Source organism: Strix aluco, chromosome Z, assembly GCF_031877795.1.
Source record: "Strix aluco isolate bStrAlu1 chromosome Z, bStrAlu1.hap1, whole genome shotgun sequence".
Taxonomy (NCBI): Eukaryota; Metazoa; Chordata; class Aves; order Strigiformes; family Strigidae; genus Strix; species Strix aluco.
Genome location: NC_133971.1, coordinates 64,557,950 through 64,702,128, shown reverse-complemented (window position 1 = coordinate 64,702,128; position 144,179 = coordinate 64,557,950). Strand labels below are relative to the sequence as shown.

At 41.9% G+C, this 144,179-nt stretch overlaps 2 protein-coding genes across 3 annotated transcripts in view; both read right to left on the bottom strand.

The window, feature by feature from the left end:
- ISOC1 (isochorismatase domain containing 1) overlaps positions 1-7,024 on the bottom strand; it is a 15,687-nt gene extending 8,663 nt beyond the window's left edge. The window contains exon 1 of the mRNA XM_074813236.1: positions 6,577-7,024. Coding sequence (XP_074669337.1) covers positions 6,577-6,882 — 306 coding nt within the window. The 5' untranslated portion in view covers positions 6,883-7,024. The remainder of the gene's footprint in view (positions 1-6,576) is intronic.
- Positions 7,025-28,664: 21,640 nt separating this feature from the next.
- Positions 28,665-72,299, bottom strand: SLC27A6 (solute carrier family 27 member 6). Of its 2 annotated transcripts, XM_074812234.1 has the most exons (10): positions 71,510-72,299; positions 62,611-62,817; positions 60,252-60,410; positions 59,141-59,265; positions 44,535-44,729; positions 36,219-36,309; positions 34,407-34,605; positions 33,725-33,822; positions 31,644-31,774; positions 28,665-29,563 (listed from the first exon to the last, which is right to left on the bottom strand). In XM_074812234.1, the coding sequence occupies exons 1-10, from the start codon at positions 72,021-72,023 to the stop codon at positions 29,387-29,389; spliced, it is 1,896 nt and encodes a 631-aa protein (XP_074668335.1). In that variant the 5' UTR covers positions 72,024-72,299; the 3' UTR covers positions 28,665-29,386. The 2 variants fall into 2 exon arrangements, with proteins under 2 accessions (XP_074668335.1, XP_074668336.1); XM_074812235.1 differs by lacking the exon at positions 44,535-44,729.
- Positions 72,300-144,179: the final 71,880 nt, after the last annotated feature.

The following is a 144,179-nucleotide window of genomic DNA, read 5'->3' as shown; positions in this document are numbered from 1 at the left end:
AGCCATTCTAACTCTCGCACTTACTACCATCAGAGCAGTCAATCATGACATTTAACTTTCCCACTGCTCAGCAGCAAAAATAGAGTAATTGGAATAGGCAATATTTATAAGTGTGCTTCCCACTCAGAAAACATGTCATTTTGTCTTGGCATTTATATGACAATCAAAGACCATTATTTTCTTCTATAAATCATTCCACCACTTTAATTTCTTTAAGATCATTTTGAACTACTGCAAATCATCATGGATTGCAGAATGATTTACGTGGAGTTAGTCTACTGCCTTAGTATACACATTCCTATGGCAAGGCAGTGGATGGCACTAGCATCCTTAGCAGAGGAACAACTATGAATAGACTAGCAAGGCCTTCAAGCAGCTTCCTAGTCTGCCTCTACAAAAGGATCAATCAAATGCAAATATTCTCCAGAGATACCTACCTGGTCTGACCCCACAGCAATACACAATTTACAGAGCTCCTATACAATCCATCCCACAGCTCTGTCATCTTTATCTTGCTGTGTCTTCTCAACCACAGCTCCTTTGTTTCCATTTAAGAGCTTATTTCCAGTTCTGTCCATGGTGGATTCGAAACACAAGAGCATTACTATGCCCCTTCTTGTGCATAACCATGCACTAACAGCTATTACCATGCCTCAAGACTCAGATCCAGTCTCCCTTTAGTGTTTCCCCTCCCCTCCCTTATTCTAAAGCATACCTAATACTTTCAATAAATAATTTTCATTGCCCTCCTTGGGATGCTTTTCACATTGCAGTGCACAGTGAGGCACCCAGTACTACTATAACAGTAGTATTTCTCTGCCCGTAATACTTCTCAGCACTCAGCACCTCAGAGGAGATCAGTCAATTCACAGCCCTTGCAGGCCCTGTTCAATTTGTACTTTTCAGTAGACTAAATTGCTCTCTTCATAACTAATAATACTTAGACTCCTGAGGTGCATTTTAACCTTAAAATCATCCCTTGAACTCTCCCTCATCTTTTATTTGCTTAGTTGATTACTTCTGTGTTAGCATAGGAATTATTTCTATCTTTGTTGTTTCCATTTTAAACTACATCTTATTTCACCTTGTTTCTCCATCCTGTCATGAAAAGCCTGGATTCTGCTCTCTCAGATGTTTACAGCTCCTCCCAGCTTGGCACCTTTTGCAAAAAGAGTATTTGCCCTAAGTTTCGGCAATGACAGGGATGATGGAATATTTACAAACAGTGGATACAGAACAGATCTTATAGAGCCCAATTCCGTATTATTGATTTGACAGCTAAGCACCGAAGAAACTGACTGCCTTTCCAGCAAGGGAGCATCCTCATTAGATACTTTCACTGAATCCATAATCCCATGTGTTTATGACAAACATCACAGGGAGCTGCTTTCCTCTATTACCAAGTTAGTTTAATATGATTTAATTTATGCCTTCAGTTTAACACCAGTGGCACTCAAAAATAAACTTGGGTCAACTATATATTTGCTAAATAAAAGTTTTTACAAAATCTAACACAAATAGTTCCTCTATTGATTTTCATATTTATTTCTGATTAACTTCCAGTCTGAATTGAACCATGCAACATGTGGCAGAACAAGAAGAAACCTGAAGAAATAGATGGTGAGATGAAAAAAATTAACACCTGCTGGTGTTACATGGAGTAGCAGATGTGGGAAGGACAGAGCACTGCAGAATTTGAAACTAAGTTTCATGAACAGTAGCTAATGCAGTCCATAAATAAATTCACAGAAGTATCTACTAAGTATAAAGGAAAAGTATAAAGGAAAGTTTCCATTTACTGGTTCTTCAATGTGCCACGTAAACCCTACCACTCACTTGCTCTCAAGGCCATTCTCCCCTTCCACAGCCACTCTGCATCTGGTACATGGGACACCTCCACCTCACACATCCTGACAGTGAAAACCATGACCATCCACATCCTACCAGTGAGCTGGTGTGGGGGCAAACCTACACCCAAACATCCATCAAACCCTGGGCCAGCATGCCAGCACCTGTTTGCTTTCATTCTGAGGAGAGGCAGGCTGGGCATGGATGGTGAGCCACTGCAGCCACATGGTACCTGTCCGAAACCACCACAAAGATACATCTACTCAGCCAGTATGTTTTTAAACAACCTAAATTTAAAAGCAAAAAACAAAACCCCAAAATCCCAAATCAAGCCCAACTAAAGTTCACACACACAGTATATAAACTTTTCCATTTGTTTTGCTTCACCCCTCTGAGTTAGTCACCAGGACTTTCTTCCCTCCAGCTGGAAGTTATCCACAGCACAACCAGAATAGGTACATCAGATGGACACGTAACCTGATGCAAATCTTTTACCCAGCTAGAGAAGTCATCTCTAGGACCTTGTCCAGACCAGGATTTAAAGGTATGCTGTCACGACTTACATACAGCTTTAAATCCTACTCTAGAAAAGGCCTAGGTGGGAAAGGACAGATGTTTTTTCACATCTATTTCACCTCCGCTGATTGTTATTAATCATACAAAATGTGACTGATGAACTACTGTAATTACAGAATCAGCTCCACAAAAATACTCAAGCATACTGGCTCTTTATCTGTACTTTCCCTGGTCAAACTCCAGAAAACCATTACACATACAAAATGCAATTTTCCCCCAGTATTTGTAATGAACAAGAAAATGGAAGAAGAGAAATAATCCCATGTGACATCATTCATAAATCTCTTGCCAAGGTTACCCACTAAAAGGGCAGAGTGGAGGACCTTGCAGCATTTGTATTTCAAGGATGTCATAAAAAGACAACAAAGAAAAGAAGCTATCACATTTTCTTCTCTTTTATTTCTAAAAGGAAATCTGTAGGATTCGGTTTCACTTTGCTGCTTAACTTTCAAAGAAAAAAAAAAATGAAGAAATTCAGTTTCATGTTTTTCAAGGGAAAAACAGGTTACAAGTGTTTCAACTTAGCAGTATAAATATTTATTTTATGCTAAGCCAAAGTGCAGTCTTTCATGTACAATTCACCATTTAAAAAGGACAGATTTAGTTAGATAAACACATGATGTTCATATAATTAAGACAGTACAAAATACTTTAATCAAAATCCAAAATTAGCAAAATGTTTGCTGCAGAGTAAAGATGCACAAACAAGGAGTCCGGATATGAAGAAACCTCTTCCAATATTTTCAGTCCTTTTTTTCCCTTCTTTAAGGTTCCAAATGCTGCTTTTAAAACAAATGTATTTATTTAGAAACATTATATTTAATTGTAGCACTAATGTATCAGAATTTCTAACTGCACCTTTAAAAAAAAAAAAAAAAAGGCAAACAAATCCCCTTACCGACTGCAATTTATGCTTTGACTTTTTCTGGTCTTCAGAAAATGGACTTAGGCTCCATAGAGTTAATCTTAACTTGTGCTTCCAAAGCCTCTGAATGTAGCAATTAGATACGTGCAAAAAGAGTGAAAATCTGTGTATAAATAGTTCTATTTTATTTACCTTATATTTCAGCAACAATTAAGTATCATTCTGCAAGCAGCTTTCTGCAAGCAGAATACATCTGAGATGTCAAAGTGTCTTTTAAAAAAACACCCTGAAGTAGAGGTGCTTTATGCAATGATTTCAATAATAATTTTACCCTTTTACCTCTAGCATCATAAGGTTACAAGTTTGTAAACACAGAGCACAAGTACTGCTGAAGAGAAGTCACCCTGAAGTTATAACAGTGACTGTGAAATAGCTGCTCTCAGGCATATATTCGAATGCTGCCCAAACTCCTCTATTGCAAGGCTGTAATGAGTATAGCTGTCTTGTCTTCCAATACCTCCCAAGTGCTTACTGCTTCTCTCCCCCAAAGACAGCTACAGCAGTTAGAGCAAAACACAGTAGCTCTAATAGCCCTATTTAACTGCATTTAGAGCTAAAAGAGGTTAAAGTGGCCCTGCATTCCCCTGCCCCAACTAGAAATATTTAAAACACTTAAAACCCATGAAAAGCAGATGGCTCCATTCTGCTAACAGTCAGTCCCTCAAGATGTAAGCAAATGCCCTGCTCATCTGTTGGGAGAGGCCAAAGGAAAAATCTCTCCTCACCGCAAGTCTGTGGTTGAGGTGTTCCAAGAGTGGCAGCCAGGCTGAACATCAGGGTTTACTGCATCCACCAGCCTGCCTAACACTGGGTGGCCATTACAAGTTAAAGTGGCTGTTTTGCTCCAGGTCAGCTAAACCAATCAAATGTACATATATGAGCACATTACAAAGGCACAACTATGACTGGAGAGCAAATGTCCCTGTACAGATCAAGCCCTGAACTGGGCCTTGTGGAGTGGCTTTCTAAGGGCAACATACAGTGATTCCTCCATGAGAGTACTGTCCCTCCAAGTGCAGGGACAGGAAATTGAAACAGCCCAGTCAAACACCATTTGGTGCTGACATTTCTTGAGCCACTGCAACAAAAGGCATCCTTCCATGACAGGTCTGCACAGGAATCAAGATGGGAGGATATGGTTCCAGAGCTAATGGGCGCTACCATCCTAGGGGTTAAAATGCCATCCATAACTAAGTGCATACATATATTTTATAAAGCACACACATAAAAATAGTGAACTTATTGTCTAGGGATGTGGATGCTAGTATCTGTGAATCTTAATTTTAAACCAAATATGTTTCCAAATATGCAAGTCTAATCACCTCAGTGAGCAAAGGTTGTCCCTCTTGAAAGACACGTTCAGAATGGTATTTCAACCAACTATGCTGCATGCAGAGTTGACAAACCTATGTCAGGTGTAACTGCAGATAAAACATCAGCAGTGGGGGGGTGTGGGAGGGTGGGGAAAGGCACACAACAGTGGTAGTGCATAAATCAACATATAGAAAGAAAGTATAATCTTCCCATCAGTAAATCCTAAAGGTCTTAAAAAGTGCAGCTGTGACTGTATCAGACCAAACATTCCCCAAACGAATGATCTCAGAGCACCTGCCGGTGGCTTAAGGCAAGCTGACTGACATTATTGTGATGTCTCCAGCACATTCTCAGCTGCTGAAGTACATCAAGGAGGCAACTAAAATAATAAACAAGTACCATCCTTTTCATATCAACAGTTGCTATTGTCACAGAATTGCAACAGTATAGGTGAAAGCAGCTAATCAATTAGGCAATTAATGCATTAAATATTGGTTCATTCCGAATCCCTGCAAAGCTGCGTAGTGCATCTGCACCCCGAGAATGACGTATCCTTCCATGTCTCAACACTGACCTTTCACACCGAGATGTACATACATCCTGCTACCAACGCTTGGGCTGCATTTATAGTTTCAGTGCAGAAGTCATCTGCAAGAGAGTCTTTGCAGAGCAGTGATCTGCACGCACAGATAAGAAGCAAAATTCTGACCTGCACCACTGTTACACACCCAGATTACACAAATTCTGTTTTTAAAATCCTTGCTTGAATTATTTGCAAGTTGGAGGGGCTGCCCTTTCCAGTTTCTCTGGACGGGCCCCCACCCATTCTGTTTCCAACGCACAAAGGAGAAAGGTTGCAAACTGAATACAATGATGACAAATGACGAAGTTAATAATAAATGACACAATAAGTTATTAAACTAGTTTGGTCGTCTTAACCACTCTTTCCATACATAGGGTTATGGAAGGGACAAAAGACTCCAAAGGCATCCTTGACGTACAGTCTAAAGGAACAGGCCACCTTGAGAGTTTATGGGTTCAAGAGACTACAATTAAGCAGGGTTCCAGCAGAAGACAAGCAATATTTCATTTTTTATGACATGACTTTTTCAACTTGTTAGTAATGTTGGCTCTACAAACTAAAATTTCTTAGTTATAAATTAAGAAGTATGTTCTGAATTAAAGCAATAAATGTGTTTTGTTTTGTCGGGGTATTTTTTAAGTTAATTTCTTTGATGCTGGAGAACGAAAAAAGCAATTTTGGTTCAAGTGGAACTATTACAGTACGACTAGCACAAACCTCCAGTGTGCACAAAGATATCTTAGTATGAAACACACGTACTGTACTTGTCTGGCAGTCTGGTTTCCTGGTTTACAGCCACAAAACTAGTGAGTTAGGAATCTGTAAATCAGAAAGCTTTTTGGGGCAAGAAGGGATACAGAAATCGCAGGGACCTACAAGCCATGAGACCTAGCTCTGGCAGAGCCCTCTTTACCGGCACCCTCTGAGTTCCCACTTAGCGGCATCACCTCCGGGTAAGGCCGGCTAGCACCAGCCGCCTGTTTTAAAGGAGAAGTTATTATGTCAGCCACCAGGCGATTTTCCCATTCACGGGCCAAGTGAAGGCAAAGCCCGGTTACCAAACGCACGTGGCGCGGAGCGCGGCTGCCTCCCCGCCTCAGTGAAACAAGTTTCCACGGAGAAATCAGTCAGCGTGGGCTTGCGGGGCGCTGTCCACAGCGCCAGCCCGCTCCGGACCACCCGGCCGCCGCCGAGAACCCAGCTCGCTGCCGCTTCTCCCCGGCACGGTCCGGGGGAGGCCGGGCAGCCGCTGCCGGCAGCGGGACGGGGCTGCCTGCCCGCCCACCCCCACCCCTGTGGCGGCCAGCGCTGCCCCGCCGTCGGGTCTCACCTGTATCTGCAGCGGCACCAGGCGCACCTTGCAGCGCTCGCTGACCAGGAAGCCCTTGGGCAGGTCTATGTACTGGCTCCACTCCTCGGCGAAGAGCTGCACCACGAACTTGCGGTGCATGTCTATCTGGTCCCCGTAGAGGCTGAGGAACTTCTGGATCAGCAGCTCGTAGCCGGCGCCGTGGGGCACGCTGGAGGGCCGCGCGAAGACAGAGAAGCAGAAGAGGACGGGCACCGAGCCGCCGCCCGCTGGCGAGCAGCCCCCGCCGCCCGGAGCAGCGGCGCCCGCCGCCTCCGCCGCCGCCATCTTCAGGGGCAGCCGCGCCGAGCCGATCCCAGCCCTGCCAGCTCTCTGCGGCCCGCGCCGCCACTCCTCCTCCTGCCGCCTCCTCCCCCAAGCCGGGCGGGCGGCGCCGGCGGCCCCCAATCCCCGATACGTCTGCTCCTGCTCCTCCTCCTCCTCCTCCTCGCCATGGGGCCCGGCCCTGCCCCGCGAGCCCTCGGGGGCGCGTGCGCTGCCGGGGCGATTCCGTCGGGCAGGCTCTCCCGCCGCCGCTCCTCCTCGGAGGGCGGGTGCCTCCCCTCTAGCGGGCGGCCGGAGGAGCAGCCCTCACCCAAACGCCTGCCCTCGTCTGGGCCGACGGGGAGAGCCCGGGTCCCCCGGGGAGGGGCAGGCGGCGGGAGGCTAAGGGCACCTCCCGCTGCGGCGGCCCCGTCGTGGCCTCGGCACGGCGGGCAGGCAGCTCGTCCCTCGCCGGCGCGCACCCCGCTGCGGTGAAGCGGTGGGGGCGCAGGGGACCGGGAGCGCGGCGCGCCGTCGGGCGGTGGCGGCGGCGGGGAGCGGCGCGCCGAGCGGTGCGGCTGGCGAGGGAGGGAGGGCTGCCGGGCTCCGTGGCGGGGACGGGCGCGGCCGCGACCCGCGGAACTGAGGAGGGACCTGTTGATAGAGGCTGGAAAATGCCCGCTTTCTTTCAGGCATGATCCAGCCTGATCCTAGATCTGGATGGGGATCGGTTGTTCGCTCTCCCGGTACGGAAACCGGTTGTTGAGTGTAACACGAGGCTTTCTTCAGAAATCTTAGTTTCTGAACAGCGGGAGGTACACGGGCTGCTGCACGGTGAGGCTCTGAACCTTCTATTGCATCCACAGATGAGACGCGAGCAGGATGCAATGCATCCCCGCATTTTATCCTTTCCAGCTTGGCATTCTTCACAAAATTTCCTGATTCATTAACTTTTTTTTTTTTTTTTCCAGAAGTGACTGGCAGCTGGAAGTGGTGCCCATGTTTTTGCCGTAATTACCAGATATTTCTGTTGCACTTCAGTGTGCTTGGGGGAGAGGGGTACGAGTAGTGTGTTACACACGTAGAAAGAAAATACTCTCCGTTAAAACCAAGTGGATGTTTTCATGCGCTATCCAATGCAGTGGCACCACCAGCAAGGGTAATGGATGTCTGCTAAATACCAACAAGCTGAAGCTCAAAGTTGTTCTCGTGCTTTACTGATGTCGGAAATCTTGTCCTGTCATGTCAAATGACAATATTATATTTTCACTATTTTTTTTTTTCAGAAAATACATTGCTGATATTAACTGATTTAAAAATTGCAAGCGTAAGGAGTCTTTCGCAATTACATATTTACATGCTCATATACTCACTAGGCACTGAAGCAGCCTGAGTGATCGAGCATTTGATATGCTACCCAAGAAGCAAAGGTGCAATGGCTTCTGCACGTTACTGGGAGGACGTGCAGATTTTACTGTGTCTAGGAAGACTACAAAAATTAAGGTTTTAAAAGGATTCAATTGCAAGTCTAAAATATACATTGATTCAGCCTTCTTTTACTGACAGTGAATTCAGTAGATTCATGCAGAGTTTGCACCTTCTTTCCAAAGGAAAGTCAGTGTCAGTATGATTGTATTCAGTCTAACTGAACACATCTCTGTAATTAAAAAATAATTGTAATGAGTGAAAATGCAAGAGATCCTGTCCATCTGGGTTCTGTTTAAACAATTGATCCTGGCCCTTGTATGACAATATTTAGCTGAGGAAAAAAGCAATTTTCACCTCTAGAAATACATATATAAGAATGTTCAGTGAAGAATATACAACTCTATACCATCTGCCAGCTACAAATATATGCAGCAGCCAGGGTTCAGGGGTTATTTTAGTTATTTGTCCATGTTTACTGTTCTGCTGATTTAATTTATGAATACAGCCAGTCATTAATGCTGTTACGGTAGAGGCATACAGGTGAACAATATTATGGCCCAGTTGTTAGCTGACTTGAATCAGGCCAGTTTTCCAAAAGAAAGGATGACAAACTGAATACTCAGTGAATTCCATTTATTTTCTGTGACTTAAATTGGTTTCCAGTTTTTAATTTGTAGTTTATTTTAATTGAGTGCAGTTCTAAAATTCAATAGATTTTTAAAACATAGCATGGGTAGTGGTTTTGTTGATGAATGGTGTCTTAAATGGGCTTCCTTTTTCCATTATATCAAGACAGAGCTATCTGTATTAGCAAAATACACTGTAGCAAGTTCTTACCTTTCTACAATTGCTGTCTACAATGAATACATTTGAATACAAATTACTCAGTTATTATGCAGAATACATAACTCATATTTTGGTAAGTTAGCCAGATTCAAGCTTATTTAAATAACAGGAAAAGTTTTTGCTAACAGGGTTAGATTTATGCAATGGCAAGGAAGTACTCAGATTCATCCAAAATCTGGATGAGGGAGGGACACCTGTACCACAGCTGGCCATTACCCCCTCTATCTCAGGTCAGGGAACAAGCAGGCACATGGACCCAGACATACAGAGCGGGGACTGCTCCTCCCTCTCTCCCTCTCTCCACTCTCTTCCCTCCCTCCCTCCCTGTGCAAGGTCTCACAGGCAGAGGAGCACAACCGCCAGATCCCTGCACACATGTGAAGGTAAAGGCGGCTGATAGCTGCTTTCTTTATCATGCAGCCCATCTGTCCTTACCAAGTTACACCTAACCTTGACCTTTATCTGTGTCTTAACTCCTATCATACTATGCTGGCATGGATCTTTTTTCATTCTGAATACTCTCTTTCCCCAGCAACTCCACAGTCAGTCTTTTCACATGTAGTTTAATTTTATTTCTGAAAGCACCTAAGTCTTTTTGAGTAGCTGCCTGTGCTTGGATGGTACTGTCCCATAGAGGAAGGCACTTGTCATGGTTTGAGCCCAGAGGACAACTGAGCACCACGCAGCTGTTCACCCACCCCTTACCCCCCCAGTGCTGGGAGGGAGAAAATGAATCAAAAGGCTCAGGAATCCAGATGAGGACAGGGATGGGTGGCTCACCTATTATGGTCACAGGCAAAAGACAAGACTCATTAGAGGAAGAAAAAAGAACTTTGCTTTAGGTCAAAACACTAACAGCAACAACACTTAACAGACAGAACGAGACAATGAGAAGTGTTACTACATTTTAAAAACACCTTCCCCCACCCCTCCCTTCTTTCCAGGCTGAATTTTGTTCTCTGCATCTCTACCTCCTCCCCTCAACAGCGCAGAGGCAGGGAATGGGGGTGATGCCTGCTAGCTGATGCCTATGAAGAGTTGGTGCTAATTGCTGTAAGGCTCACCCAAGGACATAATTGCTGTAAGGGACCTCAGATAAGAATACACCTGAGGACATAATTTTTGCAGCTGTGATGGGTACATCCTGGGGAGGGCAGAGAAACCAACAGACACCTGTGGCAGTCAAAGATAACAAAGCTGAGAAATTTTACAGACAGAGCAATGAGCCAAGACGGGGCCTTATATGAAAAAAACCTCAGAGTTCATGGAAAGGACACTAAGACACCTCTTCAACAACCACTAGGGACCACCACAGACCACTGAAAACCCCCATGGAAACCCCTCAGAGACCCTTCCCCAAATTTTAGTACCCTTGCGCAATGTATTAACATATGCATTAGATCCTCTGGAAATAGGTGTGTACTTCTCGGAAATTACATGAATATTCATTTCTTTTATTGTATATAACAAGTGTGCTTTTGTCTTTCAGCATGCACGTTAGGTGGAATGATCCCCCATGCTTCCAATGCTGCAATAAAGAATGCCTGCCTTCTAAAACTTCAAACTAAGTCTTAGGGGGTTCTTTTGAGACCAAATTTATGGTAACAGGGGAGTTTCGGTCAGTCCACCACATCCTCCAAGGGAGGGGGAAGCACTCCCTTACTCCATGTGGTTCCCCTCTCACAGGAGACAGTCCTCCACAAACTTTCTCCATCATGAGTCCTCCTCACAGGATGCATTCTTCTCAAGATGCTCTGGTGTGGGTCATCCCTTCGTGCTGCAGTCCTCCCAGCACTGCACTACCACAGTGGGGGCTTCTTTGGGTGCAGCCGCCTACTCCAGCGTGTGGAGTCCTCCACAGGCCGCATGCAGATCTCTGCTCCACTGGCGACCTCCATGATAGCAGGATGGGTGGCCCTGCTGTCTCACCCTGGGATACAGGGGGGCTCTCTGCTCCGATGCACCTCCCCCCCTTCACCTTCCTTCCTCCCACTGATGTCAATGTTTACATAGGTGTCTTTCTGGTAACTCTTGGTCACAAGTCCCAACTCCCTCCTAAGTTCTCCTTCTTAAATATGTTATTGCAGAGGCGCAGCCACCATCACTAGTTGGCTCAGCCTTGGCCAGAGATGGGTCCAACTTGGAGCTGGCATGAGCTTACAAGAAGCTTCTCACAGGGGGCCACCACTATAGCCCACTCCCCTGCTACCAAAAATCCCACCACACAAACCCAGCACAACACTTCTGATGGAAGAAGATCTCAGACTATGAATTTTTCCTTCCCTACCTCTGGCCATCTTGAGTTTTCAAAGTATCACTGTGACAGTCTGATGAAACCATAGTTAATGTCTCAACCATCTGGTAAACAACTTTGGCAAAGGAAATGGTTTCTATGGGAATGCTGGGGCTGTGCAGGTAATGGCAGGGAGGCGCAGCAAGAGGAGGGTGTCCTGCGGAGGTGGGACCACACTTTTCTGAGACTGAACTCCCCTATCTTGAGTGACTCTATGAAGAGCCAATAGAAAGACCGTTTTCATGATGCATGTGCCAAAAGGAAAGCTCAAACAATGGACATACCTGCAGGGAGGGGGGAGAAACTCTCCAACAACCCCCAAGCCCACCGATTCATTTCCAGAAGAATCTGAAAGCATAAACTGCGCATGATGCCTAATTAGCCTAATGAACCTGGAGGAGGGGCAAAGGATTATAAAAGGACACAAGTGAAAGCCCCAGGTGGCTGCATCCCACCAGAACTGGACCCCTAGGCTGGCTGGACCACCGATGGAACAGGACTGGTGAACTTTTCCTTTTTGTCTTTCGCTCTCTCTCTTCTCCTCTTTCCCTTTTTCTCTCTCATTCTTATTCTGCATGTCCGCATATAAGACAAGGCTTGTTTGGGCATATTTAAGGCTTAGATCTTATAAGATCTGCCACTAGTCAGTGTAAGTTTAATGCTTGTTGCAGAGGGTGCAAAGATTACTGACAAAATTTCATGCCAATTATCTGTGGTGAGTGCATAAAAATTGAGTTGTGTGAATTGAAGAATCCTTGGTGTCATTCCACCTTAATCCTGACCTGGGAATCAGCAAATTGGAGTCATTGTCCTGAGAAATTGGGATGTGACAATCACTCTGAGACACAAACTCAGGAATGGACACTTTCAAGCCATCACCAACTGGTTGTAAGTTAGATTCACTGACCTCTTATATGTCTTTTAATCATACAGCTCCTGTGTCAGTGGTAGATCAGGCTGCTTTTAATTAAGTTGCAGAGGTATGGCACCATCAGAAATAGGAGTCTCTAGCCCACCTAGAAAATCCAGCATAGGATTTTTTGCCTCACAGAAAGAAAAAACGGTATGATGTGCTCCACAGGGAAAATGTCCAATGATCCACATTACATTTGTAGACTGAGCAAAACCATACGTTTGAGTTAATGCTTGAGCTATAGTACACTTTAATTTAGCATCACATGTACTGCACTGATCTTCTAAGGAGGACCACTAAACATTGGCTCTATTGTGTAAACCTGATATTTTGTATAAATGATGCAGGCCTTGCTAACGACTATACCCTTGAAGAGGAACTAAAAGACTGGTAAGAGGGGAACATCCTGCCCCAGAAGGTGCCAAATACTGGATGATTGTCCAAGAATCATGAAGTCAAAAAAAATTGGTGGTAACTGGGGGGGCAGGTAAAGGCAGCAGGGGGGAGATCAAGACCACCGACTCAAATCAAAACCAAAAAGACTTACCGCCCATGCCTGTAAGGAGCATGCATGCTAATTTATATAGCAAGTGAGGCTAATTAAAATATAACCAATAGCAGATGGAATGGTAATTACAGACCAATGAGTGTAAATTTAGATAGGTTTTTACCAATCATGTAACAAGATAAATAGGCTGTAGTTCCTTTGTGTGGTGTGCTAGCTTTGTGGAATTACCACCTAGCACCCATCTCTGCGCAGACGTGAAATAAAAAGAATACCTTGACCCTGTGTGTTTTGGCTTGCATACTGGGTGAAAGAGCCCTTCTTTTGGGGTAACACATTGGCCTAAAAAAAAGGTATGCTTTTTACCCAGTTTGAGTAAGAGATGTGTGTAAGAGTGTTTGTAACACATCCCTTTGTCACTTCACATTGCAAGTTATGGATGATACTGAAACAAAGAGCTTCACTCAACAGTCAGAATTGAGTATAACTGTTGAGCAGGTATTCTTTTTCACAGCGCTGGGCAGCACTGGGGATCACCCCACCACAAGTGCTGCACTTAATAACAAAACTCTCTGACTAATATCCACAAAAAGCATACATATGCATTAGATTTCTTAGAAAAGGCAGTCTTATGCTAATGGGGTTCTTAGAACTCATTTACATATTCTGAGCATGTGTAGTAAAAATAGAGTGAGGGTCTTCCCTCCTTAGGGGTCCACACAGCCTTCCTCACACTATCCGTTAGTGAACTTTAGGTCTCTAGCGTCATATATGGTCATAGAGTTACCTCATCTGTCCTTCAGCTCCTGTTTCTTCCAGCATTCAGCACTTATCTTGACACTGGCACCTTCTTAGACACTTGTTTTTTAGGTTCCTGCTATCAGAGATGTACTCAGGGAGTTTTTTCAGACTGTCCAAGGTCTGTCCTATCTTTACTAGGCAAGGAGTTAAAGGTTTTAAAATATCTTATAAGTGGGTAACTGGGTAACGACTACAGAGGGTAGTTAGGAAAAAGTAGAAATGAAATTATATACGTTACAGTAAAACACAGGAAAAATAAAAGCTAGTAAAACACAAGAGATGTCTAATGTTAAAACTAAATGTCCTACTTTACAGATCGTTGTACATTAGCAATTTCAAATATACTTGTAGCAGCTTCCCTTCAATTGGTCCTCGTACACAGCAAAGAAAAATATAACTTCTACTAGAAAGTCAGTGCTACTGATCTCCAACCATGGTTTTTAAGATGCTGCCAATCTCACACTTACAAGCTCAGCATATGCCGAAGTCATAAAAAAGGGGATTATAATCACAGCGAATACACCTCTTGGGTGGTACATACAACAACACACTATAAAGAAATTTAATGAAAACTACTGAAGTATCAAAGATTTTAAGTGAAGGTCAAATTTCCTTAGCCCAATTTCTGTCTGTATCAAGCTTTCCTACTAACAAGTCCATTGGCATTCTGCTCAGACACAAGGCTCTGCCTGACACATGGGACCTTCCTTTCCTGTAACAGAACTGAACAAGGTCATCTGATCTGGAAAGCATTGTTTTCAGCAGTTAAGGAGCACTTCCGTCAAGAGCTAGAATGGATAAGGCGAGAGAGATGGAAGCTCATGCTACATCCACTTTAAAAATAGAGGCATGCATTAGGTTTCAGATTGAAGGTCAGAATTCAGGGCGTTAAAATGTAAACTTCTTAGTATGTATAGAGAAAAGAATTTACATTTTTGTAGGAGAAAACCAGTTCAGTATTCTAGCTTTTGGATAAGGGTTTGTCATTTCCTCAATTCAAAGTTTCAGAAGTATATTTTCTGCCCGATTCATTTTTATTTCAGTTTACCTGAAAGCCTATTCTATGGTAATCTTCTGTAGAACAAAACACAATGTTGAACTGAATCTACTAAAATTATGCACTCCCCAAAGTGCTCCGTTGAAAATTACAGTAAAATCATGTATAGAGTAAGCCCTAGAGGAAAATATTTACTACTCTGGTGATGCCCCCTCTATCAGTGAGAAAAATCTGAATGGTGAGGCAGTTAACAGTTTTGTGCTTTGAAAGTCCAAAGTGAACAGGTAGCTTTAAAATCTGAGAGAGGTTGACAGATTTCTTGTAGTTCAAAATCCAATTTGGCATAGTAACTGCCCGAAATTTACACACCTGCGATAAGAAGGAAGTCAAGGAAAACGGAACAGCCATACTATTATACTTCATAAGCTGGCATGCATAAATAGATTGCCTTTCTGTGCAGTTTCATTGATTTTCTGTTTCAGTGTTACTCAGTTCCCCTGTGATATTTCAGAATTATTTTCATTTCACACCCAAATTACTGCTTTTATTCCCTGTAAGGGCATGTCACATATTGCATTGTTAAAGCAGTAGCATTGTCACAGAAACCTTTGTTAGATCTTGCATCTTGTCCTGCAAACCTGCATTAAGCTACCTTGTTGTAGCAATGAAAGCATATGATCATGCAGTTCAGCACAGATAGCTTAGTTTTGCAGTCCTGGTTTTGCAGTGCCAGCTGAACTCTCTGTTGACTTTAATATATCTGACTAGGTCTGCATTGTATTTTAAAACTACCCTTGACATTGAGCTTACAGCCAGATTGACTTGCTGTCTATGCTGTGTACCTGAGATAGTGTTCCCTGCACTGGCTCTGTAGTAATTTTGCTGATACTGCCTGGGGGAAGACTTTGCAGGTGTGGACTTTGCACTTGAGTTGTGCCAACTGCAGGGTGGACTTGCCTCAGCACCCCATACTTTATCGCAGCCATTTCCATTTATCTCATCTGCAGGAACATTGTATTAACATCACATAAAATCCTTTCTAAGAGATGCCTGTATTTTTGCTGCAGTTACCTATAATGGTAATCTGTGCATGGAGCAGTGGAGTCTTTGAGCATTCTGGATATCAAACTGACCCTGAGATCAGACAACCCAAGCATTGCCAATATGTAGCTAATTATGTGACATCTGTGTTGATGCTGTACGTTCGAATGACAGACAGGTTTTTGCAGCAGTATGAATGGAAATAGGTGTGACTGGCACAAAGCTCCTGGAATTTCCTGGAAGAATAAAGCACTCTTAACCTGGTCAGGTTTGCTTCCTTGCAAGGTTTATCAGTTAATACTGATAATGTTTTTAGCTTTACTTCTATCGTCATCTGCCCATTTTACCCTTTTTATCTAGAATTAGCAGACTGTTTTATTTCTTTATTTTTAAGATTGCCCACTACATAATGATGCCTCAAAGTAAAAAGTGTATTATTGGAACAAATTTCTGTCCACCAACTGATTTTGCAGCTTGATAGGTGTTTTAAAGCTCTGCTGTTAATAGTCACTTCCAAATCATATCCTAAATTCCTTTCATGTATAACAGCAGTTGTAAAAGGATAGTAAAATATTATGATAGTAATCATATTGATAAAATATATAAATAAAAAAGATAAAATATAAAAAAATAAAGAGCTTACTGAATGAATATGATTGTTTTCACTGCGATATGTGAAAATAAAATGTCTTAGATCTTTTTTTGGATGTGGTAGCCCTCACCTTTCTACCAATATGAATAATTACATTCTTTTTCATTACTGACATTAAATGTGGTATGGTAATTCTGTTAAAGCACATTCTTAATGATGTGACTATCTTTTACCTTTGTCTGAATCACAAAGTACAACAGACAAAGTTGTCAGCATTTAGCAATTATTTCTTCAAGATCAAGTGTTGCCACCACATCTTTTCAGGGCACAGAATTACTTGGAATTACACCAGCTGTTGGTCCAAAACTTCTATTGTTTCGTTTTGAGACAGATTTATTATAAAAATTTGTTTTAAATGTAATGTAAATGTACAAACATATGCTTTGACATTCAGACAGAGGACTTTTTTCATCCCCTGGCTTCAAGCTGGCTAATGACAATGGTAGAGATGTTAGGTCATACCTGGTAGAATCCATTTTGTTCACTGAAGGTTGATGAACTTGAAAACTTATAGCAATTGCTTTATGATATAATTGATCTGCATCTGTTGAAGTCACTCTTCCGTCACCTTTATATGCATTAGGTTTTGTGGGTTATTTAAAGTTTCTACTTAATTTTTCCTTTGAATTGATAATGTTTATTCACATGGGACACCAGTTGCCATAGAGAAGATAGTTTTGAGTGTTGTCTGTACTGTGCCTTTTGGTGAACCCACAGTTTATTTTTACATCTTTGGTGACTTGCACATTTTGGATCAAACAAGCATTAGTCACAAGCTATGTTTGAAAGAATTCTCTATGCTAGTCCTTCTTTGGACTGTGCAGTTTCTCTGCAGTTTGGCAGAACTCTTCCAGTTCCTGTAATCCTGTCATATATTCAGAAGTCACTTCATTTGTTTTTTAATTTGTTTATAAGGCAGAAATTTTTTATAAACAGTTTTGTTTGGGGGTTCCGTAGAGTTTCCACAATCTCAACAAACCTTTTATGCTCATACTTGGAAGAGTTTATACACTACCCAGCAGGCAATATCTTCTCATGTAGTCACATGTCTAAAGTGGCACCTTTTTCTCTTCATTCATGCTGTTAGCAGTTATGGACCTTTCCAGTTTGTCTAAGTGATTGGAGTAGGGAGCTTTCCAAAGTTTGAACATTTTTTCTCCTGCAAATGAGTTGTTTATTCATGAATGAGTGACTGCCAGTTGACTCAGCTTGCCATCTCTGCTGTTACACTCTGATTCTTTGACTTCATGCTTTGCCATCCAGTCTCTGTCCCCAGCTATCATGGCTTTTGTTTTTTTGCACAATAACTGTAATAAATGTATACATATGTTTTCATATTACTAATATCTTATGTATAATAATCTTATGTAATATTACTTGATGTAATGTATATATATAGCTGCTGATTGTAGCTATGGTAGGATGGGCAAGATTTTCTGCGCAGTCGTTTGTGTGGAGCGTGCGAGCCATGAGCATGTGGAAGTTCACCTGTGACTCTCAGGGGTGCCAAAGCATCACCCTGGAGGAAGGGCTTCCCCTGTCAAGAGGAAGGATTGCAGAGAGAGCAGGTCACATTTAGGGGTGGAAGAGTTATGGTGAGATGCCTGGTTCCCTGCCCAAGGACTGGCCTCTCCCCATCAGTACACTGTGACAGCCTTTTCCATACTGGAAGATGTACATTGGTGCTCAAGGACTTTTGGTAGGATGTGACACTTCCGCAAATGGAGTAGTTCAATTTTTGAACTGTACTGGTTTGTTCTTTGTAACTAATGTGCATGGAATCACAAATGCTATTCATTTTCTCAGACTATCACTATTTTATTATGTCAAGACCTACTTTGCTTCTAATTGTAAACTATGTGACCTTTTTGTAATAACTAAAGCAGTAGTTTGCATTTACAGAAAAAAAAGGAAAGCATTTGATTCATTTCAACAGGACAATGAAACACTTCTTCAGCTATCGAAGATGAGTTGAAATCATCCCTGTTGTCTCATTCTGAGAATGGAACTGAGCTTGCAATAACTGCCGTTTTTCTCACAAGTTTTACATAGTTCTACTTAGTTGTCTGCTTGAAAACATTAAATTCAGCCAATGGCAATATTCAAATTAAAAGAAGCCTCAAGGAATAGTAGCTAACATTATTTTTCATAATGCATCTGTCTATGGGCTGCAAAACCCTCTGAGCTGTCTGTTTCAGGATCCTAGAAATAACTGAACGTGTCTGAAGGGTTTGCTCTGTACAAGTGGGCTATTCCACCATGAAAATATTGCCTGGGACCTGGGAGTGGTGACAAGCCAGTCAGAGGCAATGCTCTCACCATCAAAGACACAGTCCTGCAGCAGTCAGACCAGAAAAGCAGAGCACTTCAGGAACAGCCAAGTCTCTAGCAATGAGGCAGACCCAAGGCTGAGCCAGGAAGTTTGGGAGAGCAGGTCAGGGTTAGGATTAGCAAGTTATCTTTCTGGGCTCAGTGACACCCATAACATAGCTGAAAGGCCTGCAGTTAGAAGCAGCTCACTGGCAAAGGTGGGAAGGGCCCTGGTGAAGCACCTTACAGCTCTTCCCCTGCAGCCTAGTGCAAGCCCTGGCAGCACAGACAGCTTGTGGACCCCTGACAGGGCAGCTTGCAGAGCCTGTTGGTGCATGCAGGGTTTTGACATGAGATCTGTAATGCTGTAGCATGAAGTATGAAGCCTAGCTTTGGCAGGTATATCATCAGCTGAACAAGTTGGTGTTTAACCTTTAAAAATATGAATAGATTATTTAGAGCTAAACTCTGTAGTGTTAATTTAGATATGACCAAATTCTTGCCCTCTCTGCTCCTTCTCCATGTGAATAGCTGCCCGAATCAATAAGGTGCTTCTATCACATTTTGCCTTTGCATTTTCTTTTGACACACTTTCCTCTTAGGCATGCTTTCTGACCTACATTGGAAAGTATAGTTCCACTCTTACGAGGTGTATCAGCAAACTGTAACACAGGAGCCTATTAAAGGTTTTTAAGGAGAAAAGAAGTATCTTCTGCTGCTCTTTCACTGTCAGCATTCATCTCCATTGTATCTATTTTTAAACCAATCACCCCAGTCCTTAGTTTCCCAGTTCTAAATTTTTTATTTTGAGGATGTAATTTACTAACTCAAGAGCTCTTTCAAAAGCTTTCTAACTTGATTACTGTCATTTGAAACATCTGCCCGACAAACTTCTGCATTAGCAGCTACTGAATGAAATGTGGTTTTTGTTCTTCAGGAGATTCATAGGTTTAATTCAAGGAATCCTTAATCCATGAGTGATTTTGCACTAAAGAATTTTCTCTTGCCTCCTGTTTCCTTAAATTAACTTTTTTTTTTTTTTAAAGGGAGTAACAGAACAGAGGAGAAAGAAGAGGTCCAGAGCACAGATATTTTTAGCTAGAATCTATTGTCAGTATCTTTGAGAGACCAAAATGAATAGCCTCATTGTCACTCCAGGTTTGACGACACCTGCACAATTAATAGATTATATTCATAACAGCAAGGCTGAGTGGCATTTGACTCATTTTGCAAATAAATACATAAATGTGTCTGAGACATTAAGCAGTTACAAAAATGTTTCTTGAGTCAGGCTTTAGTGCTGTAGCATCCAAAGAAAAGAGAAAGATGAAAAAAAGCTGAAGCAAGTAAAAAAGGTGCTTTTTCTTTTCCTTAAAGCTCTTTGTTTTTTCAGGTATTTCTACTACTAGGAGTAGGGTTTGTGGGACTGTTTATTCAATGATGGGCTGTGAAATGAGTAGTTGTTGAAAGCTAGGGCTAAAAGATCAGTAATTTGAACAGCGTTTTATTAATAAAGAATGATGCAATGGAACATGCAGGGCCAAAATTATTCCCTGTGTGTTTTCAGTGGGTTCAGCTGAATGCCATTGGCAGTGTTACTAAGAGTTTCAGTAGCTGAAATCCTTTCCCTTTTTTGTAATAATCCTTGAGGGTTACTTCAAAGTGAACGACCATATGCATTATTTGGGGTTTAGAAAAGGAAGGGGAAAGCAGAACTCCAGTGGCAACTGCAGGATTATGGCTTAGAGCTGTCTGTGTTGCTAGGCACAATCTTCTGTAAGAATGTACAGTGAGAGAAGCTCCGTGATGACCAGCAGCTGCCAGGTGTGTGAATTAGCAGTTGTAATAGAAATTCTAATTGTTCAGAAAAACTTGTAGTAAGGTTAAAAAACACTGCAGTTTTGGAAACCGGACATAATTTTTTTGAGTAACTGCTTCTGGGTGACTCCAGTCTTAACGTCACAGCAAATATATAATTCTCTTTCAGTTCTAGAAACATCTATGTAGAACTATTTTTTCAACTGAATGACATCCAAATGAGTCATACATTTGTGTTTTAATATTTTATTAAATGCAGCAGGACCCATGCTATCTAGTCTATTGCTTTTGTTGTTTTCACTGTACAGATTCAAGGTCTTGCTGGCTCCTGTACTGAGAATATGTAACAGTTTTATTTATTAAACAGACAGGATGGCGGTGACACAAAGCAAGATACTGTGATTTATGGGATGCAGAAAGAATGATTGCCATTTATATTCTGCAGATCCCTGAATATACAGGTTCTGAATGTAGTAGTGGGAATTGCCAACAGAACAAGTACAGTGCAGCTAACATGAGGGTATTTGTCATCCACTACCTGCTGTGTAAATAAAGATTCATCTGAAAAAGCTGCTGGTAATGTACTGATGGTCCTCATTCAGTCCTGGAAACTGTTTTTCTCTAGAAACAGTTTTCAGAAGCTGGTCTTTGTCTACCAAAGCAAGGCAGAGATTATCTTAACCAGATCACATGTTGTCTAAGAACAATACTTGTACCGTGTATCGTACAGAGGACTTCAAGAAAAAAGACAGGCTATAGAATGAACATTTTAGTTAGGGAAGGCTTCTTTTTGTTTAATGTTATGACCTAGCTGAACAAAGAGAGTGATGTCAAAAATACTTGACAATGTTTTTCTTTCTTGTAAGCCACATTTCTTTAAAGAAATTTAGTTTTGATATAGCACAAGAGGAAGCCAAGAGGTTTTTTAAAATAGCCTTTACATCTGGAGAAAACTTACTACCTAAAGCTAGTTCAGAATATACCTAACAAATGGCGTAAGGACTCCTCACTGTAGTAGACATATGTCTGTATGAAAACAGACTAAGACAATGGTAAATCATACTTACTGTTGTTTTGAACTATGAATTTCCCAACAAAACCAGTTTGTTAATAGCAGATTACAGGTATTTGGGTAGATGTAAGCTTCTCTTCACAAAAAATGGATTTTTGTGGCCAGCAAAATGGAAATGCAGTCATGTTGCTTATACTCCAAGAGAGGTTTTCCTCATCTTATGACAGAATATGGCTTTGTTACTGCAGCAATGTATGACTGATTACAGTGCTTTCACATGCTATCAATACATAATTTCATTTCCTACCATTAATTTATAATTCTAATTAAATGCTTGGATAGAAACTGAGCTGAATGCATATGGTTGTCTTTTTGCTGACAATCTGTAGAATTACAAGCATTTGCAAAAAAAATTGTTTTTGCGTAATTCCAGGAGAGAGCTCAAATATTTCTGTGCTCCCAGCAAATGAGAATTAGATTCCTCTGTGCTGGCAGGAGATGGATTTAAGACATAATCCTCCTCTCACTGTTCCCTACTAGTTGATTTAGGCAAGTCTTGTTCTTTGAGCTGACTTTTGTGGATCCTATTCTCAGGCATATAACTCTCCCCTTACATGTTTTAAGGTGCTGTCATCCAACATGATGTCTGTGAATTTCACTAAGCATCTGAGCTCTTGAGTTAGGGCACTGAAAACAATGCCTCTAACAACTCCATTTCCTTCAGCTATTCACCTTCAAAAATTAGCAACATTTGCTCTAAAGCATGATGACTTCAAATAAAGCAGGAACTTAGATCTATCTTGCTTTATATATAAATATATAAATAAATATATATATGTAAAGATATATATATGTGTAAAGATATAGATATGCTTAAAACAATAAAAAAGGTGGTAAGTGTAGAAAGTTATAAATGGAAGGGCTCTAAGTAGTAGGACTTCAAGATGTGCCATACCCTTGGAATTTAATCCAGATTTTCCCCAAATTATAACCTCAGTCTCTTTGTATCCAAGATTTTGATTTGGATTATTACAGAATAAGGATCCACTTACAAATTTGGAGCACAGTCCACATTTTCATAGCTGATGTTCTGATTCTTGGGGTTTTTTAAATAATTTTCACAGGCTAAGGACTTTTGTATGAAAATTTACATAGCCAGTAACAAGTGCTAGTCTCTACCAGAAAATGTAAGGGGTTTGAAACCTTCTCTTTCCTCCATGTACCTCACTTTATCTGATTGGCTTAATCACATCCAGTTCCCTAAATTGTAGTGGCTAATTTGGGAAATACCATGTTCATAGCCAATTTGCAGTTTCTTTAACAAATTTATTTTACAAAATGCAGGAAAGCTACCAAAAGTTTTCACCATGAAATGCAGTTAATGGAGATATTTAAGAGGTGTCTTTTTCAGGTACACATATGGTGTTTATTTAAATAGAACCACAATAGAGTTATACTCTAGAAGTATTGAATTTAATTGTAATGTTAGGGAAGTGGAAAGCAATCTACAGTTCCTACATGCTGTTTTTTAGAAGCTGACAGACATAAATACCTTTTAATTTTAAAGCTCTGACATTTGAGTGAATGACATCATTCGCTTTTTATGCATCCACCAATGACAGTAGCTGGTAGTTTTCTGTGGTAAAAAAAGTTAAATGTCAGAAGACAATTTTGATGTTCGTGTCAGTTTTGCTGTCTATGAATATTCTTAACTTACTGAGAAGCCTTATCATTGAAATGTAACTGAGATATAGATCTGAGAGGGCTCTTATTTACTAACACAAATGTGTATGAGTAACATCCTGTCCCTACATCCTTTAGGACAAGAAGCTGGTAGAATGAGCTACAGCTCAGGCATTCCTCTCTGAAGATGTATGTTCGAATTCGTGCTTTTACAATACCAGTAAAAATGAATCCTTTCACACATGGAGAGGACAGTTTGACACAAATGAATTGCTCTTCATAATCTGCTCATGAGCTAGGACTGGTATAGCACAGGTGTTTCTGCCTGAGCTGGAAAAGCTGTGTAGAAAAGCATGTCCAGTGGGGGGGGGGGGGGGGGGGGGGAAGGCAATAGTGTAGAACAAGTCTTTATTATTAAAGTGCAGGCCACTCGGAGAAAACTATTAGCATATAATAGAAGACAGGTGTGTTAGAAAAGTACTGCAAGGTGCCTAATAGCAATGACTTTGGAAAAAAACCCATTTTGGAAATACTGAGTAGCTAGGCAAGTGTTTAATGATCTCATATCTACCTATATTTTATTTAATTATGTTGGCATTCAACAGAATTTTTTAAATTAATGTGATTATGTTCTGCATTTGGATAAAAATTTAAGTCATCCACCAGATTTTCAAAGGCAGCTACCTGGTAAAGTCTCCATGTTTAATTTCTGTGCTTTCAGTGAGGCCATGTACTAAAATAATCCAACTTTTTTTAAAAAACCCGTGAGTACATTTTCACATATCTAGTACAAAAATGTGTCCAGATTACTAAAGTCAGTACTCGTTATTGGGTCCAACAGAATTCCCATGTAACATGGCCGGTTTCAGTATTAGTATGTTCTGTTCCCAACTTACAATTACCAATTTTTAAAAAACTTAAGAATGCAATTATATTTTTTTGTTAGCAAGGAAAAAAGAATGAATGAGAAAGGAAGAATCGAAAGAAAATTGAATGGAAATTGTGCTAATCACTGCAACATATTTTTCTTGGATCACGAGTAACACTCTAGTTGTCATTACTCACAGAGTCATCAGTTAGCTTCTCTGCCATCCATCACTCTGTACAGGCACATTTTGCTTTTTACATTTCTATTTGTTTAGGTTGAGTAACTTTAATCAGAAAATATTATCTTAATGCCCAGGAACACTTTCATTTTTAAACCTGTATATAACCATCTGATTAATTTATTTTTAACATAATAGTTAAAAATAGTGTCAATGTCAGAGTTTTCCAATTACAAATATCTTTCATGTAAACTAGATTAAATGAGCTTGTCTGATTTGGAAACTGGCAAGTATATTTTGGCCACATATAGTTAAAAAAGATGCACAAATACCTAGCAAAAACAGATGAGTAATGAATTTTACCAGACAAGTAACTGTATACCAAAACAAGTTGTCTGGTTTTGGATAAAATCTGCTTTTTTAGACACTATTTTAGAACCAAAGATATGTTGTTCCATACAGTATGCACCGTAAAAGACTGACAACTCTGTTTACCTGTACTCAGCATGTTGCAGTTAATTAGCAGGACTCTTTTCATATTAGAATTCCCATCAAGGTATTCACTCCTTTATTGCAAAATATGCTTCAAATAATAACATTATAACATTTATTTGGTTTTTTTTTTAGTGAGCTGAGCCATTTAGTTGAGTTCTAAACCCAGAACCACCACGAAGAGCAATTTACCAGACTTGGCCAGTCCTATACTGCTCCATACACACTTGCAAGAACTATTAGTTTTGTCAGAATAGTAGTATCAGTTATTTGAAGAAAAGAAGACAACAACAACAACAACAACAACAAGTGGTTTTTTGCCAGTCTAGGTGCTCTTTTTATAAGAAGCATTCCTGTATATGGTACAACTCACATAATGCCAAACCCTCATCTTCTAATGCAGGACTGTAATAATGGGAACTATGCAAACCCCACAGCGCCAGGAACAGCTCCAGATGGAAACAGGTCAGTGTATCTCCTGCTGCAAGGCAGCAATGAAGACTGCTTTGTTATATTGCAAAAGCAATTCCTGAGTGTTTGATTTGAACTGTGTCTGATGCAGTCTTTGGAGAAACTGAATGAAGACTATTTTGGTAAAAGATTCTGAGACTGTGAAGAACTTGTAGATTTGTTAATGATAGAGGAATTTAATTTCTGTTAATGACTTAGTTTATTTAAAACTAGTATTGCCATCTACATCATATAATCTATTTGTCTAATTAATGGTATAATGTGTAAGGTATTATGTCTTGAATACCAGGGCACAATCTGATGATCTTCTGATGTACCCTTATGGCAAAATTGTCAGACAATGCTGTCAGTTATTGACAGTACTTCTAATAATATACATCACACTAAATTTATTCCTGAAGTTACTACTATTTGCATGCAACTTTCTTTGGATGTTTGCTGATTTTACTCTGATTTTACCGTAAAGAGCATTTTCCAAGATAGCAAATTTTAAACAGAAGGACATTATTTGCTTGAAATTAGTTTTGACTTAATGAATAAGTTTCATAAATACTGGTATGTGCCTTATAATTTCTGCTGTATGTGAGAATGCACATTGGATTACTAGCTGAATTGTTACCTGGAGACATGCTACTGAAAATGAATCATTGCTTTTTTTGTTTTTTTAAGTAGAGAGTCTTTTTTGTCTTTCCTCCCATAGCCATCCAGTATTTTTTCAATTTAAAAATGCAAACAAGACTGCTCCTGCCTTTACCTCTTTTTTCCTCCACAAAAAATATGCAAAACCAACAGTAGAAGATGTTTTCTGAATGTTATCTGCAGAGAATTTGTAGGTCAATTGAAGTACATTCTTTATGGTGGCTGTTACAGGTATGGGAATGCTGGTGAGGGTGTGAGAGACAGTTTAGATGCTTCACCTCTTGAAAAGCTGCATCTACCTGACTTGAGTGAGGAGGATAAAATTCAGGCCATAATCTGCCTAGGAACTTTGTGGGTTTTTTACCATTTCCTGGGGATCCTGAGAAAGCTTTATGAAAATTAATCCAGACTATAACTGTATTAACTGTACCAGATTCACTAGGACAAGAGAGTGGATATGTTTACCCTCACAGAATTTTACCTTCCCTAAATGATAATTCCAATCTCATTTTTTAAAAATAAACATTTCTCTCATCATTGACCATCCCCAGTCGCAGAGGAAAACCTCAAGATATATATGCTAAATCTCAAAAATAATTACCTTTATTTATTTTAATCTCTCCCTCTTCTTTAATATGTGAGGTTAGTGGTACAGCTTTCTATCCACAGCCCAGCCACACTCAACTGCTTCTTCACCCCCACTATATATGAAATGAAACTTCCCAGGCAAATACTGGGGCATAATTTTGCAGTGACACTCAAGCCATTCCACATATTGATCTGGGTATAAGCATGGGAAGCGAACAGGTTGGTCCAAATATTTTCTCAATCTGAAAGGAAGGCCCTTCCTGGTGTTTGACATGGACATCATTATCATTTAGCCTAATTTCAGTGCCAGTTCAACAGTTTACAATTCCATGGGAAATGTGACATTTTGCTGCAACATGCTTCAGTGTATCTGCTGGCACCTAACCTACTGGCTAAAAGAAAGAAAACTACTGGATTGAAAATAAAATACTGTCTTCCCCTTAAGAAATACAGAGCCTATGGTTCTGTAGATTTTCCTGTTATTATTTTCTTGATGTCATAAGCATCCTGTCTCTTGAGATGGTGCACGGGACAGGACTCTTTTACAAGTATTTGAAAACAGGCAGATTGCCGAGGCTGTCTTGGTTACACTAGGGAATACAGGGGGAGTAGCTGGAATTCAGTATTTCTCCAGTGGTCACACCTGGGAAACAGACACCTATAGGCTGCTCAAGCCAGATAAGTTAGAAGAGTCCTGCTGCTGCTGAAATATACCACAGAGCTCAGGAAAACCAATTGGCTGCCCTAGTAGTGGACAGAGCATGAAAGTTAGCACACATGCATTTTTCTTCCTCTAATGCTCTCTCTGCCCTATCCACTTCACTCAGAAACAATCTTCATCTTTGATACTTTACAAAATAAGCCACCAAATGGTGACACAGTTTTTTGTTTCCTTTTTTTTTTTTTTTTTAACAGAAAGGTATTTACTTGTTTCCTTATCTCTTTTTTTTTTCTGTCCCATTTCTGTTGCATCTAAGTGGTAGAACCTTTCCACTGGTCATAATCTTTACAGTCAATTATTTACAAATATTGTAAAGCAAAATAAATCAAAGAAGTGGTAAATCTGATACCAAAGCTAAGAATTTTATTTTGTTATATTAATTTATATTGTCTTATAAGATTAAACATGCTACTATGGATCTCAGTGTACAATTTTTTTGGAAAATTATTTAAAATTGTATTATTTGCCATAGAAACTGCATAATTTTTACTGTTGTAATGGAAGAAAAAGGATCCTGAAGCATATTCAGCACATACTTATGGTAAGATGGCTGTAAGAGATAAAATAATTTTGATTTCAAAAACCAATCCTTTGCTCAAAATTATAACCTTACTTGCAAACTTGCATTTAACTTTATGGTAAATACTTGATTCTTAAATTTGCAGTTTTGGACTAGGGAAACGCAACTAGCTGCAGAACTGAGTAATGGTACTTCCATTCATCTGAATAAGTGGCAAACCCCCACCCACCTCAGCATTCTGTCATAGACAGCCATTTTGGGAACTACATGAAGAAAGAGACAAAAAGTGGGACTGCTCAGGAAGTTGCTAGACCATAGTGTCCCCTTCCATCCTTACCCAGCAGTTCTTTCCTTTCCCCATTATGTATTTAACAATTACATTAACAATCTACCATAAAGCATAATGTTGGTGTAAGTACTGTTTGGTCTTGCTGCTTTGTAAATTGCAGAATTGTAAACTTGCTTATTTATACTGGCAGCCTGATAAAGAGTATGGTATTCAGAAATATAAGCAAGCTATGAATCTTCATATATTTTTACTGCATCCTTGGTTTTGGTTTTTAAGAAAAACCAATGGAAGTGATAATCAGTGAATCAAAAGTTGACACAAGTTCTAACATCATGTTAGATGAACAAAGTAGGAAGAAAGAAAAAATATACATTTTAAGTATGTTACGTCCTACTCTTTTATAGCAGCCTGGTTTCACACGACAGTTATGACAGAAAGAGAGACTTATGATGCCCAGCATTGAAGACAGTCATCCTTTCAGTATTCTATGATATTGCTTCCTGTTGATCAAAGCTGGCATCACAATCCATTAGAGGAGGTCACTGTGCAACTAGTGTATCAAAACAGGCTACAAAACAAACTCTACACAATCAGACTTAAATAAAACAGAGCTAGTACAGAACTTGGTTTAAATAATCTTACACTTTATTTTAAAACTTTCAAAAAGCAATGCATTAGAACATATGGTTTAGAATTTTAAAAATTCTACTATATTTTATACAATAATCTCTGGCAGTCATTTTCCCCATTAAGTGTGAACATTTTCTCTGGCTATTCTTCATCTGTTCCTAATGCTCAGTATTCAGAATTTGACTCTCCAAACAGACACTTTAACAAATGAAAGAGCATGGATTATAACAAAAAATCTCAGCAGTGATGTTAGTATAAACCTTAGTTTTGAGTTTGATTGGAGGGCTGCTTCTTCACTCCCTTTCATCTAATGTTCCATCAGAAAAGTCCTCTGCAGAAGAGCTATTCTATCTTCCAAACACTGTCAAGTCTTTATTTCTTAAAATATATATTCAGAAGTATATAAGAAATGTAAACTACATTAAAAAAAGTGTTACTGGCATATTTTCTCTCTCTAGGAACAACAACATCTGTCACAATATCTTTATATGTTGAATCTTTTTTTACTGTGTTTCATACCACATATCATTCATGTTCATTTAGTACTAAGAAAAACTATCCGAGTCAGCATTTATACTTCAAAATTAAGATAAAATAGATTTCAGTCATGTTTTACTGGTCATTTACTTAGAAATTGGTCTCAAGAGGTAAAAAAATTATTAGTGAACAATAATGATGAAGTGAGGAAAGATACAAGACATATCTGAATGTAAATATCAAGTATATAAAATATTATTTTGCATAACTACATATAAATACTGGTAATTAATGTTACTGTTTTCTCATAGAGTAACTCATATAGACTGCCCCTTAATAGCCTATTATTAGGTTAATTAAAGTTTCATTTTCCCAGATAAGATCATCTCATGTACTTCTTTGGTTAACAAGACATATGCTTTCTTAGAACTGTCTAAAAAATAAAGAGGATCAGTAACTGTAGATGGATTAAAACCTTCATCCACCAGTCGAAATTTCTGTTGTTTGAATGTTCCAGTCATTTCCATTTTTTCCTATAGAAGAGAGAAAGGTTAATTATTCAATAGAAGAGCTTATTTTCTTTTGCTAACATTCATGTTTGTTTTTGAAAATCTCACCTGATATAAAGTTAATACTGTTTATTCTCATTACTCTGGAAAACTAGAACTTTTGTGCTTCTGTGGACCAACACCCAGAGACATGGTGGGGAAAAGTTACAGCCCATTGCTTTCTGTATCGCTGTGCAGTGTCTCATCACAGTGTCTCATTTGGTGTAGCCCCAGCCTTGCCCAAGACAATCTATAGCATCTTCATTTGCGCACATTTTAAAACTACACATCATAAAGAGAGTAAAAACTTCATTATCAACAACTTCTTACTGATAAAACTCAGGACTGTCACGTTAAATAAAAGGTTGAAAGAATCACATACTATATCAGCCACACTCATATTCAGCCAGGTCCAAATGATGGCGGATCTTTACCGTACATTTTATAACATTTTCAAGCTTCTTTTCAGTGTTGCTGTGTTCCTTAGAAGAAGCAGTGGGAGGCATCTCTAGTGAGAGTCTTTTCTCTATCTTCCCTACCTCTTCTCAGCCCCACTTTATGACCTCTCTCCATTATCTTCTCTTCTGACTTTACATTTTTATATATATGCAAACAGTCTCTGAAAACAAAAAATTGTATTATCTCCAACTCGGAGAGCTACTGTATCTACTACAGATTTGCCTCTAGATTGTATCTACCTGCTTTTGTTGGTCTCAGGAACATTCTGATATGTTCTAAGGTATGACTGCATGTCAGATCAAGCTCAATAGATTGATGTGACATGTAATCATACCTTAGATCCGTCAAAGTGCCACCCACTACCTTCTTTCTTGGTTAATGATAGCAGTACCAACAGCAATTCACATGTAATGTCGGCATTTAAATTTTAATCAAAGTTCCAGATGCTTGATATCCAGGCTACATCCAAGGTCCAGATTTCTTCTGCCCAGCATAAAGGCTTTTTTGTATCTCTGTATAGCGATAAATCTAGACTAGGTTCTCATCGTTTCATAAACTGACTACTGCAACATTCTCAAGTGTAATCTTGTTTGTACCAGAATGCTGCTGCAAAAGGTATCTTCTTGGACTTATGAGATAGATATATCTATACATATATTTCAATTTCAAGATCCTTCACAGCCTTTCCTTTTCCCCCCTTTATTCTGAATTAGTATTCAGTATCTGATCGGCCCAGGGAACCAACTGCCGTAACTTCTCTTTTAAAACAATTATTATTTTTTTCATCTTTTCCTTAGACTTAGGAGACTTCCTTCACAAGCATCTTCAAAACCATTTTTCTGTTTGCCTTTGTCATGATGTTTTCAAAATACTTTCAAAATGTCTTCAAAATGAAGATGCTCGTCAGGCTTCACTTATTGTAATGATCAGTATTGTATGTTTTCTATACTCCCCCATTTTTTTCTAGTCATATGTAATCCGTTGTATTACATTCACATTTTTAACTCTTTAGGGGAGGGACTATTTTTTTTCCCAAATGGGACAGTTACTACAGCAAAGTACTAGTACACAAATACAGATTTCTTTCATGATTATTGTGGTAACAATAATAATGTACATTTCTAATTCACTTTTTCAATTTACCTAGTACTTTTTCAAATGCTTTAACTTTTATCGTTGTATTATACAACAAATAACATTTCATTAATTGTGTACAATCAGTCTCCTGCTTTAGCTCTACATCTCTTTTCTCATTTCCGCTGAATAAAATGGATTTTAGATTATTTTCTCCAGATGCAATTGTTCACATTTTACTAATATGAAACTTTGTTTTCCCATGTTCATGCTTCTAATCTCCCTAAATCCTTTTCTATGATCTCTATCCTTACTCATTTGTACAGTTCCTCCTGTTTTAACATAATCTGCAAATTTTATTGACTTTTTGTGAAATTTGTTTCCCAGGACTCCATTAATGAAGACAGCAAATAGGACCAATTCTAAAACTAATCAAGTGATATATGAGCAAGCACTTTCTGTTATTCATTTAGCCATCTCTGTGTTCAAATGACGTAGATGTTTGTATGCACTGTGCAATAATGCAGCTTACCTGGACTCTTAAAAAAAGAGGACAAGCATAACTTGGTAGATAGGTCACTACTTGCTTATACATTTGCTCCAAGTCTAATGATGTACTCTGCTTTAAAATAAGAGAGGCCATTCCTGCTTTTCCTTCATGATCTGGGAGAAAGGAAGTGAGATAAGAATTTTGAAACAGAATAAAGTTGACATTTTAGTGATGAGCCTTACAAAAAAGAACTGTAGTGCATTAATAAACTGATAGTCATATATCGTTTTCTGAGTTTCAGTAAAATTGGAAGATTACATTCATATTTTATACGAAATTACATATATTTGGAGATGACTCAAGAGATCAGTTAAGCAATAATGCTGTAAATGAGTTTGGCAGGTAAGAGTAAATGGAGATCCATGCTCAATATTAATCAATAAATGTGGATAAACATCAACACCATTTGTCTCTCAAAACCAGAAGTGGTGAGCCTCTTCCCTGGATTAGCCAATTATGTCTTCTCTTCAGTTTTAGCCTTTCTCTCTTGCCAGTATCTTGTCTCAAAACTGTGGATCTGAACGTTGTTAATAGAGAGAGAGAGGTTAAAAGTTCTTACTGGTTTGTCTGCAGAGTACTGTGGGCCTGTGGGAAAGACCAAAATGGGTGAAATATAAAAGCAATGAACTTCAGCAATCAAAAACAATTGCACACTTTAACCATCAGTTAGTAATAACAGCAGAGACATTCTGCCAACCTTAACGTCTGTCTCCTTTATATTTTTTTTGCTAATGCTACAAAATCTCTAAGGAACTTGACTTGTTTATGTTTAACTGCAAATATCAAGACAGACGCAAAAACTGGGTAGGAATCTGCAGGTAAATGTTGGATAGGAAATGCGAAACTCATATTTTTTAGTCAGTCTTCTTTATTATTATCTTTTTTGTTGTGTGGCTTTAAACTAGAGGTAAGTTACACCTTTTTCGCATTTTAAACTCTTATTATTTTGTGTATCACCCTGGCCAACAACCAAACATCCAGTTCCTTCTCCCATGGGATAGGAAGGGAATAGAAGCAAAGCAAGAAGACTCATGTATCAAGAAAATGGCAGTTTAACACGGAAAGCAAAAGCTGCATGCACAAGCAAAACAAAACCAGGACTTCATTTACTCTTTCCCATCTTCAGACATATGTCCAGCTGCTTTCTGCAGGGCAGGGCCTCACTCAGCACATGTGGTAGTTGCTTGGGAAGACAAATGCCATAACCACAAATGTCTCACCATCTTCCTTTCCTCAAGATTTATTAGTGAGCATGGCATCATATGATATGGAATATTCCTTTGGTCAGTTTGGGCCCACTGTCCTGTCTACAACTGCTCCCAAGCTCTTGCCCAACCCCAGCAAAACCGCTGCAGGGAGAAAGCCTTGATACTGCGCAAGCTTTGTTTAGCGATAGCCAAGCATTGGTTAAGTTATCAACGCTATTTTAGCTGCCAATGCAAAGCATAGCACCATACGGACTCCTATAAAGAAACTTCTCTCTATCCCAGCCAGACTTAACACATATTTTAGAAAAAGATTTAGCATGAATGAGAATCAAGCCCAGATGATCTCATGAAAATTAAGAAAAAAAAAATTATTAAGAAGAAATGAAAATATTTTCTTAATAATTTATTTTTCTCTTAGTTTTCTTTTTCACCGTACAAATGGTTTATGAGGCTAAATGAAAAGTGGAATAAACCAGAAAAATGTCTTTATACGCTTTCCTTTAGTTACTTTAATTCTCACTTTGTTGACATTTCATTTTGACACATGGATGTGTGGATTTTCCATGGATGCAAATTTAATAAATCTTTAAACTTTATTAGATTACATAGCTGTCACAAATTCATGAAAATAACTTTTCAAAAATACACATCACTGCATACACATAAAAATGCATGATACACCAGCTCATTCAGAATCTGGTGGTATTTTCATGATCTACATCTACATTTTAGCTAGGTATTAAACAGATGAGTCAATCAGAAGTGCTTCGTAAGTTTGTAACATGAAATAAAAGAGTTATGAGGTTTAACAACTAACCTAGGGGAAGAAAAACATACACCTAAAGCTTTTTTTACCTGGCACAGATACACCATACACATTTGCTTCTTGTATGAAGTCCAACATTACAATGACATCGGAAACTTCTGTAGTTGCAACATTCTCCCCTTTCCATCTAAAATGTGTGAAAAAATCATTTTATCCCATGAACACATACAGACATCTCCTCTTTAAAAAATACTAACTTTAGTAGGAACTCCATTCATTTCAGATTAATACCACCTCAAATTTCTTCCCACTTGTCATGCTGGTATATTGATCTGATCACCAGAAGACAACGCTTGCAATTCAAATGGTACTGGATATTAACTATCACTATAAAGCACAACGAAAGCTCATCATAATCTGATATAACGGTTTTCAAAATTTTGACATGTATCTAAACATATCAAATGTGACCAGTCTTTACTATTTGAAACATTTTTCTCACTTCAGTATCCAACTTCCTTGCTCACAGCAAAACCATCACTAGTTACTATGCTTATTGGAAGGACTGTTCAAAGAGCAGTAATTCCTACATTCTGGAAATGAGCTATCCAGCTCCATGGGAACACTTTTTACAAAATTAAGCCCCTATCATCCATTTTAAGATCATTATAAACTGCATCACAATAGCAATAAACTGAACACTTCTGGCTGAAAACTAATAGAACAGTATTGTTTTTAATGAAGAAATGTGACAAGAAACAATGATTATACCTGAAGGTGTCTCCAATCCTGTCCCAAAAATAAAGAAAATTCTCATGGTCTTGAACCATTAGATCTCCAGTATTAAAATACAGATCTCCCTTCTTAAATACCTCACAGAGTAATTTATTTTCTGTGTGTCTCTTATTGCCAGCATAACCAAAGAAGGGGTTCTTCGCATTGACTTTGGAAATGAGAAGACCAGCCTCACCTATACAGAGAAATTGAAAGAATGTAAACCTAGGGTATCATTGCACATTTCTTATCCTTTAAATTAATATTAATTTGGTACATATTATTTTACAAGACTAGGAACCAAGTTTGTCAGGGTTCAGTACCGAAGACCCAACAACAACAACTTACTGTTTCTACCGCTTTACAATTCCTGTGGTCACCTCTATATGCAAAGTGACTACAGAGACACAGTACAATAATGTCCACTCAAATTCTCAGTCTTTTGTATTTTTTCCTGATGACTCATCAAATAGTTTTCTCCCAGACCTTGCACCTATCAGTTGTGAGATCACTACTAAATTTACTATCCCATCAGAGTGCACACTTCAAGTGAATATTATGTCCCAGCCCCCACACCTTAGTGAATTTCCAGTAACAAAAGTCTCAACTTCATCAGCTTCCTACCGAAAAACTAGTGTTAATAAAAATCAGGTGTTCAATCCAGGCATTAAATCCCTATTTAGTCTCCTTTCAGAAGTTCTGAGAACACTTCTTAAAGATTTTTATTAATGTGATATAGCCTCACTGCTTTCTTTTTGGAGTAAAATATAAAAGTTGTAATACTTTTTTTTTCCCTCAAAAACCAGGGAGAAGTGAGGATAGGATTATCCTGTTACACATGTAGAGAGGATCAGGGTGTTAGTTTGCTAAAAGTGGAAGTACATTCTGAACAATAAAGCTTAAGAGTTACATTACTTTGTACCAGAAACAAGAATTATAAATATGAAAATACATAAAAATAAAAATGGGTCCAAAGGTAAGCACAATTTTTAATTTAAGGATGCCTCCTCATAAGCGAGCTGAGCCTTTTTTCCATAAATTGGTAGTGTTTAAGGTGAAAGCATTTAGTTCACTGGTAGCATCACTGCAGGCATTATGCTCTGAAGACGTAGGGCATGGGTAAGACAAAGTCTATAGACAAAGATAATATATTTTTTAGACCGACTGGTATAACTGGAAAAAAAAATAGACCACGTGTCTAATTACAGAATGTGTTCCCTTCACAGGTCAGTCTGACATCCCTACAGATAACTTCCTATAAAACTCTGTATTTTGGGGCCATATTTTCCTGAAAGTGCCCATCTTTGACTAAGACCTGTTAAAGACTCTCATAACTCCTTTGAAAAATCTGCTTCAGCTCCCTGTTAAAGCTGTCCTCCTGATTTTCAATGTGAGTTTTTCTTGCTTCAGCTTCCAGGCATTAATTACAGGTGTTACCTTCCTACAGTACAACACAGGTGCTTCAGTATCTGATAAACACTTTTAAAATAGGTATAATCAAGAGATACCAGATATTTGATAAGTATACTGAAGGCAGCTATAACCAAGCAAACTTTTTTTTTAAATAAAAAAATTTATAAACTTAATCAATTCACTTAGACACACTTAATCTTTCACCAAAAAACATTTGCTCTAATCCACCAGTCTAATTTGTAGATCTCTTAGGCAATCATCTATGTTAACCTTCTTTCAAAAACACAGATGTTGTCATAGTACAGTAACACAACAGCAAGGCTCCTTTAAAAAATTCTCTGGAGGATTTGTTTTACAATCAAAAGGCCATGATATCGTATTAAAATACATACTTACCTTTCTTAACTTTTTCACACCAACCATGCTTATTTCTAATTGGTTCATCTTTTTGGAAATCATACTTGATTAAATCAAATGGGAAAAAAAGCTAAAGAATGGAAAAAGGGTCATCAGTTATTCATCTACACAGTGACATCTGGTGGCAGCAAATATAAGCAAGGAAACCTTTACGCCAATCTTGTTTATCTAAAAGCAGAACATAGTTTCATTTAAAACTGAAAATACTCTGCATGTAAACTTACACTATTTCCTGGAGGTAAGAAACATCAAAATATTTTTATAACCTTCTAACTTTCTGAAATATTTGGTGAAGACATAGAACCATAATTTTGTTCATTTTCTTACAAATAAGTTATGGGATCCACCTGTCAGTTGAAGAGCCTACGCAAGTCAGGATAATAGAAGCATAATTGGAATTTAACTGACATTTAATGGTGGTGGCTGATATGAAAAGTGTTCTTGGGGTCTTCTGGCACCTAAAACAACTGGCAAAGCAAAGGCCTAAATCTCCTTACAAAGGGAAACCTGCTTCCTGTTGAGTTTTACTCTTGCTTAACTAGCGTCAGTTCTTCCCTCAGGCTTTCTCAGGCTGGTATATGGTGGAAAGTCTTACCACAAGCACCAGCAGAAGGATACAGTTGTTTGATACAGTGCATGTTCCACAGTTATGCATTTTTTGGAAACACTGTGAACCCTTGAGTCCCGACACTGCTGACCTAACTGAGTTCCTAGTTAAGTTTTACAGCTGACCTTCCTCTTGTGTAAGGATCACAGAGAATGTGTCTCTGAGTAAGCCGAAGGAGAAGGCAAGATACTCATATCAACACTAGAAATTGCAATTCTTTTTTTCTCCAATGTACAGGGTCTGACTCCTATTTCGCTTCATTTTTCTACTGTGATATAAATCAAAATTAGACCTTTGAGAGACACTGACAGATATCATATGCCTGGTACTATATGGACCACTGTCTTTGCAGTTGTTATCCTAAGGCTTCAGTTTGCCCAGCCTGGGATTCTGATTTCCCTGTTCATAAAGGAATATATCAGCAATCTATTTAACAATTAGTTGAACCAATGATATCAGTTATCTTCTCCTGGAGAAATCCTGGCAAGCAGAGAAAACAATTTTAAAAACGTACGTAACTTCAGTCTTCACAATAAAGAAATGCAAGATAATTTAAGGATGGAGTTATGAAAGTGACTGAAGTAAAGGGTAGCATGCTAAAATATGAACCCCTTTGCTTTTCTGCAACTAGTTTTGATGAAGAGTTGCATAATTATTTTAACCTAATTTGAAATGTTGCTGTAGCTATATCACATAATTTTGTTTTCAAGGAAGTCTGAATAAATAGCAAATTGAATCAAACATCAAGCATGCAATTTCAGCCTCATATAGACAAACTTGTTTCACTGAGTCTTTTCAATATTCACCACTGTGTTTTCCTTCTACCCTAAGTCTGAAACAAAAAGATATTTTTAACAGTTAATCAAAGATATAAGGTAATATTGTGCAAAATCAAGTCATGATCCAAGAACTGGACTCTTTTTGAATAAAGTGAAGGGTATTTTTTTAATAACTACAGACTATAGCATTTACCAAAGTCAAGAATTTCAAGTCAAAAAGTTCACCTTAAGTAGAAAATAACTGTATTATTTTTGATGAACAAAATGGGAGGTATTAATAATAAACACAAGTAATTTTTTCTTAGAGTCTTTTCTTTTGGCTGTCTACATTTAATTGCTGTTCTTTTATTACACTGATATTTACTACTTTAATAGGTTTCATATGACAGACCAAATGCAATGAATAATATAAATAATAAGAACGAAATGGTATAAAATGAAATGTTATTCTGATATTTTTGTGTTTGATTAGAACACCAGTGTGTCCTGTTCAGTTCCGTTTTCATCTGTTCATTCCTTCAGAGCTCAAGAAATGCATCTTGTCAACGTATTAGTCTGTATGATGCATTAAGTTGCTATAAACACTCAGAAACTAATTTAGTACCCGAGACCATCTAAAAACTGTTGAGACTTGAGACTTTTACTATTTATGTCGTGGCATACATCTTTTAGTGCCTGCAACTTTAGAGTATAGTGCCTATGCCAGTTAGCTTTTTGAAATAATAATCATGCAAATACATAAAAGGAGAAAACAGACATGCATAATGAAACTATGTCAATATACATTCCCTGCAAACAGCTGCCTCTGCGCAAACAGCCTTCTTTTCATCTTAAATACTAGAAAACGAAAGCCCCAGAGCAATGCATTTAGTCTGGGTACAGGCCTAGATTTGTTTTATCTCATTATTTAAAATTTATTTAAAAAGAGGGCCTGAGCTGTTGCAGCATTACCGTATTATTTTCACAGAGTACTGCATGCAGCATTCATCATTTTAATCTACATTTTACTCCCTAAAGCACCACAGAAATGTACCAAATAAAAAGCACCATTTATCTATCTGAACCTTAAAATAAGTTAAATTGCAACATTATTGTTGGTTACTATGCTGCCTGGATGTTATCTAATAACAGCACCACCACCCCCTTTATTTTTTAATTAACTAGAAATATGTGAGTTTAAATACTGTTTTAAAAATAGTTTTGAAATTCCTAAAGTTTCCACTTAAAGTGAATGCTCACAGAACATTCACCAGAGTACAAGGATCACAAGGTATTGCTTTTTAGTTAAGTTACTTGTTTTAGAGATGAGATACTGTTGAATTCTCTAGGAGAATATATATTTATAAACTAAAGCATTACATTTACTATATTTAGTTCCAAACAGCTTAAAAAAGTGAAATGTAAGAAAAAAAGAATAAATTCTGGACCATAGTGTCATCATATCTTCTAAATGTTTTAAAAATATACCTGTGTTGCCTTATTTATTCTATAAAGAGTATGAATATAGGTTGTTTGCATAGTTTTATTAGCTAAAGTAAACAAAACCAAGAAAAAAAAAAACTTGTAAAGCCATGCTTGATATTAACTGAATTGCCACATAGTGTAATAAAATACATTTGAATATAATTGAAGTACCTTAGATTATTTTAGCTTGAAACTAGTCAAAAGAGCAGTAACAACCTGATTTTCATTGGCCAATGAATTTAGGAGCTTCCACTGCTTGGATTGACACATACCAATGTTTTTGCTGAGAATCCAGTTTTTCCAGGGTCTTAAGACTTGCTTAAACCTAACTTTATTTACTTTTAAACTAAAAAGTATCTCTTCTGCCACTTAAGTTCTATGACTGTATGAAATGTGTGCATAATACTAATTCTGCATTGCTGTGTAAAAGACAAAGTATTTTATATGTTGAGGTGATTTATGATTTGTTATAAGATTTAAATGTTTCTAAGCGCAAAGCTGATTTTGATCCATACAGTTTTAAGTAAGAAAGATTTAGATTCCTGTAATAGTTGGAATACTTATGCTTAAAATAATGAAGAAATAAATTTATAAATAAAGTTTTGAATATTTTTTTTTACATGCTGTTTTTTCAGGTGTACTTGCCACGGGTTATTTTTAGCCCTTCTTAGAAGCTTCCTTGGATCTCATTAGCGCCACTCTCTCATTGATGTTCTCTGTCATCACTCAGAATTTATTTCAGTGTAAGAAGGACATTTATATATATATATTTGATGGACATGACTGAGAATCTTACAAATTTTTCCCGTATCACATTTATATAAATACACATATAATTTATATCATATATAATCATTAACTACATACATAAGTATGTCGGATGTAAATATTAAACAGTAATTTATTAGTATATTAATCCATACACTATCTTCTTTGTAAAACATTTTAAGTTTTACCAGCTAAAAAGTTATTCAGAGGCTTCTACTGTTCTGTTTACTGATTCTATATGAACATCCTTATTGAAGAATTTATTCATATACCACAGTGATGCTTTCAAGCACATGAACCAACCTCTCGAGTAAAGTGTGAAAATAAGCAAGTGCAAACAAAAGCACTGCTTTAACATCTCACACACAGTGGTTTCTTGGATGTCTGGCAACTACTGTAACATTAACTGTTTCTTCCTATTAACTTGCATCTTCAAAATTATATATGAAAATAAATGTATTATGTAAAACCTTGTACTTATCACAAGTATTTGCCCCCAATCCTTGGCAGTTACTGACAGAAAAGTTACTTTGCTCATTCAGAGAGCTCAAGTTGTCTTTTAAAGCTGTAACTTTTGTCTGCATTTCACCTTTAGAAACTGTGCCACTGCCATTACCTACAACAGAAATGTCGTCCTATTTATTTTCTGTATTGCCTGCTAAAAATCTTATACTTTGAACCTACCTGCTAATATTCCCACTATACGCTCAAATAACACAGAATCACAGAATCATCTAGGTTGGAAAGGACCTTGAAGATCACCTAGTCCAACCTAGTTAACCTATCACTGACAGTTCCCAACTACACCATATCCCATAACTATCTGTATGTATGGGTTTTTATAGTGCCTTTACTTCATTCCAACTGCGCAATTATGCCAGTAGAAAGAGAGTAAGTTTCTTCTTTCTCCTTTACTGTATGACAATATATTAAACACACAAGCCTCTCTTCCCCTTCCTCAGTTCTCTTTCTTTCTATTCCCAGTTTAAGAAATAGGTGTTTAGGAAATCCCTAGAAACTATGTCTAAGGGTATTTCTTAATACTGTCCACTGTGTCAAGAAAATAATGTTTCAAAAGTTGTTGTAGTATTTCTTTGAAGAAACAAAAGAGAATAGGAATTGGATGGCTGAGCCTTGTCTGTGCCATTCTCTGCTTTCCAGCAGGAGACAGGCTCCCTTTCCAACTTCAGATCATTCATGGGTCAGCAAATCAGAAATAAAGCTGCTCTCTTTTACATATTGCTAGATGTCCAGTGGATGTCATTCAGACTGAAGTAGAACAAGCACAACAGCTACACTTCAGAATTCATTGTTTAATAATCTGTGTAAAATGTATTTTAAAAAATCCACAACAAACACCTAAAATAAGTCAAAATGAACTTATTTATGGCATTAAATTACATAGTTTGTGTCACAATACTCACAGATTGTGGAATAATCAAAAACACATATAAAAGGTCCCCAAACTTAAGTATTGGTTTAAATATGTACTTTTTTTTTAAAAAAAAAAAGAAAACCACTAAAACGTACATCTCATGGTACTTTCAACATTCCTTCTCTCTCCCAATCTCTTCCAGGCTTTTCTGAAACTGCACTATACCTAAACCCATGTTCATGTCAACACTACTCTGCTTCAGCATATGAGGGAGCTAGCTGCTCCTGCAAACAACTGTCATGAAACAGACTGAAGAAACTGCCATCCAGAGGAACTGCACTAGTGACAGAAGCAGAGCCCCAGTAGTTAACAGACTGCCGAACTGTTAATTTGAGACATGTAACTATTGTAATATTATTGATATGGCCTGTTGTTCTACTGACACAAATTCTTTCAGAGAGAGAGACCGTCTATGTCACACAACCATAAATGCACTGGATCAAAACATATTACTTACTAAAAAGCTCCTGATGGAGTTCTGAAACTTCCTTGCTTTTGAAGAAATCTGGGTCAGTCCTGTTTCCACATAAAATTGGTCATATAATCCACCCACTGACCAGGCTAGATATACCATGCCCATGCAACAAAGGCAAGGTAGTTCATCTTTGCACTCGATCTGGTTTTCAGTGACAACCTTCATTCTTCCCTCAAACTTTACAGCCATAGAATGCCGAACGTATATACAGTGGGGGAAGGGTTGTGAGCCAATACACCTCAGGCCCCTTGAAGAATGGTAGTTGCTAAATATTGAAGCTGCTCACAAATAATGTGCTTTAGCTACTTTCTTTATGACAGAAACTATAAAAATAACTGAAGACTTATTTCTAGGGAAATAAGAGTGCTGAAAAAGACAGAATAAAATTGATTTCAAGCCAAGCCAAATGGAATGAATGGCTTTTTCTCGTTCATAAAATATCTTATGGCCTTTCCATATTCATACTGAGTAAGCAAGGGGACAATCCATAATTATCTTAGCAGACTATACTGATATTTCCATAGTCTATAACAGTTCCAACTTGGAATAGTACACAAATTAGAGAAAAGATGTTTAGTGATGTGAAGTATTCAGTTACAAGTGCATTTATTTTTTAATTGCAGTTTGCATGAGCTATTTTTTCTCCTAATCTGCCGTGACTAACTCAAATCCTAAATCCAATCATTAAAAAGGAAAAAGTAGCATGTTCCATGTGCAAAAAACCCCAAAATACTAATCTTCCTTCTGGAAACACAAACAGCATATGTTATTGACATATGAAGTGCCACTACTAAGACATGCAAAACTCCCACACCACTTGATTAAAAATACAGATAATGAAATCAATGAATATGTAATTTCAAGTCTAATCCTTTATATGCTGTATCCTTTACATGGTATTTCCAAAAGGTTAATGACTTATGACAAAACTCTGTCAAAAGTTCTGAAATATTGAAAACAAGTTTACTCAGGTTTGGAACAAATTTAAAATTTCATAAGATTTAAAAAAAAAAAAAAGGTTTAAAATAATTAAAGCATGCAGCTTAAGAAAGTCTGAAACAAAAATTAACATCAGCTCTAAGGTTCCTAGTTCACCTACCTAGAACTCACTATATTCCAGATTCCTGATTACCTGTAGTGGATTTGTATCCTTCTAGAGACATCCGTCAGAACCAGATGTCCACCATGCATATTACAGAGCATCAGTCATGTAGAACAGAGAATCAGCAGAGTTGGTCTGCTTAAATTCGTGAGCACTCAATAGTTTCTGAAGAACACACTAGCTCTTGTGGCATTTTTCTGAGTGTTTCCAGGTTCCTCCCTACTGTCTGGGTTCCTATCCCAGGAGTGAAGAATTCCTCTGCGGTGATTGTAACGTGGTGATGTTGTATTGAAGCTGTGGACCCTGGAACATATGCTGCCTAGAAACCCATTTGCACGTCATCAGAAGATACCTCTGATATATTTCCAAAACAAAATTTTTACATCATTCTCTGAAAAAAAGTTTTGTCAGGACATTTTACTATCAGTTCTCCTCAGGAGCACAAACACCACCTAAGTCAGCAGGATTTAAATATAGATTTAAATCTAGATAGGCATCTCAGTATAGATAGGTATCTCAGTTAATTTGCAAATTCTAGGCAATGCATGTAGTCCTATTTATTTCATGAGTAAAAACTAGTGTAAATAACAACATAATGTTAAATATCTAGTCTCCTTGCTAGAAAGCCTTGCTAAATAATCTTTCATATTATTAGCTAAAGCTTGGGACACATGTTACTTACTGACTTCTCAGACCATTTAAGAGATGGTATTAACAGGACCCAGAGGGAAAAATCTATCTGTGAATTTCAAGCTGAAATAAATTATTCTTCAGTTACTCAGAAGCATGAAGGAAAATCCACTCTGTGTGATGTAAATAATATGTACTCCTTTTCCCTAAGACATAAAACTTTCACTGTCAAAGCTTATGAAATACAAAACTGAATAAGCAGTGAGAAAAAGTATGTTTTTTCTGGGTTTAGGATCTAGAACAAACCAAATAAATATAGCTGACTTGGTAGATAAAGGGGCATAGAATTTTTAAATTAATACCCTTGGCAACTACTGTCTGTCACAATTACTCAGCAGTCATTATGTTTGCACTGTATAACCTTTGAAATTTCTGAATAATGACACAGACTAGATGTAGTTTAATTGAATTACTTATGCTAATTGCACCTAGGTGTAAAATAGATCTTAAAGTTCTATCTGCCTGTATATTACTTTATTTTAATTACTACTAATTCCCATTTACGCCAAATATTTACATAGCAACATGCAATATAAAAATACTCATTGAAAACAGCTCTAAATATAATCTGTAGAACACTAAGAACAGGACAACTGTATGTTTATTTCACAGATGATGAGTACTTAGGTATTAAAACAAATCCAACTTCCTCTTTTGACCTTTAATATAATAGAGATTTGAAATGATACTCAGAATTTACTCAAAACTGTCAGAAGAGAGGCAACGCCTTTTTGACTCTTGTGAACTTTAAGAAAAACCTGAGTGTTCCTGCTGATAGTATAACTGGGTTCGGTACTACACACTATCCGCTATACTTTGGCAGACAAGATTTTATAGAGCGTCAATTAAACTTGCAATAACTAAGTTAGAAAATTTACCTTGCGCTTATGACTGCAGCCCCATGTTCTGTTGTCAAACAGAAACATTTACCTTCAGCACTCCCTTTTACAAAGTACAATGTAAATAAATAGTCACCTTATAAAAGAAATTGGTGCGTCCAACAGAACCAATTTTTCCTGTGTGGTTCATGAAACAAATGTTTCCTTCAGTAGCACCATAAAACTCACAGATCTTAACAGCACCAAATCTGTCTAAAAATTCTCTCCATACATCATTTCTTACTCCATTTCCAACTGCTAGTCGGACTTTGTGATTTTTTTCTCCTTCCTTCTGTTAAAAAAGAAAAAAAACAATTTAAAATATAATGTACTGATAACTGCATTAGATTGTTGCATATATTGTGGGGAAAATGTACCTTCTTTAAATACATCAAGTATAAATTACAGCAAAAAAAAGAAAAACAACAATTAAGAAGTTAAAGAAAGCTGGCATAGCTTGCCTACAGTTACAATGTAGCAAACTGCAATCAAAAACTATTACCTTGTTGAACAAGCAAATTATTCCCTGAATAATGGCTACATGAATTTGTATAACTGCTTCCCTATTTTAAAAGTTGCATCATCTCAGTCTGTTTCCCCTCAGAGGAATTAGAAAACTAGGAAGAACAGAGAAAGGCGGGAATTATTTCTGTCAAGGGATTAAAGTCAGGAGAGATCAATAGTTACTTTTCTGTGTCTTCAGACTGATTATAAGAAACAAACAGATTTCACACATTTGTAGTATCTGTTCCTCCCCACACATTGCATGAGTCATCTTCTGCATTTCTTTCAATATTAAGACCTGCAAAGTTTTGTTGAATGTTACTTGAACACATTATTTTTTGGTCATCTTGAGTCTTTGCCATTGTCAACTCCCATGTTTTACTACAAGAAACACAATAGTATGTGTTCATCCAGTTCAGTGAGACTAATTTTACGAATACATTCCCAAATCTTGCGATTGCTTGAGGCATCTTTAAAATACAATCAGATTTAAGTTAAAGTATCAGAAGGCAAAGATCTAAAATGTTGGGTAGGTTTTTTTTTTAATTTCCCCTATTTAAAAATAAGACTCCCTTTTTAATCATTGCAAGTGGCAATACAGAATGCCCTAGAAGTGAGACAGCACAAAATATAGGTACAGTTTGTAACCACATACCTTTAGAACTGCATATCACTCTAGTACTGCAACACTGTCTGTATATACCTCTATAGAAGTACACTTCTACAAATGTATACAAACACCTCTCTATATACATATGCACGTATATGCACTTATTCACACTGTTTATATATGTATGTGCGTATATATGTACATATACACATCCACATGCATACACTATAGAAAGCAGACAGTCCCTATTTTCTGTTCTTCTATTCTAGTTTCTTTTCCCCTCCCATCTCTAATCCAGCATGAATTAGGTATGTCTTTATAGTGAAAATCCATTTTAACACCTTTAATCTGTTGTAAAAGTACAGCAAATTATTTCTGTGAAGAGATCTGGTTAGCTGACTGAAACAGGAATCTTAATTTTGGATGTTAAAAACTGTGAAGCTTCTACTGAGTACATAGACAGGAGTGTGCCTCAGAGGCTTATGTCTTGGCCAAATTCAATTTTTCATGAGGATCATGAATTCTCACTTCTGTAACAAAAACTGCAAGCACGGTGAAATTTTAAGTTTCTCCTTTAAATCACAAAGACCAACCAAGTTTTTTCTTCCCTCTTCCAAAGCAGTAACTCATAGAAAGATAAAAAATCCCTTTACTGAGCTTCATAGTCTTTCTTCTGGAAATTTAAGTCCTCTTGCTGGAATGACTCAGCAAGGAACTCACCTATTTCACTAGCTGCAGATAGCTCTTGGCAGATTACAGTCTGAGGCATTATCCTGCTATTTTACCTCAAAATTACATCACTCACCAGCATCCCTCAGTCCCTAATTATTCTGTTTTTACAACAACCCGGTTCTTCCCTATTCCTTTCTCCTTTCCATTACTTTACATGCAAAAGTAATTTCTAAACACACAAGCACACACTTCACTGACTTCATGCTAAATCATTATTAACAAGTGCTGCAGTACATAGTACAGTGAAACTGATCATGGACATAGCCTAGAACAAAGTGTCTAAAGATTGCCCATAGATGTAATTTTTGGAGTGGTTTGTTTTTTCCAACTTCAGATGCAATATCACAATGAGTGTAGACTTTCATATACCTGAAATAATAAGATCTGTTATATTACAAATTCAAAATCATTATACTGTGAATGAACAACAAAAGTATTAATTTTTTAAAGAGAAAGTGTTTCAGGGGAACTTTGTCAGGAAACCTTTTAACTCTTCTTTTTGCCCCAGAAAATTGTCTTTAGAATATCCCACTCAGCTCAACTTAAAACTTTTCAAAGTGGGTTACTTTCCTTCCAGTTTCTTGCTAAACTGAAATTAACATGTCAGTAACTGAACTGCAGTTACCCCTTGCTGACATCACCAGATTATTCAAATGTACTGCCTCTGCTAAAATATGAAAAATAGCACATAAGATTCTTTCACAGAAATCCTTTGGGCCACAATCAACAGAAGACACAAATATGTGCATATACATACACACACTAATTAAGTGGGTCATTCATCAGGATAGGAACATTCAAAATCTCTAGAGACCAAGTTAATAAGCAGGTGAGTTTGCTTCTACTATTTATACTTTAAGAAAAATAAAAGCATTGATGGCTGTTTGCTGAAAAGACACAAACTAGGATGAACCAGAAAACAATGGCCTACATGGATTATGTTTTTTTTCCAAAAGGACAAATACAGCATCATTTATAAGTGCAGTTACTTCAATATGTTAAACTCCTCATGTTATTTTGGCTGCTTTATATTAATACAGCACAAAGTTGTTTCTCTAGTGGAAAAGACACAGAGTAAACCTGACAAGTCAGCATTCTACTATGCTTGCAATGTCAACACCTATCAACAATATGACTATCCCACTTCAGGAAATATTCTCTTAAGGCATTCAGCCCTTTTGCAAAAATACAAAGGTGTATGATGTCATGAAGAACTAATTGCAGAAAGCAAATTTTCTTAAAAGACAGGGCAGTAATTCACTTCTTCACAACTAAAGTAAATTTTCCATTAGACTGCATTGCTGCAACTGCTGTATTTGTGATTTAGTCAGCTCCATCACAGTTGTACCCATCTGTTGATACGACTCCCTGAAGAGTACTGCAGGGCTTTCTGGGGAAAAGTCACTAAAACTGTCATACATTTAGCAGTCTTTCAGTCATAAGAATGGATACTATACATAATTTAATCTTCCAGAAGGTTTAATAAGTATGAAGAGAATTATTATAACGAGTGAAACTTTAAACAGTGACAATTTACATTAGTTTTACAAGTGAATAAATTCATATAGCTATTTTTTACATACTTTTACCTAAAATTTTGTATAACTAATATATGACATTGATTCATGTTAGCTTTCATAACTAACTTTCAGTGGAAAATGAACCACAGTAAATAAAACAACCATTTTAACATCTTTTTCATGACTCAATCTATATATTCATCATCTGTATTATTGTCCAGATCGCTGTCAGAGTCCAGCTCTAAGGCAGGCATATTGGTATACATGGACGCTGTGGCCAAAAACTTCTGCAGTAAATAAAATGTAATAAGTAAGAGAAGGGAAGGGAAAGGGTAATATATTTGCTAATATATTTATTAGCTTATAATTTGCTAATACCAGCAAATTCTAGAAACATGTTTGAATGATGCATACTTAGGGTGTCCTAATGCATGAAAGCCTAAATAAATTAAATATGCAGGAACTTAAACAGACTCTAGCACTAGTCAGTCATGCTCTGAATTTCTGCCATATTCAGATGGCATTTCATCAGCTAGCTTCCCTTTGAACAGTAGATAGAATTACAGGAGTAGGAGGAATTCCAAGGAGTCACCTAGCACACAATTTTTCTGGGAGATAAGCTCTGCTATCCCTGTGCCATTCTTGACACCCAAACAAGCTGTAGCATGTCAGCCAGTTACCATGCAACAGTTGGTATACAGCAATTGTCTGCATACATATTCTTAGCCTGCTGCAACAACACAGTACCTAGTTAACACTTCTTTACTGAAAGCTGTATTTCCTCACAATAGCTCATTTATGAACGATTCGGTGCCCTGCCCTGGTCAACTATCACCAGTCAATTCAAATAATGTATGTCCGGTGATAATTTGCTCAAGCTTTGGGTTTCTGAATGTGAAATAATAGTTCTTTACAGATAATTAGGAAGACAGATTTTAGAATAACGGAATGTTAGAACATCTTTCCAAGGTTTTTAAAAAAGTCTATTTATTTATTTTCCTGCACTGTATTTTCTTTTCTTACAGAGTGATTCTGAAATAAAATGGGGATTCAGTCTATATCTACTTATTTCTAAGAGTAAAGGTGAAACATTTTTTCCAATGCCTTTCTGAAGCATTAGTAAGAACTGTTCCTACCTTACACCTGGACTTTTCTTCATTCTGCTAAGATCTTTGAACCGTATACCAAATATCTGCATACATCATAAATCAGTTTCTGACACACTATTTCTCCATTTTGAGTGCTTGTTTCATTTGTGTAGTAATTAATGGACAGGTCAAGATCTGCCTTATTACACTAAATACCACATACCTGGGATTTTTCATCTGCCACTCTTTCCTCTGTAAGTGTTCTTTGTAAACTATGTGGACTATCTACATGATTAAGTAAGTTGTTGATAAAAGAAATGGCTTTTAAAGAGCCATCAACAGTACATTAATTGGTTCAGGAAGGATTCATGACTGCACCTATATAAAAATATACTTAGCCATTGCTTTAAAAGAATACAAGAAACCAGGTTCATTGTTCTACTTTTACCATTTCCTCAGCAGGAAAAGCCAAATGGAGAGAAGCAAAGGCAACTTCAAGCAAAGGAGGCATGAAATGTTTCTTGTATTATGGCCTTGATGAAACTAAAAGCAATCTCGGGGCCTGAAAAATGCAAACATTTGTTAAATATAAAATATGATTGGACAGATCACACGGGATTTACATTAATGTATTTACAAGGAATGCATGTAACAACACATTCACCGGTTCTGTATTGACACATTAGCCCTGAAAAAAGGGGCATCAGGTAGTTAGTAGAGAGACTATAAGATGAGAGATATCCTACTGCCATTATGATGACAGATGTAATAAATTCCTCAAGATGCATGCTTACACTCGCTTTTCAGTAATGCCTAATTATAAATCACACCTAGATTTTTCAAGAAAAATAATACACAAATTTTAAAATACAAGTAAAAGAAAACAGGAAGGATACTGAACAGATGAACTATAAGAAAGGAACAGGAATTCTAGCAACAGGACACATCCTTCCAGTTCAGGAACTGGTTGTTTGCTATGTAGTATAGCTCACTCTCACCATGCTTTCATTAATCAATCTTCTGTTAATCTAACAGGATTAGATTCTAACAGGAGTTATCTTCTTTTAGCTCTTCTAATGGAAAGGTTTTCTTTAGCTGTACTTCTACTTCCTCAGAAATACCTACCAACAAAAAAAAGGCACTTTTGTTCCACACAGTAATACAAAGTAGATTACTGTATTTTTGGTGATTGTCCCAGAAGCCCACAATTCAAAACAAATTACACAAAACTTTCCAAAGATCAATTCAAAGAATTAAAGCGCACACAGATTATTTCTTGCATTCCTTATCACACACAGTATTCTGTGAGCAATATGAAGTTTCCATATCTGAAACTAGCCTTCAGTGCTGTTTTGGGTATGGAAAACCAATGTTTCCTAAGGTCAAAAGAACTCTATGAACATTACAGAAGACTTTTTCAGGAAGAAAACCTGAAAACCCTTACAATTATTAGTGGGAAAAATGAGACACAGATTCATCATGTGGATGGAGTCCAAGAGAGATATGCCAGTACATATAAATATCAGAAGGCAGTAGCCTAAATGGACAGGATTATAACCTGCTTTTAAATCCACTTTTTAAAAATAATACTGTTGTTGTAGTAATGGTAGTTTAAAGCACAGACCAAGTTTGTTGTGATATACAGTATATTTTTTATTAGCTCATCTGATGCAGTCTGGAGGGAAAAAATACAAGCTTCCAAATCCCAGGTCCGTTTCTAAGTTCCATTTCAGATATGCTGAATACGTTCGTAGTCTAAAAAGTCTATTTTCTCTAACTGCATGTACAAATAGTGTTCAATTCTCCTCTTAGGCACTGTTAATACTGTAGTAAATCAGTAACAACTTGGATTAAGAATGATGTCTCCTTACGACATATGCAAGTGGTTGCAGATTTTTTTAAAATAGTTCAGGTTACTAGAAGAGTAAATAAACTGCAAAATTCCCCCCCAGCAAATAAAATTGTAATGAATATAGAGATTATTCAGAGACTTCAAATGGAAGGTACAGATGTGGTTGTCTGTAACTGTGACACATTACTGGTTTGGGATGTTTAATGAAATGTTTATGCTGAAAACCTGCAAGGGGCTTGACAAATTTCCACTCCACATTTTAATGATAAGAGAAAGAAAAACCTCCAGTACTGAACATAAACTGAACTAAACTTTAATGGGGAAAAAAATGTGATGTCAACTAAAACCTGAATTGTAGAGAAGTGCCTGCTGACTCACTTTTCCCTTCCTTACCTGACTATCAAATTCCCTTCCTTCAGAGACCTGTTTCTAGGTCGGAGACAGTGCTATCCGACATATATAAACCCCATTCTTACACCCCTTCCCACAACATCTGAGTCAACAGCAGGAAAATAAGTATTCATTCTGTTTGCTTATCCCAGCAACATTGAATTCCTTGTTTTCTCTCTAAATTACTATTGTTCTAACACAGGAGAGTTTCAATAAAATAAATCTTTTCTAAAGACCCTTCAGAGAGCTTAATCCCATCCAAAGAAACCTTGGCCAAACTGGATCTAGTAGAGAGATTGGCTTGCTTCATCTTAACAAAATAAAGTCTGAAAGCTGATATACATGGTCTTATACACTTGAGGTAACCCCAAGGAAATAGGAAATGTTACTGATGCCAAGGATAACACTGGCTCAATACCAAATGAACATAAAACAGGACAGATATTGAGAGAAAATTTCTAATGATATAATTAACTGTGAAATAGACTTTGAATACAAGCAGAAGTGAACTCTGGTTTTAACAGAGAGCTTACCAAGTTCATGCAAGGTATCATAAATCATACAATTAATGTCATAACATATGACAGCTTATGAAAGTAGAAGACAGGACATAATGATCAAGAAAACTGATTTCTAGCCTCTGTTTGTAAATTACTTCAGGATTCAGGTCTCCTTTACAGAAAAGCAGGAAAGAGATGCTGCATTACCATTCATACCTTTCCAAAAGCTTCAGGACACAATGTGTTATATAAATAGCTTCAAATTACTTCAGATTTGAAATAAATCTGCAAGTGCATTAGGAAGATTTTGTATACACTTTAAATGTTAAATTTTAAATGTGTTGCACACCACTAAGGAAAATATGTCCACAGATTAGTAGAGAAGTATTTCCAAGGCCTTTGCTTAGACAGGATGTAGGGAGCTTTTGCTATGCCGTACTTCTGAAATTTCATAGATCACTGTTAATAGAGACTGGGAGTGATGTCAGTCAACAAGACCAAGTTATTAATTTGCTGAATATTCTATTTCACGGGAGTAGTCATGCTAATATCTTAGAACATTTTGTAGCTTCTGATGACTACTAGCCATCAATGCTGGCTCTTGTACTTTCATTATGACCAAAGGACTGCAGAAAAAGAGCTTGGAAGAGGGCAGTCACGAGGATTACTCACTTACTTAGGAGCCCAGCAAAATCTGTGATCACATAATGCAAGGTCTTTGTACTTAACGAAAAAAAGACAACTTCATTTTCTAACAAATGTTCTTTCCAGACAACAGATTACTAAACCAAACTGGATGCAGAAGAGATTCTACTGCAGAAAAATTCTACTGCAAAAGAGTCTTCAAGAGCTGTTGCAGATGTGAGTGGGAGGCAGAAAGATCAAACAAGACAAAACTAATAAGGAAAGCTAAGACAAGAGTCTATAGGCTACCACAGAGACTTGACAGAAGTTCAGTTCAAAATCTATGAAATGAGATTCCAACTATTAGAAATATACCGTTTATTTCAAGTTTAGTGTTAAAGAAACAAATGAAGCACCTAATTGCTATGCTTTAAAACTATGTTCATTAGAGGAGCTTTATAGTACTCTAACCTTGAGAACACTGCCCACATATCTTCAAATAGCTTTAAAAATTGTATTAGCTTTATCTTTCTCATGCTGCCAGTATATAGTACTTCTAAGTTAATGAAACTTAAAGAGAGATAACAACTTGGCAAATTATTTCACGTACTTGAAAAATAATAATGGATTGCATAACATATTTAAAATCCTTCCACTTATTTGTGTGAACATGTATCTCTTCCAGTTTTAACATGACAAATACTCATTATTTTTCTTCAAGTACCTAGCTGTCCAACCGATTCATTTGATAATTTCAATTTTTCTTCATGTTTCTCTTCAGCCAGCTAGCAAAAAAAAAAAAAAACCAAACCCAAAAAACCCCATAACCTCACAGAGCAACGTGTTTAGACATGTCAGGTCCTAGAAAGTATGCACATAAAAGAAATAGAGTAGTTCTATAGTTAATAGTTAATGGTTATGTAAAGTATACAGTATATAAACAGTTAATGATTCCACAAATAATTTATTTCCAAAACTTAAAACTCCTTTAACTTTATGATGGTTTTGTAAGGATTTAAAAATGAGAGTTTGTTTTAGAAATTAAGTATATTAATCTACCATTCCTGCTTTAAGATACTGAACAGGATAGAAGGGGTATAACAAAATGCTATGCTCTAACTGTATATTTAAAGGACAGAAAAGGGGAACAATTAATGTCTCAGGCTGCAAACACAGCAAATGTTGTGAAGTGTTGGAAAGACGGGAGATGACTCTGGAGAAATTATGTTAGCTCACAATGAAGAAAAATCACAATTGATAAAAGCTCGACCCTTCATACGTTTTGATTTTCCTTATAGTCTTTTAACTGGATTTTTCGTTATCCTGTAACTTTTTGTTTATTATAAAGTTAAAAAACAAACATCTAAAAATTAAAAAACTCACACACACACACACAAAAAAAGAAACAGAGAGACAAAGGTATCACTATTCCTCACCTTCCCAGTTGTCATTATACAACAGGTATGAGGCTTTGGAACTAGACGGCCAGCCGAATGAAGATGGACATGAGGACCCATCTGGTGAGTCACCCACCGCTTGTCCCTCAGCCCCATGACTTGCAATTTCTTCAGTTAAGAAGGAAAGGAGGGTAATTGTAGTGGGTAACTCTGTTCTGAGGGGTACAGAGGGGCCCATATGTCAACCAGACCCATACCACAGAGAGGTCTGCTGCCTCCCTGGGGCTCGGGTTAGAGACATTAAAAGGAGGGTTACTGCTCTGGTGCAGCCCTCTGATTACTACCCCTTGTTGGTTATCCCGGCAGGTGACGATGAGGTGGTAGAGAGAAGTCTTAAGTCACTCAAAAAGGACTTCAAGGCACTGGGGTGGCTAACTGAAGGCTCGGGAGCTCAGGTCGTGTTTTCATCAATCCCTCAAGTGGAAGGGAAAACCACTGAGAGAGGGTGGAAAACATCGGATTAACACGTGGCTCAGAGACTGGTGTCACCATCGGAATTTTGGGTTCTTTGATCATGGTGAGGTTTATAAAGCACCTGGTCTGCTGGTGACAAATGAGACAGGTGGGATGCAGCTGTCCCACAGGGGGAAAAGGATTCTGGGGCAGGAGTTAGCAGGGCTTATTGACAGGGCTTTAAACTAGATATGAGGGGGGACAGGGAGATAACTGGGCCTGTTAGGAATAAGCTCAAGGGAAGCATGCCAAAACTTGAAGGATGGTGGGCTGGTGAGGGCTCTCCCTCTGCCACTTCATCTGAGAGAAGGGAAAGATGTTTAGGAACCGTGGAAGCACCTGAGAAGGGTCTGGTAGGGAATGGGACCCACACTCACAAAAAGGTGTTGGATTCATTAGCTCATCTCAAGTGCATCTATACCAATGCACGCAGTATGAGCAACAAACAGGGGGAGCTTGAAGCCATGATGCAGTATGAGAACTGTGACATAGTAGCTGTAACAGAAATGTGGTGGGATGCCTCACACGACTGGAGTGCTGCAATCGATGCCTACAAGCTCTTCAGGAGGGATAGACAGGGAAGGAGAGGTAGTGGAGTGGTGCTGTATGTTAGAGAATGCTATGAGAGCTCAGAAATCAAGTATAGTGGTAACAGGGTTGAGAGTGTTTGGATTAGGTTAAGGGCCAATAAAGCAGATCTTGCTATGGGAGGCTGCTATAGACCTCCCAACCAAAGCAGTGAGGTGGATGAAGCTTTCTATAAACAGTTGGGAGAAATCTCGCGGTCACTTGCCGTTGTTCTTGTGGGGGACTTTAACCTCCTGGATATCTGCTGGGATCACAACACAGCAGAGAGGGAACAATCCAGGAGGTTCCTGGAATGTGTGGAGGAAAACTTCCTCACACAGCTGGTGAGTGAGCCGACCAGGGGAGGTGCCCTCCTGGACCTGCTTCTTGTGAACAGGGAAGAGCTTGTGGGGGAGGTAAAGGTTGGAGGCCGTCTAGGGTGCAGTGATCATGAGATGATTGAGTTTTCGATCCTTGGAGAAACAAAGAGAGGGGTTAGTAAAACTGCCACCTTAGACTTCCGGAGGGCAAACTTTGAGCTGTTCAAAAGACTGATTAACAAAATCCCTTGGGAGGCTGCCTTGAAGGACGTGGGAGTCCAGGAAGGCTGGACATACTTCAAGAGAGAAGTCTTAAAGGCAGAGGAGCAGGCTGTTCCCGTATGCCGAAAAACAAGCAGGCGGGGAAGGAGACCGGCCTGGCTAAACAGGGACCTTTGGCTGGATCTCAAGAACAAAAGGAGAATCTATGACCTTTGGAAGAGGGGCCAGGTCTCTCATGAAGACTATAAAGATGTAGTGAAGTTATGCAGGGAGAACATTAGGAGAGCCAAAGCGCAGCTAGAGCTCAACTTGGCTACAGCTGTTAAAGATAATAAAAAATGTTTCTATAAATTCATTAACAGCAAAAGGAGGATTAGGGAAAATCTCCCTCCCTTATTTGATGCAGAGGGAAACGTGGTAGCCAAGGATAAGGAAAAGGCTGAGGTGCTCAACGCCTACTTTGCCTCAGTCTTTAGCAGTGGAACTGGCCGTTCCCTGGACACCCAGCCTCATGAGCTGGGAGATGGGGAGGGGAAGCAGAATGAGGTCAGCACAATTAAAGAGGAAGTGGTCAGAGACCTGCTACACCACTTGGATGCACACAAGTCTGTGGGACTGGATGGGTTACACCCAAGGGTGCTGAGGGAGTTGACAGATGTGCTCGCCAAGCCACCTTCCACTATTTACCTGAAGTCATGGCTAACTGGGGAGGTCCCATTGGACTGGAGGGTGGCAAATGTGACACCCATCTACAAGAGAGGCAGAAAGGAGGATCCAGGAAACTATAGACCTGTCAATCTGACCTCGGTGCCAGGGAAGGTCATGGAGCAGGTCATCTCAAGTGCCATTAAAAGTCATATAATGGACAACCAGGGGATCAGGCCTAGTCAGCGTGGGTTTATGAAAGGCAGGTCCTGCCTGACAAACCTGATCTCCTTCTATGGCAAGATGAGCCGACTATTGGACAAGGGAAAAGCTGTGGATATTATCTACCTGGATTTTCAAAAAACATTCGACACAGTTCCCCATAGGATTCTCATAGAAAAACTGGCTGCCCATGGCCTGGATGAGCGAACAGTCTGCTGGGTCAAGCACTGGCTGGCTGGACGGTCCCACAGAGTGGTGGTCAATGGAGTTAAATCCAGGTGGTGGCCGGTCACAAGTGGTGTTCCTCAGGGCTCGGTGTTGGGACCATCTCTGACCATTTATGATCTTGATAAGGACATAGAGTGTATCATCAGTAAATTCACAGATGACACCAAGTTAAGCAGGAGTGTTGATCTGCATGAGGATAAGGAGGCTCTACAGAGAGACTTGGATAGATTGGATCGGTGGGCCAACGTCAACGGGATGAGCTTCAACAAGGCCAAGTGCCAGGTCCTGCACTTGGGCCACAACAACCCCATGCATCACTACAGGCTTGGGGAGGTGTGGCTGGAGAGCTGTGTGGAAGAGAAGGATCTGGGGGTTCTAATTGACAAGCAGCTGAACATGAGCCAGCAGTGTGCCCAGGTGCCAAGAAAGCCAACAGCATCCTGGCTTGTATTAGAAATAGTGTGACCAGCAGAAGTAGGGAGGTGATAGTCCCCCTACACTCTGCACTGGTGAGGCCACACCTGGAGTATTGTGTCCAGTTTTGGGCACCTCAATACGAGGGAGATATCAAGGTGCTGGAGCGAGTGCAGAGAAGGGTAACGAAGCTGGTGAAGGGCCTGGAGAACAAATCCTATGAGGAGCGATTGAAGGAGCTGGGACTGTTTAGTTTGAGGAGGAGAAGGCTGAGGGGAGACCTCATCACTCTCTACAACTACCTGAAAGGACATTGTTGGTGCTGGTCTCTTCTCACAGGTGATTAGTGACAGAACAAGAGGGAATGGTTTTAAACTGCAACAGGGGAGGTTTAGACTGGACATTAGGAAAAAATTTTTCACAGAAAGAGTGGTCAGACAGTGCAATAGGCTGCCCAGGGAGGTGGTGGAGTCACCATCCCTGGATGTGTTTAAGGGTCGTTTAGATGAGATGTTGGTGGATATGGTGTAGGGGAGAACTTTGTAGAGTAGGGCTGATGGTTGGACTCAATGATCCCAAGGGTCTTTTCCAACCTGAATGATTCTATGATTCTATGATTCTATTCTGGTTTCACATCACAGTCAGCAGTGGTCACTGGGATACCAGCCATGCCCTCTTTAATTCAAGAACATTCTCTTTGCTGAGGTATGCATGGATAGTGCACTTCTACATTACTTAAACATCAGAAAATTTTCAGGAGAAAAGAAAAATCTAATGTCTTGTGGATTGTGGTCACTGACTTTTTTTATTCTTTGGTCAGCAACTTGAGATATTAATGCACATTGTTATTCTGCTGGAAAACAAGGCTGATTAGCACTCTCTTCAAATTATCAGAACACTGCTTAAGGAGGAGGTTATTCTGGAAAATCATAAAATAAGGACTTGGATTAGAAAAGAATTTTCAGATTAATTAATTTGAATCATTGGCACCATTTCTGAAGAGATGAGTCATTTCAATAAAATTAACTGAAACAGAAATAAATCACCAATTATTTTTTTGAAATCACAAAATGAAATTATGGTAGAGGCAAAGGCAGAATGTTCAAAGACATAATAGTTGCACTGCATACAACTTTGGTACATTTTCACAAATGTCATTGTGTTCTCCTAAACATTTTGTTAAATTAAAAGAGGATACAGTTCTTTTTTGCTTAATTTTATACAGGTACTTGGAAGATGTAATTTATAGTTATGTATATATAAAAGCTGTTTATGATCATAAATGTGTAAATTAATTTATTAAAATGCTTAACCAGGTAAAATAATGTATGATGCAACATTTAGGATTAAAACACAATAGGGCAACCTGCAGGTCATAAATGGATGGAAGTTGCCAGCATTAGCAAGATGAATTTTAGTTTATACTGGGCTATGGATGTTTGTTTCATATTCATTGTGACACATTTAGCACAAGCATTTGAGGATAGAAAGTCAGTTGGGTTTGCTATGCAACAGATTAAATCCATTCCATCTATATTATTCTATACATCTTGAATTAATTCCAATGAATTTTAGGCATTTAGCTTAGCCTAAACATCTTGGTGTCTCTCTATCATCAACAGATAGATACAGAAACATACCGGAAACTAGCCAGATCAAAAGTTAATTCAGTTAACCTGAGTCAGCTATACTTGGTAATTACAACAGGTTCAGCATACTTTGTACTTGATACCATGTAGATAGACCACCACACCACTTACTGCCAAGGGAAAAGAAGTCTTTTCAAGTTGATGTTATCACAATTTCAGAGAGGAATGTCACTTTAACAAAACTAGCTTTGTTGTCTGGAATAGCTTTCTAGTTGGAACAAAAGGTACAACCTCAGCTGCTAACCTAGACCACACTGCTTCCAAATTTAAAATACAGTTTATATTGTCTCAAAACAAGCACATTCCACAAGTCAAAACAGTGCTAAAACATGGCCTACAAAAGTTGAGACCTCTGATATACTTATGTGCCAAGTTTTGAAATTTCTGGAAAGACACTGAACAGCAATCCTGGTTTTCTAAAGCCACATTGTGAAACTCTGTGAAATAGTATTTTTTCACCCAGTAACACTGAATCAGTTTTTAGTCTCAAAATCTTTTCTTTTAATACTATAACGTCTTCCTGATTCAAGCCATTTGGTTTTTTTGCAGTCTACAGATCACTAAATATTTTAAGAACCTCACATAAAAAGAAGGGCAGGGAGACAGGTTCAGTACAGTTTTATTTCCCTTTTAACATAACCACAATAAGAACAATAAAAGTGCATATCACTTACAGACGAATAGCCATCATTTTGGTTTCACTTACCAGTGGCTGGCTGCAAAGGTAACGGCAAAGTTCTCCAATGTACTGGATGACAGTCACATTGTACTTTTTGCAGTCACTCCAAAACTGACTGGCTGAAAACTTCTTTTTTAACACACAGGTTGCACCTTTAGGGAAACAGTAGAAAAGGAAATGAAGCATTTTCTCTATATGACAGCTTAGCTAGCTATGGTCACTATTTCTACAAAATAGAACATAAGAGGAACTCAGAACAGCCTCATTCAGAGACCTATATGGTATTTAAGCTGTTTTGTTAGAAGACATGTTCAAACCTGGTAGACAAAGAAGGGAGATGAACCTGGCCTCCTCCTTGGTGAGACAGTAAACCAATAGATAAGAGGTTATAAACAAGAAGACAGCTTCTCTTTGTTGGTAGGGTAACGTTATTCCAAAGAGTTTAACTGAAAATATCTAGAAAAGTCAGCCTGAATTAGCAAATAATTTGGGTATCACTGAAACCTCATTTTTCACAAAGAAAGTATTCATCGATGCAGAGTCAGAGAGAATAATCCATAATCCAATGATCTTTCCCTTGCTCTGACTTCTCCTTGATGCTTCAGGAAACAGGAAATATTTGCTACCAAGTTCCAAACAGATCTATTATAAGAGAGTTATTGAGGATACCTATCTTGTCTCAGTAAAATATGTATTTGATTGTCAGTGCCAAAACAGGACAAAGATGAATTTTTACTATAATTGTATTTGTCAGTCTTTTTAAGTTCCCCAAAATACATCTTTGTTCTATTCCACTGTACAATGCTTAGTCTGTACATATACTATACACACTGCCAAAATATTACATGACCCTAATTTCCATTTTACCTAAATATGAGAAAATAAAAACATTTGTGACACAAATGACTATAATTAATTCTTCTCCAGTACCACAAAGATAGCTTGTAAGAGATCCTTTGCTATTACAATACCCCTCCATCCCCAAAATAATGAAATATAAAGCTATTCCAAAAAGACTATTCATTTGATTTCAGCAAATCACTAGTTTCCCTAATGGCAGTGAACCTAAGTGTATTTTACACATTTTTATAATAAATAATTATCTATTAACAACACAATTAAATGAAATGAGCCCTACCCAATTCAACACATCCACCAATACCAAGAAGAGATGCTGCACTGTGATAAAGAGGCAGAGTAATATAAATGATGTCTTCTGCAGTAGCACCAAAAGCCCACAGTCCAGCAGCTCCTTTAAGAACTTGTATGTGACTGATGACTGCGGCCTTTGGAAGACCTGCAATGAAAACACAAAACCGTGCATAAAGCTTCTCTTAAAGATAACTCTTTTTTTTTTTCCTGTATAAGGTCTCTAAAATCATAAAAGAATCAATTCTTTCTTCTGCAACCAAATTTTCAGTCATCTGTTTAGATGACAGTTAATAGACAACTGGCTGTTTAATACAGTATTGCATGCTTGTTCTGTACATATAAAGATATATGTCAGTTTGCAACCTCATTTGGTAGTTATTTAATTTGAAGGCAAGTCAATTCAAACAGGTGGAAACACGAAGAAACTCCATGGTTATCATGCTATCAAATTATATAGAGCCAACAAAGGGTCAAAAGCATTTACTGTACATATGGACTTCCTTTACATAGAAAGGATCACATGAGATCTCTTTCAGGCAAGAGTCATAGTGACTGTAACATAATTAAGAAAAGTATGGGATGTACATGAAGTAGATCATGTAGTGGGTGCTTATCTAGGATGTGTACATCTGAGTCTACCTATTTGTTTTATAACACTATGAAGACTATGTAGAATTAAAAAAAAAAAAAACAACCCAGCAAAACATCCACTCCAGTTAGGTTCTGCTTAATGAGTTTCCTCAGGTTTAGCACAGAATTTCTGTTCAGCAACATGCAGACTCACATGCAAGGGCTTCTTGGTATACTACTCTGTTACCCATTATTTTGAGTAGGTGATGTGTTCTTGCTTCATACATGTTCTCACATACACACATGAATTTCAGGTTGAGTCCTGATGATGAACAGTGAGAACTGCTAAAAGTTTCAAAAAGTTTAATGGTTTAGAAAGTTTTCTCACCTATTCTAGCAAAGTCACTGTTCATTTGAAGACTTAACTAGAGCTGTTAACTGGAAGTGTGATCTATGGAGATTCTGGCTACAATTCAGAGCTATTCCAAAACCCATCACAGTAAAGAAAAAAGGCAATAAAAGCCTATGTTGCCAATGAACTACTTATAACAAGAAGTGCTCTACAGAGTTTTTTCCTTCTACCTTCACCAACAGCTGACTACAGACCATGCAAGATACTTTTTACTTTTAACTAAGTTTACCAGTCATTGATTTTAGGAGCAACACTATGCTCATGCTTTATCAAAACGTATGAAAATGGTCAGTTACTTTAGATTTGAATTAGTTACTCCATACTCATCAGATTAAACAAATCTTATTCTTTTATTTACACAGTACATAAAATAAATCCAATGTAAATTAATGTAGTACATACAAGTGTTCAGAAATATTTCAAACTCTACGTAACTAAAATTTCAGACTTCACACAGATATTCTGAATGCAGTTATAGGAACAAAATCCTCCCACCTGGAGAATTCTGTAATATTTTTTGGCTAAAACTCCTTACTTTTAACCAGCAAGCCCAACAATATTTATATTTGTAGTATTACAAACATACCCGACCTCTTGACAGTATTTATATCTTCCCGATTTTTTTATTCTAGACTCAGATTTTTATTTCCTAATTTTTCCCCAGAACCTGAAGTAAATAAATAATTGTTTTTACAGGGGAACAAAGCCATAAAACAAATCTCCATTTTACATCTTCTCATGACTAAAACTGTTATATTCAGCCGAATGAGAATGCCAATCTGCTTAACATCATGCTGCTTTTCATGCCAGTGATCAGTTTTTTAAAGTCTTAGCTTCTTAGCTGCTGGAGCACTGGTAATAAATTCAGCCATCTGTTTCTAAACTAAAAGGCTAGTAACTTAATCGTATTTTCTGTCTCTACAGTAACCTGCATAGAACATGACTTAATGAAGAAAAAACAAATGCCTATTTGCTTGTTTGAAGATTGTTTTTAAACAAAGTTCTAGATACAATGTTAGCTATATTAGCTAGACAGTGGTATGTGATCACAAAACATTTATTATCGTTGCAAAACCAACAAAAAAAGCAAAACATTTTATAAACACCTTAACTGTGAAGTAGTAAGGGTAAAGTTTCTCATAGTATTTGCACAATGTGGCAGGAAAAAAAAGGAAGAGAATCCCATAAACCACTGAATATAAACAGTCACTGACAAGAAATGTGCTTATTTTCTACCATAATGCTTCTAGGTAAGAAGTATGATATTCTACTATGAAAAGATAAACCAAAATATTAGACTTTCAGAAAATCAAGCTTTAGATGAAAGCTGAAGGAAAATATAGACTCCTTAGCAGATCCGTACCTGTTGTTCCTGAAGTAAATATATATAAAACAGATGACTTGAGGTTGTTGGCAGAGCGATGATTAACGGGAACAGGGTCTTCAGATGCAGACTCTATTTTGTCTAAAAGGGTATGCACACTTGGAAAACTGGAGTCTTTGGTCATTATCCACACACTAACATCTTTTTGGAGGTTGGGAAGAATTTCTTCCAGTGTCCCAAGCAAATCTTAAAAATTAACATAAAATAACGTTACTTATGTCTTCACAAAACTAGCAAATAAAGTATTTTTTCTCTGAAAGTTTTACTTTTTATAATAGAAAGAGGAACGAAGTCACCTGCATGAACATAAATTCAGTAATTTTGAACTAGAATGAAAATTCACTGAAAACAGGATATAATATGGTAAAAATAATGCTGACCCCACAAGGTCTAATTGTCAACTATCCCTCAAAGTAAAATGGTGAGCTTTGATTACTAGCTTCTGCTTCCCACCTCATTTTGGATAACCCTTGGTCATTGCTAAGACCAGAATGAAGTGTAGTTAAGCTTCAACTTCAAGTAAATAATGAAACCTGTTGAAGAGGAAAAGCAAATATACACATAGATGATAATTACAGTGCAGGTTTCGCTGTATGCCCTCAACAGCAATCTCACCAAGCAGTATTTTTTTCAAAAGCACAGAAGTGACTGATTTAAAAAAAAAACCAGACAAACAAAAAAACTATTATCATGTATGTAGGTACCTGAATTTCACAGAATAGAAATATGACACGGGCACATGGCTTATTCAGACACTGCCAAAGAACCATGTGACTATTTATATAGTACTTCAGGTGTTTTAGATACCTTAATGAATCTGATTTTAGGTACATCAGACAATTTTATTTTCTTATAATCACATGTTCATTCATTGAGCCATTCCTTCTATTGACTTTTACCTGAATATAAACTCACTTTTATGAAATAAAACCAGCAGCATAACTAAGATCTATTGCTGGCTTATCAGGAAAGAAATCATGAGAGAGAGTCCCAGATGAAACAAAAATTAAAAAATATAAATAGAGGCCAATCCTTAGGTAACACATTTGCTATTTATGTTTCTAAGCATTTTTACAATGTCTTTTTCTCAGAACACTGCACAGGCATTAAAGTACTAATCCAGGAAAATTCTCAAGAATAGGAATAATACTGCTTTCAATAGAACTATTCATATACTTAAAGACTCATTTACACTTAAGTGCTTTGCTGGATCTCAGCCTATGTAATTAATCTTGCAAATATCCCCGTGGGTATAAATTTATGTTATTATCTCAGTTTTTATAGATGAATAAACAAAGTTGACATGACTCACCCATAACCTCATAATGAGGCACTGCTAGAGCCAGCATTTGAAATCTTGATGCTAACTTCAAGCTCATTTAACAAATGTTAAATATGGATATTTTTAATAGAATCCCTTTGCATAAATTTTATACCAAAATAACTGAAGATTTTCAATCTTTCACAAAACTGCTCACGACAGACTGCTATCTATATTTTAATGACATACTAATCTCTATTACTAAAACAGAGATATAGCCTACTGCTGCCAACTAAACATATGTCTTAAACCTAAAGCCTACAGAGTACGAGCTCTACATATTTTATGACTGTTTAGCAAATAGATCTGATAGAGTGTGACATTAAAATTTTTGTGTTCTAACTTCCTTGCACTGCAGAAGGATTTCGGGAAGGAATCATTCAATTATGAAAATCTAAAAGATACATAGCCTCCTGTTTGAATCATTGGAGTACAGTCTCCTTCCACTATGCATAGCAATAGAAAACATGTGAATAAAAAATAATGTTAAGGACAACAGTGTTAACTGCAGGAAACTGATGCACTGAAAAGTCCAGGTTCACTGGCATACTAATTCTGTTTTGCTGTTGTATGATAAAATCAGGGTATATTTTTTCAAGTAATAAATATGAAAATACAATGGTATTATTTCTAATGAAAACCAGCTATTAATAAACCAAGTGTGACAGAATAACTATATACTTATTATCTTCTGATACTGATTTTTGTCTTCCTATTATGCATATATACACATATATGTCTCCTTATTGGTCACTTTACATACATATCACTTTACTGGTGCACTGGCTCCAACTACAGTGTTAAAGATTGTTAATTATTAAGGATTGTTAAGAATTTCTTGGCTCCTCCAGCTTCCAGTAATCATTCGAACCAGATTCAGCTCTCTATCCTGTGTAGTGTCATTTCCAGGTAACAAATGTGATGTACAGATAATGAGAAAAACTGTCCAATAAGTCATCATGCAAAGTTGTCCTGCGTAATTACAGTGTAATTGTAAATGAAATTTCACCTATTGTTTAATTGGAAACTATCCTCTTGCAAAAGGCCTGGCAAAAAACCCTTTATGAGTATCACCCTTTTTAAGTACTGCAGCTACCAAAGGGATCATTGCAGCATTTCCTTATTTTCCATAGACAAATTCATTCCTTCTTGCATTTCCCTAAACTGTTTTGCTTTTTATATTTTTGAAAGTCATGAAGATGAAACAGTATTACCTACCAACTCTTAACTTCTCTACAGAAGACTTTTTTGTTTAGGACTGCATGACATGAAGAAATTGACAAATATTTTTTAGTATCCAGAAGTTCTAGATAAAATGTGCACCCAGTTATTTGGATAGTTGAGTAACATGAAGTGCAAATCTGTCAAAAAGAAGAGGACTTACCTCTTCTTTATCTTTTTCCCTTCTTTCCTTCCTTCAAAGGAAGAAAGATGGCAACCATTAATTTCAACTCTACAGACACAACCATTTAAGATTCAAGAACAACAGGAGGGCATAGCACCCATTTAGTAGACTGAAACATATTTAAACAATTAAGATCAGTCTTCAAATTAAGCATACACACTGTTATATTGTTTCTCTAAACACTCACTCATAAAACCTATGGTTTTTGTTGCACAGAGGCTTGGGTTTTTTTAACTATTATTAAACTATGAATCAATTATATACAATAGAATTTTTCTTCTGTGGTCAGGAAACTAGTACTTGGCACAATATGTGAACAGCTTGTAATTATACATTATCTTGAAATAAATTTCTAGTTAGATAGCAGAGAACAGCAGAAACAGTGATTTCCTGAATAAGAAAGGGTGATTTAAAACAGCTGTATTCAAAGTGCCAGAAAATGAAAATTCTGGAACACACAGGAGCATGGGGTATTTAAAGATAACTCTCAGTTGTACTAACATATTTCCAAAGAATAATCCTGATGATAGTCAACCAATGTTCTGTTCCCTGAACAAAGAACTTTTGGGCCAGACGTTGTGTAGGGCTCATTGGTCTTTACATTATCATCTTGTCCATGTGTCAGGAAAAAACAGTCCTCTTGGAGGAGCTATAGTTTCATTATTTCTAGAGCTATCTGGTATGTGTACTTTACCATATAGGAAAGCAATTACAGTAAAGCAATTAAGCTATTTAAGCTTGTGGTTTCTCTCAAGTATTTGTTTGCTTTTTATACTATGAAAGTATATTCAGGTTGTGGTTTATTTGTTTTGGAAGAAATGGCTGCTTATCTAAAATTTGGCAAAGTAGTCAGCAGTTCTGAGTGCATTGTTTACATAGTTTGTATATAAATATGGACCATTTGCTAACTATTTGGATTCTACTAGGAAAAAAAAGTATCTGTAATCCATCAAGATGAATACGCTTCTCCACTGTTCTTGTTTTTTGCTTCCCCTCTTGCTTTTAAAGCATTTCATTATTCAACAAAAAGTTCGTAAAACTGTTACATTAAATTCCCATGAATACATAACTCAGTTATACCTTTTGAGAAAGCTAGGAAAGTATGTTTTGGTTTTGAACTACTGTCCTAGGCTTCAAGTTGCATAAAAGGTTTTTAATGTTATTTTCTATCAAAGAAACAATGCAGCCTGTTGGCAAGGACACAGCCTACACTGATGAAAGAAACACATCAGATTATGAGACCAACTTGTACTGAACAGAAAGTTACTCAGAAGGAAAACTGTATTAAATGGTTCTTACATAACTTTGATTGTACCCTGGCTGATATGCTCAGTAAACTAGGGCAAGTCCAAACTCTATCCCACACTGTCCGGCCTCAGAAAATCATTGTTACTTGTACTTGATCCCCCAAGTGACTCCTTACACTCAGCACTTATTCTCACTAAATAATAATAACAGAAATTACAATCAGCGTTGGTATCTTGAAACGCCACTGAAGGTAGTAAAGGTAGTAAAACAGAAACCAGCCTGGAAATCACAGTTGGCACTGTTTTCCACTCAAAGGCCATCTGGGACAGAGACGCAGACTAAGTAAAAGCAAGTGATCCAAGAGATATGGTGTCTAACAGAGAAGATGAGTGTCTTCTGCAGGTCTTCCATGGTTTTCTTGTCCTAAATGTTTAGGTCTGAATAGGTTTTTATTCCAAATAGTTAAGAAAAGATGGTTTTGATAAAATCCATATGTTTCACTCACTAACATACGAGAGCTGATACTGCTACTTGTATATAATACCGTATGACCTTAACTCACAAATATGAAAAAAGACTTTTGTTTACTCTCTTTCTCCAGGATGTAGACAAACTTCTGTCTGAACTTTACTCCTGCCAGCATAAACCCTGGTTCTGAGCTCAGATGGCAGGAAGCTCAGAATACACTCAGTGGCAGCAGGAAGTACTGCTGGTGTCTCAAAAGTAAAGAATCATGGCCAGGAAAATGCTGTACTTGTACAGCTGGGCGATGTAATTTTGTACAGAATTGCAGAATCACAGAACGGTTGTGTTTGGAAGGGACCTTTGGAGGTCATCTTGGTCCAACACCTCTACTCAAGCAGACCCATGTAGACCAGGCTGCCCACGTGTCCATGCAGCACGTATGCTCCCTGAATAGCCTTTGCTATCAGGACTGATGTACACCAACCTCATCGAGTTTAGTAATGCAATCCTTTCACAGCTGAATCCTTGCATCAGAAGTCATGATGGCAATCTGGGATTTCCTACTAAGAACCGAATTCTTTCGCATTGCAACAACTATAAATGCACCGGCAAATTCCAGTGTACCATTCTGATGGGTCACTAGATTCTAAGTATTGATTAATAGCATTTCTGTTACACAGGTACTGCCTAAAAGATAAAATACTCAAGCAAGACTCCAAGGAATAGAAACATTCCCTAGAAAAGACACAGTGCCTCAAAAGGTGCCTTCATTTTAAGCCATACTTTACTCCTCTATTTAACCAGTACTTTTTAAATGAGTAAGGGTGCCGTAATCTGGTAACAAATGTAGTATGGACAAATAACCTTTTAAACAGGTCAGACTGCTGTTAAGAGTAAGCTGATGATGGCAGTCTGATAGGGGCATACAGCTTCTTTTTTTCTCCTTTACAAGTTCCTTGTTTACTTACATGTTAATTAAATTCTATTTTATTAAAAATGCAGTTTTAAACTCCAACTCTTGAATCTATTTCAACAAATATACCCCAGAATGGGAGTGGTGGTAGACAGTGTTTCTGGGAATGGAAGTGTGAGAATGTTACATAACAAATTAAAGCAAGAGCTAAATGCTCTGGGAACACAGCACACAAATGAAAGTAGCTAAAGCAAAATTCTGTCTCTGCCCAAAAGGCAACTGGAAATACTGGAAAGGAACACAAAGTCTAAATATTGGCAAATCAGAGAATCTATATTTGCCTTAGAGCCAGCACTAGACTGTGCTAAATGAATTAAAATAACATTGCTGTAATAGAAAAAATTCTACCTTTTAGAGATAGCCATTTCATGTAAGAAACCAACAAGAGAGAAATTTTGAAGTTTTAACAACATATCTGAGGCTTAAGAGAAAAACATTTAATTGCAGTGAGTTCATGGAATACATAAGTCAAAACCAAACCCCCAAAACTTAAGCACTATTGGAAGACTCCCACCTAAAGTTAGAAAAAGCAATCAAAATATCAGAGAATTGTCAAACCAGAAGAAAGTCTGACTGCAAGTGCTGAAGGAAAGAGAAGATGATACTAATCGGACCAGGTTACCAAACCACAACCTCTGAAAAATATGCAGGCATAAAGCAAAATTCTACTGAGTACAAATGAGAGGGATTGTGCAAGAGGGAGCATGAAAGACTGAACAAGGTGTGGAAGAAAATGCAACCATAAAGAGTACCCAGCCTATTTGGATAGAGGATCACATTTGGAAAAAATAAAAGCATTTTGGAAAAATTACAGGATGTACCAAAAGAAGCTGCAAGATGCAATCATCTCACGCAGAGGAAGGCTACACCACCATTCTGAGCCAGGAAGGTTTAGCAATAAACAAGTATCTGTGGGAACTGTTCCAAATACCAACAGAAGGTAGAAGGTTCCCTTCAGCACAAATGTAACCTTAATATTACAGTGGATTTGAGTACAGGTTCCTGATCTAATGTGCCATTACAGACAAGAATTTCAAGATTTGGTCTTGCTGAGCACATATAGTTAATGGTCAAATTGTTAAGGGCATAATTTCTGCTGTGCTGCAGTATACGAACAAGACTTAAGGTCATCCAAAATATTGAAAAGGTAAGTTTTGTAACTGTTACAAGAAATTAAATTGCTAAGTCAAGCTCATATTTGTTGGTGGAGGGTGAAAAACCTGCATATTTTTGAAAATCAGAATTTCCACTATCAAGAAATAATACCATTACATACTAATCTCTGATTAAAAAAACAATGCTAGTTGTCAAACATGATGCCTGGATATGACAATAATAGGTACTGGGCCACAGGTTGCTTTTAGTGTAAATATTTTGCAAAAAAATATACTATGTTCAAGCTATGCATAATCCTGTGGAAAATGGTGCCACAAGAGGAAAACACAAACAAGTTCGTCATGCCTACGGGTAAGGAAGAATCCCTTGAAACACACAATAACACTGGACAAAAAGATGTTTAACAGATCTCTCAGAATTATCTAACTGTGAAACCTCAGTATTAAATACTGCCCGACAATTTTTATAAACATTAGGGAGAAATACTATGTACAATAATTATGTATAGTATGGTTTTGTTTCAAGAGTTGTATGAGTTAGTCCTTACAGTCACTGAATGGTATATGAAATTTCAGTTGCAAAACCTGGGCTCTTTTAGAGAGGCTCCTTTTCCATATTATGGAAAACAAACAAGGACATAACAGAACTTCAACTTCTTTCATAGATACTGATGGGAAAAAAAAAAAAAAAAAAGCGTCTAAGTTCCTAAGAGGAATACTGTGAAGCCTTACAGGTTCAAGGGACTGACAAACTTAATTCAGAGACTAAAACCCATGAATAAAGTAAGAAGACCAACACATAAAAGACCAGCTTAGAAGACTTAATGTGTTAGTACCTCTGTTGTATTATCTGTCTGCACATAGCTCTTTTGTGAGCAGAGGCAGACTCCTAGAACAAGTTAGTTTAACACAGTCACTCTCACTATCAGCTGCTAGTAACAAATTTAAGAGTGGAGAAACACGGACCCTGTTCCTGATTTGCAAATGCTTTTTTCATTCATTAATTAACCTCTCATTTTAATAAAGACTACTCTTAGATACAAGTTTTGATCCAAAGTTCTCCTTCACCACAGTTGATGAGCAAGAATTTCCTGAACATTAATTCCGTTCCATAAACTCAAAAGCACGTATTCACAAGAGACTGTTAAATGAGATTTTTTTTCTACTAAGTAAGAAGGCAAAATTAAAACCTGTCAGTTCAGAATGATGTGTTTTGGGATTATAGTTAAATTGGCTTTTGTTTCATTAGCTTGTTTTAATTACCAAGCATTCTTAAACCAGCATACTATATACAATCAGAATGACAAAATTTGCGAGGGAGAAATCTTAAATACATTTTGAAAGCACAAATTTGCAGCAGCAGAGAACAGATGGAAGGAAATTCCACCATTTAGGTGTCATGGATGCAAAACCCCACAACCTGTGTAATAGGAATAAGGCAGTAAGTTGTGAAACAGAAATATGGCAGAGTAGACGTGAAGTAATAATTTTGGAGAGGAAGGGTAACTTTAATATTTGGAAATATCCTCCTCCAACCAAATGTCAAGGTTCTGTGTGATCTTTCAGCATTGCAGGTTCACTTGCACTGATCATAAATGCTGAGGCAAATTGAGGTTTTGGATCTGTCTTCAGTTTATACAACTCTCTAATTGAAGCTCAGTTTGAATATAAAATGCACAGTATGCCTCCATCAAGATTTTAAATTCTTTTGAAGCACTTAATAAAAATGTAATACTTTGGAAACTGACACAACACACACCATTATCTCCTATACAAATACAGAAATTTCTTCTACAATCCAATGCCAACCCTAAGTTGGTTATTACAAATCAACCCTCTATGTGCTTCACCTATAAAAAAACCCTCTCACTTTTAGTCCCTGGAAGACTATTGTACCTCTGCAAATAGTTGTACAGCTGAGGTTGTACAGTCTGAGCTTAGACCTTTTAGTTTGCAGTGGTTTTGATCCCTACAAAGATGGGGAGATAGTACAGGAGAAGAAGGTACATGAGTTAAGATTAAAATTGACTATTTAAAAAGGAATGGGAAATTATTCTTAATAGATCATTTTAACCTTTTCTGAAACAATAAACAACTACTGAAGCGATTAAATGCTAGATATTCCAAACTTTCCTACAACGCACATTTTTAAAGAAAAGGTTAAATGGATGTCCCCAAAGCATGGATGTACTTGATGCTGCCTGAGAGGCTTAAGTTTTATGGTTTCTTGAAGCCCCTTCTAGCCCAAGGTTTCTTTCATTCTGTGAACATCTGAAAATCAGGTTTTCAATAAAGGAGCTGGAGATTTGGCATTAAAATCTTTGGATGTGCGAATCAGGCGTATACTCTACCTGCTCCCACCACCAGTATCTTGGGCTCACAGCTACTGACACAGTGCAGGAGAGATCTGGAGCGGACATTGAAGTTGAGGAAAGCCACCACGCAGCCCAGCTTGGCCAGCCCGAACCACACGTGGATGAAGTCTGGCTCGTTGCCCATCAGCAAGGCCACCGTGTCACCCTTCTTCAGCGCCCCGTGGCGCAGGAAGACCTGCGCTATCCTGTTACTCCTTCTGTCCACGTCCTGGTAGGTGTGCACTTTCCCTTCATAGATGAGGAACGGCTTGTGGGGCTGCTTCTCAGCCAGCTTCACAAACTTGTCCAGGACGGTGACAATCTTCCCTTGCAGTCGGTACATCTCCACTCTCAGCCCGTACATCAATACTTTCAGCAGGTATCTCAAGTCATCCCAGAAGTAGGGGAAGAGGAGTTTCTGGAGGAGGTGCAAGGAGAAAATCCCGGCGGCAGCGCCCGGCACCCAGGAGGGCAGCATTGGGATTCGGTAAAGGTCGTCCCAGCCACTCATTTACCTACAGCCAGGCGGCCTGACACAGCGGGGTCGGGACGTGGCGAGCAGCCAGGACGGGTGCGGAGTCCGAAGAGAAAGCCGGTAAGGGCTGAGGCTTCTCCTGCCCTCTCCTCCACCAGAGAGGTGCGCCGCCGCCCTGGGAAGCCCGCACCAACTCCCGGTCAGGCAGCAGCAGGGCAGGGGGAGCCGAGCTGCTGACAGCGGCCGCCCGCCGCACACCTCGGTCCCGCCACCCGCCTCAGCCCCGGCACAGCTGCCGCCCGGAGCCGCCCGCCCGCCCCAGCCTCCCCGCGCTGCGTCGGACTCCGCATCTGCGGGAGGGCAAGCTCCGTCGAGAGAGGCGCGGGCGGGCAGGGCGGGAGCTGCTGCCCTCACCACGCACGGCTGAGGCGAGAGACACTCCCCACCCCGCCCCCCGGACTCCCGGACAGCACCGAGCTGCTGCGGGGCGGCGGCGGCTGCTCCCTGCGCCGGTTGCATAAGGCGCGATCTGGGGCATCCCCCCACCCCGGCGGGGGAAGCCCGGGAGGCGGCTCCTGGGTACAGCGGCGACCGAGCGGACGAAGCGTCGCCCTGCGATAGCCCTCGCCGCGGCGGACGGCGGCAGAACGAGGGCCGGGGCTCCTATTCCTGGGAGGACGGTGGGACGCGCCGGGGCGGGCAGGCGCTCCCCGCCGAGCTGCTGTAGCGGTTGGAGCAGTTCGGCCCCGGGAAGTCAGTTACCACCGCTGGTCCATGGCGCTCGGCTCCACGCTGAGGCCTCGAGCAGGGCTCCGCGTCCAAGCCCTGTCACCACGGAGGCCCTGGCCAGCCCGCTGCCCGTGCTCACGCACCACCTCGGCCTCAGGAGCGGTTTTAGACAGCGAAGACCAGCGTTGCAACTAGCCTGGATCCGGGAAATATCTTCAGGACCAGTTCAGTCTACCTGGAAACTGGGGGCTGGGCCAAGGCCACTGTGCGAATATCTTCTTTGTGCTGAAGGGACACTGCTGGCAAGAAGCGGTCACACCTGGGCGTGGTGCTGTTCCTGCTGCTGGTGAGGTCTGTCACCCCAAGCACTTCAACACACCAATGGCTCCCTGCCATCCAAAGGCATCCACTGCCGCTGCCCTTAGTCAGACACAAACGTGGTGTTTGAGTATTTTAGTGCAGCTGAGTCTGGAGTTATGTGGACTGTGGGAAGCTGAGGTCAATTTAAGAGTGACACATTTTCTGCCCTTGTGTTGGCCACAATTTGAATTTCTGACTAGTGCATCGTGACAAAAAATCAGAAAGTACTTACTTATTTCAAAACTGTAGCCTATAACAAATGCAATTTTTTACAGGATATGAATGTGCTTTTGAATAATTCTGAATTTTCTAAAGTCATAAGACAGTAACTGGTAGTTTACAGTATGAACTCCTCTGTCTGCCTGTTGCTAATATCACACCAGAATAATCTAGCCTCTTGTCATGTTCCACTCCCAGTCCTACTGTTTGCCTCATGTGCTGGGCTAGTGCTCCAGAATGTTGCTGCAGTATCTTCAAGTACTTCTCATCCATCCAGTTGGCACTTGATATTCAAATAATTTTCCTCCCCAAAATGGTGCATCTTAATTGTGAGCTCTGAAAGCTGACAGTGTAGCCCATGTTTCCATTTTCTTCTTCAGAAACCAAGCCAGCCTGCTGTGTCATTTGTACACTTTGGAGTCAGTGAGGGATGTTTTCCTTCTCTGGACAAGGAAGAAATTTATATACCAGAGAATACTTCTTCCAGACTCATCTTGAGTTTTATGAATAGCGTGGAGGGAATCCCATATCTGAAAAGATACACTGACCTTCTTCTTGAGACTGTCTAGCACAAGTGTTAGTAGAAGCCCTGAACAGAGTAGTGAAGTCTGAACAGTAAAAGCAACTCATCACTTAGTTCTTTCTAAAATTCTCCCTTACTACATCCAGACAATGTCTCAGCATTTCTGCTCTGCAGGTCTTCTGGCCACTGCTTGCACTTCCACACTCAGAGTGTAACAGTCCTGACAGACCTTTGCTTCTCTAAAACACTTATCTGATAACCCATTCATCAGCCTAAATCTAGCCTGTTGGCCTGTCTCCTATTCTGCTAAACCCTAAGTCATTCTCCTTTGCTATGAGTCTACAGTGTCTCTTCTTTTTTATTTCCTTTCTTTTCCCTTCTTTTCTCTCCTGCTCTGAGTATCAGTTACTCTTTCAGCCTGTAAACCATCCTATACAGCTTTTCTTTCTAGGGCAGAGGCAGTTTGCATATAGCAATTTATAATATTTAAATGTTGGAAATACATGTAACAGTTAAACATTTCATACATTAAGCAAATGGCCTAAATTTGTCAAGTCCTCCTTACAAAACTTTATTTTTGAACCAAAACTTTTATTTTGAACCATGGCATTTTTCCTGCAAAGCTTGTTTTGTCTAACTTTGGTGGGTTTCTTAGCTAACCCATGTCATCTCAGAAAGAAACTCCTGTCAGCTTCTTCCCCTCTTCTGCCTAAGCCTTCCTCTTTATGTCTAAGGATCGTCTTAACCTCTTTTGGAGCCTTGTGACAAAACCAAGAAAATTGGTATCAATGAAGTGTGAATGGAAATGTTTATGGGTGAGGAAGCAACAGCTACAAAATAGCTGAAAGGATGATCTGTACTGATAATGAAGAACACAGCTTCCAGGCAATCAGATTGAGGAATGCATTGTTTCCAGCAAACCCAGGAGGCCTGCACTCTGATGAAACCACAGCACAAATGACTCATTAAAGGACAAACCTGCCCTCTCACCAGAGGAGGGTGACAACAAGGTCGCAGCACAACAAGGCTGCAGCATATCACATATGCCATTGCTTTCCTGCTACCCAATAGGTGGCAGGAAAACAATGAGGAACTCAAGAGATGGAATTCAAATGCTGCAAATACATTCCTCAAATTATCGTGTTATTACAAGAAGACTTTTCGTCCACAGTAAATGTGATACACACTTCTGTTCTACAAACTCAAAAATTTGTAAATCACTCTAAATCACAGTGCGCACTGCCTTCCTCAGAGTTTGAAAAAATGGCTACGGAAGGGTAATAACAGAAACAATAGATCATCTGTTTCTCAGGCTTTTTGGCATATATTCTGCATCATGCAGTTGTAGAATCGATACTTTATTGCTGAGAGAAAAGACTTGATTCAACCAGATCTTTTGAAACTAGATTTGTACCAATGCCCCAGTAATCCTGACAGGAAAAGTTTGGTTTATTCTGATTTTTTTCTGCCCTTGAAACTGAGGAAGACAAGGAATAATGGAAATTTAATTCTGGCCATTTGACTCAAGCCAAAGCTCAGCTTCTTGCTCATTTCTTTGTGTAATTTGAAAAACGTTTTTGGCTCTTCCCTTAAAACCCTGGAAACCATATGGACTGTCTTTCCTGTGGTCCTGTATGCACTGAGAATTGAATGAGAGGATCAGGGAAAAAAGGTGGACTGAGGCAGCAACACATTCAGAAGTGGCAGGCAGCAGCTTCTTACACTGCTTTTGATTGCTAAGAATACTCCTTACTACTGGGACATCTCTCCTTTAAGTTGTTGCATAGTCAAATTATGCTAAATTATGAGTGGTCTTTGTCAGCTCCAACTGCAGAGACAGTCAGTTTAGCTCAAAACTCCATGGTTTTGACTAATTTTTATCATAAAGTTTTTAATCTAGGCTAACTCATTTGGCTTTGCCCCGAAGGAATCGAGGAGAATAGACACTTGAGTTGAGTTGTGTTCCCAGCTGGCTCTAGTACTGTTATTTTCTGTTTTACTACTAAGAGTGAAAGCTGATTAGATTAAGAATATACAGACACAGCTTTGTTATATGAGTGCTGTCTGGACATCCATTGGAAATAAATTCAAGCAAATTTAATTAGTGCAAAACTAGATTACAGATAGATTTCATGGCTCTTTAAAGGTGACAGTGGCAGTAGGCTCATAGTATTTTATTGATACGGTAGAGTTTCTTATCTGTGAGGTGCAACGAAGGTATCTGTCTATGTTGTATCCTATATAGGTGTACACCTACAGGAAGACAGAAGTCTTTAGTTTTTCAGCTGGTGAGCATCACTTCTTCTAGGAAGATGTTTGGTGAGGAGACAGAATTTTAGCTTGCTTTTCGTAGATGAAGGTGACTTAATGGGTCACTGTTTCAAATTTTTTAAAAATAAATAATAAGTAAATTAAATGCTACAATAACTTCTGCTTAAAGTAATGTAAAATAACCACTGTACACTTATTTGATTGACTAGAGATCAGCGTTGTTAACTGCTACGTAAATGTGCATAAATAATTAATAAATGGAAAGACTGTGAGTTTTACAGAAGACATATACTTACATGCTGATTTGAAAGAAGGTGGAGGTTGAAAGATTTTTTTTGCAAAGCTTACTTTGAAGAAGGCAGAAGGAAAGCAGAAGGGGAGGCATTCTGCTGTGTAGTGCAGATGTACAAGAAATGAGAACAAAAATACTCAGAGGTCTATGAAAAGCTCTGGGTATACTGATGAGAGTGAAAGGAAGAGCAATAGGTGATAAGTAATTGATAGAGAACAAAAGGAAGATAAAGACAGAATGGCCTGTGAATGTGAGAAATGTGTTTTAGATATACTGTGCTGTGAGCTGAAAATCAGACAGGCAAGTGAGCAGGAGATTGCATTTACTGAGGTAACTAATGACTAGCACATCATGAATCACATTAGTCAGGAGAACAGAGAGGAAGAATTTTTTGCTTTAGATGTTATCAGTGCTGCTAATCCCAAAGAACAGAAATGATGAGCAAGTTTCTAATATAAAGACTCTGATACCCTGAAATACTTAGTTTCAAAGCAAAATTGTGGCCATGTGATCTCTGAATTGTTCCTGTTCCTCTCTATTTTGCACAGAAATTGTATCAATTATTCATTACTCATTATCCAAGTTTCTTTGTAAAGTTAACATTAATTTACTCCTTGTCATCCTTCCCAAGGGAAAGGAGAAGTTTCTATAGTGTATTAGTTGTTTTTCAGTAATTTTCTTATTTCTTGTAAAAATGGATAAGCTGAGGCAAGAAATTTCAGTAGACAGTGAAAGAGTCACAGAATTTAGGTGAAGCAATACTGGAATTGGATCTGATCCCTGCCAGTGCCAGAATTCCTGTGTGATACCGGATTAATCACTTACACCCTCCCCAAACTGGGTGATTTAGCCAAGCTATATGCCTAACCGTAGACTTTAAGACCCTCTTAGACTCTTGATTTGGTGGTTATTCAACTATAGGTGAAGACATGGGGTGTCATTCTTTGTATGCTCTGCTAAATGGAATGATGGAAAATTGAACCTTTAGAAATTATCAGACAAAGTTGACTAATATTTCTAAGGTGGATTCAGCTCATAGGTATCTGTGAAGTAGATGGGTATCTACATTGGTTATAATGGGAGCTTGCACCAAAGAAGACTGAGTATGACTAAGGGAATTCAGAGTCACTTGTCTGACCAAATGCTGATGTCTAATTTGGGATGAGTTGAATTGCTTGCTTGTCTATCCTGACAAGGTCTCAACTTAACTGTAACAGCAGTGTAAGAATGTGGTTTTATACGCAGGCATTGTCTGTACCTTGGGCTTGAATCATGATTAGGGATTTAGTGCTGTTCTAGATTCCCTGACAATAAATGTGCCTATGCAGAAGCTTTTGAGTCATAGTTGCCAGTCTCATGCATCCCAAGTGGCACTTATATTCTCAGTTTAGGTAGCTGATCTAGCACCTAAACTTAGGAGAGCTAAATTCACCTTTAGTATTTTTGCTCTCTACAGTTTCAGCTTTTTATCTAATGGAGCTGTATACACACTTATTAATATTCTTTAAAGGAAATAGCATTGTATTTATTTGAAAGGCTCACAAAGAAAATAATTTTATTTCATGTTAACTAGTTAATATCAGCAGTGAAGATGAAATTTTCTGTATGCATGGGTCAATGAGTGTGACATAAACCACTGAACTGTTAAGTAAATACAAGCTGCCATGTGCCCTGAATAAAGCAATTGTCTGGAAAAAATTGTATGAGATTAAAATTACTAACACAACACATACTTGCAGTGGTAAATTAATGTCGTGAAGAAACCTTAATTAAGGCTATTCCAAAGTTTAACTCTAAAAAAAACCTCCAAAAATGCTTATATTTTAAATGTAGTGATATTTATTTTTAAGTAAATAAACCCTAGAAATATTGCAAAAAATTTACCCATTGATCGGCTTTTTGTTATATTGTCATGAGCTAGAATCTGTTTTACTCTTGATGCTATGTAGAACTCATAAACTCATACTACAGACAAAACACTGAGCCCTGAATTATTTAGTAAGCTGTAATTATTCTGCTCAATTTCCCTTCAACAGAAACCGTTTTGATGCCCAAGAGTATGGTATGACCCAATAATGAAATCTAAAGGAGTTTAATTTTATTCTGATGCAACTCAGATGGAAGAAAAATTTCTTTTTGAAAAATGTGATTAGATAAACATTTCCCTGAAACACCTCAGTGTAGAAAGAAAATATACACAAATTACCAAAATGCTTCTGTAGTGTAAAAACAATTAGTTTTGATATTATCATTTTGATACATTATGCCTTTTAATATCCAGATACACGATATAGTGCTGCATGTATATTTGTAATATGCATAAAGGAATTAGCTTGTGCTATTTTAGTACCATAAGCATCAACAAGGTGAGATACTTCAAGTTCAGGGGCAGGGGGGGGAAGTTGTTTTAAATAAGGTATTTTATATGTATGAAGTTTTTTTTTTCCCCAGGCAAAATAATAGCAAAAATTTTGAAGTGTCAGCTATTTATTTCCATTTTTTATTAAAGCAATTTTAAAGTAGTGACTTTTCTTCTGGAATAGAAGTTTTGAATTTTACAGCAGAAAAAGGTGAAATAGAAATTCCTAGAAGAAAATAGTGTCTATGACCTAAAAATAGACAGCTAGCTTTTCAGATTGTCAGAATGCTGTAATATGGAAAAGGAAGAAAACAGCTTCACAGTCTGAAGATTATCTTGCAGATTGTCCCCCACTATTGAATTATTCCTTAGTATGTGCTGAATCCCTTTCTATATTTTAAAAAACAGAAACATATAATCTAGAAAATCTCTATAAATTAAACATACCTTAAAAATGCAGTTCCCAGCTCTTTGTATCTCACTATTCAACTACATCCCCCTTAAAGTAAAATAATTATATCTAAATAATTGTGTCTATTAATTTCCACAGTTTATCTGTGAAATTTATGTCTAGCAAAGTCTAAAATCTTAAATCTAAAACTAGACAAGTAATAAGCAAACCAGGAATGGATGGCTGAGTGGCCAGTCAGCAAGTCAGCACCGGAAGAGCCACACAAAGCTAACTCTTGATTAATAATGTCACAGGGGGGATTTGGGGAATGAGTAGTGTAGTCATACATACTAGAGTTATTGCAGGGACCTGAGGAGGTAAAGACTAAATTTGTTGTGGTGAGAGAGGCAGGACATTATGGAAGTTTTTGATCACTGGAAAGCATTTAGGACTCAAATCCATAGGAAACGAAAAATCATTTTTATAATATTTTGGAATGCTTCTTTATTCTGTAGTTCTGTGAGGACATTCATTTAAAATGCTTACATTACATAAAGTGTCTTGTCTCAAGTCATTTATTACAGCATGTCAACACTACAGACTTGTGTCAACCTTTCAAGGATGTAGAGAAATATAATCTCTGTTCAATGTAATTTTATTAACAGAAAGCTTTACTATTCATGTAGTAGATCATGCAAAAAAGGCACTTTATTATTGTCTGTTAATTTGCTTTGAATAAGCTCCATGGGTAAATCTGTAATTTTGCCTGAATTCATGAAACTGTGTTCATACTAGGAGCCATTCGCCTATATATTATGCCAATGTATTAGTACTCTAGTAAAATTTAGCCATAACCTCCCAGAGAAGCATACTAAAATATTAAGTTTTTCTCAATCCTTGAACAACTTTGTTGATGGAATAAGCTTACAACAGTGAGTTTTTTGAATCCTGCAAAGGTAAAGTTGGGGTTCAGTCTCACTGTCACCCAGAAGTGATCTGAATTAAGAACTGATAGCAATCTGCAAATGTAAACCCCACTTTTTCTTTTTTTTTAAATTTATTTCGTTGCCAGTTTATACATTTGCAATGAAATATAATAATGATATGGAAAACTTTCACTTTTTCACATTTTACTCTGGTAGACTCAAGCCAGTGTTTTTAATTTTACTTCTTACACAGCTCCTGCCTTGCTAATCAAGTATAGGAAATGGCACTGGCCTTACTTGACTCTTGAGGATAGCTAATTATTTGTAGAGAAAGATCAAAAGCAGCTCTTAAATCAGAGTCAGATGAAGATTTGAATCTGAATATAGATCCTTCAGAAAGGATATTCTGGTGCAGGCTCAGGTGTAAGGTATGCAAGAAGACGAAGTCTTCAAAGCATGAGGAAAACCCAGCCAGGATGTGAACTGAATGGAGGAAACAAATGACTTGTTAGTATAAAGTACCATCGCTTTCACATCTTTTAAATAAGTATTTTATTGATCAGTAGTTTAACTTAAGTCATGGGTGATTTGAAAGTACCTAACATACAGGCATTCCACGCCTTAAGTTTTGGTATTTCTTGTAATTGTTGTTCCAGACTACTAATGCAGAGCATAGTATCCCGATTCGTTTTCTAAGAGATGTCAAATATTAAAAACATTTTTCTATATAATCTTATCTTGGCTTGGAATAGGATGACAAGTCTTCCAGTGATCACCAGGGAAATTTTCTGGCATGTTGGCCTGTGTCAAAACAGCACAGAGCACATCTGAGGCATGAAGATCTTAAGCAAAACTGCAACAATGAGTAAATACGACAAACTGGCTCTAAGAAATCATCTCTGAGCTAGATGCCTAGCATTTCCATTCTGTTTGCTTCTGCTTTGTGGATATGTAACCAAAGTTAATTTAAAAGAAAATTAAAAAGAAATCTTTCTAATCAGGATGTTTTTAATAGCTACCAGTTGGAATTATTCAGTTTTTTTATTACCCGGTTTAATTTCTAGGTGAAAAGGCTGCTGGAATCATCCTTCAAAGGATTAGAACAGGGTGTTTGCCTTCTGTGTCTTCAGGCATGCCTAAGATAGTTTTCAACTTGCCTCTGTTTTTTGAACTTTCACGTTTCCATCACAGAGTTAAACGGTATGTCAGAGAACATCTGTCCCTTATTTGTGCTTTCATTATTTTGTACTTTGATTGCATTAGAAATTTTACCTGATGACTCTGAAGATAGTATTATCAATGTTAGCTGATATAACAGTTCGTTACTGTGGCCTCTTCTTGTTAGCAGTACTTCCGTGTACTTGTACTTGTACTCCCACTGTCCCTGTGTTTCAAAAAATTGTCTTCTATATGGAACACCACCTTCAGAAATACTTTGTCATCTGATATAACTGAGTTGTATGCTAAACCACCAATTTCTTTAAATTCAGTAGCAAAAATGACCTTTGCTCATTTTCTTAGTTTTCTCCTCCCATGAGTTTTTCTGTTACATGGAAATGAGGGAGAGAAACAACTCTCTTGAAATCCCAAGAATCAATTTACAATGTGATACAGGGAACTGACCACTTGCTTTGCAACTTATTTACTTATAGCAGCTTATAATGATTTCTGAATATTGCTTAATAATCCTGCTTTCCTTGATTGTTCTTTTGAAATTTACCAAGGACTACTGTGTTCGTCAAGGATTAAGCAGTTAGGAGACATGTCCTTGTGAAGTAGATGCGTTCTAACCAGTTGAGTCCTTGCAGAGTACAGATAGCCATTGTTGCGTTTAAGGTGAGGCTAAATTTGGTAAGAGATGAATCCCCTTGTGTTCTATCCAGTCCTCAGAGATTAGAGGGGCTAGGGGCTGCTGGACTTATCTCTTAATAGGTATGTCAATTGGGGCCATGCCTATAGGCCTGACACCGGATGCACAAACAGCCTGTATGCTGTAGGTCCGGTTGCATTCAAGAAAAGCAGTCAGATTCAGGAATAGTACAGTTTATTTTTTATGCAACATTTACAGATTCTTTAAGATTGCCTACGATAAATGCACAGACTGCAGGTTGGCTGTATAGCACTACACACAGAAAGGAAAACGATTGCCATCATACACACACTTAACTCCCGGGTAATCACTTGGCATAGCCAAGGGCTCAAATCTTACCAAAAGGCATCCCTTCCGGGGTGGGGGTGGGGGAGGGGTGGGTGAGAAGCACAAACCCGCCAATCTGTCCCTCCGATTTGGTGTCGGATTATCGTCCCTCTGAGTTAGATACAAACTCAGGGTAGTATTTATCATAGTTTGTATGTGTGAGTGGGTGGGACTGTGGTCAAACCATTATCTCTTGAATAACATCACAGCACTTTCCTTGATTTGAGGGGTGCGCTGTTTTTTGTGGGAGAAGAGGAAGGATGAGAGACAAGGTGTCAGACTACTACAAAACAGTCCTTGAGAGGAGATAAGTGAAAGAATGGGATCACGCGGCCTCCACCTCACTTCACATTCCTCCTTGGTGCCACAGCAAACACAAATCACTGGATCTTCATCCCATCCTGTGTTTGTTCTGGGCACCATGTGTCAAGGAAATGTGTGTTTTGCAGATTTTTCATTGTTTTGCTTTTCCCACACTTCCAACACCTAACAGCCATATATGGGCAGTAGAAACTAGTGTGCTTATGCTTTTAGATAAGATAAGAGGGAGTAAACCAGTTAGGACCACTCTTGCAGTTCAAGAAATGATTTAGGACAATCTGTGCATGCTCTGAGGAACGGGGTGAAAAGTACATGGTGAGGAAGACTGTGAGCCTTCTTCTGGAAAACCCTCAAAGACGACCACCAGGAGGCAATACACAGGCGCAAAGATGACATAAACATTTTAGAACTGACATAAGCCTTTTGAACTAACTCCACCTTACTTATGCATATGTATGTTTGTATTGTGTAACCCTATGAATATGTATATATACACTGTATAAAATTCTGGTAAAATGTGCTGTGGGTGTGCAAGCTTTGAGGAGCAATCCCCTTGCACCCCAGTGCCGGAATAAACATACCTGCTTTATAACTCTTCAGGAGTTGTAGTGTTTGTTTCCGCACGTCAAATGGGTGAGGGAGAAATAATTTTAGGTGCTCATGAGTTACAGGTTCTTGTCCTTCTCTGCACATGTTTGGGCCATTTCTTCTGAATCTTGAAACCACAGTCATTTTGCGGTGCAAGAGACTCATTCCTCAGGCATCTTCTACTTAGATTCTGGTAAATGCGAATGTAAAGCAAATTGTTCTTGTATTAAGTTTCCTGTATTGAACTGGTGTGGTTTTTTACAGCTAATAATAATTTCTGGCACACATGAATTTCAGGCTTGCTTAAAGCAATGTTTGACATGCTCTTTGTGCTCCACTTTTTTCCTGGTATTCTCCTTTACCCCTTCACAAGGCAGCTTACTCTGGGAGATGACTGAAAACTCTCACTTCATATTACTGTGGCTCCATTTCACATAATCAGTGTCACCAAGCAGCAAGAGCAGGGCTACTCAACAATCTAGGGAAAAAAACATGCTGAGGATGCACACAACACAGGCAGTAGTACCCTCCCTGATCAGAGGGCTGTCCTGCTACACCTGAACACACCAGGGGGTAGGGTACTCTAACATAGGGGCTGTCAGCAGTTCCAGGCAAGGCACAGGGGTGAATCAGGTCCACTCAGTGAGTCCAGACAGAAGATGAAGACAGGGAAGTAGGAATAGAGACAAGGATACAGCAAGGTCCATTGACAAGACAGGACAGTATAGTTCAGGTAGGAGTGGCTGCCCAGGCCTGAGCTTAAATAGAGCTCTTGGGGCCTTTGGGTGGAGATTCCAGGTCACTGTTGGTCAGGGCCATAAGACCAATTAGCGACCCTTGTCCATTGTGACGCTCCCTGGGACTTGATTCTCACAATTTCTAAGAAGTTGCAATGCCCTCTGACTCTAGCTGGAGCTTCATGTCTTTAGCAGTTTTCTGAAAAGTGTTTCTGAAAAAAAAAATCCTTTCTGTTCATTCAGGTAACTTGTCATATGAAATATAGGTGAGATCTGTCGTATTCAACCACCTTGATTGATAAACCTTGTGAAGTTAATAAGGAACAAATAAGGTGACACAGTCAGGTATTTTAAAGTCATTAACTTTGCATTTATTTGATATAGTCAGTACTACATGCACAGAAAATACTTTTTGTATGTGTCATTTTATGGTGTTTCTAAGCTGTAAGCCTTGAACATTTCAGACAAAGTAGTCATTTTTTTCGTTTCTAAATGCCTGGGGTGTGTCTATGTTATTAAGTGGCTATCTTAAAAATGAGGAGGTAAATATATAGGTATCTTCAAATGCCAGCCTGGTAATAAAAGAAAAAAGAAAGTGGTAACAACAAGGCAAGTATAGACACTTACAAAAATCAGTGTTACGTGAGCAAATAATGATGCTCTTGTTTCTGAAAGGGAGTTTCTTGCCAAAACTTCAGATGGCTGCACTTTAATAACATTTTATATTTATATAAATGATCTTGTTACAAAATGTAACCTACATGCTAGGGTGTTGAAAAAGTAATTTTCAAGGATATGTCTATGTGCAGTGGCCAATTTTTTTTTTAAATGATTTATGAACATTAGTAACCTGTATTGTACACTAGTCCATTAACCACTTAATAAGTGGCCTATTGGCTAATCACAGCTTCATAGTCGTGTCTCAACAGTGTTAACAATCCTCTTACAGCATGAGTGTCAGTGGTCAGTGAATTACTAATACATGCTGAGGTAATCCCATTTTGTATTTTCTCAGCTAGCATAGTGTCCACTCAGGTGCCACTGTGTTGAAAGCACTGAAAATTCCTTTAACATGAAGTAGTCAGATCCACTTACGACTGAAAACGAAAGGAATTCTGGAAGCTTTCTGAAGGTCAACTGACCACAAAAGAGCAAAGATGACCAGCCAACCTGGTCTGACCAGAGTAATTTGTGGTTAGTATGTCTTCCTATGTTTCCATCTGTCTGTAAACCATGATAGCTGAAAAATAACAGCATGGGGAAGTGAGCTTAAGAGTTGCTTTTCAATTGCTACAGAATGCCAAGGCAGGAAAGTTTGTGTCTGATTAGCTTGTGGAATAAGCAAAGCAGAGAACTGCCTGCCTGGAGGAATCAAAAACACAGACTGCAGAAGAGTTTCACATTTGTGATCACAGTGACTGCAGCAGTCTGCCTAGACAGCACAGGCTCAGACATGGCAATGTCACTTCTCTCATGCACTCTCTTCTTTAAGTAGCTTAGTGAAGATCTCTCACCCCAGTAGACAGCAAGGGTTGGGTTTTTTTGCCTTAGACTTCTTCTGACAATGTGTCCTGGTTTAGCCAGGATAGGGTTAAGTTTCCCCAGCAGTGGTGGGGGAGCTCTAGCCGGGTTATTCAGATACCATGAGGACGTCACATCCTGTCGCGAGAGCGCGGAGCGTGTGGTTTTGTACAACCGGTCCTCTTACTGCTGTATTGGTAGCTGTTTTGCTCTGTTCATCGTTATCACTATTACTGTTATTGTTATTGTTGTTGTTTGTTGTGTTGCTGTTGCACTGTTGTATTAAACCTCTCCTTATCTCAGTCTCAGGGCTTTGTACTTCAATCCCTTTGTGGGGGAGGGGCAGCGGCCGCGTGGTCTCAGACCCCGTCAGGGGCTAAACCATCACACAATGGAGGCAAGAAAGGATGAAGACGGACGTGGGGAAAGGGGCTGTAGGAAAGATAGAGGGACCAATGACATGCTGCACTACTTATCCTGTCCCTTGCCCCACAGTACTACATTGCCTTCCAAAGGTTGGGTATATGCTCTTTGCATTGTCAGAGGTTGAGGAAGTGCAGTGGTGGTAAGGAGAGAAGCAACATGCTGTACTCAGGTGTCATGAGACCTGATAGTTATTCCAACTTTCAGTACTGTTTTTCTGAAGTTAAATCTCAGTAGTCTTTGCTATGCCTGTGTATTTCAGAAACACAGTCTTCATTTCAGTTTTTCGAAGGATTTTAGAGCCTTATTATTCATTTGGGGTCTTCCCTTGGAAAGTGATAAGGGTTCCATCTGGAAGTTGCTAAAAATCCTTTTCTGAATGCGTGTTAAGTGTACTCATGGTTTGGTTACTCCATATTCATTTGTGTTTATTTAATAACAAAATTACTTAATTTTCCATGCTTTGCAAATGCCATCTTCAGAAATTACTAGTTAGTGAAGTATTTTAAGAAAGGCTGCCATAGTTGATTTTTAATAAAAATTCAGGAATCATCTCCTTGAAGTTTCAAAACCAGATCAAAAAAATTATGAGAGATATCGCTAAATATAATCTAAGAACAACCATTTAATAGACTTATCTATTAAGGATTCCACAATCAAGATTTCTGTTACTTTCAAACTGGTTTTCAACACAGAACATACCAATTTTTAAAAAGTATTGGCAGTCACAGTTGCTAAATACTGCTCTATGTGTAGAACAGTCATTTGACAGGACTGGCAGAAAATAATTAATAGAAAGACCTATTGCTACACAGTACCTTTTTCCATTCCTCCTCTCAGCAGGGAGACGCCAAATGTCTGTTTACTGTCTCTAACATTCAGAAGCGGAATATCCCACATATCATCATCCCTTCCAGCTCTCTCACAAACCCCACTGTAAGGCTGCATAAGTATCTCCTGTCTCTGAAAGTTCTTAATACGTTTGCCATATTGTTGTTGCTCTTCTTTCTGGAAAAAAAAAAAAAAAAAAAAAAAAAAAAAGGCCCAGATCTCAAGGCATACTATAGAATATTTAGGGTTTTTTACAATGGAAGTGGTTCTTGTGTTAAGATTATCTACCTGTTCATTTTTCCTGTGTCCTTCTCAATACCATATACTTCTCATTTTGGGGGGGAAGGTGTCTGAGAGTCCTAATCTATTGATATTGACATTTTTCCTAATTATTATTTTCTTATTTCCCTGATTTTCTTATTGAAGTAAGTAGATCAGTCCTTTCACTTTCTTTTTCTTTACATCCTGAAGTAAAAGTACAGAGAATTTTGGGTAAGGATTCTCTATATTATAATTCACATAAAATGCATACGTATTGATAGTATTTACAGGCAGTCCATTTAACAGAAAGAAAAAAGTTGTAAAAAAATAAGCATACGTGTGGAGTGAGAATAGGTGAAAATTTTATATCATCTAATTCATACAAGTAAATAACAGGGATTTTTTTTTTTTTAATGGGAGGAGTTTTGGACTGCTAATTCTTGTGATTGCATTTATTTAAAGTTCAGTTGTGGATTGTAGCATATTACATGTTTTAGAGGAAGAAGCAGCCTACACTGGAGATTATGTTAGAACATAATGTAGATTTCTTCGGTGACTTTTACTTCAAGAGGTACAACTGTCACCATATGCAGGAATGAATGAGCTCTAAGATGCAGGCAATATAAAAGACAGTACCAGTATCTGTTATTAAATGGGCCCATAACTTCATACGGCAATTGTTATTGTGGTATGGTCAAGATGAAAACTGAAATTAATTTAGTTATTTTGGAAGAATTTCTTAACTTGGCACCAGTGTTGCTTTCAGAAAGTCACTGTTTTGGGCAAATTTTGTAATTCCTATGTGAAAGATAATTCATATGTTGATATACCTGTGTAGTAAAAAGTAGAGGGAGCTATGTTGTTACCAGATTCCTGTTATTAAAAAGGCTACAAATTACTTTATAGACACTTTGCTTCACTCATTGCTCCAAATTCCAGGGTGATCTAGTTTAAAGACTACTGTAAACGTAGTTATTTACAGTACAGCATGACAACATTGTTTAATTCAGATACATTCCTTCAAGGCTTTCAGAAGAAATCTTTGGTGAGTTATATTGAATTTGATAAAATGCAAGCAAACACTTGCAAGTTAAAGCAAATGCTAAAGCAAGCATTTTCCAATAGTAAACACACTATGACATTTAAAATATTGTAACGTTTTTTAATTTTTGAGAAATACATTATTTGAGTCCAGATTCCAAGAAACATGGAACAGTCTAAAACTCACACTTAGTCTTTTTTGTAAGCACCTTCCCTTCTTCTTGACCTGAGGCCTCTCAGAATTTTGGTGTACCTGTAGGACCTCTGAAGATAGTATAAATATGATTCTTGAATAGAAGTCATAGTAAAATAAAGCAGTATCAAACACTTTACTTGAAAGATTTTTCTTTATGTCCATTTGGGATTATCTTATCTTTCCTGCAATTAAGGAAAGATGATCCCTCAGCCTAGAACTTTTATTTCTCTCTTTTGTCCAATTTCAGTATGTTTAGGTAGCAAACTCTGGTCTTCATGTTGCTTTATTGCATGAGGACTCATCAACAACTCAGAATACCTGAACTGAAATTTGCTCACCACTATTCCTCTCTGCTGTTGTGAAGGATATTAGCATATTTTCAGCAGCTGTGACTTTCCTTTGCTATTGACAGTCAAAGTTTAATCGTGATGCATGTGGTAAAATGTGCCTTATTTGTGTCTTTCACAACAGCAGTTACACATTTTTTTGCACAAGATGACAGGAACCTTTTAGTTTTTTCTTCTCAATATAAATATATTTTTCTGCTAATGAGATATATGTTTTCTTTTAAGCTTGTAAAATGATCTGTATTTGTGTTGCTGTTGACTTATAGCAGGGTATTTTGTGTAATATGCCACAGTTATGGAATTCTCTCATTTGATTTTTGTAAGTGTTCTTTTAATTAAAACCCCTATTTGTAGAAAATGTCGGACTATGTCAAATTTGTTTGACGTGTAGAAATTGTATAGTTAATCTAGTCCTACCAAAGAGAACAAACAAGTGCTTTTAAGCTTAAAAGAACACTAGCAATGCCAGATAAAACTAACAATAGGACGTAAAACCATTAGGATACTTTAAAATCAGCATGTAGAACATGAATTAGAATGCCATGCAACACTTCAGTAGCCCCTGAACTTTTAATAACCTCAGCCTGCTTTCTGGAAGTTTGTTTAGCTGCCTGCCTGAGGCTTGGAGCTTTTGCACTGCCTAGTATCTGCATAGGGTAAAAACTTCCCAGGTTTCTGGACAGATAAGCTTTCCAGGTTCCTATGCTTCTTGGCTGTCAAGACTCCAAAGATTTGTGGCTGGATATTAAGCAACATCTATTTTTATTTCTTCCAAAAGAGGCAGTGGGAGGGTTGGGTTTTTTTGTTTTTAATGCCTTCCCTCCTTTATGTATTCTCTTCTTAAGTTGGTCTCTCGGGCAATATTTTGCTTTTCAACTCAAAAAACCCCAGATTTATTCATAGCTAGGGATGGTTCTTGTGCAAGTTAAATCATGTACAGGAACGGCAGAACGATGAATTTGTGGTGCTGCACATCAGCCCAGATAAGTCCTGCAGCCTCCACAGAATGCATCTGTGTGCATGACCCTGACATGGGCAGGAGCCTTGATGGTGGGAAATGTATTCAACTGCTGCATGGAACAGATTGCGGAATCTGATCAGCACTCAAGTGTTATACTGGAAAAAATTAGCAGTGACAATAACAAGCTATAAATATCAAAAGTATAAATATCAAAAGTTTCTTGAAAAAATGGCAAAAGTTTTGTCTGCCAAATAGTTTGCTTGCATGCAAACCGCAGATATCTCTTCCTATCCTTTTTACTGATATATAACCTTAACACAAGGCAGCATCAAGCTATACAAACTTAAATCACTTGTAGTGTATATGTATGCTTCTGTGTAAATACAGCTGTAACACATTCATATAAACACGTTTTCTTCTGAACTTCTTTCCAGAGGTGATTTCTTCCTGCTTCTAGCATGACAAAAGCACGCAAGTATCACTGACTTTCTTCAGATCTTAAAAAAAAAGCAGCATTATCAGCAAATAAAAGTCCTGGTATCCTTGTAGCTAAGAGGATTTCAGTTTTTGAATGAGGAAATTAGTGGGCTGTCTATAATTGCTGAAATAATTAATGTGTTAAGGAATTTTTTGTCTTTTATAGGAAATTTTTTCCTATTGACAGAAATATTAAGGTCTGCATATGAAATATTCAGTCCCTCAATTTCTTTAATGGTGTTCTTATTCTATAGGTCACCATTGTTTCACATCCTTCTGTGACACAGGTTAATAAATTACATATTTAAAAGCTTTTCTGTACTGAAAATTCCTATATATATGAATAATGGTGGTTTGACTCTGGTTTAAACACTGAGTTTCAGCTGTTGTAATTTGTTTAAGGTTGTTGTACAGTCCCTGGTGGAAATCTTTTATGAAAGTAAGTTTCTTAGGTAATATCATTTTCAAAATTGAATGCATGTCTTCCTCCAAAACAAAAGCAAAGTCATCCATACAGGAATTTGAAATAACAATGAAGAGATGTTACTGATACTGTTTGCCGATACGAGAAAGAAACAATGCAACAAAACAGACAAGATGCTGAAGTCTGATATGATCATGGAAAGTACTTAAGGAGAAACAAAAAACACGAAAGAAAGGTTAACACTGGAAGAGATAACTATCGAACTGTGAAGCAGATGAAAGTGTATGGAAAAATAGCTGACTTAACCATCTGTTTCTGTTCTTACCACAATAACCTCACCAGTCTTAAAATTTGGCAGGTCACCGAGACCTTATTGATGCATACAGAACAGATTACTTCTAGTCCTGAGATAAAACTCCTCCAGTTTTTGAATGAAAATTACAAAGCATAGGGCAGGTAGGGGCCCGGAGAAGTCATCTAGTACATCTTCACTTTAAAAGAAGTTCAACGGTAAATAAAGTAATCCTGATATTTATGTCACCAACAGATACAGCTCACAAGAACAACATATGCAACCAATCCTTGTGCCCCTATGAAGATACATGATCTCCCCTGTCATGACTGGATGGTTGCTTTTTTGAGTCACAGTATGATGATCTCAAGCAAGTCCGTAACAAGTTATTGGAAATACCCTGGCCAGAAGCTTAGGGCACATCTGAGCAAATTTTTTTTTTAAGAGCTTCCAACAGCATATATTTCACAGCCTCCTCAGCAGTCTACAAGCTTCTATGAGTCTGTGAAAGTGTTTAATAATACCCAGCTGCCTTGTTCTCTTCTCTTACCTTGAAAGTAATGCTTGGTTCAGTGTTCAGGCATTGAGAGCCCTTCACCCAGAGATACCTTCTGTGCTGCTGCTCTGCTGCTCATGAAAGTGTGTGCTCATACTCTGGCTTTGCAGGACCAGGGGAGAATGAAGGGACACCTGTATGAAAATGAAGTCCTTTTAAAGAGGACTTTTACTTCACTGTTCTGTGGACATTTAATTTAGGTGCTACTCAAAGCATCCAGGTTTGAAAGCTGTATCATTAGTAGGAAGAGATAGCACTTTCAGAGGCAGCTTGCATGCTTAATTAGGTGGGTGATATGTGCTATTACTGCTAGAGCTCATTAAAACTACCTTTTAGCATTTTTGGGTGTATCTTCATGGATGAATACAAACATAGCTGAATTTCTCCCTCTGTGCTCTGAACTGTTCTGGAAGTGATGTAACCATGCTAGCCTTGCAGAAAGAACAAGCTTTCATGCAGGTCAAATTATCTTGGCCACTGTGCTTTGTACCCACAGTAACCTTAATGGTTTGTGGCTGGAACTTGCTTTATGTGATCTGCTGGATAATGAACAGCCTTGGTTTTCTTGTACCTACTTTGGAAGACAATGTTCTTTGGTTTGATTACTCTAGCCTATAAACCCTCCTCTTCAGAAAGTTGCTAATTAGTTATTTTCCTTTTTGTGTAGGTGCAAATCATTCCTTCTTGCATTTAGTTCTTTGTATGTTTTCTATCTTGTTGCTTCCCCAGTTTATCAAGACTACTTGGCAGTCCACTTGTACTGGTAGCTAAAAAAAGTACTGGTAGCTCCACCACTGATGAACAGAAATTTATATCTTTTGTTCCTTAAAACAGAGATTAAATTACAATCGTGAACTGAACTGGAAACAAGAGATGTCATTTATTTTCTAGGGCTTTTAGTGACTATTAAGCATAAACGCTTTCAGATGAAGTGAGGTGGGACATAATTTGCTTCCTATAAATACGTGTAAGTGAATAAGCTACTGACTTTTAATTGTGCAGCCAGGGATAGAATTGTTGTCTTGTGTTCTTCATTATTTTAACTTTTTCTGAAGAGTGAATGTTGGTAAGGAATTGAATGTAGATAGGAAAATAGTGAGGGAAAAAGGAGGAAATAACAGGTAAACAGTGTTCTGTAACGTATCTCTGTAGTAAGAATATAAGCCAGACAGGTGACCAGACTTTTCTTGGAGCTTCTGTGAGCTTTCTGATATTATGCTTATTATTAGAAAATAATTATGTTAAAGCAGTTTTAAAAATTAACAGTATTATGGGTTGCATTAGGAGGAGTGTTGCCAGCAGGTCAAGGGAGGTGATCCTTCCCCCCTATTCAGCACTGGTGAGGCCACATCTGCAGTGCTCTGTCCAGTTCTGGGCTCTGTAGTACAAGGAGACATAGAAATACTGGAGAGAGTTCAGTACAACGTGAAGATCATTACAGGACTGGAGCATCTCTTATATGGGGAAAGGCTGAGAGAACTGGGACTGTTTAGCCTGGAGGACAAAAAGGCTCAAGGGGGATCTCATCACTGTGTACAAATACCTGAAGGCAGGGTGTAAAGAAGGTGGAGGCAGGCTATTTCCAGTTCTGTCCAGTGACAGAACAAGAGGCAGTGGGCACAAACTGAAACACAGGAGGTTCTTTCTGAACATCAGGAAAAAGTTTTTTACTGTAAGGGTGACCGAGCACTGGTGCAGGTTGCCCAGAGAGGTGTGGAATCTCCCTCCTTGGAGATATTCCAAAACCATCTGGGCAGCTGGCTGTAGGCATCTCTGCTGGAGTAGAGGTGTTGGACCAGAAGACTCCAGAAGTCCCTTTCAACCTCAACCACTCTGTGATTAAAAATCAGACTACTGCTGGTTTTTAAAATTCTGTGCATTGAAAACCTGGAGAAGAAAGCAAGTATCAGTAATGTTCAGAAATGCTACCATCTTGTGGTGCCTGAAATGACTGAATATGCTGATAGCAGTTCCACCCTCACAATATATAATTACATGTAGTGTCTACATGCCTGCTAAAACAGGCTTTCAAAGTAGTTTTGTGATTCCTTAGTACTATTGTAGTAATTTATTTCAGTGGATTAAGTTGTTTTGGTTTTGAAATAACTTCTAATTACTTTGCAACAAATTATTATAAAAGATTATAAATTATCCATATCTTAGTGGCTTACAAAAGATATGTTTATGAAACAAAAGGCTGTTTTGAAGGGTTCCATGACCCTCAGAAAGATGCGCAAATCATGATAACAAGATTCTTTGCTATGGAGAGCTTACAACTGATGTGCTCCTTTTAAACTGATATGATAATGGGAATGTAGGAACTTGATGACAGCAGATGTCTTTTATAATGCTTGGTAGAGACTTTGTCCCCATTGATTTTATATTTCCATTAGTATGCCTTGGTGTCATATGACATCTAACCTTTCTAAGTATCACTCCCCCTGGCACTAAGTATTATGCCTCTATCTGTTTACATTGTCGTTCTCAGGAACTGGAGAGATTTTATTTCATTACAGAAGATACATTAAAAATATACTTTACAAAAAATGTATATAGTTTGGGGGTCTTGATTACAATGTATAGAAAGTTAAGCCAAAAGCTTCTAATACTACAGTTGGATATGATTTATAGTTAATATAAAATTTTTGTGTTGGCAATTTGTTTCACGTGATTTAATGTGCAGCATAGTTTATTGAAAGCAGTATGCTATATTAGGTGCAGTATTTATCATTTAAGTGCATTATTATATCTACTAAACTGTGTTATATTAAAAGCTTTTTTTGTGGCTTCATAAATACAAAATGATCCTACTTTCTAAAAATTACTGTCACCTGTAGACCTTGAAGTATTTTTCTTGAGATTATGTAAGTTATGGTAGCAAGTTTATATAAATAATGATAGAAAGTTTATATGAATAATGTAACAAATATTATTTTTCTTTTAAAATCAGGCTACAAATAAGTTATAGAACTTCAAGCGTCTCTCTGTGAAACATTTCTTTGATACATTGTATGAATAATTCCAGTTACGTTTTATGCTTAGTTCTATTATGTAAATTTTTCCTGGTTGTGCAAGTGAATAAGCTACTGACTTTTAATTGTACAGCCAGGGATAAAATTGTTGTCTTCTGCTTTTCTTTATTTTAACTTTTTCTGAAGAATGAATGTTGGGATGGAATTGAATGTAGAGAGGAAAACAGTGAGGAAGAAAGGAGGAAATAACAGACAGTCTGTGTACACAGTGTTGTGTAAAAATAAAGAAAGATAGGTGACCAGACATTTGCCTGAGCTTTTTGGAGCTCCCTAAATGTTGCAAACTTAATTGAGTGTATTGGTATCAGCAGTTATATAGGGATAGTCCTCATAAAGCTTAATGCTACATATATGTGTAGGGGGTGCGTGTGTGTGTTTTTATATAAAAACTTTAGATGGTAGGAAAAATGTTTTGTTTACAGTAGCCAGTTCAGAACTGTCTCAATACTGTGTCATGATCTGAAAATTGTTGAAAATAAGGTGTCAGCTTGTAAGATGAGCTCTAGGTGAACCCTGTTGTTTCATGTGTTAGAAGACCACAGTAGAAGTAGCTGGATGAACCACTTTATTCAAGAGTCACAAGTAACTGATGCCTTCCTTTCCTGACACTAGGATGCCCAGATATTGAGAGCTCTTAGCAAACCTTAAGATGTTCATTGCCTCTGTCAAAGGAGATTTTTGCGTGATCTACAGCCACATGTTGAATTCAGACCACTGGAATTCCTTGGGCCCTCCTCAGAACCATGTTGTGCTCACTATTCTTCCTAGTCCATGAACAACTAATTCTTAAGAGTGAGAACCTGGGAGGCTGTTTTTTTCATGGAATTCTGCTTATCTCACTCCAAGCTCAGAAGTCTTGTGTCTCATGGAAGATGTCAGTGTGCCACAGGTGTATATAGTATGCTGGATATATGCTGTCCAGTTCTGTACACTTGTTTTATTTACCAGCTTCTAGATCTCAAGCAGCCCATTTCCAGTGGCTGTGTTAGGTCTTGTCACACGCACTTCTGATAACTTGGAATGGCAGAGGTGCCGTGATGGATCTTCAGAGATACACTGCATCATCAAGGGTTACAGGCCTTTATGATCATAAATGAGTTTGTTAGTCAGATTGTTTCTTATGTTAGATAATGAGCTTTTATGGGGTGCAGCTGGCTTCTGGTCTGTGCATTTACAATAGACCAATAGTGTTTTGGTCAATTATCATGCTCCAATGCATTACAGTAGCAGTAGCAGTATTCACAGTAGTAGTAACAGCACATACTGAAAACCAACTAAAAATAAGTCTCATGTTTGGAAAAAAGCTAACCATGCAAGTCTGTAAAATGGGCTCCAAATGGGGAAAGAATTAGATTAATACAATAGCTATTTTATTAATCCAGACAAAAGATCATGTGAATTCAGGAAAGCATACAGTAGAGAGGTTTTTCCTCACATAAGTGTGGACTTGTTTGATTTTTAAATGTAATCAGATATGTACAGTCAAAGAAAGTACGTCCAACAGGTATGCTAATATTATATTCTCTGATCTGCTGCTGTCTGCAAAACTTTATAGCAGCTTTTAACAGGTTCTAGGTGTTCACTTTCAGCAAAAGCTGGAAGTTATAGTCATTTCTGTCCTGTTTTTATAAGAGCTCTATTTCAGGAATATGGCATGTTAAAGAAGAAGTCATGTGCCAGCAGGGATGAATTGTTGCAGATAGTTTAATCTGTGTTGGTTCTGGTGTAAGTTGTGAAAAATAATGACCACTAAATACTACAACTGTATTTTGACACTTTGTTTTTCATAAAAATCTGAAACTGACCATCACATAAAATATTGCAATTAATTTTTACATAATATAAATAACAAACATTGAACTGAAGTCTACATGCAGTGCTTGTGCAGTATTTTGCTTATGTTTCTGACTGTCCATTTTATATTTTATTAATGCCTGTGACATTTTGCATGTAATTATTTATGCATTCTAAAACCAGAATCAGTATTATGATCTAAAGGAGTAAAATATTCAACTGAATTAAGATACTGGTGGCTTAGACAAAAATAATTTCAATCAGTAAGAAATGTAAAATAAAAATTTGCATGTGTGAGCCCTGAAAGTAATGTTAGGAGATGCAGTGCAGCTTATACAATGCACATAACTATTGTGGCTCTGTCTTATGAAGAGACATTCTATCACAGTGAGACTAATTTGATTATCTTATGTTTTTAAAACAGATATTGCATACTGGCTTTTGTTGAAATAATTGCAAGAGTATATTTGAAATTTACTTTCTGTATTGTAATTTCATTTGTATGCTTTATAAACGTATTTCACCAGAAACCACATTCTTCTATATCTCTCTTGTCAAAGGCGTATAGGAATGTGCAGGTTCATACATGATCAAAGGCGTATAGGAATGTGCAGGTTCATACATGAAATGCAAAGGTTCACATATAATTTCTGGATTAAATCCTTCATTCACCAGATGCATTTTCTGATGCTTGAAAGTTATGGTAATTTGCACAACATCCTAAAAAAGAAATAATTCAAGTAAAGTGCAATATTTCATTTCAGCCTATATCAGTGAAAATATGATGCAGTTACTGGATAAAATGAATCATTCAATTTTACTATAGAATATGTTCAGTTAGACAGAATGATCTGATTAACAGGTGCAATGAAATCTAAATCTAAATGCAGCTTTTATTTCTTATTCATTTCTATAGCAAAGCCACATGCAAGCTTGCAAGTTTCTGTTTCAAAATAAGCATTTTTTTTAACTTTCATTAGTGCAGCTGATCACAAAATCTGTAGTTTATGGGACACTTGGTGATGCTCTGCAGAGAGCTGGCTGATTTTATGGTACTGGCTCTCCTCTGATTTCCAACTGCTATACTTCACTTAAGACATTAAAACCAAAAATGTTACATGCCTTCCTGTGTTATTTGGCAGTGTAAGCAGTTGCTGTACAGCAGTTATTCAAATGCCAATTCATGAACAAGTTGGTCTGCACACAATAGTCAGTGTATGAGAGCAGAAGTGGTATATAAAATAAAGTGTGGTTCCCATTAAGGGAAAAGTTTAAAACACACCATTCTCAAGCATTGTTATTACTTATATGGTGTTTTCAATGCAGCCGACATTTTCTTTTAGTTCTCATGCTGAAACAGACCACTTTTTAGTTCTTATTTTTCTCTCTTGAGATGTTACATGCCTGATTTCCTCTTCACCCTGCTACTCCATTTCCACAACTCCCAGATCATTTTGGCTTCTGAGCTGAGACTGCCAGTAAGTTTGCAAGTTCATTCTCTCTTTTGGCAGCACTTATGATAGGAACCACACTTAGATCACAAAGTCATGTCACAGAGATACTGAATAGCTGCCATATAGTAGTAATGTTCAATAATTACCAAGCGTGATTGCTTCAGATTGAATAGTTAGCATGTATTCACCTTGGTAATTATTTAAAAAGTTGCAATGATAAGGTTGAAAGTTTAATAAAGACAGACATTAAATATTTTAGATGTGTATTATGAATACAGGTTGCTGAGATTTTCTGTTTAAATAATCCCCTGATGTTATTTTAATAAAGTCAGATTTTTCTACGTGGAAATACGAGTTTTGGGGGAAAAAAAAAAAAAAACAAAGCCAAAATAAAACCAAAAAGCCAAACCAAAAAAGAGCACAAATACTACAAAACTGGTCACTCCCTGGATGCTCCTTGAAACCTCTTCCTAATGTCTTTCAGCAAACAAGAAATTAAGTTAGCGAAAGTCAAGTGAAAAAACTGTTATCTCAGATCTTTGGAGCGTCCTGGTTCTTTGCATCACTGTCCCTGGTCCTCTGCTCCTCTTCTAAAGTCAAAGAGGTTGAGAAGAACAACTCTCATTCTGTATGGTTGTCACAAAACCAGTCAATCATGGTTGCAAGTTGTATTAGAAAGAAACTACATACGGACTGATGAAAAATTTTCAAGACTGATTTTATCTTAAATCCTATTTTGCATGAGAATTTCATATTTTTGTTTGTCAGTCTTGATTAGGATGAGCTCTTTCTCAGGACACATCCTTTTTTTTTTTTTTCAGAAGGGACTTAATTTTCTGTCCACTCAGAAAATTTGAGTTCAGCATTCATCCTAGTATCCTCCCCTAGATGTTTTTTAAAGTAACAACATGGTTTTTATAATTTTGATTTTTTTATAAAATTAGTTTTATCTCTTTAATAAGAATTTACACATATGTAAACATATGTTACTAATTCATTAATTAGTACTGATAGTATCTTTGGTAGTAAGCTCTCTTCAATTAGCTAGAAAAAGCTTTAGTCAGAGAACACCTAAATGCAAACAGGTTTAATCAGTTCCACATAAACAGACCCTAGAGCTCTGTATAGCTTTTCTCCTTCTAATGGAACCATAAAGTCTGTTCCCAAGGTTTTTCCCAGAAGAGGGCACTGCTGTCCTGATGCATCATAGTGTAACCTATGCTAACTGCAGTTGAAGGTACGTTTACTTAGTGGAGTAACCTATTAGTGAAAAAAATAGCTTTCCTCAATTCTTTAAACTGTCTTAAAAATTACACTTCTCTTTAAATTTCTCCTCTTCCTCTCCAGTCTCACTCACTCTGTTAGATTCCCATCTTGTTCGCAGTCAAATTTGTGCCTTTCAGACAACTTGTCGATATTTAGGGAGAGGCAAAACTGTTGCATGCCTCTCAGCATCCCCTAGCAGCAGAAAACGGTCTGCTACAAACTTTCAGAGGATGTGATGTGGGGCCCTTTCCTGCTCTTTGCAGCTCAGTTGAATGTTGAATGTGGAAAAAAATAAAAACCCAACAGTTCTGTTGCAGAAGGTTGTCCTGTGGGGAATACACAAGGAGTGTAATCCTTGCACTTTTAAGGTGCATGTTTAAAAAGCATTGTATCCTGGTTCTGCTTTTATACTCTTAATGCATGTGGGTACATTTCAGTTCTCAGATTATGAGATCTTCATTGTAAAGTATTTATCTTACTATCTCTTTGCAAAGAACTACATATTTCTTTGATGCTTTGAAAGTAACAGTGAGTAAAAATCACTTCAAGAACAGCCATATTAGGAAAAGGTTTTGAATGGATCATGTAATCCTTTAACAAGAGGACACTGTTATGCGTAATATTACCCATGTGCATCTGCTTAGTCTTGCATTGGCTAGAGGAACACACTAGTTAAAGATGAAGAGCTTTGAAACAAAATTCAACTTTGCCAAGTTATTAATCACATCTAGGATTTTTAGGTATGAATGGATTCTTAAAGCAAAATGTAAGTTTAATTAATCAAATATTTGCTTCAACATAATAACAACAATAATTCAGACTAGTATTTTTTTGTGTTTCAGTTCTTGAAACTGTTTATAAATTATTCCCTGCATTCCATGATTGTAGAGACAAATTTTCAGGTCAGACAGAAGATAAATACAAGTCAGAGGCAGCTGATTGTCTTACTATGATTCTCAAAAAGCGCGGTTGAGCGTAATTTGAAAGGAGTTCCACAACATGCTTATAAAGTTTTTCTCCATTAAAGGGTTGGTGAGGTTTAAGTATGATAGCTGCCATCCGTGTTCTTCCTTCATAGCCTAAAACATATTTGAAAAATATTATGACAAGTAAGAGTGTATGTGAGTCTTGTATGACATTTGGAGGGGTTTAGTATTGGTCAGAGAAAGTAGTTTAATATTGTGAGATATCTGCTCTATTCTCTCAGACATCACTGAGTAGAAGATACACGATACTTTGTATTGGAAGTCTTAAAGTTACTTTCAGTGGTTTTATTCAATTAAAAAAATTTCACCAACTTCTTTTTATTAGGAATTATGTATTGCTGGCAGGTGGCTGCTAGGTTTTCTTCCTACCTTGCTCTATCTTAACATTGGTAACATAGTGGCCTAATGAAATCAGTGACCATTTAGTTCAATAAAAAGTTGAATGCACTTCCACAAAGAATAGTGCAAAGAATGGACATAGACATGTATGAGAATGTACTTGGTCTGTATGAAGTCTAGTGGCTCTTGTACATTGTATAAGCAGTGCTGAGTGTTTTCTGCCCTATTCCACAGACAGATTAGTGACTAATAGGGGAAATGCCTCTTAGTAAATTACAAACAGCAAATTATGTTTGACATGAAAACAGAAATAAAACCTTTTTAAAAAAGACAAACATAGTTCCTGCTTTCTCCTTATTCAAACACAAGTAAAAATTCCAAACGGAGAAAACATCTAAATTAGAAGAAAGGAGCTTCCATGGTTAAATCTGCCTGGAATGAAAGAGCAGCTTTAAGGTGTGGCCAAAGCACTGGAAAGATAAAACACGGGTGTTCCCTTTTCATGAAAATTAGTTGCAGTTGTTGTTGTTTAATTGGTAATATGCTATAAAGTTTGTTTTGGCAATATTTGAGACTCAAGTTGATTCAGATATATGAAGGACTATGCTGTCTAGATTTTATTAACACTACAACCAAGAATGAGTGTGATTCTTGAGGTTTTGTTTTGATGTGCTATTCACTGCCTGAGATAGCAATAACCCTTTAAGGAGTTCTTGTCAGCTCCAACTGTAGATGAAAATGAGATATGCTTTCCAAGTTAGGTTATAGTTTTATTTGCATGCCCTTGAAGATGCTTGAGGACCATATTGACATTTGACAGCCACTTGCTGGTCAACCATACAGACTATGGTCTTTTGTTAATTTTATGTTCATATAACCTCTTTCTTTGAATCCATTGTGCTTCCCGTCTCTCAGTGCTAAGTAGTAGCTTGTCTCCTGATAGCTTCTTCTTCATGTGACTAGCTTCTTTTAATACTAGACCTTGTTTGCTTTCATCTAAAGGAAACATGGAACAGTTATTCAGTACCACAAGAAAGTCTGCCTTTCTCAACCTGTTCATTCAGTGGATGCATCTTCTGAGAAATCTTCCACCTCATCTTGTAATTTAGTTGCCTACAGTTTTTCAGCATGGTATTGCATATTTTTATGAAGCACCATGTGTGATTTGGAACATTCCAATTATGAAAAAATGTATATCCTAGAATGACTGCACTTCCAAGATAGTGACACATGTTTTCAGACGTCATCTCTTAATATGCCCCTTACCATTTTTCAGATGAAAGCCTGTAGCCTAAGAGAAGTCTTCTGTAGTTTATAACTGTACTTCTCACATCTGTGTTATGAGTTTTAATTCATTCTGGCGTTTCTGCCAATCATTACAAAATTTCAGCATGTCATGATTATTAAATACAGCATTTTACTGAAACTGAAATTTCAACGCACTGTATGAGAGCCTGAATCGCCAAGTTGACACTATTTATTTCCTTACACAAAAGTGTGCATTCTGTTGCAAGAACGTAAGGATGGAGTAGGAAATTACTAGTTTCATTTTATATTCTCAAACTATAGGGAATGTCTTGTTTTTATGCTTGCATCATAAAAATTAACTTGTTGGACAAAAAACATCATACCAATGATCTCCATGACTTCTACAGTGGCAACATTTTCTCCTTTCCACCTGTTGAAATTTTTTTAAAATAATTTTTATTTTAAAATTTAATTTAATAATTATATTTAAAATTTTTATTATATTTTATGGACAAAATATTTTTAAATACTTTTATTTTTCAGTTTAAATTTTAGATTTAAATTTAATATTTAAAAATTAGATAACAAATTTTTATTCTTTTTTATTTCTTAGTATGTTCATGAGATTAAGAGACAGTTCCATCTTCTAAAGATTTTTATTGTTTTTCCTTCAACAGATGTATGGAGATGTTTTCAAACAAATAATTTTCTTCATAGTTCTATATCTGCCTCTCATATAAAATCCTCTTTATTGTTTTGAACTCTAAATGTGGAAAGTGGAATGAAAGCACATATTGCCTCAGAAGAGGGGCTGGCATCACTGCAAATAGGATGCATGCCCTATAACAAAAGAAAAAACAAACCAAAAATATTTAATTTAAAAAAAGAGTTGTCCTAAGCCCCAGTCAATTTTACAGGATGAATCTTTATTCCAATTTGGGAATTCTCGCATTACATAGAGTGATGGATTCAGAGTTATGTAAAAAATATGTGTAACAACCTGAAAAATTTTTCTAGTTGTGTCATGAAACTGAGCATTTTCTCAATTTCATTGAGAAACCAAGAATTGTTATCCAGTTTACAATGGAACTGTAGTGAAAAAGCAAGCTCTTTTCAAGAAAAAAAATCATTATTTTTCTTGGTTTAGATAGCATCAGCAAATTATATATTATCAGAAATAATAGTTTATACTTTGGTTTCCAGTACTACTACTAAAATAGAATATATTATCAGAAATAAGTAATAACAATTGCTGCTTTGATGACCAGTACTACTATGTGTCACTGAGATCTGACATTAGCATGAGAAATATTATCATTTAGGTCAGCTATACAAGCCTCTTTTTTGCCTTCTGGAATTTTATCTCAATGATAGTTAAATCTACGTACTAAAAATAGTGATGTTAAAGGCATATTTCCCAGAACTGTTAACTTTGACACACATGGATTAATGTGTCTGTACACAGACACACAGATATTTAATGTGACTTTAGTAAAATGCAGTGCTATGTCTTTTGTGAGAGTAAGTTTTCAGGATTTTTCTCAAAGATATTCTCAGCTGTGAGGCCATCCTATTTTCAACCTGGGAGCTTCAGTTCTTTGAACAGGAGTATTCCAGTCTAAATAGGAGTTTGGAGATTCTATGTGACTCTAGGTACTAAATAGTTAAATCTGGTTTGATCACTAAATGTAAAAATATGAAAAATCTTATCCAGATTTTGAAATGGTACTGTTCATCCTCAAAACTTTAAATTTGGAAATTAAAAAGCATCTATAAACATCTGGTGTCTGAACACGGCATATCTAGGAGTTACTGTGTCCATTTTATTTGGAAAAAAAAGCAGCAGCAAGAAATCTGATTTGGTCAGGAATATGAACAAGATTCTGCCACCGAGAATAAAAATATTCTGAGCCCAGAATATTGATTTTGTTCTTACATTATTGTAGTTTTGGCTATTTGGGTATATTATAAATATTTGGATATGTTATTTGGTATATTTGGGTATATCCCTCTTTGGATCTGTTGATAATACCTTTTTCCTGTGTCATTTTCAAGTTCTAAGTGTATGTCAAGAACCTGTTGCTCACAGAACAGAGAATTAATCCCTGCCCCAAAATATCACCATCTAAATTGAGGTATCTGTTAGTTAATAGATAACTAATACTTTTTCTTACCTATGGGTGCTTTCTTACACCATTTTCATCCTTGGTAAGTTCTTGTTTCCAGACATCATACTTCAGCAACTCAAAAGAATGCAGGAACTAAATTTAAAAAGTGCATATGCATAGTTGAAAACCTCACTGTCTTACTCACTCTTCAGTTGTTCTGATAAAAATTGCTTTGAATTAATGGATAGTACCCTGTTGACTTTGGAAGTCTTGGAACAGCCTGAAATATACTGACAGTATTCTGAGAAGCAAATGTCAGAAAGCGTTCATATCTTGATGAGCAACGCTAAGTATACATACACAGATGAAATGTTTATCTCTTTTGTTGATAAAAAGAAATCCATTGTTTTACAGTATGGTCACATTCAAATAATTTATATAAACTAAACCAAAACTTCTATTGATCAAAGTGTCAATTTTACTTTAAAACTACCATCCATTTCTAAGTAGAGGCTTAACATTACTGGAATGCAAATCAAGAAGATTCTCTGACAAAAAATACAAATTAAGATTACAGACATCTCAAAAATTACTCCAGCCAGATCCAAGTGGAAACTTACAGCTCAGAGCTTTGATTTAGGCTTTCTTGCCTTCATTCCCTGTCCACATACTTAAGATGGCTAAAAGATCAAAAGCATTGCAGAGTTGTTCTTACGGCCATGAGAAGGCATTTTCAGCATCTCATTAAAAATAGAAATCATTTGGAAGTCATTAATCTGGTTTTGATATTAGCTGATCTGAAGCATTAGTATCATTTGAACAGTATTTTATTGTAGTATACTGTTCACGATTCACAAAGAGTCTGTACAAACAGAGACTGTCAAGGCATTTTTATGGGTGGAAGATGTATATCTCCAACGAGAGTTTCAACAGTAGTCATATATATGAAGTTTATAGTTCCACTATCTTGAGATTTATATTTTTCTCCTTTATTTGGTGAGAATTTTTAATTTTTTGTTTTGCTTATTTCAGAGAAGAAAGTGTGAGACTGGTTTTAATGAATGAAGATGCAGTCAAAGTGTACATTTGTGTAAGTTTTCTCTGGAATGTATATCTCCTGATTCATACTAAAAGCCAAATCAAAACTAATTTCTGCCTCATCACTTAAAATCTGTGGTGTTTCTGGATGATAAGTAAACTTCCACAAAAAGCATCATTAATCAGTCCTGTAGATAGGCACGTCTATACAGTCAGGTGCTTTCCTGATATTCTGGGGAAAAAGCTGGATACACGAAGCAGTAGTTTCAACTTCTGTGGACATGTTCTGTGTATTTATTCTAGCTTCACAATGTATGTACAGAGAAGAGAGTCAAGTGAGGGGGCAAGAATAAGGTTTCTGTTTCCACGAACTAAATTTTGCTACATCTGGACTCTAGAAAGCAGGTTCTTGTACGCTTTCTCTGCCTTTCCTCTGCTTTTTTTTGGTTGGCTGGTTAATTGGTTCGTTGATTTGATTACATCATTTATCTTTGAGAAGATGCCAGCATGGCCCACAGCACCTATTTTATTAGTATAGTTCAAGAAACTAAGATTTCCTTCTGTGAATCCATAGAATTCAAACGTTTTAATTGGGCCAAACCTCATCAAAAATTCCTTCCAGACATCAGGTCTGATACCATTTCCTAGAGCAATTCACACTTTGTGAATTCTATCCTCTTCTTTCTGTGAACAACCAAAAAGAAACATTCTGCAGCTGAGAAAAGTGGGTCTAAATACCTAGAGTTGATCTCAGATTTCCTAATAGAACAATTTTCCTTTAGAAACTTCCACTTTGACTAAAATAATTCACAGAAGGGTATTTCTTTTGTAAAAATCAAGCAGAAAATCATCTCAATTCTTGTTGGTCTGAGGTTGAAGGATTTTTGTTAAGGTGCAAACTTTATTTCTGAAAAAATCTGTAACAGAGATGTATATTACAAAGTTTAAAAGAATTATTTTATCTTGAAAATGTAAATAATTAGGTTTTAACTAAGTGTCATTACCCATAGAATGGAAATTCCTTTCTGAACCAAAGAAAGGAATTTTTCTGCATAAATGAAATTTTGTCTTAGAAAACACTTGTGACACACTATGGTCAGTTCTACGTGTAATGCTATTCGGCAGTAAATTTTACACATCTGCCATGTTGCCTAAGTAACCTGAAAAAGTAACAGAATGACTTAAAACTCCTTACCATATCTCATCTGTTTAGGTACAGTTTTAATATTAAATCCAAATTCAGAAAAGGTGGTAATCAAATCTGCAGTCAAAATATAGGTGTTAACATGTCATTTTTACATGACAATTATGACATTACTGTGGCAAACTGCTCAAGTGCTTACATACATAAATGTTTTCTGCATTGGCCTAGACTGCTCAGTACCCTATATATAGGACTATAATAAAAACTCTGCCTGTGGAAAAGCCCCCACTTTTTTTTGAGATATAATTGAGATTGAATGATTAAGTTACTGCCATGACTGAATGACAGCAGAAAATAAAATTACTTCAGGACCACAGGAGTGGTTTCTTCAAACCAAATAAATGCATTTTGTTTCCATATCAGTGTTATGTTAAATTTTAAAAACTGTAAAAATATATTTGATTTCTAATTAATATAAGGTGATTTCAAAACGGAACATTGCCTAAGAATTACACTGAAATATTTAGCAGAATCGGTGTTTCAACTTTTTCACCTTTAAAAATATTCACATAAAATTGTTTTGTGAACTCTGGATTGACAGACAATTTAATTTGATCCAGAATTGCATTTTATGGCAGATAAATTATTTGCCATAATAGGATCAGCTGTACTGCAGACTAAACTCCACTTGTTAAAAACAGGAGTGGAGACTTCCCTGCTTCTGCTTAATGAGCTCTGTTTTATTTTGCAGTTCTAATGGTAAACCTGAAGGAATCACGAACCAGTTGGCAAGCTGACTGGGAGAGTTACTTCACACCTAATATTGTCCCTTCTTCAGCACTTGGTCTTCAGGATGAAAGAATGGATTTCTTTTTTTTTTTTTTTTTTTTTCAAAATAGCTGGTGAGGCTCTGGGACTTAGAGAAAATCTCAGACTATAAGCATAGGAGAAACGCTTACCTTGTTTCATCCCTGGTGTAACAATCTGCAGGACCTCCCTGCATTAACTTGAATTTTAAAATATCTGTATTTTAGAAGTTCTCTAAAAACATCCTTGACATAAAAACCAAAACATTCCTGTTTTGTTTGTTACCTTCTGTGGAGTACCATGTTTAAATTTAATTCTGATAGGTACATGGATGCTAGGTAAGCTTCCTGTAGACATATTTAGCCAGAGAGTAGTGTCTAGAATCTCTGTGTACATCAAGAAATACAAGAGTGCCTCCTAGTTCCCAAATCTATGTTCTTTCTCAATTTCAGTGTGAGATTTAGGCATGCTCTGTGAAAGGAGGTAAGGACAGACATCCTGAATATGACCTAGAGCATACTCCAACAGGTCTCTCATCTAGGTAGCCCTAGACCTCAGCAACACCAGAACTGCTGTGCTCTGGCATGCCACAGCACAAGGAGTCTGGGTGAAATGCAACTAGCTGACTTATTTCTTTCACTGTGGAAGAACCTGTGTGGTATACTAGAGGTTATATGTATTACACTTCATTAAGATACCTGATCTTGACAGGACTCTGCATTTACTCTGATCCACTTCTGTTGGCATCCTCAGCTTCCTCAACATAGCTAGGCCATTTTTCTGTTTTTCCCTCTTCTTACCAGTTGCCAGTTAAATACCAATATCTTCTCTGTTAAATTCTTGTTACTGAGCCAAGTAAAGAAATTTCTTCCTGCCTTTTCCTTCAGGAGACACCTCCACAGAACTAGTTGGCCTAGCTAATTATTCCTTTGTTTTTTTTGATCCATGGACTACTGACATAATGTTTGTACAGGCTTGAGTTCTGGCCAACAGCTTTCCTGGCTTGTTCCCTCTAATACCTTTTTGTCTTTGACCCCTCTCCTACAACCAGACCACACAATAATAAGTCTCTGTACAAACCAGCTGGTGGATTGTCTCAGATATTCCCTTGTTGCTAGTTCTTGTGCCAATCTCTGACCAATGCAGGTGGATATCATTTGAACCTTGTACTTGTACATGATGTTTTCTGTGGTAGGTAGGAATACTTTTGTCACCTCCCTTCAGTAACTTTCTAACTCCCAAGTATAAAATTAAGAAAATTAACCAATTTTTTCCACCATCATTGAGAAGCAAGTGTTACAATATATTATATATTTTCAGACTTGCTTTTCTGCTACTGCTGTGTTTGATAACATCTTACTTTTGTCCTAAATATGATTTAGCTCCCATGTTCTTCAGGACTGCTATTCCAGGGGCAATCAAGATTTTGCACCACACTGTTCATACTATGGCTTTATACAGATAAGTTTATCATCATATACTCAGCTGTGGAACCAAATGTGCCTTTGGAACACCTCTTCAGAAAAAAATTTAAACAAAGAAAAACTCATTCAGCAGTTTCAAAGCCATACTTAATTATCAGCCATTAAATACTGAATAGAGTAGCCTTCTCTTAATAAGTAACTACTTTAGAACAGTGCGGTGCAGGTGGTTAATCATTTAGTCTGGTTGATGTTCTCATTTGATCATTGAGTCTGATAAAGCTTTTACTGCTTATACCTTTTCCTTACTGACCTGCCACCCGGCTATCACTCAGATGAAAAGCTAACAAGCTTAGCTTTACGAACGAAGTTTTGTTAGTGTCTGGACATAACTGTCCCATCCTGCCAGGGATCCCCTCAGGGCACAGGTCAGGGTCCCCTCTGGACATATGCTGGAGTCCCCTCCAGGTACAAATCTGGGGTCCCTTCCAGGCAGGGGCTGGGATCCCCTCTGGGCAGGGGCTGGGGTCCCCTCCATGGGTCGGGGTCCCCTCTGGGCAGGGATTGGGGTCCCATGTAGGCATGGATCTGGGTCCCCTCTGAGCACAGGCTGGGATCCCCTTGGTGCACAGGTCAGGGTCCCTGTCCAGCCACAGGTTTGGGTCGTCATCCAGCTGCTGGCTGGGGTCCCCTCTGGGTATGGGTTTGGGGTCCCCTCTGGGTACGGGTCAGGGTCCCCATCTGGCTATGGCTTAGTGTCCCCACATGGCCGTGGTTTGGGGTCCCCATCTGGGTACAGGTTAGGGTCCCTACCTGGCCATGGTTTGGGGTCCCTGACCAGCTGCGGGCTGGGGTCCCATATCCCCCCCACCCTGCTGGGCCTGCCAGTTCCCCCACAGCTCCCACCCCCCATCACCTCCCCCCCCTGGAGTGCAGGTCCCTCTCGCCTCTCACCCCTCTGAGGCCCCGCCAGGTCCCCAGTGCCCCAACTGTCCCCAGCCAGGGACGGGGCCGCGGTGACAAGGGGACACGGTCTCTCCCCCCACCCCGGGATGCGGGCTGGGGTCCCCCACGCCAGCAACTTGCTCTGCCACGGGTTCTTTTTTTTTAAATACTCCCGTGAATTCACAGAGCGCGTCTGAGACACACTGTCACTGCAAACCTCTGCCCACAAATCCCACTTCCAACACTAAAAGTTGTTTTTCCTAATTAAAAAAACCCCAAAAAACAAACCAACAAACCAAACCCAAAACCCGCAAACTTCAGGGTTTCCACATGAAGCTATTCCAGAAATGTTTCTGGCCAACCCCGCTGCGCGTGGGGATCTCCCTCACCTGTCTGGAAGAGGGGAGGTGGGTGCTGGCTCGGAGCTTTTCCCCTCCCCACAGAGCTGAGCTCACCCCCCCACCCCCACCCCAGGGCAGTATTGTCCCCACAAGGGACCGTTTGGTGACACCATCTGGCTCCTGCAAATGTAATCCCAAAATCACCAAATACGCTTTTTTTTTTTTTCCCCCAGGACACACTCCAGGACAACCTGTTTTTTCTACAGAAAGAGAAGGAAGACTTTAAGCCCGAAGGAGAAGAGAAAAGCGATGGCCTGCTGGTGTGTGTTTCTCTCTCCGTGCGCACGCCATGCTCCCTGCATTTACCCACCCGTCTTTGCGGGCGGGTCCCCTCTTTCCCTCTCCCTGTATATATTTATCTCCTTTTCCATAACAACACTCTTTTCTCTCGCCCTCTCCATCCATCCCATATATCCTTCTATCCATCCTGCTCTCATTCAGACTCCGCTGTCATCTTGGCTCCATCTCCCCCTCTCCCCGCTCCACTCTTCCAGCTTTTCCTCTCCAAAAACTCTTCTCCTTTTCCCCGTGCTCCTTGCCCCCCTCCCCGCAGCACCCGTGCCGGCATGGAGGCAGCCGGAGGAGGGGATGGCTCAGGGGCCTCTGTGCGGGTGCCTTGCAGGGGAAGGTGGCCTCGGAACAGCAGAGGCTGCGCGACACCTTGGAGCAGCTGCAGCGGTTCCTGCAGGAGCAGGAGGGTGTCCTGCTCACCCAGCTCGAGCAGGCACACCGGGAGCTTGCCGAGGAGCACCACCGGTACGTCTCCAGCGTTTCAGAGAGGAAATCGCTGCTGGACACACCGATTGCGGAGATAGAGAAGAAACGTGACCAGCCTGTGGTTGAATTTCTTATGGTGAGGCTGCGTCACCCACCAGCGCGCTGTGACACCACCACCACCACCCCCCCCACCCCAGTCCCTGGTGAGGGCTGGGGGTGCCCCCGGCATCCCGGTGCAGACCAGAGCCTGTGTGCCGGCGGCCAGGCCGGGACACCGCGGTGCGTGGTGGGGCTGGTGGGAGTCTGGGCCCGCAGTGCGAGCTGTGCACCACAGTGTGAGGCTGCTCCTCGATGACTGGGTTCAGTTTTGGGCCCCTCACTACAAAAAGGACATTGAATGACTCAAGTGTGTCCAGAGAAGGGCAACGAAGCTGGTGAAGGGTCTGGAGCACAGGTCGTACGAGGAGCGGCTGAGGGAACTGGGGTTGTTTAGTCTGGAGAAGAGGGGTCTGAGGGGAGACCTCATCGCCCCCTACAACTACCTGACAGGAGGTTGCAGAGAGGAGGGGATGACTCTCTTGAACCAAGGAACAAGCTATAGGACAAGAGGGAATGGCCTCAAGCTGCGCCAGGGCAAGGTTAGACTGGCTATTAGGAAGTATTTCTTTCCAGAAGGGGTTGTTGGGCATTGGAATGGACTGTCCAGGGCAGGGGTGGAGTCCCCATCCCTGGAGGGGTTGAAGACTTGGGTTGACCGAGCGCTGAGGGATCTGGTGGAGTTGGGAACGGTCAGTGTGAGGTTCATGGTTGGACTAGAGGACCTTCAAGCTCTTTTCCAACCGAGATGATTCTGTGACACATGCAGCCCTGCCGAAGACTGGCATGGGCAGTCAGAGCATCTTCCCTGCCTCTCTCCTGTTTATTTATGTGTGTCCTCAGTGTCTGTGGGGACAGGTGGGACACTTGTCAGTGTGAGATCCGGCCAGGATAACAGCATGCAGACATCCCAGGCAGGACAAGACATATTTAATGCTCCAAAGGACTTGGCAGGAGGAGACACAGCAACATCAGACCATTGAAACCATTGATTTAAGTAAGACCGGTGGGCCTCTAATTTCCTGGATCCTCCTGTAGGCCCTTCTTATAGAGGGGGGTGACATTAGCCTTCTTCCAGACTTGTGGGACGTCCCCCGATCTCCACGACTTCTCAAAGATGATGGAGAGTGGCCTCACAATGACGTCAGCCAGCTCTCTTAACACCCTCGGGTGGATAACGCCAGGGCACTACTTACTTCCCTTTCTCTGTTTACTTTGTATAACCAAAACGAATTTATTAGGACAGATTCTTTACACAACTCAGGTACTTTCACAGAAGCACAGAAAGTTTGGAAGGCTGCAAGGGAACGACGGATGTCGTCTTGTCAAGGCCGCCTGCTCCAGCAGAGGCAGCAGAGGCTAAGCTAGAGCTGCTTAGCCAGGATCATGTCCAGACTGCTCTTCAGTATCCCTTCTCCTGTCGCTGGGCACCACCAGGAGTCGTCTGGCTCTCCCTCCTTTGCAGCCTCCCTTCGGGCCTTTTACTAGATTGGTCAGATCCCCTCCGAGCCTTCTCTTCACCAGGCTAAACAGTCCCACCTCGCTCAGCCTTTCCTCAGAGGAGACATGCTCCCGTGTCTTAATCATCTTCATGGCCCTTTGCTGGACTCTCTCCAGTATGTGCACCTCTCTCTTGTACTGGGAGCCCAGAACCAGACACAGTGCTCCAGGGGTGCCATCACCAGTGCCAAGTAGAGAGGAAGGATCGCCCTTCCTTGACCTGCTGGCAAAGCTCCTAATGCAGCCCAGGACACCGTTAGTGTTCCCTGTGGCCAGGGCACATGGTTGGCCCATGATCAAAGTGGAGCCCACCAGGACCTCCAGGGCTGCTTCTGCAAAGCTGCTTTCCAGGCCGGGCAGCCCGCCGCACGTGCTGGTGCCTGGGGTTGTCCCTCCACAGGTGCAGGACGCTGCGCTTCCCCTGGGTGGGCTTCCTGGCGCTCCTGCTTTGGCAGGGTACGGCCCTGGGTATTAAAATATGACAGGTATTAATTAACATGTGACACAATTTGTATAATTTTAGTTTTATCTTTTTGTGACAGGTCTGAAAAGCAATCGGATTTGCAGAGTCCGTGGCGATTTACAGCTGGAGCTACATTGCATTTAAGTCCGGTGTGAACTTCGCTGTAAGCAAGTTAGCATAAAGACGGTTAAAGGAGGAACACTTTGCTACGATGAGCACCGAAGAGACTAGAAGTGAGTCAGTGATAGCGGCCAGTAGAAAATACCTAGGAAAGGGCATAAGACGAGGGCAAGCCAATGGTGACAGTTTTGCAGCACACTCACCCAGCAGTTTGCAGCTCAGAGACCTCCTGACTGTGTCTTCATGTTTGGTCGCCCTCCAACGTGCTTTTCCTTCTGGGGCTTGGGTTTCTTGGTTCTGAACATCTGAAAAGCTTGGTATGCACAAAACTGGGCAGCAAGAAGTCCCATTGCTTGATTGCACGAGAACCACCTCCTGTTTCCTTTAAGTCATCCACCTGCTGCTTTCAAGTCATGCCACCTTGCTTTTCATGACGCGATTCTCCTAAAATAGACAGATAACATTGCATGGGGCTTTTATTCCAGCTCTCCGTATCTCTGGCTTTGGTCTGGTGCACTGTATCTGCCACTCAGAAATTACGGAGGTTCCCCCCCAAACAACTGCTCTAGAAGGCTCATCCAGTCGCCAAGCCACATCTTCAGCCCGGTTCTTCTTTTTTCAGATCTTTTTTCTTTCATTGCAAGTGCAGCTACCTCTGGACTGAATTTAGTCAGAAGGGGGCAGGAGGCCACTGATTCTGACAAATAGTTTCCCAACTTTTAGTACTCTGACAAGTGAGTGGTACAGCTTGTGGGGCTCTCAGAACAGTCTCCGATGAGGGTTTCACAGAATCACAGAATCAGCTAGGTTGGAAAAGACCTTGAAGATCATCCAGTCCAACCATTAACCCCACACTGACAGTTCCCAACTACACCATATCCCTCAGCGCTACGTCGACCCGACTCTTAAACACCTCCAGGGATGGGGACTCCACCACTGCCCTGGGCAGCCCATTCCAACGCCTAACAACCCGTTCTGTAAAGGAATGCTTCCTAATATCCAGTCTAAACCTTCCCTGGCACAGCTTGAGGCCATTCCCTCTTTTCCTGTCGCTTGTTACTTGGTTCAAAAGACTCATCCCCAGCTCTCTGCAACCTCCTGTCAGGGAGTTGTAGAGGGCGATGAGGTCTCCCCTCAGCCTCCTCTTCTCCAGACTAAACAACCCCAGTTCCCTCAGCCGCTCCTCGTACGACCTGTGCTCCAGACCCTTCACCAGCTTCGTTGCCCTTCTCTGGACACGCTCGAGCAATTCAATGTCCTTTTTGTAGTGAGGGGCCCAAAACTGAACCCAGGAATCGAGGTGCGGCCTCACCAGTGCCGAGTACAGGGGGAAGATCACTTCCCTGTCCCTGCACAAACGTGCAGACTCACACCCGCGTACGTGCACGTCAAGACAGGAGCACACCGGTACAGACACACACGTGCCAACACACGTGCAGGTACACACACCAACACACGTGGCCACACGTAGGCATACGCATGCACACATACATGCACTGACATACCCACATGTGCCAGCACAGATGCATGCATGCACATACACATGCATGGACGTGCATACACACGTGTAAATACACATACATAGCCACGCACGCACCCACTTGCACACCCCAGTGCAAAGACAGGCATGTAGGCACCCACACATGCATGCATCAACATGCAAGCACGCTGGTGCGCGTCAGCGCACGTGACCGCACACACACATACAGACACATGCACATGCCAATACACACACACTTGCGTGCCAGCACGCCTGCACACATACGCACATGTATGCACGTGCCAGTGCATGGACACACCTATGCACGCGTGCCTGCACATGCATGCGCATGCATACACACGTGTGGGCAGGCATGCACACGCATTCACACACACAGACATGCATGCACACACAGACACATGCACAGACACGTATGCACACACACGAGTGTAAGACACACATGCACGTGCATGCACATACATATATGTGCATGGACATGCATGCACACACACAAGCACATGCACACACATGCACATGCATACAAGCACACCACACGCACGCACACGCATATATGTGCATGGACACACACGCACACACCAGCACAGCCATGCACACACAGACACGTGCACGGAAATGCATGCACGTGCATGCACACGCGTATATGTGCATGGACACACATGCACACACAGACACGTGCCCAGACACGTATGCACATGTATGTACAGTCATAGAAGCGCAAGACATGCGTGCACACGTATACACGTGCACGGACACGCATACACACACAGACACATACGTGGACACACATGCACACACAGACGTGCATGGACACGCAGGCACACACAGACACACGCGCAGACACGTATGCACATGTACGCACACACATCTAAGCACACGACCCGTGCACACGCATGCACACACATACATGTGCGTGGACACGCACGCACACACAGACACGTGCCCAGACACGCATGCACGTGCATGCACACACCCACGAGCGCACGACACGCGTGCAGACCCGTGCGCACACGCGAACCCGTTCCTCCGCAGCCCCCCCCACCCCGCGGGGCCCTGCCCGCAGCCCTGCCCGCGGCCCTGCCCGCCCCGCCGGGCGCCCTTTCCGGGAAGCGCGGCGGCCGGTGGCGAGCGTGGCGCGGGCCGGGCTGGCCCTGGGCGAGAGCCTGCCGGCCGAGGCCACTTGCCCCGTGTGCCTGGAGCTCTTCTCCGAGCCCGTCATCACCGAGTGCGGCCACAACTTCCATTCCCTCTTGTCCTGTCGCTTGTTACTTGGTTAAAGAGACTCATCCCCCGCTCTCTGCGACCTCCTGTCAGGTAGCTGTAGAGGGCGATGAGGTCTCCCCTCAGCCTCCTCTTCTCCACACTAAACAACCCCAGTTCCCTCAGCCGCTCCTCGTACGACCTGTGCTCCAGACCCTTCACCAGCTTCGTTGCCCTTCTCTGGACACGCTCGAGCAATTCAATGTCCTTTTTGTAGTGAGGGGCCCAAAACTGAACCCAGGAATCGAGGTGCGGCCTCACCAGTGCCGAGTACAGGGGGAAGATCACTTCCCTGTCCCTGCTGGCCACGCTATTTCTGATACAGGCCAGGATGCCATTGGCCTTCTTGGCCACCTGGGCACACTGCTGGCTCATGTTCAGCCGGCTGTCAATCAACACCCCCAGGTCCCTCTCTGACTGGCAGCTCTCCAGCCACTCCTCCCCAAGCCTGTAGCGCTGCTGGGGGTTGTTGTGGCCCAAGTGCAACACCCGGCATTTGGCCTTATTGAAACTCCTCCAGCTGGCCCGAGCCCATCGCTCCAGCCTGTCCAGCTCTCTCTGCAGAGCCTCCCTACCCTCGAGCAGATCAACACTCCCACCCAACTTGGTGCCATCTGCAAACTTACTGAGGGTGCACTCGATCCCCTCGTCTAGATCGTCAAGAAAGATGTTAAACAGGAGTGGCCCCAAAACCGAGCCCTGACTTTGCTCTTCAGCTCTGCAAACTGCTTAACTTCCAGAGCATGATATAAGCAGTTTTACAGCTAACCAACGCATTCTTCCTTCAGCTAATTAAAGAGAATACCTTCAACCACGGCACCTCCAATTCAGAGAGATAACAACATCCTGGAGGATTTTTACTAGGTCCTGGTGGAATTTTACAAGAGCACTTGCTATGTGCAGTTAAAACTGCCTGAAGTGGCATAATTTTACGCAGCGGCATAGAAATACGCCTCACTTCTAAACCTTCCACTTCTAGGGCTGTAAAGCGCCTCACCTGATGGCTGATGATCTACTGGTTTTTTGCAAGTGAAGGAGCTTTACTTCAGCAAAGCTAGGTGTGGGAGAATGCAGAATATTGTCACACCCTGGACCTGCCTCTTCCAATACGCTTACAGTTAGAATGACGCGGAGGGGGGAAATGGCATTTGACCCTGGACCCCAAAATAGGGCATGTAGGTTGTGTGTACACATCTCTGAACATATGTATACAGTCCTGCGTCCGTTTGGAGCTACACTGGTTCGAAGGGCCGACTAGTCACCTGTATATGGCTGCTGGCAGGGCAAAAGACACAGTTTCTGAAAGTGTCACTTTGGCTGTTAGGGTGAAGTAGCGGGATTCTGTTCCTGGTTTTTTGCCATTGTCATTGGTTATATTTCTATCAGACTCCATACCTGGAATTTACTTGTCACTACAAGAAACTTATTTCCTTGGAAGGAGATTTCTGCTAACCTTCTAAGTTTTGTTGGTTTTGTTTCAGCTGTAAACTGGAAACGTGCATACTCACAATGGATCTGTATTCATGACTTACGTGAACACTGACGCAGAAAAGTAAGGTGACTGCAGAAATCAGTTCGTCACGGTGCCGATCTGTAGAAGGGCAGGGTACGCTGTCATTCTGATTCTCACAGAAGAAGGAAAATCATGCAGGAAATTTCCGCGTCTGGTGTGAACTTCTCTGTAAGGAAGTTAGCATAAAGACAGTCAAACTACGCAGACAGGTGCCTCAGTGCGTACCAATTCCTGTATGACCGCATCTTATTTCTGAACCCTTTTCTGCTAGTAGGTCTGCAAAAGGCCTTACCTAGTGGCTAGCGTGCAAGTCATTTTTTGCAGTTAAAGGAGGAACACTTTGCTATGATGAGCACCGAAGAGACTAGAAGTGAGTCAGTGATAGCGGCCAGTAGAAAATACTGAGGAAAGGGCATAAGACAAGGGCAAGCCAATGGTGACAGTTTTGCAGCACACTCACCCAGCAGTTTGCAGCTCAGAGACTTCCAGACTGCGTCTTTACATTTGGTCGCCCTCCAACGTGCTTTTCTTTCCGGGGCAGAGAACAGCACCAAGTCGTGATTCCACGCAGGAGGAGAGATTTGGGCGTCGCCGTAGAGAGGCTGCACCGGGCAGCGCAGGCTGGTAGGAGAGCAGAGCCCCGGCACGTGGGGGCAGAGGGTGCGGTGAGGAGCAGGACAGGCCGGGAGGGATGAGCCATGGGGCACGGGCTGGCCCTGGAGAGCCCCTGGCTGGAAACATCTGCCCCGGGACCGGCTGCTGAGGTGCAGGCTGAGACTACTGAGAGCCTTCTGACTGACTTGCGGGCTGGCACGTGCCCCAGCTGCTGGCCCGGCCCTGGTTTCGACAGCTCCTGCGGCCTGGTCCTAGTTTTGCCGTCGGGGCGGCCTCTTGGGTGGCTGGGAAGAGCCCCGGGAGCTGCCGGCCCTCCTCTTCGGGGCTCTCCGTCTCCCCGCACACGAGCGGCCCCTGTCCCGTCTGGGAGCGGAGGGGCCTGCCACAGCCTCCCCCGAATCCTCGCGCGGCTCTTCCCGCTCCCCGCGTGTAGGGACGGGGGCGTCAGGGGGGCTGCTGGGACCCCCCCGAAGAGCAGCGGTTGAGGTGCTGGGCCGCTCCTCTTCATCGGCTCCAGCAGGGCTGCCAGAGGGGGCTGGGCCAGGGGCAGGAGACTCCCTTCGGGAGGCAGCAGGACGAGGGGCAGGCGCGGGGCTGCCCTCCCGCTCCTGGGCAGCGTGGCCGTCCTCGAGGCCCAGCAGGCGGTGGGCCTCCCCGCTGCAGCGTTGCACGACGACATCGATAAGCTGGCGTACGAATGCCGTCGCGCGATTCTGCAGGAAGGCCTCCATCATCCGCGCGAGGACGTCTTCGCGCAGCCCAAACAAGCCCAGGAGCGACAGGATGAGCTCCTCAAACGCAGCCGCTGCCGAAGGCTCCTCCGCAAAGATCAGCCCCAGCTGCTCTTGCAGCCAGGGCAGAAAGCGTTGGAGGAGAGCTGGGTGGTCGTCGAAAAGGGACGCCCAGGTGTCGGGCTGGAGGCCACCCAGAGGAGCCCCGGGCACCGGCTCCGCCGCCAGCAGCTGGGCTGTTACAGGGCGAGGGAGGCTGTGGGTGGCTGCGTGCCTGGGCACTTCTCCTGCCCGGCGAGTGCCAGCTGACGCTGGTGCCAGCCCAGATGGTCCGATGACGACCTCTTCAAAGTCGTCATCTGCCCGCACCGAGTGCACGATGGATTGCACTCTCCTCTTGCAGAGGGGGCACTCGGGCTTGGTTTCAGCCCACCGCAGGATGCACCGGTAGCAGAACCGGTGGACGCATGGCATCACGTAGGCAGCGTCGTCCCAGCTGTCCAGGCAGATGGGACAGCGATTGCCTGGCTCCGGGGCCATGCTCTCCACCTGCTGCGGTGAGCCGGGGGGAGCTGGGGATGGTGAACTGCTCCCTCTCTTTGGTGATGCAGCAGCCGGTGTCACGCTAGAAAAGGAAGAGAGGCCACGGTCAGTGGCTGGCCCAAGGAGGGCTGGAAGAAATGCCCAGGTCCCTCAAGAAGGAAACCCTCCCGGCTCCCCAGGGTGAGGTGTCCCCGCACAGCTCACCTCTGCTGCTGCGAGCACGGCTCCTGGGTGTCCCGGCTGCCTGCACCTGGCAGGGCCGGGGAAAATCCTATGAGGGCTCTGGGGTCAGGCAAGCAGGAACACTCCCCAGCCAGACCACCAGCACCAACGCTGCACTCAACACTCCAGCCTTGCGACCTGCTCAGCTGGAGCGCGGGCACAAACCAGCTGGGTGGGACTCGGCGCCCGGCTCTAAGCAGCGAGGAATGCCTGGTCACAATCCATCGCTCAGTGACGTCAGAGCCCATGCCTCGGTACCACAGGACCAATCACTCAGGGACTCGGTGCTATCAGAACCCATCTCTCGGGGTGCTATCAGAACCCATCTGCTCGGTGACATCATGACGGGCCGTCCTCACCCACGGCACTCACCCCAGCTGCGCTGCCGCCCCAGCGCATGCGTCTGGGGTCACCGCAGCACCCCTGCCCGCTCCATCCCCCCATCTCTTGTCCTTGTGCTTGGCATCGGTGTTTCACGCCAGTCACTGAGGCCTCGGCCGTGTCTTCCCAGGACCCCGCCAGCTCGCTCTGGCCCTGGCAGACGTCTCCAGGCACATATGGCGAGAGGGTTCACTCGGTAACACCTCATGCCTCCCTGGGAGGTCACAGGACAAAGTCCCACAGGCGCTCCCCACAGCCCAGCACTGCTGGCCAGCCCTCCGGGCTGCCCCACTTCCCCCCACGGGCGGGCACAGGCAGCACTTGCCTCGCTCTGGCAGCTTTTCTCCCATCTTTCTCCCCCTAGCCAGAAAGCACAAGGGTGATCCCCTCTGCTCAGCACCCATCAGGCCTCATCTGGGCACTTTTCCTCTTTGGGGTCCTGGGCAGGAGGGAGGCCGGGGCAAACCAGAAGGGCTCAGGGGAGGCACGGAGTGTGTGTAGGGCTGGGGCTGGTTCAGCACGCAGCAGAGGAGGCGTTGGGGCACCTCACAGCACAGCCCGGTGCCTACGGGGAAGGCATCAGGGGGATGGGGACAAGCTCTTCCCAGCACTGCCTGGTGGGAGGGTGAGAGATGGTGGCATCTCCTGAAACTAGAGAGGTTCAGGCTGGAGATAAGGCATCAAAACCAAAGTCCTTGTGAGGATCATGAAGCACCGGAGTGCGTTGCCCAGAGAAGCTGTGGGATCCCCGAGCCTGCAGGTCAGCCTTCAAGACCTGAGTGGCCACAACCCAGAGCATCCAGGTCTACGATTCATTGCTGACCCCGCCCTGAGCCAGTGCGATTCAGTTCTCAACGTGGTGTCGGGTGGAATGACAAGAGACCAAGTAGCGGTTTTTAATACTGTTCCTCTCTGGTTTCAGGGCAGCTGTCACGAGGCACCATATGTGCCAGCAACTTATCTGGGCCCCATGAAACTCTGGTGAGGGTGAATTCTGGCCTCTGAGTTTCTTAAAATACCCAATAGTGGTCAGAGCTTGAAAAGTTCTGAAGTTCAAAAACGAAAACGCAGGAAGCTGACATGTCCTTAAAGAATAAGACATCCAGTTAAACTGCATGGCGTGTATTTCAGGAAGGGCCTGGGGAAACACTGACCCTTTCTGGAGTAGTCCAGAATAGCTGGCGTATTTTGGGGAATGTTTCAGACAGCCACATGGGTCTACATATACGTTCCATAGCTTAACGTCTCAATATTGCAGTGTAGACTATAAGCATAGTAGCTCATGCCGAGATACAAAGGCGGAACTGAAGTGCTTTTTTTTACCTCTGACAATGTTTGGCCACAAAACACCTTTTTCACGGCTTTGCAAGTAATCGTTCTGACATGACATACAAGACCTTCTTAAGTGCCCACTTCATGAAGAAATGTAGCTAAGCGCAAGGTAATACTTCTTCCTTGCAGGTCGTATTAATAAAGGTGTAGCAGTTACTGCAAGGGATCCAAGCCATGCCCCTTAGGCTGGCTCCTTTGCGAGTGGTCTTTTTTACCAAGTCTGCCCTAAAAATTCTTTGATGTGGATTCTGCTCTCACCCACAACAGGCTACCTAAGGACAGAGCGTAACAGCATGTAGCTCACAGTGTTACTTGCCAAAAATCTTCCTTTTAAATTTTTTTTTTTTACGTGAAGAGTTTTGCATACACATAAAGCTATAACATATGATTAAGAAATAAGTACATCAATAGTAGATCGTTTTGTTCTATACAATCTGCACAAAAATGCACCGAATTTGACAGGTCTTAAAATGCGACACGTTCTGTATAATTTTAAATTTTAATATGTAAAGGTATTTTTCCAATTCAACAGCAATTAAATACAAATAAAATATTTCAGTACAGAAAACAAAAAAGAAGTGTTGTTCATAAACTGATTGTGTTTTGAGATGTTCTATATCAGAAGTGTTTACAAGGCATTTGAAGAAATGACAATGTTTTAAAGCATTCTTTCACTGGTAACGTCGTGTCAAAATGCAAGTGGCATCCCCATCGGTCCACTGTGGCGGAGGGAAAGCAGCGGTTTCCCTGCCTGGTGATTTCTATTTTGTTCGACACACGTTAAAGCTGAATGGAGTTGTGGGTTTTACCAGGATGGGAGCGTAAGGATTGCTTCCTCAGTCCTCTCCACGGGATTCCCAGTGAGTCAAATAAAGGGAAGAATGCACACGAGCACTTTTCATCCGTGCAGCAGAAGTTGCAGGACGTGCAGGGAGGATTAGGCCTCATCCTGTGAAAGGGTAAAGCTATTTCCTAGACAGTTAGCTCAATGAAGTTTAAGATGTTTCTGTGCCTATCTTTTCTGTGGCAGGTCTGAAAAGCTACCAGACTTTATACGAAATGTCTTCTGTGTTTGTATGAATGTTTTCCGAGGCATAATTATGGTATTCAGTTTTTAGAAAATCTGTAGGCCATTACTTTTTTTCATACAATTGAATGAAAACAATGATCTACCAGCTGGGTAGATCCCAGTCTGTGCTGCGCTCTGGGATTATGTTTTCCCAGGTGCAAGACCTTACGGCTGTCCTCGTTGAACTTCATAAGGGGTCTTGCTAGCCCACTCTTCCAGCCTATCCAGGTGTTCCTGCAGGGTGGCTCTCCTTTCCGAAGTGTCCACTTCCCCACTCAGCTTGGTATCATCACCAGACTTCATCGGGCAACACGTGATCCCCTCATCCAGATCACTTATGAAGATACGAAACAGCACTGGGCCCCATAGCGAGCTCCGGCGGACCCCACTCGTGACAGGTTGCCACTTTGAAAAAGAGCTATTTCCCACCACCCTCTGGGTGCGGCCTGTCAGCCAGTTCCCCACGCACCGCCCAGACCACTTGTCCAGACCGTAACGCATGAGTTCCTCTGGGAGGAGGCTGTGGGGACCTGTATCGAAAGCCTTGGAGAAATGCAGGCAGACAACATCCACCGCTCGCCCCACATCAACCGAGCAGGTTACTTTGTCGTAGAAGGCGATCAGGTTTGTCAAGCACGATTTGCCCTTGGTGAATTCGTGCTGGCTTTTCCCAGTCACGTGCTTCCTTTGACTTGGGATAGCCCCCAGGAGGATTTGTGCCGTAACTTTCCCGGGCATTTAAGTAGGACTGGTGGGCCTCTAATTTCCTGGATCCTCCTGTAGGCCCTTCTTATAGAGGGGGGTGACATTAGCCTTCTTCCAGACTTGTGGGATGTCCCCCGATCTCCACGACTTCTCAAAGATGATGGAGAGTGGCCTCACAATGACGTCAGCCAGCTCTCTTAACACCCTCGGGTGGATAACGCCAGGGCACTACTTACTTCCCTTTCTCTGTTTACTTTGTATAACCAAAACGAATTTATTAGGACAGATTCTTTACACAACTCAGGTACTTTCACAGAGCCACAGAAAGTTTGGAAGGCTGCAAGGGAACGACGGATGTCGTCTTGTCAAGGCCGCCTGCTCCAGCAGAGGCAGCAGAGGCTAAGCTAGAGCTGCTTAGCCAGGATCATGTCCAGACTGCTCTTCAGTATCCCTTCTCCTGTCGCTGGGCACCACCAGGAGTCGTCTGGCTCTCCCTCCTTTGCAGCCTCCCTTCGGGCCTTTTACTAGATTGGTCAGATCCCCTCCGAGCCTTCTCTTCACCAGGCTAAACAGTCCCACCTCGCTCAGCCTTTCCTCAGAGGAGACATGCTCCCGTGCCTTAATCATCTTCATGGCCCTTTGCTGGACTCTCTCCAGTATGTGCACCTCTCTCTTGTACTGGGAGCCCAGAACCAGACACAGTGCTCCAGGGGTGCCATCACCAGTGCCAAGTAGAGAGGAAGGATCGCCCTTCCTTGACCTGCTGGCAAAGCTCCTAATGCAGCCCAGGACACCGTTAGTGTTCCCTGTGGCCAGGGCACACGGTTGGCCCATGATCAAGGTGGAGCCCACCAGGACCTCCAGGGCTGCTTCTGCAAAGCTGCTTTCCAGGCCGGGCAGCCCGCCGCACGTGCTGGTGCCTGGGGTTGTCCCTCCACAGGTGCAGGACGCTGCGCTTCCCCTGGGTGGGCTTCCTGGCGCTCCTGCTTTGGCAGGGTACGGCCCTGGGTATTAAAATATGACAGGTATTAATTAACATGTGACACAATTTGTATAATTTTAGTTTTATCTTTTTGTGACAGGTCTGAAAAGCAATCGGATTTGCAGAGTCCGTGGCGATTTACAGCTGGAGCTACATTGCATTTAAGTCCGGTGTGAACTTCGCTGTAAGCAAGTTAGCATAAAGACGGTTAAAGGAGGAACACTTTGCTACGATGAGCACCGAAGAGACTAGAAGTGAGTCAGTGATAGCGGCCAGTAGAAAATACCTAGGAAAGGGCATAAGACGAGGGCAAGCCAATGGTGACAGTTTTGCAGCACACTCACCCAGCAGTTTGCAGCTCAGAGACCTCCTGACTGTGTCTTCATGTTTGGTCGCCCTCCAACGTGCTTTTCCTTCTGGGGCTTGGGTTTCTTGGTTCTGAACATCTGAAAAGCTTGGTATGCACAAAACTGGGCAGCAAGAAGTCCCATTGCTTGATTGCACGAGAACCACCTCCTGTTTCCTTTAAGTCATCCACCTGCTGCTTTCAAGTCATGCCACCTTGCTTTTCATGACGCGATTCTCCTAAAATAGACAGATAACATTGCATGGGGCTTTTATTCCAGCTCTCCGTATCTCTGGCTTTGGTCTGGTGCACTGTATCTGCCACTCAGAAATTACGGAGGTTCCCCCCCAAACAACTGCTCTAGAAGGCTCATCCAGTCGCCAAGCCACATCTTCAGCCCGGTTCTTCTTTTTTCAGATCTTTTTTCTTTCATTGCAAGTGCAGCTACCTCTGGACTGAATTTAGTCAGAAGGGGGCAGGAGGCCACTGATTCTGACAAATAGTTTCCCAACTTTTAGTACTCTGACAAGTGAGTGGTACAGCTTGTGGGGCTCTCAGAACAGTCTCCGATGAGGGTTTCACAGAATCACAGAATCAGCTAGGTTGGAAAAGACCTTGAAGATCATCCAGTCCAACCATTAACCCCACACTGACAGTTCCCAACTACACCATATCCCTCAGCGCTACGTCGACCCGACTCTTAAACACCTCCAGGGATGGGGACTCCACCACTGCCCTGGGCAGCCCATTCCAACGCCCAACAACCCGTTCTGTAAAGGAATGCTTCCTAATATCCAGTCTAAACCTTCCCTGGCACAGCTTGAGGCCATTCCCTCTTTTCCTGTCGCTTGTTACTTGGTTCAAAAGACTCATCCCCAGCTCTCTGCAACCTCCTGTCAGGGAGTTGTAGAGGGCGATGAGGTCTCCCCTCAGCCTCCTCTTCTCCAGACTAAACAACCCCAGTTCCCTCAGCCGCTCCTCGTACGACCTGTGCTCCAGACCCTTCACCAGCTTCGTTGCCCTTCTCTGGACACGCTCGAGCAATTCAATGTCCTTTTTGTAGTGAGGGGCCCAAAACTGAACCCAGGAATCGAGGTGCGGCCTCACCAGTGCCGAGTACAGGGGGAAGATCACTTCCCTGTCCCTGCACAAACGTGCAGACTCACACCCGCGTACGTGCACGTCAAGACAGGAGCACACCGGTACAGACACACACGTGCCAACACACGTGCAGGTACACACACCAACACACGTGGCCACACGTAGGCATACGCATGCACACATACATGCACTGACATACCCACATGTGCCAGCACAGATGCATGCATGCACATACACATGCATGGACGTGCATACACACGTGTAAATACACATACATAGCCACGCACGCACCCACTTGCACACCCCAGTGCAAAGACAGGCATGTAGGCACCCACACATGCATGCATCAACATGCAAGCACGCTGGTGCGCGTCAGCGCACGTGACCGCACACACACATACAGACACATGCACATGCCAATACACACACACTTGCGTGCCAGCACGCCTGCACACATACGCACATGTATGCACGTGCCAGTGCATGGACACACCTATGCACGCGTGCCTGCACATGCATGCGCATGCATACACACGTGTGGGCAGGCATGCACACGCATTCACACACACAGACATGCATGCACACACAGACACATGCACAGACACGTATGCACACGTATGCACACACACGAGTGTAAGACACACATGCACGTGCATGCACATACATATATGTGCATGGACATGCATGCACACACACAAGCACATGCACACACATGCACATGCATACAAGCACACCACACGCACGCACACGCATATATGTGCATGGACACACACGCACACACCAGCACAGCCATGCACACACAGACACGTGCACGGAAATGCATGCACGTGCATGCACACGCGTATATGTGCATGGACACACATGCACACACAGACACGTGCCCAGACACGTATGCACATGTATGTACAGTCATAGAAGCGCAAGACATGCGTGCACACGTATACACGTGCACGGACACGCATACACACACAGACACATACGTGGACACACATGCACACACAGACGTGCATGGACACGCAGGCACACACAGACACACGCGCAGACACGTATGCACATGTACGCACACACATCTAAGCACACGACCCGTGCACACGCATGCACACACATACATGTGCGTGGACACGCACGCACACACAGACACGTGCCCAGACACGCATGCACGTGCATGCACACACCCACGAGCGCACGACACGCGTGCAGACCCGTGCGCACACGCGAACCCGTTCCTCCGCAGCCCCCCCCACCCCGCGGGGCCCTGCCCGCAGCCCTGCCCGCGGCCCTGCCCGCCCCGCCGGGCGCCCTTTCCGGGAAGCGCGGCGGCCGGTGGCGAGCGTGGCGCGGGCCGGGCTGGCCCTGGGCGAGAGCCTGCCGGCCGAGGCCACTTGCCCCGTGTGCCTGGAGCTCTTCTCCGAGCCCGTCATCACCGAGTGCGGCCACAACTTCCATTCCCTCTTGTCCTGTCGCTTGTTACTTGGTTAAAGAGACTCATCCCCCGCTCTCTGCGACCTCCTGTCAGGTAGCTGTAGAGGGCGATGAGGTCTCCCCTCAGCCTCCTCTTCTCCACACTAAACAACCCCAGTTCCCTCAGCCGCTCCTCGTACGACCTGTGCTCCAGACCCTTCACCAGCTTCGTTGCCCTTCTCTGGACACGCTCGAGCAATTCAATGTCCTTTTTGTAGTGAGGGGCCCAAAACTGAACCCAGGAATCGAGGTGCGGCCTCACCAGTGCCGAGTACAGGGGGAAGATCACTTCCCTGTCCCTGCTGGCCACGCTATTTCTGATACAGGCCAGGATGCCATTGGCCTTCTTGGCCACCTGGGCACACTGCTGGCTCATGTTCAGCCGGCTGTCAATCAACACCCCCAGGTCCCTCTCTGACTGGCAGCTCTCCAGCCACTCCTCCCCAAGCCTGTAGCGCTGCTGGGGGTTGTTGTGGCCCAAGTGCAACACCCGGCATTTGGCCTTATTGAAACTCCTCCAGCTGGCCCGAGCCCATCGCTCCAGCCTGTCCAGCTCTCTCTGCAGAGCCTCCCTACCCTCGAGCAGATCAACACTCCCACCCAACTTGGTGCCATCTGCAAACTTACTGAGGGTGCACTCGATCCCCTCGTCTAGATCGTCAAGAAAGATGTTAAACAGGAGTGGCCCCAAAACCGAGCCCTGACTTTGCTCTTCAGCTCTGCAAACTGCTTAACTTCCAGAGCATGATATAAGCAGTTTTACAGCTAACCAACGCATTCTTCCTTCAGCTAATTAAAGAGAATACCTTCAACCACGGCACCTCCAATTCAGAGAGATAACAACATCCTGGAGGATTTTTACTAGGTCCTGGTGGAATTTTACAAGAGCACTTGCTATGTGCAGTTAAAACTGCCTGAAGTGGCATAATTTTACGCAGCGGCATAGAAATACGCCTCACTTCTAAACCTTCCACTTCTAGGGCTGTAAAGCGCCTCACCTGATGGCTGATGATCTACTGGTTTTTTGCAAGTGAAGGAGCTTTACTTCAGCAAAGCTAGGTGTGGGAGAATGCAGAATATTGTCACACCCTGGACCTGCCTCTTCCAATACGCTTACAGTTAGAATGACGCGGAGGGGGGAAATGGCATTTGACCCTGGACCCCAAAATAGGGCATGTAGGTTGTGTGTACACATCTCTGAACATATGTATACAGTCCTGCGTCCGTTTGGAGCTACACTGGTTCGAAGGGCCGACTAGTCACCTGTATATGGCTGCTGGCAGGGCAAAAGACACAGTTTCTGAAAGTGTCACTTTGGCTGTTAGGGTGAAGTAGCGGGATTCTGTTCCTGGTTTTTTGCCATTGTCATTGGTTATATTTCTATCAGACTCCATACCTGGAATTTACTTGTCACTACAAGAAACTTATTTCCTTGGAAGGAGATTTCTGCTAACCTTCTAAGTTTTGTTGGTTTTGTTTCAGCTGTAAACTGGAAACGTGCATACTCACAATGGATCTGTATTCATGACTTACGTGAACACTGACGCAGAAAAGTAAGGTGACTGCAGAAATCAGTTCGTCACGGTGCCGATCTGTAGAAGGGCAGGGTACGCTGTCATTCTGATTCTCACAGAAGAAGGAAAATCATGCAGGAAATTTCCGCGTCTGGTGTGAACTTCTCTGTAAGGAAGTTAGCATAAAGACAGTCAAACTACGCAGACAGGTGCCTCAGTGCGTACCAATTCCTGTATGACCGCATCTTATTTCTGAACCCTTTTCTGCTAGTAGGTCTGCAAAAGGCCTTACCTAGTGGCTAGCGTGCAAGTCATTTTTTGCAGTTAAAGGAGGAACACTTTGCTATGATGAGCACCGAAGAGACTAGAAGTGAGTCAGTGATAGCGGCCAGTAGAAAATACTGAGGAAAGGGCATAAGACAAGGGCAAGCCAATGGTGACAGTTTTGCAGCACACTCACCCAGCAGTTTGCAGCTCAGAGACTTCCAGACTGCGTCTTTACATTTGGTCGCCCTCCAACGTGCTTTTCTTTCCGGGGCAGAGAACAGCACCAAGTCGTGATTCCACGCAGGAGGAGAGATTTGGGCGTCGCCGTAGAGAGGCTGCACCGGGCAGCGCAGGCTGGTAGGAGAGCAGAGCCCCGGCACGTGGGGGCAGAGGGTGCGGTGAGGAGCAGGACAGGCTGGGAGGGATGAGCCATGGGGCACGGGCTGGCCCTGGAGAGCCCCTGGCTGGAAACATCTGCCCCGGGACCGGCTGCTGAGGTGCAGGCTGAGACTACTGAGAGCCTTCTGACTGACTTGCGGGCTGGCACGTGCCCCAGCTGCTGGCCCGGCCCTGGTTTCGACAGCTCCTGCGGCCTGGTCCTAGTTTTGCCGTCGGGGCGGCCTCTTGGGTGGCTGGGAAGAGCCCCGGGAGCTGCCGGCCCTCCTCTTCGGGGCTCTCCGTCTCCCCGCACACGAGCGGCCCCTGTCCCGTCTGGGAGCGGAGGGGCCTGCCACAGCCTCCCCCGAATCCTCGCGCGGCTCTTCCCGCTCCCCGCGTGTAGGGACGGGGGCGTCAGGGGGGCTGCTGGGACCCCCCCGAAGAGCAGCGGTTGAGGTGCTGGGCCGCTCCTCTTCATCGGCTCCAGCAGGGCTGCCAGAGGGGGCTGGGCCAGGGGCAGGAGACTCCCTTCGGGAGGCAGCAGGACGAGGGGCAGGCGCGGGGCTGCCCTCCCGCTCCTGGGCAGCGTGGCCGTCCTCGAGGCCCAGCAGGCGGTGGGCCTCCCCGCTGCAGCGTTGCACGACGACATCGATAAGCTGGCGTACGAATGCCGTCGCGCGATTCTGCAGGAAGGCCTCCATCATCCGCGCGAGGACGTCTTCGCGCAGCCCAAACAAGCCCAGGAGCGACAGGATGAGCTCCTCAAACGCAGCCGCTGCCGAAGGCTCCTCCGCAAAGATCAGCCCCAGCTGCTCTTGCAGCCAGGGCAGAAAGCGTTGGAGGAGAGCTGGGTGGTCGTCGAAAAGGGACGCCCAGGTGTCGGGCTGGAGGCCACCCAGAGGAGCCCCGGGCACCGGCTCCGCCGCCAGCAGCTGGGCTGTTACAGGGCGAGGGAGGCTGTGGGTGGCTGCGTGCCTGGGCACTTCTCCTGCCCGGCGAGTGCCAGCTGACGCTGGTGCCAGCCCAGATGGTCCGATGACGACCTCTTCAAAGTCGTCATCTGCCCGCACCGAGTGCACGATGGATTGCACTCTCCTCTTGCAGAGGGGGCACTCGGGCTTGGTTTCAGCCCACCGCAGGATGCACCGGTAGCAGAACCGGTGGACGCATGGCATCACGTAGGCAGCGTCGTCCCAGCTGTCCAGGCAGATGGGACAGCGATTGCCTGGCTCCGGGGCCATGCTCTCCACCTGCTGCGGTGAGCCGGGGGGAGCTGGGGATGGTGAACTGCTCCCTCTCTTTGGTGATGCAGCAGCCGGTGTCACGCTAGAAAAGGAAGAGAGGCCACGGTCAGTGGCTGGCCCAAGGAGGGCTGGAAGAAATGCCCAGGTCCCTCAAGAAGGAAACCCTCCCGGCTCCCCAGGGTGAGGTGTCCCCGCACAGCTCACCTCTGCTGCTGCGAGCACGGCTCCTGGGTGTCCCGGCTGCCTGCACCTGGCAGGGCCGGGGAAAATCCTATGAGGGCTCTGGGGTCAGGCAAGCAGGAACACTCCCCAGCCAGACCACCAGCACCAACGCTGCACTCAACACTCCAGCCTTGCGACCTGCTCAGCTGGAGCGCGGGCACAAACCAGCTGGGTGGGACTCGGCGCCCGGCTCTAAGCAGCGAGGAATGCCTGGTCACAATCCATCGCTCAGTGACGTCAGAGCCCATGCCTCGGTACCACAGGACCAATCACTCAGGGACTCGGTGCTATCAGAACCCATCTCTCGGGGTGCTATCAGAACCCATCTGCTCGGTGACATCATGACGGGCCGTCCTCACCCACGGCACTCACCCCAGCTGCGCTGCCGCCCCAGCGCATGCGTCTGGGGTCACCGCAGCACCCCTGCCCGCTCCATCCCCCCATCTCTTGTCCTTGTGCTTGGCATCGGTGTTTCACGCCAGTCACTGAGGCCTCGGCCGTGTCTTCCCAGGACCCCGCCAGCTCGCTCTGGCCCTGGCAGACGTCTCCAGGCACATATGGCGAGAGGGTTCACTCGGTAACACCTCATGCCTCCCTGGGAGGTCACAGGACAAAGTCCCACAGGCGCTCCCCACAGCCCAGCACTGCTGGCCAGCCCTCCGGGCTGCCCCACTTCCCCCCACGGGCGGGCACAGGCAGCACTTGCCTCGCTCTGGCAGCTTTTCTCCCATCTTTCTCCCCCTAGCCAGAAAGCACAAGGGTGATCCCCTCTGCTCAGCACCCATCAGGCCTCATCTGGGCACTTTTCCTCTTTGGGGTCCTGGGCAGGAGGGAGGCCGGGGCAAACCAGAAGGGCTCAGGGGAGGCACGGAGTGTGTGTAGGGCTGGGGCTGGTTCAGCACGCAGCAGAGGAGGCGTTGGGGCACCTCACAGCACAGCCCGGTGCCTACGGGGAAGGCATCAGGGGGATGGGGACAAGCTCTTCCCAGCACTGCCTGGTGGGAGGGTGAGAGATGGTGGCATCTCCTGAAACTAGAGAGGTTCAGGCTGGAGATAAGGCATCAAAACCAAAGTCCTTGTGAGGATCATGAAGCACCGGAGTGCGTTGCCCAGAGAAGCTGTGGGATCCCCGAGCCTGCAGGTCAGCCTTCAAGACCTGAGTGGCCACAACCCAGAGCATCCAGGTCTACGATTCATTGCTGACCCCGCCCTGAGCCAGTGCGATTCAGTTCTCAACGTGGTGTCGGGTGGAATGACAAGAGACCAAGTAGCGGTTTTTAATACTGTTCCTCTCTGGTTTCAGGGCAGCTGTCACGAGGCACCATATGTGCCAGCAACTTATCTGGGCCCCATGAAACTCTGGTGAGGGTGAATTCTGGCCTCTGAGTTTCTTAAAATACCCAATAGTGGTCAGAGCTTGAAAAGTTCTGAAGTTCAAAAACGAAAACGCAGGAAGCTGACATGTCCTTAAAGAATAAGACATCCAGTTAAACTGCATGGCGTGTATTTCAGGAAGGGCCTGGGGAAACACTGACCCTTTCTGGAGTAGTCCAGAATAGCTGGCGTATTTTGGGGAATGTTTCAGACAGCCACATGGGTCTACATATACGTTCCATAGCTTAACGTCTCAATATTGCAGTGTAGACTATAAGCATAGTAGCTCATGCCGAGATACAAAGGCGGAACTGAAGTGCTTTTTTTTACCTCTGACAATGTTTGGCCACAAAACACCTTTTTCACGGCTTTGCAAGTAATCGTTCTGACATGACATACAAGACCTTCTTAAGTGCCCACTTCATGAAGAAATGTAGCTAAGCGCAAGGTAATACTTCTTCCTTGCAGGTCGTATTAATAAAGGTGTAGCAGTTACTGCAAGGGATCCAAGCCATGCCCCTTAGGCTGGCTCCTTTGCGAGTGGTCTTTTTTACCAAGTCTGCCCTAAAAATTCTTTGATGTGGATTCTGCTCTCACCCACAACAGGCTACCTAAGGACAGAGCGTAACAGCATGTAGCTCACAGTGTTACTTGCCAAAAATCTTCCTTTTAAATTTTTTTTTTTTACGTGAAGAGTTTTGCATACACATAAAGCTATAACATATGATTAAGAAATAAGTACATCAATAGTAGATCGTTTTGTTCTATACAATCTGCACAAAAATGCACCGAATTTGACAGGTCTTAAAATGCGACACGTTCTGTATAATTTTAAATTTTAATATGTAAAGGTATTTTTCCAATTCAACAGCAATTAAATACAAATAAAATATTTCAGTACAGAAAACAAAAAAGAAGTGTTGTTCATAAACTGATTGTGTTTTGAGATGTTCTATATCAGAAGTGTTTACAAGGCATTTGAAGAAATGACAATGTTTTAAAGCATTCTTTCACTGGTAACGTCGTGTCAAAATGCAAGTGGCATCCCCATCGGTCCACTGTGGCGGAGGGAAAGCAGCGGTTTCCCTGCCTGGTGATTTCTATTTTGTTCGACACACGTTAAAGCTGAATGGAGTTGTGGGTTTTACCAGGATGGGAGCGTAAGGATTGCTTCCTCAGTCCTCTCCACGGGATTCCCAGTGAGTCAAATAAAGGGAAGAATGCACACGAGCACTTTTCATCCGTGCAGCAGAAGTTGCAGGACGTGCAGGGAGGATTAGGCCTCATCCTGTGAAAGGGTAAAGCTATTTCCTAGACAGTTAGCTCAATGAAGTTTAAGATGTTTCTGTGCCTATCTTTTCTGTGGCAGGTCTGAAAAGCTACCAGACTTTATACGAAATGTCTTCTGTGTTTGTATGAATGTTTTCCGAGGCATAATTATGGTATTCAGTTTTTAGAAAATCTGTAGGCCATTACTTTTTTTCATACAATTGAATGAAAACAATGATCTACCAGCTGGGTAGATCCCAGTCTGTGCTGCGCTCTGGGATTATGTTTTCCCAGGTGCAAGACCTTACGGCTGTCCTCGTTGAACTTCATAAGGGGTCTTGCTAGCCCACTCTTCCAGCCTATCCAGGTGTTCCTGCAGGGTGGCTCTCCTTTCCGAAGTGTCCACTTCCCCACTCAGCTTGGTATCATCACCAGACTTCATCGGGCAACACGTGATCCCCTCATCCAGATCACTTATGAAGATACGAAACAGCACTGGGCCCCATAGCGAGCTCCGGCGGACCCCACTCGTGACAGGTTGCCACTTTGAAAAAGAGCTATTTCCCACCACCCTCTGGGTGCGGCCTGTCAGCCAGTTCCCCACGCACCGCCCAGACCACTTGTCCAGACCGTAACGCATGAGTTCCTCTGGGAGGAGGCTGTGGGGACCTGTATCGAAAGCCTTGGAGAAATGCAGGCAGACAACATCCACCGCTCGCCCCACATCAACCGAGCAGGTTACTTTGTCGTAGAAGGCGATCAGGTTTGTCAAGCACGATTTGCCCTTGGTGAATTCGTGCTGGCTTTTCCCAGTCACGTGCTTCCTTTGACTTGGGATAGCCCCCAGGAGGATTTGTGCCGTAACTTTCCCGGGCATTTAAGTAGGACTGGTGGGCCTCTAATTTCCTGGATCCTCCTGTAGGCCCTTCTTATAGAGGGGGGTGACATTAGCCTTCTTCCAGACTTGTGGGATGTCCCCCGATCTCCACGACTTCTCAAAGATGATGGAGAGTGGCCTCACAATGACGTCAGCCAGCTCTCTTAACACCCTCGGGTGGATAACGCCAGGGCACTACTTACTTCCCTTTCTCTGTTTACTTTGTATAACCAAAACGAATTTATTAGGACAGATTCTTTACACAACTCAGGTACTTTCACAGAGCCACAGAAAGTTTGGAAGGCTGCAAGGGAACGACGGATGTCGTCTTGTCAAGGCCGCCTGCTCCAGCAGAGGCAGCAGAGGCTAAGCTAGAGCTGCTTAGCCAGGATCATGTCCAGACTGCTCTTCAGTATCCCTTCTCCTGTCGCTGGGCACCACCAGGAGTCGTCTGGCTCTCCCTCCTTTGCAGCCTCCCTTCGGGCCTTTTACTAGATTGGTCAGATCCCCTCCGAGCCTTCTCTTCACCAGGCTAAACAGTCCCACCTCGCTCAGCCTTTCCTCAGAGGAGACATGCTCCCGTGCCTTAATCATCTTCATGGCCCTTTGCTGGACTCTCTCCAGTATGTGCACCTCTCTCTTGTACTGGGAGCCCAGAACCAGACACAGTGCTCCAGGGGTGCCATCACCAGTGCCAAGTAGAGAGGAAGGATCGCCCTTCCTTGACCTGCTGGCAAAGCTCCTAATGCAGCCCAGGACACCGTTAGTGTTCCCTGTGGCCAGGGCACACGGTTGGCCCATGATCAAGGTGGAGCCCACCAGGACCTCCAGGGCTGCTTCTGCAAAGCTGCTTTCCAGGCCGGGCAGCCCGCCGCACGTGCTGGTGCCTGGGGTTGTCCCTCCACAGGTGCAGGACGCTGCGCTTCCCCTGGGTGGGCTTCCTGGCGCTCCTGCTTTGGCAGGGTACGGCCCTGGGTATTAAAATATGACAGGTATTAATTAACATGTGACACAATTTGTATAATTTTAGTTTTATCTTTTTGTGACAGGTCTGAAAAGCAATCGGATTTGCAGAGTCCGTGGCGATTTACAGCTGGAGCTACATTGCATTTAAGTCCGGTGTGAACTTCGCTGTAAGCAAGTTAGCATAAAGACGGTTAAAGGAGGAACACTTTGCTACGATGAGCACCGAAGAGACTAGAAGTGAGTCAGTGATAGCGGCCAGTAGAAAATACCTAGGAAAGGGCATAAGACGAGGGCAAGCCAATGGTGACAGTTTTGCAGCACACTCACCCAGCAGTTTGCAGCTCAGAGACCTCCTGACTGTGTCTTCATGTTTGGTCGCCCTCCAACGTGCTTTTCCTTCTGGGGCTTGGGTTTCTTGGTTCTGAACATCTGAAAAGCTTGGTATGCACAAAACTGGGCAGCAAGAAGTCCCATTGCTTGATTGCACGAGAACCACCTCCTGTTTCCTTTAAGTCATCCACCTGCTGCTTTCAAGTCATGCCACCTTGCTTTTCATGACGCGATTCTCCTAAAATAGACAGATAACATTGCATGGGGCTTTTATTCCAGCTCTCCGTATCTCTGGCTTTGGTCTGGTGCACTGTATCTGCCACTCAGAAATTACGGAGGTTCCCCCCCAAACAACTGCTCTAGAAGGCTCATCCAGTCGCCAAGCCACATCTTCAGCCCGGTTCTTCTTTTTTCAGATCTTTTTTCTTTCATTGCAAGTGCAGCTACCTCTGGACTGAATTTAGTCAGAAGGGGGCAGGAGGCCACTGATTCTGACAAATAGTTTCCCAACTTTTAGTACTCTGACAAGTGAGTGGTACAGCTTGTGGGGCTCTCAGAACAGTCTCCGATGAGGGTTTCACAGAATCACAGAATCAGCTAGGTTGGAAAAGACCTTGAAGATCATCCAGTCCAACCATTAACCCCACACTGACAGTTCCCAACTACACCATATCCCTCAGCGCTACGTCGACCCGACTCTTAAACACCTCCAGGGATGGGGACTCCACCACTGCCCTGGGCAGCCCATTCCAACGCCCAACAACCCGTTCTGTAAAGGAATGCTTCCTAATATCCAGTCTAAACCTTCCCTGGCACAGCTTGAGGCCATTCCCTCTTTTCCTGTCGCTTGTTACTTGGTTCAAAAGACTCATCCCCAGCTCTCTGCAACCTCCTGTCAGGGAGTTGTAGAGGGCGATGAGGTCTCCCCTCAGCCTCCTCTTCTCCAGACTAAACAACCCCAGTTCCCTCAGCCGCTCCTCGTACGACCTGTGCTCCAGACCCTTCACCAGCTTCGTTGCCCTTCTCTGGACACGCTCGAGCAATTCAATGTCCTTTTTGTAGTGAGGGGCCCAAAACTGAACCCAGGAATCGAGGTGCGGCCTCACCAGTGCCGAGTACAGGGGGAAGATCACTTCCCTGTCCCTGCACAAACGTGCAGACTCACACCCGCGTACGTGCACGTCAAGACAGGAGCACACCGGTACAGACACACACGTGCCAACACACGTGCAGGTACACACACCAACACACGTGGCCACACGTAGGCATACGCATGCACACATACATGCACTGACATACCCACATGTGCCAGCACAGATGCATGCATGCACATACACATGCATGGACGTGCATACACACGTGTAAATACACATACATAGCCACGCACGCACCCACTTGCACACCCCAGTGCAAAGACAGGCATGTAGGCACCCACACATGCATGCATCAACATGCAAGCACGCTGGTGCGCGTCAGCGCACGTGACCGCACACACACATACAGACACATGCACATGCCAATACACACACACTTGCGTGCCAGCACGCCTGCACACATACGCACATGTATGCACGTGCCAGTGCATGGACACACCTATGCACGCGTGCCTGCACATGCATGCGCATGCATACACACGTGTGGGCAGGCATGCACACGCATTCACACACACAGACATGCATGCACACACAGACACATGCACAGACACGTATGCACACGTATGCACACACACGAGTGTAAGACACACATGCACGTGCATGCACATACATATATGTGCATGGACATGCATGCACACACACAAGCACATGCACACACATGCACATGCATACAAGCACACCACACGCACGCACACGCATATATGTGCATGGACACACACGCACACACCAGCACAGCCATGCACACACAGACACGTGCACGGAAATGCATGCACGTGCATGCACACGCGTATATGTGCATGGACACACATGCACACACAGACACGTGCCCAGACACGTATGCACATGTATGTACAGTCATAGAAGCGCAAGACATGCGTGCACACGTATACACGTGCACGGACACGCATACACACACAGACACATACGTGGACACACATGCACACACAGACGTGCATGGACACGCAGGCACACACAGACACACGCGCAGACACGTATGCACATGTACGCACACACATCTAAGCACACGACCCGTGCACACGCATGCACACACATACATGTGCGTGGACACGCACGCACACACAGACACGTGCCCAGACACGCATGCACGTGCATGCACACACCCACGAGCGCACGACACGCGTGCAGACCCGTGCGCACACGCGAACCCGTTCCTCCGCAGCCCCCCCCACCCCGCGGGGCCCTGCCCGCAGCCCTGCCCGCGGCCCTGCCCGCCCCGCCGGGCGCCCTTTCCGGGAAGCGCGGCGGCCGGTGGCGAGCGTGGCGCGGGCCGGGCTGGCCCTGGGCGAGAGCCTGCCGGCCGAGGCCACTTGCCCCGTGTGCCTGGAGCTCTTCTCCGAGCCCGTCATCACCGAGTGCGGCCACAACTTCCATTCCCTCTTGTCCTGTCGCTTGTTACTTGGTTAAAGAGACTCATCCCCCGCTCTCTGCGACCTCCTGTCAGGTAGCTGTAGAGGGCGATGAGGTCTCCCCTCAGCCTCCTCTTCTCCACACTAAACAACCCCAGTTCCCTCAGCCGCTCCTCGTACGACCTGTGCTCCAGACCCTTCACCAGCTTCGTTGCCCTTCTCTGGACACGCTCGAGCAATTCAATGTCCTTTTTGTAGTGAGGGGCCCAAAACTGAACCCAGGAATCGAGGTGCGGCCTCACCAGTGCCGAGTACAGGGGGAAGATCACTTCCCTGTCCCTGCTGGCCACGCTATTTCTGATACAGGCCAGGATGCCATTGGCCTTCTTGGCCACCTGGGCACACTGCTGGCTCATGTTCAGCCGGCTGTCAATCAACACCCCCAGGTCCCTCTCTGACTGGCAGCTCTCCAGCCACTCCTCCCCAAGCCTGTAGCGCTGCTGGGGGTTGTTGTGGCCCAAGTGCAACACCCGGCATTTGGCCTTATTGAAACTCCTCCAGCTGGCCCGAGCCCATCGCTCCAGCCTGTCCAGCTCTCTCTGCAGAGCCTCCCTACCCTCGAGCAGATCAACACTCCCACCCAACTTGGTGCCATCTGCAAACTTACTGAGGGTGCACTCGATCCCCTCGTCTAGATCGTCAAGAAAGATGTTAAACAGGAGTGGCCCCAAAACCGAGCCCTGACTTTGCTCTTCAGCTCTGCAAACTGCTTAACTTCCAGAGCATGATATAAGCAGTTTTACAGCTAACCAACGCATTCTTCCTTCAGCTAATTAAAGAGAATACCTTCAACCACGGCACCTCCAATTCAGAGAGATAACAACATCCTGGAGGATTTTTACTAGGTCCTGGTGGAATTTTACAAGAGCACTTGCTATGTGCAGTTAAAACTGCCTGAAGTGGCATAATTTTACGCAGCGGCATAGAAATACGCCTCACTTCTAAACCTTCCACTTCTAGGGCTGTAAAGCGCCTCACCTGATGGCTGATGATCTACTGGTTTTTTGCAAGTGAAGGAGCTTTACTTCAGCAAAGCTAGGTGTGGGAGAATGCAGAATATTGTCACACCCTGGACCTGCCTCTTCCAATACGCTTACAGTTAGAATGACGCGGAGGGGGGAAATGGCATTTGACCCTGGACCCCAAAATAGGGCATGTAGGTTGTGTGTACACATCTCTGAACATATGTATACAGTCCTGCGTCCGTTTGGAGCTACACTGGTTCGAAGGGCCGACTAGTCACCTGTATATGGCTGCTGGCAGGGCAAAAGACACAGTTTCTGAAAGTGTCACTTTGGCTGTTAGGGTGAAGTAGCGGGATTCTGTTCCTGGTTTTTTGCCATTGTCATTGGTTATATTTCTATCAGACTCCATACCTGGAATTTACTTGTCACTACAAGAAACTTATTTCCTTGGAAGGAGATTTCTGCTAACCTTCTAAGTTTTGTTGGTTTTGTTTCAGCTGTAAACTGGAAACGTGCATACTCACAATGGATCTGTATTCATGACTTACGTGAACACTGACGCAGAAAAGTAAGGTGACTGCAGAAATCAGTTCGTCACGGTGCCGATCTGTAGAAGGGCAGGGTACGCTGTCATTCTGATTCTCACAGAAGAAGGAAAATCATGCAGGAAATTTCCGCGTCTGGTGTGAACTTCTCTGTAAGGAAGTTAGCATAAAGACAGTCAAACTACGCAGACAGGTGCCTCAGTGCGTACCAATTCCTGTATGACCGCATCTTATTTCTGAACCCTTTTCTGCTAGTAGGTCTGCAAAAGGCCTTACCTAGTGGCTAGCGTGCAAGTCATTTTTTGCAGTTAAAGGAGGAACACTTTGCTATGATGAGCACCGAAGAGACTAGAAGTGAGTCAGTGATAGCGGCCAGTAGAAAATACTGAGGAAAGGGCATAAGACAAGGGCAAGCCAATGGTGACAGTTTTGCAGCACACTCACCCAGCAGTTTGCAGCTCAGAGACTTCCAGACTGCGTCTTTACATTTGGTCGCCCTCCAACGTGCTTTTCTTTCCGGGGCAGAGAACAGCACCAAGTCGTGATTCCACGCAGGAGGAGAGATTTGGGCGTCGCCGTAGAGAGGCTGCACCGGGCAGCGCAGGCTGGTAGGAGAGCAGAGCCCCGGCACGTGGGGGCAGAGGGTGCGGTGAGGAGCAGGACAGGCCGGGAGGGATGAGCCATGGGGCACGGGCTGGCCCTGGAGAGCCCCTGGCTGGAAACATCTGCCCCGGGACCGGCTGCTGAGGTGCAGGCTGAGACTACTGAGAGCCTTCTGACTGACTTGCGGGCTGGCACGTGCCCCAGCTGCTGGCCCGGCCCTGGTTTCGACAGCTCCTGCGGCCTGGTCCTAGTTTTGCCGTCGGGGCGGCCTCTTGGGTGGCTGGGAAGAGCCCCGGGAGCTGCCGGCCCTCCTCTTCGGGGCTCTCCGTCTCCCCGCACACGAGCGGCCCCTGTCCCGTCTGGGAGCGGAGGGGCCTGCCACAGCCTCCCCCGAATCCTCGCGCGGCTCTTCCCGCTCCCCGCGTGTAGGGACGGGGGCGTCAGGGGGGCTGCTGGGACCCCCCCGAAGAGCAGCGGTTGAGGTGCTGGGCCGCTCCTCTTCATCGGCTCCAGCAGGGCTGCCAGAGGGGGCTGGGCCAGGGGCAGGAGACTCCCTTCGGGAGGCAGCAGGACGAGGGGCAGGCGCGGGGCTGCCCTCCCGCTCCTGGGCAGCGTGGCCGTCCTCGAGGCCCAGCAGGCGGTGGGCCTCCCCGCTGCAGCGTTGCACGACGACATCGATAAGCTGGCGTACGAATGCCGTCGCGCGATTCTGCAGGAAGGCCTCCATCATCCGCGCGAGGACGTCTTCGCGCAGCCCAAACAAGCCCAGGAGCGACAGGATGAGCTCCTCAAACGCAGCCGCTGCCGAAGGCTCCTCCGCAAAGATCAGCCCCAGCTGCTCTTGCAGCCAGGGCAGAAAGCGTTGGAGGAGAGCTGGGTGGTCGTCGAAAAGGGACGCCCAGGTGTCGGGCTGGAGGCCACCCAGAGGAGCCCCGGGCACCGGCTCCGCCGCCAGCAGCTGGGCTGTTACAGGGCGAGGGAGGCTGTGGGTGGCTGCGTGCCTGGGCACTTCTCCTGCCCGGCGAGTGCCAGCTGACGCTGGTGCCAGCCCAGATGGTCCGATGACGACCTCTTCAAAGTCGTCATCTGCCCGCACCGAGTGCACGATGGATTGCACTCTCCTCTTGCAGAGGGGGCACTCGGGCTTGGTTTCAGCCCACCGCAGGATGCACCGGTAGCAGAACCGGTGGACGCATGGCATCACGTAGGCAGCGTCGTCCCAGCTGTCCAGGCAGATGGGACAGCGATTGCCTGGCTCCGGGGCCATGCTCTCCACCTGCTGCGGTGAGCCGGGGGGAGCTGGGGATGGTGAACTGCTCCCTCTCTTTGGTGATGCAGCAGCCGGTGTCACGCTAGAAAAGGAAGAGAGGCCACGGTCAGTGGCTGGCCCAAGGAGGGCTGGAAGAAATGCCCAGGTCCCTCAAGAAGGAAACCCTCCCGGCTCCCCAGGGTGAGGTGTCCCCGCACAGCTCACCTCTGCTGCTGCGAGCACGGCTCCTGGGTGTCCCGGCTGCCTGCACCTGGCAGGGCCGGGGAAAATCCTATGAGGGCTCTGGGGTCAGGCAAGCAGGAACACTCCCCAGCCAGACCACCAGCACCAACGCTGCACTCAACACTCCAGCCTTGCGACCTGCTCAGCTGGAGCGCGGGCACAAACCAGCTGGGTGGGACTCGGCGCCCGGCTCTAAGCAGCGAGGAATGCCTGGTCACAATCCATCGCTCAGTGACGTCAGAGCCCATGCCTCGGTACCACAGGACCAATCACTCAGGGACTCGGTGCTATCAGAACCCATCTCTCGGGGTGCTATCAGAACCCATCTGCTCGGTGACATCATGACGGGCCGTCCTCACCCACGGCACTCACCCCAGCTGCGCTGCCGCCCCAGCGCATGCGTCTGGGGTCACCGCAGCACCCCTGCCCGCTCCATCCCCCCATCTCTTGTCCTTGTGCTTGGCATCGGTGTTTCACGCCAGTCACTGAGGCCTCGGCCGTGTCTTCCCAGGACCCCGCCAGCTCGCTCTGGCCCTGGCAGACGTCTCCAGGCACATATGGCGAGAGGGTTCACTCGGTAACACCTCATGCCTCCCTGGGAGGTCACAGGACAAAGTCCCACAGGCGCTCCCCACAGCCCAGCACTGCTGGCCAGCCCTCCGGGCTGCCCCACTTCCCCCCACGGGCGGGCACAGGCAGCACTTGCCTCGCTCTGGCAGCTTTTCTCCCATCTTTCTCCCCCTAGCCAGAAAGCACAAGGGTGATCCCCTCTGCTCAGCACCCATCAGGCCTCATCTGGGCACTTTTCCTCTTTGGGGTCCTGGGCAGGAGGGAGGCCGGGGCAAACCAGAAGGGCTCAGGGGAGGCACGGAGTGTGTGTAGGGCTGGGGCTGGTTCAGCACGCAGCAGAGGAGGCGTTGGGGCACCTCACAGCACAGCCCGGTGCCTACGGGGAAGGCATCAGGGGGATGGGGACAAGCTCTTCCCAGCACTGCCTGGTGGGAGGGTGAGAGATGGTGGCATCTCCTGAAACTAGAGAGGTTCAGGCTGGAGATAAGGCATCAAAACCAAAGTCCTTGTGAGGATCATGAAGCACCGGAGTGCGTTGCCCAGAGAAGCTGTGGGATCCCCGAGCCTGCAGGTCAGCCTTCAAGACCTGAGTGGCCACAACCCAGAGCATCCAGGTCTACGATTCATTGCTGACCCCGCCCTGAGCCAGTGCGATTCAGTTCTCAACGTGGTGTCGGGTGGAATGACAAGAGACCAAGTAGCGGTTTTTAATACTGTTCCTCTCTGGTTTCAGGGCAGCTGTCACGAGGCACCATATGTGCCAGCAACTTATCTGGGCCCCATGAAACTCTGGTGAGGGTGAATTCTGGCCTCTGAGTTTCTTAAAATACCCAATAGTGGTCAGAGCTTGAAAAGTTCTGAAGTTCAAAAACGAAAACGCAGGAAGCTGACATGTCCTTAAAGAATAAGACATCCAGTTAAACTGCATGGCGTGTATTTCAGGAAGGGCCTGGGGAAACACTGACCCTTTCTGGAGTAGTCCAGAATAGCTGGCGTATTTTGGGGAATGTTTCAGACAGCCACATGGGTCTACATATACGTTCCATAGCTTAACGTCTCAATATTGCAGTGTAGACTATAAGCATAGTAGCTCATGCCGAGATACAAAGGCGGAACTGAAGTGCTTTTTTTTACCTCTGACAATGTTTGGCCACAAAACACCTTTTTCACGGCTTTGCAAGTAATCGTTCTGACATGACATACAAGACCTTCTTAAGTGCCCACTTCATGAAGAAATGTAGCTAAGCGCAAGGTAATACTTCTTCCTTGCAGGTCGTATTAATAAAGGTGTAGCAGTTACTGCAAGGGATCCAAGCCATGCCCCTTAGGCTGGCTCCTTTGCGAGTGGTCTTTTTTACCAAGTCTGCCCTAAAAATTCTTTGATGTGGATTCTGCTCTCACCCACAACAGGCTACCTAAGGACAGAGCGTAACAGCATGTAGCTCACAGTGTTACTTGCCAAAAATCTTCCTTTTAAATTTTTTTTTTTTACGTGAAGAGTTTTGCATACACATAAAGCTATAACATATGATTAAGAAATAAGTACATCAATAGTAGATCGTTTTGTTCTATACAATCTGCACAAAAATGCACCGAATTTGACAGGTCTTAAAATGCGACACGTTCTGTATAATTTTAAATTTTAATATGTAAAGGTATTTTTCCAATTCAACAGCAATTAAATACAAATAAAATATTTCAGTACAGAAAACAAAAAAGAAGTGTTGTTCATAAACTGATTGTGTTTTGAGATGTTCTATATCAGAAGTGTTTACAAGGCATTTGAAGAAATGACAATGTTTTAAAGCATTCTTTCACTGGTAACGTCGTGTCAAAATGCAAGTGGCATCCCCATCGGTCCACTGTGGCGGAGGGAAAGCAGCGGTTTCCCTGCCTGGTGATTTCTATTTTGTTCGACACACGTTAAAGCTGAATGGAGTTGTGGGTTTTACCAGGATGGGAGCGTAAGGATTGCTTCCTCAGTCCTCTCCACGGGATTCCCAGTGAGTCAAATAAAGGGAAGAATGCACACGAGCACTTTTCATCCGTGCAGCAGAAGTTGCAGGACGTGCAGGGAGGATTAGGCCTCATCCTGTGAAAGGGTAAAGCTATTTCCTAGACAGTTAGCTCAATGAAGTTTAAGATGTTTCTGTGCCTATCTTTTCTGTGGCAGGTCTGAAAAGCTACCAGACTTTATACGAAATGTCTTCTGTGTTTGTATGAATGTTTTCCGAGGCATAATTATGGTATTCAGTTTTTAGAAAATCTGTAGGCCATTACTTTTTTTCATACAATTGAATGAAAACAATGATCTACCAGCTGGGTAGATCCCAGTCTGTGCTGCGCTCTGGGATTATGTTTTCCCAGGTGCAAGACCTTACGGCTGTCCTCGTTGAACTTCATAAGGGGTCTTGCTAGCCCACTCTTCCAGCCTATCCAGGTGTTCCTGCAGGGTGGCTCTCCTTTCCGAAGTGTCCACTTCCCCACTCAGCTTGGTATCATCACCAGACTTCATCGGGCAACACGTGATCCCCTCATCCAGATCACTTATGAAGATACGAAACAGCACTGGGCCCCATAGCGAGCTCCGGCGGACCCCACTCGTGACAGGTTGCCACTTTGAAAAAGAGCTATTTCCCACCACCCTCTGGGTGCGGCCTGTCAGCCAGTTCCCCACGCACCGCCCAGACCACTTGTCCAGACCGTAACGCATGAGTTCCTCTGGGAGGAGGCTGTGGGGACCTGTATCGAAAGCCTTGGAGAAATGCAGGCAGACAACATCCACCGCTCGCCCCACATCAACCGAGCAGGTTACTTTGTCGTAGAAGGCGATCAGGTTTGTCAAGCACGATTTGCCCTTGGTGAATTCGTGCTGGCTTTTCCCAGTCACGTGCTTCCTTTGACTTGGGATAGCCCCCAGGAGGATTTGTGCCGTAACTTTCCCGGGCATTTAAGTAGGACTGGTGGGCCTCTAATTTCCTGGATCCTCCTGTAGGCCCTTCTTATAGAGGGGGGTGACATTAGCCTTCTTCCAGACTTGTGGGATGTCCCCCGATCTCCACGACTTCTCAAAGATGATGGAGAGTGGCCTCACAATGACGTCAGCCAGCTCTC

Bases quoted from the DNA above. Each gene is read 5' to 3' on its own strand.
- SLC27A6 (XM_074812234.1), bottom strand. From the start codon at position 72,023: ATGAGTGGCTGGGACGACCTTTACCGAATCCCAATGCTGCCCTCCTGG. The intron at 44,730-59,140 runs GTAAGTGAAACC...CTTTTTTAACAG, and splicing joins ACCTTTGCAGCCAGCCACTG to AAGGAAGGAGAAAAAAATCA. The intron at 31,775-33,724 runs GTAAAAAAAGCT...CCTTTCTCCCAG, and splicing joins GTATGGTGTATCTGTGCCAG to ATCATGAAGGAAAAGCAGGA.